The following is a 144,179-nucleotide window of genomic DNA, read 5'->3' as shown; positions in this document are numbered from 1 at the left end:
CCAGAGGTATCGAAGATTTTCAGGGAATTAACTTTTCAAGGAATACTAGAAACGGGTCTGCATCCAGTCAAAGCCTTCGTGACGTCACTTGGGTCGGGCTACCATCCTGCCAACGATATGAATTGTGCGACTCATGTCATTTCAGTCACATCGGTTACTTACCGTAGTTTGCATAGGGCAGTGATGGCTAACCTTTTTGCTGCCATGTGCCAAAAGCAGGATGAGCGCGGGGAGGGCACGTTTGTCCACACCCATAATTCAATGCACCCCACCCACCACGCATGGTCACACGACCCCCACTTTTGGCACATGATGGCCCGGTGGGCCTGGTAGGCCCGTTTTTCACCCTCCCCAGGCTCCAGAGGGTTTCTAGGAGCCTGGGGAGGGTGAAAACGGCCTTCCCCATCCCCCCAGAGGCCCTCCCGAGACCAGAAACAGCCCGTTTCCTGACTTCCTGTGGGCCCGGAATGCTCAAAAATCAGCTGGCTGGCGCGGCATGCATGCTGGAGCTGAGCTAGGGCAACGCTTGCATGCCCACAGATACGGCTCCATGTGCCACCTGTGGCATGAGTGCCATAGGTTCGCCATCATGGGTATAGGATATAGGGTGACATCACCGCATCGGTTATAAATTGGGTGTTTTAATCTGTGTTTTGGCCAAAATATTTAATAATTTTAAGGGATTTTTAATATTTGTATTATCTGTATTTTATCTTGGCTGTTCACCGCCCTGAGTCCTTCGGGAGTAGGGAGGTATAGAAATTTGATTATAAATAAATATAAATAAATAAATCGGTTGCTTCGTTTGCATGAAGATAGCAGTGTTCCAACATCTCAGGGGTTGCCACAAAGAAGAGGGGGTCAAGCTATTCTCCAAAGCACCTGAAGGCAAGACAAGAAGTAATGGATGGAAACTAATCAAGGAGAGAACTAAGGAGAAAATTCCTGATAATGAAAACAATGAATCAGTTGAATCAACTTGCCTCCAGAAGTCGTGAATGCTCCAAGTTTTTAAGAAGGAATTGGACAACCACATGTCTATGTCTGAAATGTTAATAGGGTTTCTGCCTGAGTAAGGGGTTGGAGTAGAAGACCCTCCCAATTCTGTTATTCTAGTCTAGTCTATGATGTCATCACATTGGTTGCATTGCTTGCATGACATCATCATAGTGGTTGCTTTGTTTGCAGGATGACGTCATCCCATCCGCTACTTCATTTGCATGATGACATCATCACATCGACTGCATTGTTTGCACGTTTGCATGACAACATCATCATATTGGCTGCTTCGTTTGCAGGATGATGTCATCACATCAGTCACTTCATTTGCATGATGACATCATCATGCGTGGTTTGCATGACATCATCATCATACTGGTTGCTTCGTTTGCAGGATGACATCATGCACACTTGCCTTCCTCCCCCACATCATATACTCTTTCCTCTCTGGTACCTGCAAAACCTGACTACAAATCAGTGGTGAAATTCAAATTGTTTTACTACCGGTTCTGTGGGCATGGCTTGATGGACGTGGTGGGCGTGGTGTGGCTTGGTGGGCGTGGCAGGGGAAGAATACTGCAAAATCTCCATCCCTACCCCACTCTAGGGGAAGGATACTGCAAAATCTCCATTCCCACCTCACTCTGGGGCCAGCCAGAGATGGTATTTGCTGGTTCTCCGAACTGCTCAAAATTTCCACTACCAGTTCTCCAGAACCTGTCAGAACCTGCTGAATTTCACCCCTGCCACAAATCCTATTGACTGGCCTTACACAGTTAAAAAATGAGTCACCTTCTTTTGAATCAGGATGCTGGGGGAGGAAGACAGCCAACAAACAAGCATCAGCTCAAAAACGGCTAAAGAAAATAGATTTCTTTTATACACATAAGCCAATTTTTATGGCAAATTCTGGAGAGAGAGAGAGAGAGAGAGGAAGGGGAGGGAGGGAGAGATTTAAAGAGTACAGAAATGCACTTCCATAGAGACAGTGTTTATCAATAAAGCTTGTGGCTTAGAAATAAGAGGACCATTCTAACCAGGGATTAGAATAAAATCAAAATATAATTGGAGATGTGCAACAATGGGTGAACCAACAGATTTGGAATTACTGACCAGGATTGTTATGACTTGCATTTCAACTCAAAAGACAGAAAGAGCTTTACTACATGAGGTCCACCCTCAAACTTTCCTCTGAAATGGTGTGCATTCAATTGCTACCAACCTGCCTTCCATTGAGGACCTGTATGCTGCACGAGTCAAAAAGAGGGCTGTGAAAATATTTACAGACCCCTCGCATCCTGGACATAAACTGTTTCAACTCCTACCCTCAAAACGACGCTAGAGAGCACTGCACATCAGAACAACCAGACACAAGGACAGTTTTTTCCCGAACACCATCACTCTGCTAAACAAATAATTCCCTCAACACTGTCAAACTATTCACTAAGTCTGCATTACTATTAGTCTTCTCACCGTTCCTATCACCTATCTCCTTCCATTTATGACTGTAACTTTGTTGCTTGTATCCTTACAATTTATATTGATATTGACTGTTTCCTGATTGTTTATTTGTATCCTATGACTATCATTAAGTGTTGTACCTTATGATTCTTGTTGAGCGTATCTTTTCTTTTATGTAAATTGAGAGCGTATGCACCAAGACAATTTCCTTGTGTGTCCAATCACACTTGGCCAATAAAAAATTCTATTCTATTCTGCCTCATAATTGTCATTCCACCCAACTGCAATTGAGGAAAGACTGTCACATCCCATTAGTCCTATATTCTACTTTTCCTGGTTGCAGTGTAGAACATGCATGCCTTAAATAAATTTTTATCAGGTTCGCCTGATCCACCAGTTGCGTCCCTTTCTGGATCGGGATGCCTTACACACGATCACTCATGCCCTCGTCACGTCCCGCTTGGACTACTGTAATGCTCTCTACATGGGGCTCCTCTTGAGGAACACCCAGAGGCTCCAACTGGTCCAGAATGCGGCCGCGCGGGTGGTGATGGGGGTGACTCGATGCTCCCATGTAACACCTCTCCTGCGCGAGCTGCACTGGCTCCCAGTGGTCTTCCGAGTGCGCTTCAAGGTATTGGTTACCACCTTTAGAGCACTCCATGGCTTAGGGCCTGGGTTTTTACGAGACCGCCTTCTGCCGCCAGTAGCCTCCCACCGACCAGTACGCTCCCACAGAGATGGGCTCCTCAGGGTTCCGTCGGCCAAACAATGTCGGCTGGCGGCCCCCAGGGGGAGAGCCTTCTCTGTGGGGGCACCTACCCTCTGGAATGAGTTGCCCCCAGAGATACGGCCCCGGTCCTTCTCTTCACTAGACTAACCATGCCCAGTTCCTGCAACCGTTCATCGTATATTTTAGCCTCCAATCCCCTAAGATATGGTATGGTATGGTATGGTATGGTATGGGTAAGCAAAATAGGCAGATATTTATCTTCATGGCAATTTTAATGCACCTTTAATAGCCAAATAAACAGAGGATTGTTTTTTAAAGTGAAAGTTAAAAGGTAAAGGTAAAGGTTCCTCTCGCACATATGTGCTAGTCGTTCCTGACTCTAGAGGGTGGTGCTCATCTCCCTTTCAAAGCCAAAGAGCCAGCGCTGTCCGAAGACGTCTCCATTGTCATGTGGCCAGCATGACTCAACGCCAAAGGCGCAGAGAACGCTATTACCTTCCTACCAGAGGTGGTCCCTATTTTTCTACTTGCATTTTTTACGGGCTTTCGAACTGCTAGGCTGACAGAAGCTGGGACAAGTAACGGGAGCTCACCCCATTATGCGGCACTAGGGATTCGAACTGCTAAACTGCTGACCTTTTGAAAGTTGGTCCATCTCAAATAGGATTAAGGCTGCACAGGGCCCTCATGCAGAGAAAGCTGCTGATCCAGGCTTCTGTTACTGATATTGGAAAGCATGCCATTTGCCTAATAGGGCCGTGACTCCTTTTTGCAGAATGTTGAACAAAAGTGAGCAAAAAGAAAACTTCTGTAAGAGAGAGAGAGGGAGGAAGGCAGGGAAGGAGAGAGAGAGAGAGAGAGACTCAGCAGAGACAAAAATAAAACTGCAGCACTCACCTGAGATGAAAACTAGTTTTGTTATCCCTGACAAACCACTAAGGTGCTATTATAAATAACTACATAAATGTAGTTCAATTGTCTAATGCAACAAAAGGGCCTCCATGCTGTCACAGCAGCTCTTGTTTGTGAGAGGCCGCAATTCTTGTTTTATTTCTTTGTCTCTTTCTGCAGCTGACAGCTGGCCTTGGACCAGTCTGACATTGAACAAGTCTTCTAGAGCTCAGGGAGCAAACTGGAACTTCCAGTGAAGATATGGTAAGCTAGATGTCCCTGAAGAAGTGGGGACAACATTATGAAATTATAAAAATTGGTGACCAGAGGATGGATCCTGATTGGCAAAATCTCTCCAAGGAAAGGAGAGATAGTGGGGTTACCCACATATACTCAAGATAGCTACTCCCCTGGAGACTGCAGGAACCAAGGTTAAAATTAGCTGGGATTTCCACCAAGATAGCTTTTTCCCTACTATGTGGGATATATGTAGAATTTGCTATGACTAATTTAAGTGAGTGTTTACATTGGGAAATTTCCAAACTACTGTGGTTCCCCGAAAATAAGACTGGGTCTTATATTAATTTTTGCTCCAAAAGATACATTAGGGCTTATTTTCTGGTTAGGTCTTATTTTCTGGTTAGGTCTTATTTTGGGGGAAATGCAGTACTAAATGCATCCATCTGGCTGACAATTTTAACTGGGGCTTATTTTGAGGATAGGGCTTATATTATGAGCAGCCTGAAAAATCATGCTAGGGCTTATTTTCCGGTTGGGTCTTATTTTCGGGGAAACAGGGTAGATCAGTTGATAGTGTCTAGATCTAGCAACTCAGGAGCCTGAGTGGCGCAGCAGACTAATGCTACTGTTAAAGGTAGTATTTAGCTTCCAGCTGCCTGCAATTACTGCGAGTTCAATTCTCACCAGGCTCAAGGTTGACTAAGCCTTCCATCCTTTCTAAGGTAGGTAAAATGAGGACCCGGTTTGTGGGGGCAATAAGCTGACTTTGTATAAAATATACAAAAGTATGAAGGCTATTGCTTAACACATTGTAAGCTGCTCTGAGTCTCCGGAGAAGGGCGGCATATAAATAACTAAATAAAAATCTTAACTTTTTACTCCTCAGCATTTCTTTCTATTACTATTTGCAGAGCCCTTATTTTCCAAAACATCAGAAGGCAAGATTAAAAAAAAAAAAAAAAAAAATGGATGGAAACTAAACAAAGAAAGAAGCAACCTAGAACTAGGGAGAAATTGTTCTAACAGTGAGAACAATTAATTAGTGGAACAGCTTGCCTTCAGAAGTTGAGGGTACTCCAACACTGGAGATTTTTAAGAAGAGATTGGACAATGACTTGTCTGAAATGGTGTAGGATTTCCTATTTGAGCAGGGGGTTGTACCAAAAGATCTCCAAGGTCCCTTCCAACTCTGTTATTTTGTTATTCTGATATTAAAACTTGGGGTTTTTGCTTGCTTTCAAAAAGGTTGTAAAGGTTTCTCTGAGCTTTTAAAATCACCGCAGGTTTAAAACATCTGGACATTCTTCCTTTAGCTGGAAATGGTCAGCTATAACTCCTGCTCACCCAAGTGTAGTTACCAAGAGAATGAAGACAGGTCTGCCCTAGTGAACTCGGAGATAAATGGGGTCCTAAAATGGGAAGTGTTGAGTTGTCAAGATTTATGTGACTTTACAAGACCTTTTCTATTTCAGTAAAGTTGGTAAGGAAGCCTAAGGTGAGTGGGTAAGAAATCTTCTGAGGTGGGTAATCAACTGTCAAAGGTTTGAGAAAAGTTAAATGTTCCTTAAATCTGTGAAAAATCATTCCACATTATGTCTAAATGGAAGAAAGGGGTCGATCATCTCAAAATATTGGCGTTATAATATGAGCCATGGTGGCACAGTGGTTAGAGTGCAGTACTGCAGGCTACTTCTGCTGACTGCCGGCTGACTGCAATTTAGCAGTTCAAATCTCACCAGGCTCAAGGTTGACTCAGCCTTCCATCCTTCCAAGGTGGGTCAAATGAGGACACAGATTGTTGGGGGCAACAGGCTGATTCTGTAAATCGCTTAAAGAGGGTTGTAAAGCACTGTGAAGCGGTATATAAGTCTAAGGGCTATTGTTATAACTAGGTGATCAAAACCCTTTGCTTTGTAATACAGTGGCACCTTGGCTCTCAATTGCTTTGAAACTCATCAAATTTGGTACTCAACACATTTTGATGTGCACATTTTGTCCCAGTATTCATTGTTTGTTTGGTACTTGATGCACAAGCTAGAGCTTGTTGGTGTCACTTGCCTTGTGACTCACTATATTATTCCTTCTCGGAAACATTTGTTGAATACTCATCCTTTTTGGTACTTCCGGAACCCATTAACATTGAGTACCGAGGGACCACTGTATACATTGCACACATCATGTACAAGTGAAAAGAAATTGGAGCTTCAACAACCCAAGGGTGCCTGCCATTTTGACTTTGTTTACAAGATGTATGTGGCCACCTATTTTGCCATATGGTTCTGGACAGCTAAAGCATAAATAAATAAATGATGAAACCGAGTATGAATGCCTCTATCGCTAAGCCTTGACCTTAGCAACGGGTGACACTTACCTTTCAACATAGTCACACAGAGGTCTGCTTGCTGGAATGGCCTTCCCTACAGGAAGATGTCTGAAGGCATGGCCAACACTGGAGATCCGCTCATCAGCCATCACTTTGATGAACAGAGGGGGTTACATTTTAAATAAACCCATTTCACCTCAGGCATACTGGAAGCTGTTTGGGGGCGGCCCTCTGCGTGAAAAAGATCTGACAAGGAGTGTCATAAAATGGAATGCATAAAACAAGCTATAGTTGACTCCAAGTTCTAAATTGAATTAACAATTGAACGACAGTATATACTAGGAGTTTCCAAACTTGGAACTTTAAGAGTTATGGACTTTGACTTCCAGAATTCTGGCTGGTGAATTCTGGGAGTGGAAGTTCACAAGTCTTCAAATTGTCAAGTTTGGAGACCCCTGGTATATACTGTAGTATCCAAAATGAGTAGCACATACCGTTCCAACGTGGCATTCTGTCCCACCTATGGAATGCACTCTACCACATTTCATCCAGGATAGTGATTGTGCAAACATGACTTGACCATGGTCCATTTTCATTTCCTTCTTTCCACCTCATTTAAAATAAAAATTGACACTTTCTTGTTTGCTTGGGAGGAGAGTAAGGCCACATACGTGCCTGCACTTCTTCCAATATACATGACAGTGGTGGGTTGCTACCGGTTTGCCCCGGTTCGAGCAAACCTGTAGCAGCGGTGGCAGGAGGTTCCGCCCACCCTCCCGGACGTCATCAAATACGCTCTGTGCATGCGAACCAGTAGCAAAGGTAAGTGAAACCCACCACTGATACATGACCACTCGCCCACCCAGACTTCAACAGCCCCTTTAAACCTCTTGCAGCTCACTAGTTTTCCACGGACATTAATTATGGAAAACAGTGAATTTCTGTCCACTGATCCAATGGGGAAAAAATGATTGATTTCCCAGCACGAATGGCAGCAGGAAACCTATCCATTGTTCGCGGGCCAAGTTTCCATTCTAACCACAATGTACCAGAAAACATACTGGCCCATGGAATGGCCAAGAGTTGGACACAATAGAATGGATAACACCATCAGAAAACAAAGCAATCCATGAATATGGCAATGCGGTGAAAGCAGCTTTCAATTGTAATTCTCTATTTCTGTCCATGGCACTGTCCAATCAATTCATAATGATTACAAATATCACATTAATAAAGCTATGGTAACTTCACCTTCTTTTCTTTCATAGGTTTTTTTTTTTCCCCAAGCACAGCGCATGTGTTATGTTGGATACACCACACCTCTCCCACGCTGAGTGATGGATATGTGTTGCTGGGTTTCACCAGCTGACACCAGCTGGCCTTGTGTTGCAGCCAACTCATTCATTACAGCTGCCTCGGTGCTCCGAATGAGATTCATATACCGGGATCTTTGGCAAAACCATACAAAGCCCCTTTATGAAACAGACTCACAACTGTTTCTTTGTTAAATTTATTTGCTGCCCGTCTCACCGTGGGGCTATTCCAGGCGGCTTACAACAATAAAAAGGAAGAAAAGATGAAAAGATGCATCAATAAGAGCAAAATAATAGAACAATAAAGGAAAAACACAACAAAGGTTTAATATAAATACATAGTAAAAGGATGGATGGATGGATGGATGGATGGATGGATGGATGGATGGATGATGGAGAGCAGAGAGCAATGGGTTGGGGGAGGTGGAATCTGCCATCAATCTGGCAACCATCGCCAGTGTGGCTTTGGTAAATTGTAGAGTGTTTGGTAGGTTGCGCATAATTTTTTCAGTGAGGGATGAGACCACACATCTTGCAGGAAAGAAGTTCCCCGAGGATGGGCTCAGGAAGCAGTAACAGTAACAGAGTTGGAAGGGACTTTGGAGGTCATTTAGTCCAAATCTCTGCTCGTGCAGGAGGCCTGTACTAAGGATTCGAACCGCCGAACTGCCGACCTTTCTGATCGACAAGCTCAGTGTCTTAGCCACTGAGCCACCTAGTCAGGCTAGTCACCTAGTCAAGCGCAGAAGACTAAACCTCTGGTCCCATTGACCAACCCAATTTGGATCCTGCAACATTATCCTGGAACGCATATATTCATCTTCGTTCATGAGACCAAATAGGCTACAGGTAGTCAGTTCCTTTAGTGACCATTGGAAGGAACATTGTTTTCAACGATATTGAAAAAAATGACTTATGACCATTTTTTTTTGCAATTACGACCTTTGCAGCACCCCAGTGGTCACGTCACGTGATCCAAATTCAGTTGCTTGGCAACTGGCTCATACTTATGACCGTTGCTATCTCCAAAGATCATGTGATCACCTTTTTTGGGCGACCTTCTGACAAACAAAGCCGATGGGGAAGCCAGATTCACTTAACAACCGGGTTACTAACTTAGCAACTGCAGTGATACACTGAACAACCATAGCAAGGAAGGTCGTAAAAATAGGGCAAAACTCACTTAATCAATGTCTCACTTAATGGCAGAAATGTTGGGTTCAGTGGTGGTTGTAAGTCAAGGAATGCAGAACTGCAGGCTACTTCTGCTGACTGCCCGCTGCCTGCAATTTGGCAATTCGAATCTCACCAGGCTCAAGGTTGACTCAGCCTTCCATCCTTCCAAGGTGGGTAAAATGAGGACCCAGATTGTTGGGGCAAGAGGCTGACTCTGTGAACCGCTTAGAGAGAACTGCAAAGCACTGTGAAACGGTATATAAGTCTAAGTGCTATTGCTATTGCAGGCTGACTCTGCCCATTGCCTGGAGTTCGATCCTGACCCGCTCAAGGTTGACTCAGCCTTCCATCCTTCCATGGTTGGTAAAATGAGGACCCAGATTGTTGGGGCAAGAGGCTGACTCTGTGAACCACTTAGAGAGAACTGCAAAGCACTGTGAAACGGTATATAAGTCTAAGTGCTATTGCTATTGCAGGCTGACTCTGCCCATTGCCTGGAGTTCGATCCTGACCCGCTCAAGGTTGACTCAGCCTTCCATCCTTCCAAGGTGGGTAAAATGAGGACCCAGATTGTTGGGGGCAATAGTCCAATTCTGTAAACCACTTAGAGAGAGCTTTAAAGCACTGTGCAGCGGTATATAAGTCTAAATGCTATTGTTATTGCCTGTAGATACTTTTCTTTCTTTTTGCTTTCGTCATTGATCAGCTCAAGTAGAGGGAGCAGGATGGCTTAGTCTTCTGGTTGGGCTAAAAGCAGGACTTTGTCAAGGCTGACTTATTTGGGCAATATCCATCCATCCCATCTTTGCAGCTGCTAAATCACAGCAGAGAGCAGCATGGTGAGCGTTAAGAAAAAGGAGGCCAAAGAGTAGAGCGCGAACGAACGTGTGTAGCTCGTGATTAAATGGATGCAGCTTTCACGTTCCCCCCCCCCCCGATATTGATGGGTTCTGATGCCTGCAAACAGATTCTTCTTCTCTCGTGCTTTCTGCTCCCTTTATTTCCATTCTGTTAGAAGGTTTGATGGACGACAGAAGTTCCTCCTGTCCATGGAAGCCCCCTCCCCAACAATATTTTATAGGCATGTTTGGGAAGAGTTGGGTTAAACGTCAACAATTGGATCAAGAAGCCTCGAGTCACATTGCCTTGATTTGGGAGAAGTGGGGAACGGAGCTTCTCGCGAGGCGCCTCTAAGAGGAGAGGTAATTAACTGGAAGTGTTTAAATTGCCAAAGTTCATCAAAGACCATGCCCAATGTGCTTGTTTACTGATCAAAGAGGAGCTTCAACTCTTTAGGCTGGCTAAAACAGTCTTTTGCAGAGGTTGAGAGAAGGTTCTTTGGCAGCAATAATGCAGAAAACAGGAAGTGGGGGAAAGATGATCTCTCGCTCGAAAATCGCAGCATTCAAAAGAGAGAGAGAGGTTATTGTTTTGTTTTGTTTTTTGCCTTCAGAAGAAATGAATGGCAGCCGAGAAGAGAGGCTGCAGAAATTTGCTGAATTTGCATTTTCTGAATGAAACCAAGATTCGGGCTCCCCGTTCTTTGATAGCTTGTTTTTTTTCAGTGCTCTCCAATAAAGTAGACGCATATTAATTCGCAAGTTTAATTTTATTGACGAATGGATAGATGCTGACTCCGGATACCTGCCTGTCTCTCTCTGTCTGTCTGTCCGGATATTATGGGTTGTGTGGAATGCAGATCCTTGTCCTACATTGGTGTATTCCTCTGCAGCAATGGTGGGTTTCTACCGGTTCGCCCCGGTTCGGGCGAATCGGTTGTGGTGGCGACAGGAGGTTCTGCTCACCCGCCTGGATGTCATCACGCCCGCCCACCCGCCCCTGCACTATGTCATCCTATTTAGCCACGTTTTCTAAGCTAAAGTCCAACTATCAGAAGATTAACAAGAACCCACAATAATCACCTTTAAACTACCTAGGAAGTTGTGATTTTACATTAATGAGAAATTTAATTCAGAATCTTCTCGGAGTTTGTCGATCAGCAGTTCGGCAGTTCAAATCCCTAGTATAGGTCTCCTGAGCAAGCAGGAGGTTGGACTAGATGACCTCCAAGGCAGGGGTGAAATGCTACCAATTCGGCTGAACTGGTAGCGATGGCGGTAGGTGGTTCGAAGAACTGGTAGCGACAGCAGTGCGAGGCTCCGCCCACTCATCCGGTCGTTGTTACTTCCTGGTTTTAACCAGAAAGTAACCTGTTTTTTACCCTCTGCACATGCACAGAAGGGTTTGCCCATGCGCAGAGGTCCACGCACACATGTGACGTCCGCGTGTGCAGTTCCGAACAGGTAGGGAAGGTAAATAGATTTCACCTCTGTTCAAAGGTCCCTTCCCACTCTGTTACTTCTCCGGATACCTTCCCCCTCCCTTAAAAATATATATTTCTTTCATATCTAACCCTGGTAAAAATCTGCTTTGTCCTTTCTTCAAGCTTTTGCAAAATATGTTTTTTTGCTAGCTTCTCCTCAGCACTTCTTAAAATATCTTTTGGAAGTGTTGTCAACCTGACTGGATAGTGGGAGATGCTAGAAGGTGGCAGGATGACTCTTAATTTTTTTTTTTTTTTTTGATGTCCTCCTGGCCATCCTTCCAAATCCTCCTTGGCTGCTTTGATCAGGTGGTGGCGATGTCCAGTGAGAAGACTGCCCTCCTGAGGTCTTCTACTGGAAGTGAATCAAACAACGGGAAGATTGCAGAACGTTAGACAAATGCCTGCATAATGAAAAGGAAGACTGGTTATTATTCCTTGGTGCTGCCTTGTAGCTAAATAAAGGCAGGAGTGGCTCTCACAACACCATTCAAACTTATAACGGCCAAAATGGGACTTATGGCCGTTCTTTACAGTTGCAATCTTTGCAGCATCCCCATGATCATGTGATCAAAATTCAGATGCTTGGCAATCACAGTTTGGCCATGACTCATAGTTATGACAGTTGCAATGTCCCGGGATCACGTGGTCCTTTTTTGTGACCTTCTGACGAGCAAAGTCCACGGGGAAGCTAGATTCACTTAGCCACCGAGTTACTAACTTACCAACTGCAGTGATTCACTTAACCACGGAGACAAGAAAGGTCATAAAATGGGGCAAAATTCACTTAACCAGTGTCACACTAACCAACATAAATTCTGGGATCAATTTAGGATGCAGGATTTAACTAAGTGTCAAATAGAACTTAAACCGAAATCATTTCTCCTGATTTTGCAATATCCTTCCCCCAGGAGTGGGGAGGGAATGGGGATTTTGCAGTATCCTTCCCCTGCCACGCCCACCAAGCCACACCCACCGAACCGGTAGTAAAAAAAAATTGGATTTCACCACTGGGGGCAATCATGTTATAAGGCAGTTTCATTGGAGAGTAAAAATGTATTTTAATAAGACAGAAAACATGTAACTGGATTAACATGACGTGAGCTCTCGGAGTAGCGACAGTGTAATTAAGTGTGTGTCTTACAGCTTGAGACAATAAAAGCAGATTTTATAGACCACATGTTTAGTTAGCCGTGTTTCCTCTCTTCTTTAACCAGATTCCTGTCAGAGAGACACAGAAAAATAGAGAGAGAAGGAAGGAAGCGATGTTTACTCTAGCTGAGTGGAGCTGGAGGGAAACGATCAAATATTGATTTGAGGAAGAAAGGTTTGCATTCAATAACCTTTTCTCAGTTTGTAAAAAAAAAAAAAAAAAAAGAGACATACAAACAGATATGTACTTATGTACATACGCCTCCTGCAAAGTAGTAGAAGCCAATTCTGGAATGAGAAAGCTGAGGTGAATGTGGAATTTACATTTTTCAAGGCAATGTTTTAAGCTATGATTGTAAGGCTTCCAACAAACTATTTCATTCTTTTAAAATGTCTTCCTTAACTTCCTTCCTCCCCTCCTTCCTTTCTTCCCTCTTCCCTTTCTTTTCCTTCCTCCCTTCCTCCCTCCCTTCTCCTTCTCTCCCACTCCCTCCCTTCTTCCCTCTTTCTTCTCTTTCGTTCCTTCCTCCCTTCCTTCTCCTTCTGTCCCCTCTCCCACCCTTCCTTTCTTCCCTCTTCCCTCTCTTTTCCTTCCTTCCTTCCTCCCTCCCTCCCTTCTCCTTCTCTCCCACTCCCTCCCTTCTTCCCTCTTTCTTCTCTATCCTTTCCTCCTCTCTTCCTTCTCTTTCTGTCCCTTCTCCCTCCCTTCCTTTCTCTTTTTTCCTTCCTTCCTCTCTCTTTTCTTTCCTTCTTTCCTTCCTGTATGTACGATTTCCACAGCTAACTTGCAAAAATGGACAGAAAAATCTACTGAAGGCCAATTTAAAAATGCTGACAGGATGGCAGGGGCTGAAGAAAACAGTTTTCTATGGATGGCTTTCCATACAGTTTACAACACGGAGCTCCATCCATCCATCCATTTAGCAACACACTATATTAATCCTTCCTTGCCATTTTTTTTTTCTTTTTCAATCACTTCATTGCCTGTATGGCTCATTGGGAATTCCTCCATGTGAGTCCTTGCCTCTCCAGCCAGTGGCATCCTTCCTTGCTCCACCGTCATAGAAGACATTGCTTCCTCATGCAAAAGATTTGTCCGAAGGAAATCGTGGATTGCTGAAGTTAGGACCTTGCGAATAGGGGTGGGCTTCAAAAATTTTAGCAAGGGGTTCTCAGCCCGGTTGTTGGGTGGGCGTGGCCATGGTGGGCGTGGCCTAGTCATCCACCTGCACCATGGGGGGCGTTTTTGCCCTCCCCAGGCTCCAGAGGCCCTCTGGAGGCCGGAAATGGGCCCATTTCTAGCCTTCCTGAACTTCCAGTAGGCCCATTTTTCACCCTCCCCAAGCCTCCGCCCTGCACTTACCTGCATCCAAAACGGGCCATGTGGGGACTCCTGGGAGGGGCGGGGTGGGGTGGGCAGGGCCAGCCAGGAGTGGGATTTGGGGGGGGGTTCTCTGAACTGCACAGAATCTTAGCTAGAGGTTCTGCCGAACCCTTGCGAACCCCCAGCAGCCCATCCCTGTTTGTGAATCTCCGTAGAGCTAAGAGTTGAAATAAAGAAATAATTTTATCCTCCTTCAATGTTGTCATTTCTAAGCAAACCCAGAGTTGGCACTGTTTCTATCTTTGCATTGTGCTTGGACAAAGGACAGGTTTATAGTATCCAGGTTTTATTTTTGTGGTTTTTTTTTTCTTTTAACCCCATTTAGGATTCAAAATAGTCTAATTTCCTTTTTTAGAAAGGAGAGAGAGAGAGAAAGAGAAGTGTGCCCGTTGTCAATATTAAGCTGCAGCCATAAATGGGGAGGGGGGCTTAACTCTCCCCCCTTCTCTTCTCTCTTTTAACAAGTATATCACAGCTGCTAAATCAAGCATTACTAATTGGTGATTTAGCTAAAGACTCCTAAAGCATATTCTGACCCTGAATTGCTGCTACTATTATCGCTTCTTGAAAAGGTGTCATTTTCGTTTTTATCGTGTCTTTGGTTCTCAGAGTGTCGTGAAACAGAAAAGTGGAGATACACCAAGTGTATAAATAAAGCTGGCCAGGTGGAAGATTCCCACCCTACTCCTTTTTTGCAGGGTGATCATCTGGAAGACTTTTCAATTGGGGTTGGGGGCATCTGGGCGCGCAGCACTTCTCTGCATGCGCAGAAGCTTCTGTGTATGCGCAGAGTATTTTTGATGATGTCTCGGCAGGTGGGCGGAGCCTCCCACCACCACCACTACCGGGGCGAACCAGGAGGAATCCACCACACACACAGAGATAGATAGATAGATAGATAGATAGATAGATAGATAGATAGATAGATAGATAGATAGATAACAAACTATTCTAAAAATACGAGTTCCAGGTATATTTGTAAAGAAAGAAGCAGACATTCTGCGAGCTCCGGAGCTCACAGAATGTCTGCTTCTTTGTTTACACACACACACACACACACACACACACACACACACACGTGTGTGTGTGTGTGTGTGTGTGTGTGTGTGTGTGTGTGTGTAGTTGTGCTTACGTAACATGTTTCCCCATGGCTCCCTAACAGAGGTGGTATTCAAGTGGTATTCAGCCGGTTCATGCCGGTTCATACCGGTTCAGCTGAATTGGTAGCGGAGATCGTGGATGGGCTCTATGACGTCCTATTTAGGGATGTTTTCGAGGCTGGGCTCATGCGCAGAAGGCGCATGATTGAGCAAAGTGCATGTACGGAAGACGCCCAAGTAACGTTGGACTGAAGTAAGGTTAAAATGCTTCTTCCAAATCTTTTCTAAAGCGTGCACAGCGACAGGAAAGATTCACTTCCCTTTCGTGAGGCATTTAATTGTTAAAAGATTTTAGTATTAGGCAGAATTTTGTTTTTAATCTTTTCTATTGCACGTGAGTTTTATTTTATGAGCTGCAGTAAATGTGTAATGAGAAATATGCTGGGAGTATAGATTGACTGACTGTCTGACTGACTGACTGACTGAATGAATGAATGAATGAATGAATGAATGAATGAATGAATGAATGAATCTGGGATGTTGGTTATTATTTGAATGAGAAAACGGCTCACCAAATAACTCATAGAGTTTAACGTCAAAGCCTGCAAGATATGACTTTGCTGATAGTGGAATAGTTGCTCTGAGCTTTATGCATCTCTTTCCTTTTAATTTAATTTAATTTTAAAACGACCCCTTTGCAATCAGGGTTTGTAGGTGCATTGATAATTTAAATGCTTCTCGGCTGATCTAAGCAATCCTTCCTGTCTCATATAAAGGCCACACATGAGACTTTAAATCTGACGTATGTCATGTCTGGGATGATAAATCTGAACTATCGTAAATGATCAGCTACACAGACTGGGATGGGTTTATTTAGCATGACAGCCAGACTGGGATTTTGGCTAGGCAGCCCCAGAGAAACCTTGATTCATGAACCAAAACCAATCTTGACATTCCGGCTCGGACACAAAATGTTCAGTCATAATCCTGAATTGGATAGCAGACTCAACTATAAATTCCAGTTTTGCGTAGCCTGCACCAGGAGTAAAACAGCTGCTTGGTTCATCCTAAATTAGGATTCAATTCTCCCAAAGGTGCTTTCTTTCAAAAAAGCAACTGGACTTTCTTGTTTTGCTAGAAGACATTTTGCTTCTCATCCAAGAAGCTTCTTCAGTTCTGATTGAAAGGTGGAGAACGGAAGGATTTATCTTCCTTGCAGTCATGTGGTCGTTGTCACTCTTTCTGAGAGCCGTTGAGGCCACTTGGAGGTTTAGCTGTACCAGTGGTGGGATTCAAATTATTTTACTAGCAGTTCTGTGGATATGGCTTGGTGGGTGTGGCGAGTTTGGTGGGTGTGGCTTGGTGGGCGTGGCAGGGGAAGGATACTGTAAAATTTCCATTCCCACCCCACTCCAGGGGAAGGTTACTGCAAAATCCCCATTTCCTCCTGATTAGTTGGGACTCAGGAGGCAGAGAATAGATGGGGGCAGGGTCAGTCAGAGGTGGTATTTACTGGTTCTCCGAACTACTCAAAATTTCTGCTACCGGATCTCGAGAACTGATCAGGACCTGCTGAAACCCACCTCTGATCTGTACCCTCATGTTGTGGTCCGCCAGCAGCCTGTGGAGCTGGCGGCAGAGTTGGACAGCAATGAGGCTGTGGAAGAACATGGGCCACTCCTGGAGGTTGGGAAAGGCCCGGATGAGGGCTCTGCGTCAGAGGTAGAGATGGGGCCAGGGCCGTTGGGGAGTGAGGTGTGGACTCCAGAGCCTCCAGAGACCGATAGGAGTGAGGCAGAGGAACAGGAGGAGCCTGTTCCTAATGCACGCATGAGAAGAGCTGCCAGAAGGCAAGAGCAGCTCAAGCAAAGAGGACAACTCGGGAGTAGGGCCAAGAGATAATTGGCCCCTCCCATAAGACTTAAAACAGACCAGCAACGGCATTTGGGCTTTGCCGGAAAACAACGTTGGTAGCTTCGTCTTCTTCTTCGTCTACGTCTTGTATTTATTTTTGTATCTTTGACTTCTGAATGTTTGCCAAGAAAGACCTTTGGCAGTCTGCCTAATTGGATAAGGTTTGCGATAGGACTGAGGAATTTGTGTTGGGAGGAATTTGCTTTAATTTAGTTGAACGACACTGGGAATGAAGTAATTTTCAGCTGTTCGAATAAAGTTTGTTTTTTCACTGACTGATTTTCCTACTACTTATTTGGGCCTAGGTTACAAAACCTCAGGGTCGCCTGAATTCTGTAGCCTGCATTCCCCCCTCCCCTGGAGACAATGCAATCCTTCCATTCTCCAACATTCAATCAGAACTGAAGAAGTTTCTTGGATGAGAAGCGAAACGTCTTCAAGAGAAAAGAAAAACAAAGGAAGTCCCTTTGGGACAACCATGACCTAAATCTCCATAGACACTTAAGATTCAATTGTTGAGATTTAGGACAAAAACCTACTTGTTATGTACTTCCATCCAGAAGCTGAACACAAATAACAACGGAGGAAGTAAAATGCTTACCTATTATAAACAAGGTGTGGCAAATACTTATTCTCCCCCTCTTCCTCCATCCTTACAGAGGTAATTCTCCCACAGATATTTCGCTAGCTCTGCTGATGTAGCACAATTAAAATTCAGGACCTGAAAATTCTAACGCAACCGCCAAAATTTTTCAGCATCCTATTTCCAAAGCGGACGTTGCTTTGCATGCCAAATGCATCGGGTTAAAAATATCAGAGCAAAGAGGAGGAGCAGGTATGTGAAAGGCAGAGCAAATGAAGTTTTCACTTGCTTTTCCTGACAGAGTAAGACGTCTTCCATTGGAAGGAACTGACAGAAGACGGCAAGGCTTAATCACTTGGCAATACATTGCCTGTTATTCAGCACAATCTCAACTTAGTCAAGTTTTCTTTCTTCGCACTTGTTTGCAGGATGTCTTCTGCACTTCCGGGCAAAGGTACCAGGTGAAACATCAGAGACTTTGATTCAGCATCTCACAGGAATCTGGTGATTGTTCTAATATCTTGTGTAAACCAGTTCATTAGATTACAGCAGAGATGGGATTCAGCCGGTTCTGTCCAGTTCATGACTGCAGGAGGCTCCGCCCACCGGCCCAGATGTAATGCCATCCTATTTAGCCACATTTTCAAGGCTGGGCGCATGTGTGGAAAGCATGCGCATGAGCAAAGAGCATGCACGGAAGGCTGTGCGCATGCACGGAGGAGGCGCATGTGAGTGAAGTGTGTGCACGCACTCACATTTGCGAACCGGTAGGGAAGGTAAGTGATTCCCACCTCTGGATTACACCATCATATCGTGGATTGCTTGGTCATCATATTTGTATCAGAAGCACCAAGGTGCTTCCAGGTTGAAATGACACCGCTGTTGTCCAAGTCACGCCCAACTGGCAGTTCCTTTCATGTCCCTGTTAATGAGCCCACCAAAGTGGTACCTATTTATCTATTCACATTCACAAACTTTTGGACTGTTAGGTTGGCAGAAGCTGGAGGGAATGACGGGAGCTCACCCCGCCACACAGCAGCAATTGGGTCTTGAACATGAGATTGCAGATTGTCTACCCAATGTTCGAACTACGTAAGCCACCGCAAACGTGGATTGATTGGTTTAAGGAAGACACATAGCAAGATATAGGAACATAACCGTTGCGTTTTGGTGATAGATTTTAACCTATAGGTAAAAATATTATACAAAACCCTTTTTAATCAATAAAATTCAGTTTAAGAATGGAAGCCAGAGTATGTTTAACCTACTGTTTAGCATATGCAGGGCCTTTAGTTTGGAGAAGCCCATTTGGAATTCTAGGCTCACTTTAGCTCCCGCAACAAAATTGCATTTTAAAATATGCAGATTTGTTTCAGCCATCAAAGCTACGGCTTCTTTTGTAAACAGACAGAGAAGGGATGTGTTTGTGTATATATTTGTGCTCTTTTCCAGAAACCTGACATTAAAAAAATACAAGATTAAAAAAAAAAACTATAAGTGGAAGAAAAATACTTCCTTCAAATGCAATTCTGTAGGTCAATTGTTTGGCTAATCTTTCATCTTTACTGCTGCTTTAGGAAATACTGGGTATGAGGCAATAAAGATGGATATTTATTTATTTAGTGTATGGCATGTCATACATAGACTAGCAATATATATATACATATATATACAGTATATATATTAACATTTCATCTAGATTAGCAAAACACATTAAAATATAAATGTTACAAAGATCTATGTTCAAATTCCAATGTCTCGGCCATCTAACCATTGAAACACACCATCATTTATATTTTAAAAAAACCACATACTGGACCAGTATATGCTCTCAGCTTACAACTGGTCGTGTTGTGATCTTCAGTTTGACATGGGACCCCACAGACACACCGAGGGGAGGATCTTGTGCCCCATTTATACATTGAATCCTGGCAGACACTGTAATGAGGTGAGAATCCTATTCAGGATTGTGTGTTGCCGACATGTTCGTTCAAAGTTGGACACCTTTTTTGTGGGGTCATTTATATGTCTTCCTATGACTGGGCATTCAGCGACCCATTTGGCTTTCCCTTGGTAAACTGTTGTTAAAAGTTTCTTGCGTTGGTATATTTTCTTTTTCTTTTCCATCCTTTTTGTAGCCCTGTGTAAATTGGGCGAAATTCAATTCAACTTATTGATTAACTCACCAAAATTGATCTCATTTGATTGAGACATTTCAGAGACCGTTATTGAAACAGAACGATTCCACTCGAATTTTCAAATTAATTAAGCAAAAGCCTCTTTGAGCATGCATAAAAACATCTCAATTGTCTAAATTAATTTGGAGGCATCCAACTGGATTGACAGTTGGATTTGACTTTGATTTAGAAAGTTAATTTGATTCAGGGATGCCGTCTGGAGATTGGTTCACATTGCTTTTCATATTGAATTTACCAATAAAAAATTTGCATTTCGTTAATATTTTGTCCATCGCTGTCCATGGCCCAAGTAAAAGGAATTGGTTGGGGAAATCCAAATTACTAAATAACTCTTAGCAATTACATTTTCACTGATCAGCTTGATTGACTTGAATGAAAACTATTAATACACCAAACCATTTCAAGGAATATTTTAAACTGGACTTAGGTTTGCAAGCAGTCCAGAGCCTTCATTACCATCCCTACAAAAAGCCCTGTATAATTTCTGAAATATAAACATGCTTTAATGCTAATGAAATTGAAATAAGGTTAAGCTTTCTTTAAAATATGGCTTAAGAAGAGACTGTGATGTGTAAAGAGACAGATTATTCTAGAGTTGACAAGTTAGACTTTCTTCTAAGAATCGTTTGGAGAAGTAGCTTTCCCCCCCAAAGAGTTGACTTTATCTGAGAAGGCTTCTGGCTCTGCTGTGTCATTATATCCAGTCCTGTTGACTTCTGTTGGTTCATCTGGGGTTCTGCTAGGGAAGGACTGTAAATCAGGAAGGTTCAAATATTAGATATTTGAGTTTTGAGCTGAGGAAATAGATCAAGGGTGGGCAATTAATTTTCCCAAGTGGCCACATGAGAAATTAAGACTCTTGTGGTGGGCTGCACCAATAGCTCCCAGCTGCACTCCATCTGCTCACTCACAAGGCCGCCCTTCAACTGAGGAAGCGGTGAGTGGCCAAGCCATGGTCCCCTCACGTGTTGACCGTTGCCATCATCTCCTCAGGCTGCTCCAGGAGAGGGGTGAGCCTGGGACAATTGGCCACAGGGACAATTGATTGCAGCCACCTTATGGGACACAATGGGACAATTGGCCACAGTCACCTTACTCTGGTCACTTCACCTCAGCGAACCCACCACAGCATCCCCTCCTTGGTATCACCCCCCCCAATCCAGTCACTTCACCCTGGCCCCCCCACCCCAACTGACCCACCGTGGCCATGCACAGAGACTGTGCAGAACTGCACCCATCTCAGCTTCTTCTCCTGCCCCCTGTGGTGCAGGTTTGATTACTGATTTCCATTTCTGACCTCACGAACGCCGGGCAGGGAGAGCCAAATGTTCAGATGATTGTCTGGAGAATGTAAAATGCCCCGGTCTGAAATAGGTCCCTCAATTTCTCCTGACAAACCAGTTTGGTTTAGGAGTTAAGGCACCAGGATAGAAACTGGAAGACTACGATTTCCTGTCCCACTTTAGCCATGAAAGCCAGCTGAGTGACATTGGGCCACTAAGGTCATACTCTCTCAGTTCTAAGATTCAGACCATACCAGACGGTTTCCAAAATCTTGCCAAGAAAACTGCAGGGACTTGTCCAGGCAATCACCAGGAGTCAGCACTGACTCAAAGATTGTTGTTGTTAGTTGCGAAGTCATGTCCGACCCATCACGACCCCATGAATGAAGTTTCTCCAGGCCTTCCTGTCCTCTACCATCCTCTGGAGTCCATTTAAGTTCACACCGACTGCTTCAGCGTCTCCATCCAGCCACCTCATTCTCTGCTGTCCCCTTCTTCTTTTGTCCTCAATCATTCCCAGCATTAGGCTCTTCTCCAGGGAGTCCTTCCTTCTCATTAGGTGGCCAAAGTCTTTGAGTTTCATCTTCAGGATCTGGCCTTCTAAAGATCAGTCAGGGTTGATCTCCTCTAGGACTGACCAGTTTGATCGCCTTGCAGTCCAAGGGACTCGCAGGAGTCTTCTCCAGCACCAGAGTTCAAAGGCCTCAATTCTTTGGCGCTCAGCCTTCCTTATGGTCCAACTTTCACAGCCATACATTGCAACTGGGAAAACCATAGCCTTGACTATACGCACTTTTGTTGGTAGGGTGATGTCTCTGCTTTTTAGTATGCTGATTCAAAGATGCAAGCACACAAAAGCACCCTCCACTTTTGTGATCTGAATATCCCTGACAGTATCAACCCTTCATTTCTGCACTGATCAAGATAATGGCATGGTTCTCTTTGTGTTTAAAATCTGGGGCAGGAGGGGGGGAATACAGTGAATGAAGATGTTTTCTTTTTTTTTTTTTTCTTCCTGTAGGGCTCCAGTCTATAAAAGGTTGAGTGCTTATTGCAGTGATGTTGAGAAATGTAATTCCAGTGGAAACAGGAAGGAGAGGTGTATCTAGGAAACGTTAAGAATTCAAGGGCAGAGAGTCCAAGGCAGTCCTTTGTCATGGTTAATGTAATGCCAAGGAACATTTTTTTTTCATAAACAAGCCAACTTCTCAGCAATCCTGTGCCTTGCTTAGTGCCTCCCTTCTCTAGCCATGATCTCGCTCCTCATGCAAAGCCTTTGTTTCAGTAACCAGAATGCTGAGTTAAGGTCAACGTTCAACTGCTTCTACATGGAAAGTTTTCTTTGCTGCTAAGATGATGTATGGTCATACATGTGAATCACAGAGCCGTTTTTATCACACATATTTTTTCCAGAGGACTCATGCAGAAATTACAGGGGGAGGAGCCAAAGAAAAAAAGCAGAAAGCTGACACCTGAGCTGATTTAAAGAAGCCTGGCCTTAAATCATGTTTCCAGGTTGTGAATGAAAACCCATCACTTGGGATGAGAGAAAGGGCTCTTCCTCCTCTCAATTTTTTTTCACGTTCCATCATCCACCAGCCTTATTCTAATGGGATCCTTTCAAGGATGACTATGGAGCTCCCTCTACAAGCAGACAATGCAACAAACTCCATCATTCAAAAGACCTTCTCAGGGCAAGCGGTTGATGCTCAAGAAAGACATGTGACCTACACATGATGAAGCCACTGATCCAAACAAGAATATCAGTGAGTGGAAGGTCAGACCTATCTGTATCCATCTTGGTCTATCATTCCAAGCAGCCATTTCATTCCATTGTCCCAATGGTGCTTTTTTCAAAAGGCAACTGGACTTTCTTTGGTTTTACCCTGAAAATGTTTCACTTCTCATCCAAGAAGCTTCTTCAGTTCAGTTCAGAACTTCTTGGATGAGAAGCAAAAGGTTGTCAAGAAAAAAACAAAAGAAGTCCAAGTTGCCTTTTGGAAAAACACCTTTGGGACAACCATGACCTACATGACTTGAGAAATTCCATAGATGTTTCATCTCATTAAATGGTAAAATCAGACCGATGTGAGAACTAAAGCTTCATAAACAGGTTTCATTGATACTTTATGTTTAAGAGGGACATACAGAATGCTATTCAGATGGACTATATTCACACAATATACTTAGCCATATCACATGCAAGTCTAGCAATTCCAAGCACACTAGAGTTAATCTTGATTGGTATTCTTGTGGCTTAGAAATTGTGCAAATCTAACACATATTAGGGCAAACCTAATACAGTTCAGGACTGAAAGGCAAATTAAGGCAAATGTTCTCCTGATGTTGGACAGACTAGGAAGACCCAAGCTCACGTCCATCCTCACTGTAACCCTTAAGATCATCTAGAATTTTGGCCAGATACAATAGCCTTCTCATACCTTCAAGGCAGGGATGGTATTCACTTACCTTCACTACCGGTTGGCAAATGTGAGTGCACGCATGAGTGTGTGTGCGTAAGCAGGACTTTCGTGCATGCACAGAGCGTCAAAAACGGGACATCATTACGTCTGGATGGGTGGGTGGAGCCTCCTGCCCCTGCTACCGGTTTCCCCGAACTGGATAGAACTGGTGTCAGCGTTCCAATTTATGATCTCCTCCAGCGCTGACATGAATGAGAGAGGGAGAAGCTTTGCTTTAATGCTGAGATGAATTTTTACCTAGTTTCCTGCTCTTTAGTAGATAGCGTTACCTGGGAGATAGAGGGAGGGGGGAAATTCCTGTGAATAGAAAATGATTGGGATGGAGAGATGGATCTGCATGATGGCCAATGAGACATTGGGGTTGAAGAATGGAAAGGGAGGGGTTTGGAAGGAGGTGCCAGTTTTGGCTGCACAAGAGTTCAGGGATGACGTTATTTCTATTCTTAAATAAAGAAAAGATTCATTAGAGACTTTGCGTTTGAGAATGAAGTTTATTTAGGATAGCAACGAAACCTGACAACTGGCTGAATTCCACCACTACTTCTAGGAGGAGAAACAAAGCAGAAGGAAGACCTGGTCCTTGTTCATCAAAGGAAGTGACAAAGGAAAAAGTGAAATTGATGTTTATATAACATGTGGCTCTTGTTCAAATAAAGTAGGATGGCTGCCTTTGAAAGAATCAGGTAGTGGAGAAGAAAAATGGAACCCTTCTTTGTTGGCTGGATAGATGCAAATGAACTTGTTTACTTGTCAAAATGCTATCAAGATCCCAGAAGGAAGGAGCGATCTAATTCCTTTTCTTTTTCTTCCTTTAAGCAAGACAGATCGCTTCGATGCAAAATGTTTTTTTTTTAAAAAAAAAAAAAACAATCGGCAAGCACAGAAGGATACGTTTTCATTAAACAGCAGGACTTTGGTACTCTTAGTGGTTTCGTTCTATGAATTAATCATAGAAATTTCTAGACCCGTGATAGCGAACCTATGGCACGCGTGCCAGAGGTGGCACGTGGGCACACGCACTGTCACCAGCTGCTCTCTGGTTTCTGGTACATGCATGCATGCCGGCCAGCTGGTCTTTGGGTTTCCGGTGCTCCAGCATGTGCGAAGACCAGCTGGCTGGCATGCATGTGCATGCTGGAAACCCAAAGAGAAGCTGGCCGGCATGCGCATTCACTCCAGCCAGTTGGACTTCGGGTTTCTGTTGCTCCGGCACGGGCATATGTGTGCATGCATGCGTGCATTCCGGTTTGGGCACTCGGTGCTGAAAAGATTCACCAATACTGTTCTAGTCAGTGAGAACAATAAAACAGTGGAACCACTTGACTCCAGAAGTTGTAGGTGTTCCAGCTCTCAGAGTTTTGATAGCCACTTTTTTTTTTTTAATTTGATTTATATGCCGCCCTTCTCCAGAGACTCAGGGCGGCTTACAATGTGCTCAGCAATAGCCTTCATACTTTTGTATATACTTGCTTAGTAGGGCTTTTGGCCCCCCCTAAGTGGTGTTCTTTTTCATACAAAGTCAGCTTATTGCCCCCACAATCCGGGTCCTCATTTTACCTACCTCGGAAGGATGGAAGGCTGAGTCAACCTTGAGCCTGGTGAGATTCGAACTTGCAGTAATTGCAGGCAGCTGGCAGCCAAGTGCTATTTAACAGCGCTTTAGTCCGCTGCTCCACCAGGCTCCTTATTTCCGAAATAAATGAATAAAAATGAGAATACGAGCAAAAAAATGACAAAAACAATTACACGATTTGAGTCGAGGAAGACAGATGCATTTTTTTTAAAAAAAAGCTTTATTTTCTGCACTGACTTCATGCATTTTTTTTTTAATTTGATTTATATGCCGCCCTTCTCTGGAGACTCAGGGCGGCTTACAATGTGCTCAGCAATAGCCTTCATCCTTTTGTATATTTATACAAAGTCAGCTTATTGCCCCCACAATCTGGGTCCTCATTTCACCTACCTTAGAAAGGATGGAAGGCTGAGTCAACCTTGAGCCTTGGCGAGATTCGAACCCTGCAGTAATTGCAGGCAGCTGGTCTTAATAACCAGCTTAATAACAGAGTGCCTTAAACCACTGTACTTGTCTGAAAAGGTATAGGGAGAGAAGAGGATTGGACTAGAAGACCTCCAAGGTGCCTTCCAACTAAGTTGCACACTTGTTCTGGAATAAAGAGTGGCAATTTTAGGACTTCTTCCTAGCCATTGATGATGTTTATATTAGCAACAGAGATGAAATCGATTGGGCCAGAATTTTTCTATAGGTGGATTCCATTTGGGAAGCAAAATTGCTCTCAGCAGAAAACGTTACGTGGGGGAACCCCTCAGAGCAAGTCATGGGTCGGGGGGGGGACTTGACTTCAGCAGCTGACATAGCACACGGTCCATGAAGATCTACAAAGTTAGTCGCTGCCAAGTTCTCCTTCAGGGTCTAAGGGCCAATCCATGGCCCGAAGCAAAGATTCACCCTGGCTAATGGAAGGCTTTGTCTGGTTCCTTTTCTAGAATTTTCTCTGCTACAGAATCATTTTCACACCTTTCTGAATGAAAGCCCGAAACAAGAAGAAAGAAAGAAAAAAAATGCACAGCTGACAAAAACCTTAATCTGGTCGTGAGAGAAAAGTGCAATGATGAATCTGAGCTGTTCTAAAGATGGCACCCATAACAGGTCCTCAAGATTTGTTAATGAAACAGCATTATGCACGGCAAATAGTATTGCTGCACAGCTTTTATGTTACTTGCCATAATTAGCCCAACCGAAAGAGACAGACTGATAAGACTAGTGAATGTGTTAAAAGAAAAAGTTAAATGTCTACATTGCTACCTCTCGCTCAATGTTTCCAAACAATCAATTAATACCAACCGATGTTCAGCCCAGAAAAAAGGCATGCGTGGAATGAAAGAGCATTGTGCTCAGGAAGCATCTTAATTAAAGTATAAATGTGGCTAATCAAGGCGTAATTAAAAGCGAGTGGCATGGTATTTTTCTGGCCCCTGGAAACTGGGTTACGGTGAACCATCCTTTGGCCTCCGATGAACCCTTAACTTCCAAGAATGCATCTTTTCCAAAAAGAATCCAGCTTGGTGATCATTATACAAAAAAAGCACCAAGGATTTCCATTCAGCTACCTTCTTCGGCCTCTTGAAACAGTTCCACTTCTCTTTTTATTCCAGGCCTTTCCTAATTAGTTTAGAAAAAAAGCTAATTAACTCCTGGTAGCCGTAATCTAAAATTTACCAAGCTACAAATTTTTCTTCTCCTCTCTGCGGTGATAAAAGAAAGAAACTTCTGGAAGAAGGAAGCATATGCTGAGCTTTAAGAAGCAAAGGATACTGATGGAGGAGAAATGTCATACATTGTCCAGGAATTTTACTTAAAGGTCCAAAGAGAGGCTTTGAAGAATCACTACAAGATGGAATTAACCAACCTTGATTAAATTAAGTGACCAGATAAGACTAATCCAAAGGAGGCAGTATGGTCACCACATTATAAAAAAGATATTGGCTCTAGAGAGAGTGCAGAGAAGAGCAACAAAGATGATTAAGGGACTGGAGGCTAAAACATATAAAGAACGTAATCAGAGCTGAAGAAGCTTCTTGGATGAGAAGCGAAACGTCTTCAAAGAAAAACCAGAAAGTCCAGTTGCCTCTTGGAAAAAGCACCTTTGGGACATACAATGAACGGTTGCAAGAACTGGGCATAGCTCGTCTGGTGAAGAGAAGGACCAGGGTAGACATGATAGTGGTATTCCAATATTTGTAGTGACCTACAAATTGTATTATTTCTTATGGTTTCTGCTCCACTAGAAAACCTTAATTGAGGGGTCCTTGATGCTAGATAACATTATGAGTGCTAGAAGGGAGGGGATATACAGGGAGGAGGAGGAGATTGAGGAGGAGGAGAAGAAGATGGAGGAGGAGGAGATGATGATGGAGGAGGAGATGGAGGAGGAGGAGGAGGAGATGGAGGAGGAGATGGAGATGGAGGAGGAGATAGAGGAGGAGGAAGAGAAGAAGAAGAAGAAGATGGAGGAGGAGATGGAGGAGGAGGAGGAGAAGAAGAAGAAGATGGGAAGAGGAGGAGGAGGAGGAGGAGGAGGAGAAGAAGAAGAAGAAGAAGAAGAAGAAGAAGAAGAAGAAGGAGGAGGAGGAGGAGGAGGAGGAGGAGGAGGAGGAGGAGGAGGAGGAGGAGGAGAAGAAGAAGAAGAAGAAGAAGAAGAAGAAGAAGAAGAAGAAGAAGAAGAAGAAGAAGAAGAAGAAGAAGAAGATGGAGGAGGAGATGGAGGAGGAGGAGGAGAAGAAGAAGAAGATGGAAGAGGAGGAGGAGGAGGAGGAGGAGAAGAAGAAGAAGAAGAAGAAGAAGAAGAAGAAGGAGGAGGAGGAGGAGGAGGAGGAGGCGGAGGAGGTAGGAGCGAGGAGGAGCGGCGGAGGCTGCTGGAGGAGGGAGGCGGACGGAGGAGTCGTCGAAGAAGCGAAGAAGAAGAAGAACGAAGAAGAAGCAGAAGAAGAAGAAGCATGATCCGAGAAGAAGCTGCTGATGGAGGAGGAGGAGATCGATGATGGAAGAGGAGGAAGAGAAGATGGAGATGGAGGAGGAGATGGAGGAGGAGGAAGAGGACAACGACGACAATTGCGGCATTCTTGGTACTCTCTGAGCTTGGTTTTTTCTTGCAGATGTTTCACTACCTAAACTAGGTACCATCATCAGTGCTAGAATGGAGTGTCTGATAGATTACCCAATTAGGATCGGCTTGCCAGCTTTGATGATGTTACCTAGTTAGGTAATGAAATGCCTGCAAGAAAGCAACCAAGCTCAGAAAGCACCAAGGACCCCTCATTTCAGCCCTGAGCTACAAATACTCTCCTTTATCAAAACGCCTACTTATTACATATGAACCATATCATATCACTGCACACCTCCTGCCTGCCCTGAAATACAATAAGAGCATTAATGTGTCTCCTAAAGTTCATGAAGATATTTGTGTGACGGATGGACTGTCCTTGAAAGGGAAAGTGTCTGTATAAATACATGAAGCATCAGAAAAGAGGCTGCACTATATCAATCACTTTCATACGTCTATATTGCTGGAGAAAGCAGTAGCTGTTGTTTTTATTTTCTACTGTCAAAACGGTGAGGAGTTAGTTACACCACTGGTATGATTGAGAAGTGACATTAGGCATGCCGTAGTGCCACTCTGATTGGACAAAGCCTCATTTTTAAGAAGCTTTTTTTTAAAAAAAAAAAAAAAAGGAAAGAAGATCTAATCATATTTTATCCTTAAGAAGTCTGTAAGGCAGCTGCAGCTTTGTCATTTTCTTTAGACTGTCACATCTTGAAAGCTTACCTTTGGGGGAGGGTTTCTAAGGCTCTGTTTAAAGGAGGAATGCACAGATTATTGCATTTATTTATCTTTTATTTAATCAATAAATGGGCCACGCATCTCATATAAATGATGCTTTTGATAAGTTTCAGGGGATGAACGGACTGACAATGGTCCTAGGGGCAGAACAAAAGCTACCACACGTTAACTAAATTAAATTTAAACACATTCAAAATAGTGAATATGCTCCAACTCCATAAATTTAGTATTTCCCCCCAGTCAGAGGAAAATTATTATTTACTGACAACTTTCTGAGAGTGACACCAATGTCTTGGAGGTTTCAGGAGTCTGTGGGATCTTAAACAATGCACTCTTAAAATAAAAGGAACCACATTAATTTATTTGAAAATAATAATAGAGTAGAGTAGAGTAGAGTAGAGTAGGGTAGTGTAGCGTAGCATAGCGTAGCGTAGGGTAGGGTAGGGTAGGGTAGGGTAGGGTAGAATAGAATAGAGTAGAATAGAATGGAATAGAATAGAATAATAGAATAGGGTAGGGTAGCATAGGGTAGGGTAGGGTAGAATAGAATAGAATATTATTTTATTTATTTATTTATTGGTTCGATTTATATGCCACCCTTTTCCAGAGACTCAGGGTGGCTTACAATGTGTTAAGCAATAGCCTTCATACTTTTGTATATACCTGCTTTGTAGGGCTTTCGGGGGCCCCCAAGCGGTGTTCTTTCTTTTTTTTCTTTCTTTTTTTTTATACAAAGTCAGCTTATTGCCCCCACAAACCGGGTCCTCATTTTACCTACCTCGAAAGGATGGAAGGCTGAGTCAACCTTGAGCCTGGTGAGATTTGAACTTGCAGTAATTGCAGGCAGCTGGTGTTACTTAACAGTGCTTTAGTCTGCTGTGCCACCAAGGCTCAGAATAGAATAGAATAGAATAGAATAGAATAGAATAGAATAGAATAGAATAGAATAGAATAGAATAGAATAGAAAATGAAATTACTGAAGTTCAGAGAGAGGGGATTTAAAATCCATGTTGCTGATTGTGGCCTTCCTCTAATCATGATGGAAGGCAGAATCAGCACCATGGACAGCTCAAAGAAGACCAAACTTCAGTCCTCTGTTTTATATTACTCCTTCATTGGGGAAAAAAAAAATCACTGCCTCGGAGCAAGCGTTATTTCATCTTTCTTTCTAGGTCTTAAAGCTGTTTTCTTTCTTTTTTTTTTAAATAGAAACTGTCTTGTGAAATCTCAGTTCTAAAAATCATTACTGAAATGATTATAAATAAATAAAATGTAAAACATCACAGAAGGTGATGGAGGAGTCCTGCATCACCTAATAAATCTGTTGCCTGGGCATAGAATGCTATAGCCAATACTAAACCCAAGAGGTTCATCATTCTAAGCGCAGCAGGTCGCAACTTTGCTGTAACAAAAATTAGATAGTGTCCAGGAAGATTATTTTTTTAGCACATGAAATCAGTATCCACAATCTCCCTCCTCATCCTTAGCTGGAAAACAACTGCTACTACTACCAGAACCACAACCAACAACATATGGTTTGCAGGCATCTAAAACAGCCAGCTTTCCAATCGTAAGACAAGCCTTAAGTTTGAATTCTGTTTATGCTTGTTCAACTCCTATCGCCAATAAAAATAGTATGTAACAGTGTCTACTGCTATAGGAATATCAGATAGAATAAGCTGGGCTTTGTAGCTAAAACTCACAGTACAAAACTTTTTGTAGCAAAAAAAAAAAATAAACAAACAAAACCCAAAATTCAAAGAACTATGCAATGCTCTCCTCACATTCATCTGCCCAACAAGTTCAAGTTATCTTGAGAAAGGTTAATCACTGTGAGTTAATAATTCATTTTCAGTCACCTTCTTTGTGGTGTATATCAAGTTGATATTAACCTCCGCATAAGCTTCAAATGCCAGCCTTTAAAAATAATAATAAAATAATAACATGCCCATACAAAGGAGGAGGCAGAAGCTGTTTTTATTTTAGCTGTGAGTTTTTGAATAATTGATCAGCAAAGCATCCCTATTTTAGATTGGATATCTGACTAAACACAAGATTGGGGGTATTTTTGATCCCTACCCAAACTGACCAATCACCCCTATAAATAAAATGATGATAGACTCTAGAAATGCTAGGTGGATAGGAAGCAAAAATGCAAAGGCACGGAAAGCGGAATTATTCATCCACTTATTTCCACAACCTTTCAATTCTCAGTCTTCCTTCTGCAAATAATTGCCGTGCAGCTAAAAATATACAATAGCTTGTTATTGTAGTAATTCAGATTAATGGAAGGGGAAAATGTGTGTGTGTGTGTGTTTTTTTTTAAAAAAAACACAATAGAAAGAAAAAGACATATTTTTTGTCTTTCTTGTTTATTCTGGAACATTTCCAGACCATTTATTATTAAAAAGAAATCTGAAGCGGGGTACCGAATAAACATGGCAAAATATAAAAGAATAATCAAACAAGTACAAACTGACAAACGGGGATTTAATAGAGTCAAATAGATAAGCATGAATCAGGCCTGGGTAGCACTGTCTGGCCTTGCCTGTTCGCCTTCTAAAGGAATGCCTTAAGCCTAATGCTCAGTTGTATCTCTGTGATCGGTTGTCAGCTGTGTAACTGTGTTGGCAGGAAAGTTAAGTGAAGCATGAAATCTGTAAGGCAAAGATGGTGACCTTCACTAGAATATCTCTCAAGAGTTAATCTCATCGTAATAAGAAGCTTGTGAAGCTGACAGATAATGACTTGCGGACATCACTCAGTAGCCTCCACACCTCAGTGAGAAGTTAAATCTGGATATTCCTAGTCTTTTAATATTTTAATCACTCTACCTTATGAGTTCTAGAAGGGAAGCTTAGAATAACAGAGTTGGAAAGAACCTTGGAGGTCTTCTAGTCCAACCCCCTGCTTAGGCAGGATAACAGTGGTGGGTTGCCCCCGGTTCGGATCAGTTCACAAGAACTGGTAGTAAAACCGGCGGGAGGCCCCACCGATCGCCCCAGATGACGTCATGCGCAGAAGCTTTGTGATCCCGTTGCAAACCGGTAGTAAAGGTAAGTAGAACCCACCCCTGCAGGATACCCTACACCACTTCAGAGAAATGGTTATCCAACATCTTCTTTAAAACTTCCAGCGTTGGAGCATTCACAACTTCTGGAGGCAAGTTGTTCCACCGATTCATTGTTCTCACTGTCAGGAAATTTCTCCTTAGTTCTAAGTTGCTTCTCTCCTTGATTAGTTTCCACTCATTGCTTCTTGTCCTGCCCTCAGGTGCTTTGGAGAATAGCTTGACTCCCTCTTCTTTGTGGCAGCCCCTGAGATATTGGAACATTGCTATCATGTCTCCCCTAGTCCTTCTCTTCATCAGACTAGATATACCCAGTTCCAACAACAGCCTCCTCGCTGTCGGAATCAGCTACTAGCTGCACAGGCCGCTGACGGGCCACAACAATTGCCTGGTCCCAATTGCTTAGGACCAATGGTCCATTGCTTAGGACCATTGCTAATTTTCATCACGTGACCTCATGGTCACGTGATCAAAATTCAGATGCTTGGCAACTGGCATGTATTTGCAATGTCCCGGGCTCATGTGATCCCCTTTTGCAACCTTCCCAGCTGGCCTTCAACATGCAAAGTCAATGGGGGAAACCAGATTCATTTAACAACTGCATGATTCAGTTAACAACAGCAGTGATTTACTTATGACAAATCTGGCAGAAAGATCGTAAAATGGGGCACCTCACTTTGCAACTGTCTTGCTTAGTACCGAACATTTGGCCACAACTGTGGTCATAAATCAAGGACTACTGTAACCGTATTCTGGCTTAACGTGAAGGGCAGATGTTGACCCTGGGAAAGAAATACGTTTTGATGGAAGAAGGAGCCTCGGTGGTGCAGTGGACTAAAGTGCTGTTAAGTGCTAGCACTTAGCTGCCAGCTGCCTGCAATTAGTGCAAGTTCGAAGCTCACCAGGCTCAAGGTTGACTCAGCCTTCCATCCTTTCGAGGTAGGTAAAATGAGGACCCGGATTGTGGGGGCAATAAGCCAATTTTGTATAGAACAACACCGCTTAGGGGAAGCCGAAAGCCCTAATAAGCAGGTATATACAATAAAGTATGCAGGCTATTGCTATAATGCATTGTAAGCCGCCCTGAGTCTACGGAGAAGGAAGGCATATAAATTGGACTAATAAATAAATAAATAAAGGAACGAGATGGTGCTCTTCTACTAAGCAAAAAAATGGGCATTTACTGCTCCAAGAAGCAGAACAGTACAGTTAAATTCTCAACCTCTTAAATTGCAGCTTTGCATGTTCTGCAGAGCCGCCAAGCAGTAGCTAGGCCAAGCTCGCGGCCCTGACCAGATTCAAGAGTTTAACCCAGGGCAAACATTTTCTCAATTTAATCCTTTCGTTAGCCAAAGGAAGCAAACGTCTTTTGCAAAAGACGTTTTTTTTTTTTGCAAACATCTTTTGCAAAATCTCGCTCTTTCTTCCCACTTTTGATCAAGTGGGTTTTATTACTGACATCAATGGCAGAGGCTAACATAAACATTGTCTTCAATACGCCATACTTATTACATCTTTCTGTGTTGTGCGTTTATTCCTCCTCCACTCACCCCCGCAAGGGGAAGAAGAAGAAAAAAAAAATCTCCTTTAATGTGTTTGGATGGATAATTGCTTCCCTTCCCACAACCTGCTTCAGAAAATGTGCATGCCAAATTTACTCTTCAGAAGGTTGAGCGAGTCTCTGAGGTCACCGAGAAGAAAGACCCACCTAGAAAGAAGCAGCAGGGGAAGGAGGAGGAGAAATGTCTTCACAGGAGTGATCTTTTAGATAATATCCACCATACAGTGCAGCCTGGGGAAAGCAAAGGGGTGAAAAAAAAGAAAGATAGAAGAGAAGGATTGATGTGCAGAAATTCAATAGCCTAGCGGGGAAGGAAGTTGCTATCCCAATCGCAAAGAAGAAAAGACACAAGGATCACCGAGAAACAACCCAAGCTGAACTTGGCAGGCAGGAGAATCATACACACTTTTATTGTTGCACTTCTTACTAATATTCACAAACCTATGCACTAATCCTAACAAATGCGCTTGGCATCTCATGACTATGTCTCCAAACTGCAAGCTTACTGGACAGGAGGTAGAGTAAAATAACCAGTGGAATGACTTGCCTCCAGACCAGGGGTGAAATGCTACCGGTTCAGACCGGTTTAGGTGAACTGGTAGTAAAAAATGCTACCGATTCGGGCAAACTGGTATTTCCGAACATCAGCTGGGCAACGATCAGCTGTGACGTGTGATTTATATTAGCTTGAATTGTCGGATTTCCTGCTTTCTAGCTAATCTAAATCGCATGGCACAGCGGATTCCCCCCCCCTCGCTGTTCTACTTACCTTTGCAGACTCAGAAGGTTTCAGAATGTTCCTTTTTTAGTGCTGTGTGGGCACGCCTCAGTCAAAGTGCGTGCTCGGTAGCAGACTCACAGAACCAGTAGTAGACTTCAGAGGATTTCACCCCTGCTCCAGATGTTATGGGTGCTCTAATGATGGAGGTTTTTAAGAAGAGATTGGACAGGCATATGTTTAAAATCACAGTTAGCAATAGCACTTAGACTTATATACTGCTTTATCATGCTTTACAGCCCTCTCTAAGCAGTTTACAGAGTCAGCATATTGCCCCCCAATCATCTGGGTCCTCATTTTACCCACCTCGGAAGGATGGAAGGCTGAGTCAACGTTGAGCCGGTAAGAATCAAACTGCTGGCAGTGGGCAGAGTCAGCCTGCAATACTGCATTCTAACCATTGCGTCATTTCAATTAAAACATTTCATCAAACTGACTAACAAGAAATGATCACTCCACGTGTGCCCAGCAAGTTCCTCCTTTTTGTCAAATTCAGAAGCAACTTTGGGAGAGTCTAAAAGACAGAACACAAAGCATGAGGGCTTCAGAGTTTACGATGTAAGACAATAGCAATAGCACTTATATATCACTTATATACCACAGTTCTTTACAGCCCTCTCTAAGCTGTTTACAAAGTCTGCCTCTTGCCACCAACAATCTGGGTCCTCATTTTACTTACCTCAGGACGATGGAAGGCTGAGTCAACCTTGAGCCGGTGAGATTCAAATTGACAAACTGCAGCCTGCAGTCGACAGAAGCAGCTTGCAGTACTGTATTCTAATCACTGCACTACCATGGCTCATGTGCAATGTGCAAGCCTAGCCATTATAGTGTGCAAACTATGATTTACGGTTTAGTGCATTGTGTGAACCCAATCACAGGTTATTCAATAAATTAAAGTTTTTTTTAAAAAAAATACTAGTTTAGCATAACGGGGATATCTTGTAACTATCTGGATGCAATGAGGGCCAAGTTTGGAAATTGTCCTCTATCTTCCTATTTAAAATGCAACTTACAGCAGAATGAGTGCATTGAAATCTGTTCTCAGTCACACAAAACCCATGTACACTGAATGTCAGGATATCAAGAATATATTCCAGCTTATTTCTCTTCCGCGTCTGATTTTTCTGCTGGTGGAAGACATTTCTGTGCTTGGCAAAGACAATGAATTCAACCCAGCCTTTTCACACACACCGTTCCATCAGTTCATCTCAACTGTAAGGAAAAAGGCAACATGTTCCTATTTCAATCTGTTTTTTATTTACACACACACACACTATTTAATTTTTGGTAGAAAAATATGCGCCCATACTTTACTGTCTTCTTGCTTTTTTGGGAATACATCGCATTTATTCTGCACGTAGGGACCCCTTTGTACAACGATCACATGATGGAAGTGCTTCATTTATCTGGAGATGAATTTATGGATAGCAACAGTTACAAGAGTCATGGAACGATGCATTATATTTTATGGTGTAAAGTCAAAGGTTAAACTTATTATTGTTCGTGGCAGGCCAACCTTAACCTCAGAATTAATGCCATAAACAAAAAAAAAATGAAATTTAGTTTGTAACTACAACACTCAACAGGCTAAGGGAAAACAGTCTCTAAAGAGTTACGGTAGTGAGATGATGCCCCCTACTGGCTCTTATACAATATTAATCAGGATGGGTCTTTCCAAAACAAAAGGACCCAGTTTGTGGGGGCAATAAGCTGACTTTGTATAAATATACAAAAGTATGAAGGCTATTGCTTAACGCATTGTAAGCCACCCTGAGTCTCCGGAGAAGGACAGCATATAAATCAAATTAAAAAAAAAAAGGAATCCCTCCTGATAAATCCACTTTAGACCCAGATTCGATTGGAAAAGACAAAATAGTGAACCAAAAACGTTAGAAAAGAGATTTGTTCTAAATCAGTGTAGATCTGAATGTGTCTACTCAAAAGTCCGTCTCATTATGCATAGGGCTGTGGTTCAGATGCACATTCTCTGTTTGCACGCTAATGTAGGGTGAAAAGAGCTAACCACGTTTTCTTGTTTGGAATTAGAGATGCTAAGAATAAAAAAGACACATTGCTGAGAAGAGAGGAATAGATAGGTTTTTTTTAGAGGGCCCTAGGTCCATCTCAGGAGTGAGGGATAACCCTACCAGATCAAATATTTATATTCCTGACAGTGAGACCAATTAATCAGTGGAACAACCTGCCTCCAGAAGTTGTGAATGCTCCAACACTGGAAGTTTTTAAGAAGATGTTGGATAACCATTTGTCTGAAGTGGTGTAGGGTTTCCTACCTAAGCAGGGGGTTGGACTAGAAGATCTCCAAGGTCCCTTCCAACTTTGTTATTCTATTCTATTCTATTCTATTCTATTCTATTCTATTCTATTCTATTCTATTCTATTCTATTCTATTCCATTCCATTCCATTCCATTCCATTTTCTATTCCATTCCATATTCTATTCTATTCTATTCTATTCTATTCTATTCTATTCTATTCTACTCTACTCTACTCTACTCTACTCTACTCTACTCTACTCTACTCTACTCTACTCTATTCTTTTATTCTGTTCTATCCAGTAGTGGGATTCAAATCCCGTCGCTACCAGTTTGCTCGTGGGTGCTCACGCACTCACGCGCAACACTTTTGAGCATGCGCAGAAGCTTCTGCACATGCGCAGAGACGTCCTGGCAGGTGGTGCTTTTATGTACAGTTCATATTTTTCAAACCATTTAAAACAATGCATTGAATTGAACCCTCTTCAGAATAAGATTCAAAGATAATTAGGGAACTGGAGGCTAAAACATAAAGAATGGTTGGTGGAATTGACTGTGTCTAGTCGAAACAAAAGAAAGACTAGGGGTGACGTGATAGCAGGGTTCCAATATCTCAGGGGCTGCCACAAAGAAGAGGAGGTCAAGCTATTCTCCAAAGCACCTGAGGGCAGGACAAGAAGCAATGGGAGGAAAATAATCAAGGAGAGAAGCCACCTAGAACTAAGGAGAAATTTCCTGACAGTTAGAACAATTAATCCGTGGAACAACCTGCCTTCAGAAGTTGTGGTCGCTCCAACCCTGGAAGTTTTCAAGAAGAGATTGGGCAACCATTTGTCTCAAATGGTATAGGGTTTCCTGCCTGAGCAGGGGGCTGGACTAGAAGACCTCTAAGGTCCCTTCCAACTCTGTTGTTCTGTTATTTCAGCAATGCTGGGAAGTGTACCACAATTGCACAAAACTATCTGTGTCCTGAAGATGCCATTCATATCGGTTTGTGAACCAGAGGTTCCCAATGAAAACCTGGTTTCCTGGTCTACCTGGCCTTTTTCTCTTGGCCGACCAGTTGTGCCTGAAAATGCAAAGCTAAAACGAGGCAGAACCTTAGCGCGACACACCATATGCCGAAATGCAGAGGCTTCCTACACCTCCCCATACAAACCTCCCTGTGTGAACTCTGAGCAGCCAAGTCAGCGGATGCCAGAACACCTGCAGGTTTTAATACCTAATTAAGGCGCTTCGAAAAGTGCTCCAAGCACCATTCTCTAAAACCAGATGTGCCGTCCATTAATTAAAATTGCTAACACCCAGCCTCTGAGGCCACCGAGACTATAACCGGGGGGTGGGGGGGAAACTATTTGGCTGCTCTCTCCTTTTAAATATTCATAATTTCCACCACCACCCCAAGCTCTTAGCAACCGGGTTAGAATATCCCAAGGCAAAATCAGGGAACTGTTTTGACAGCAATTCTCAAGCTGCATCCAAACTGGCAGAACTGGGAAGATTGAGCACATCCTGGCAACCCAATCCGGCAGAAAGCTTTCTCAGTTGTGCTTAAGTAAACACCGTTGCCACCAATGCCTTGTAATGTTTAGAGCAGGGGTGTGAAATTCAAGGCCTGAGGGCCAGATCCAGCCTGCAGGGTGCTTAGATCTGGCCTGCGGGGCCGACCTGGAAACAGCGAAGGACTGACTCATGGCGCCTCTGCCAGCGAAAACGGAGCTCAGGAGGGATGCCCTGGGCTCTGTTTTTGCTTGCAGAGGGTTGTAGGAGGCCGTCGCAACCGAAAACGGAGCTCGAGAGCCCATTTTCGCTGGCAGAATACTCAGGCCCCCAACATAAGTGATGTCGAGCTGGCCACATCCACCGAGGTCAAACACAACTCTGATGCGGCCCTCAATGAAATCGAGTTTGACACCCCTGGCTTAGAGAGTCTAGGTCAGGGTCAAACTCAAGGCCCATGGGCCGCATACAGCCCGCAATGTGATCGGATCCAGCCCACGGGGCTGTCCTGATCTACCCAATGCAAAGAGGAAAGATCAGGACAAGGTAGCTTCAGCCCGGTCTACCCAATGCGAAGAGGAAACATGCCAGCAGTTGGGGGAGTGGTATCAAGCTGGCCACGCCCACACCAGTGGTGGGTTGCTACCGGTTCGCCCAGGATCGGGCGAACCGGTAGCGGCGGCGGCGGGAGGCTTACAGGTTACAATCATATAGTCATAAGTGGAAGGAGAAGGGTGATGGGAATGATGAGATTAATAGTAGTGCAGACTTAGTAACTAATTTGAGTGTTGAGGGAATTATTTGTTAAGCAGAGTGATGGCGTTCGGGGAAAAACTGTCGTTGTGTCTAGTTGTTCTGTTGTGTAGTGCTCTATAGCGTCGTTTTAAGGGTAGGAATTGAACCAGTTTATGTCCAGAATGTGAGGGGTCTGTAAATATTTTCACAGCCCACTTTTTGACTCGTGCAGTATACAGGTCTATTCTAGCTGTACCATTCTCATCTCATCTTCTTCACTGCTCCTTCATCCATTTCTTTGGGATGCCCCCCATACTGGGCTGATTGATATCATTTCTGAACACACATCTCCCAGGGGAGCCTATTAAGTCATGATCCTTCCATCGAGGTTTGTATTTTACGTTAGTCCTCTCTCTATGTGTGTTAAAGTTCTAATAGTAATCGGTGTCCTACCAGGCATAAAATACCTTCTCTTACCACCTCTATGCTTTCTTTGTGAGCTTTCACAATTTTGTTTGACCCATGCAGGAATGGTTAACGTATTTATCCAAAGCACCAGAAGGTAAGATAAGAAACAATGGATGGAAACTAACCAAGGAGAAAAGCAACCTGGAATTAAGGGAGAAATTTCCTAACAGTGAGAACAATTAACCGGTGGAACAGCTTGCCTCCAAAAGATGTGGGAGCTCCATCACTGGAGGTTTTTAAGAAGAGAGTTTACTTGTATAGGAGATCCTATAAAATGGTATAGGATCTCCTGCTAGAAGACCTTGAAGGCCCCTTCCTGCTCTATTCTGATTGATTGATTGATTGAACTTGTAGCTTCCGCTTTTCACAATGCTAAAAGTACGTCAGATTGGCATTCATTTTATGGCTGGAGGCTGCACTGGCTCCATATTAACAGTTGATGGCAGCAACAGACTCGAGATTAGCCTGTCAAGGAAGTCAGCAGCGGCAGTGAAAGTACAGAGAAAATGAATTACGAAGAGAAGCTGGTATCCACATCCTGTATTATCTTTTCATCTGTACATCAGTTTCATTCTGTTGACAAGAACACGCCAAGGACATGTCAACGTAGTTGACTCAAATTCTTTGCTTTTAATCTGATGGAACTGTTAAGAAGTCAAGGAATTCAGCATCTACAGAAATGGAGTAGGAAACAGAAAGAGCTACACAATTTTTTCAGGGAGAAGCCATTTGGAACTTCACCACGTAGATGAGATGGCCAAGTTCAAAATACGTTGTTTTTCTGGATGAAAAGTATCAGCCCTTTATTTAGACCAACCTCCTTCTTGAAATTCCTTCAAGAAATTCCTTCCTTAATACACAGAATTTTCCATAGTACATTGGAAGATGCTGCGACGCCTTGCTATTGTGTTTTTTCTGCTCTCTTTTGTTTTAAAGTAAATTGCAGTGGACATTTTAATTGTAGAGAATCCTTGCTTGACTTAAAACTGGATAGAAATTACAAATAAATAAATAAAAAAAATAAATAACAAGCCTCAATGGAATTTGATTAAGAACAATAGCAGGTCCTAGTAGTGTTTCTTTAAGGGACCATAACTGGGACTGGCCACCCTAAGTGATATCACGATGATGATGTTATAATTATGATCTTCCTGCAGCTTTTCCTTTGCATTGCAGACCTGTGATGGTTGCAAATGTGACCCAATGGCCACATTGTTAAGTGAATCTGGCTTTGCTTGCCAGAAGTCACAAAAGGGGGATCACTATCCCCACCGCAACCGTCATAAATATGAGTCAGTTGCCAAGCATCTGAATTTTGATCGTGTGACGGTGGGGGGGGGTTGCTGCGACGGTTTTAAGCAGTTTTGAAAAATGGTCCTAGGTCACCTTTTTCAACGCCGAACGGTCACTAAATGAACCGAACTGTTGTTGTAAGTCGGGGACTACCTGTACAGACACAGAGAGGCAGCACTGCTCCTTGGGTTGTGATAGTTTCAAAGTAAAATGAAGAATAGGAATAGGAATAGAATAGAATAGAATGTATTCTTCTATGAATGAAGAATAGAATAGATTGGGATGGAATGGAATGGAATGGAATGGAATGGAATGGAATAGAATAGAATAGAATAGAATAGAATAGAATAGAATAGAATAGAATAGAATAGAATAGATTGGGATGGAGAATAGAATAGAATAGAATAGAATAGAATAGAATAGAATAGAATAGAATAGAATAGAATAGAATAGAATAGAATAATAGATTGGGATGGAATATAGAATAGAATAGAATAGAATAGAATAGAATAGAATAGAATAGATTGGGATGGAGAATAGAATAGAATAGAATAGAATAGAATAGAATAGAATAGAATAGAATAGAATAGAATAGAATAGAATAGAATAGAATAGAATAATAGATTGGGATGGAATATAAAGTAGAGTAGAGTAGAGTAGAGTAGAGTAGAGAATGTATTGGAATGAAGAATGGAATGGAATGAAATAGGATAGGATAGGATAGGATCTGGAAGGGACCTTGGAGGTCTTCTAGTCCAGCCCCCTACTCAAGCAGAATATATATACATCCTTTCATTTAAACCTCCATTTCCACACCCCCTCCAAGAATATAACTCCAACCCTATCACGACAAAGCAAACAGCGAAAGGGGGGTGGCAAAAGAAACCAACAACGCACCCAACAGAGGGACAAAACGGTGTGGTAAAGCCCCGCCCACCGCCTTTGCCCTCACTCAACATGCCCGGCCTGTAGTTCTTTGCCGGGCGGGCAGAGACCGACGCAAGGATGAAGAGGGCGTGGCTTGCGTGGGGCGGTGACGACGCCAGCCGGCCCCGCCCTCCCTGTGTGTCGCGTCGGCGCTTCATGGTGACGTCACGGTTGCATAGCGATGAGGCCTAGGCGCTTCCGGGGTGAGGGAGACGACGGCGACGGCGCAGGGGACTTTCCCGGGCTGTGGCGGCGCTTGGCGGGCCCGAAGCGATGGGAAGGGGCAGCGGCGGCCGCCCCCGTCGGTTCTCCTCCTCCTCTTCCTCCTCTTCGCCTTCTTTCCCCCGCCGCTTGAGTCGCTCTGGCTGCGCGGGCCGCGGGGCGCCTCGCTAATGGCCGCCTTCCGCCCCTCCTCAGCCGCGCCGTCGGAGGAGCGAAATCGCCTCGGCGGCGGCAACAACCACAACAACAACAGCGACGACAACCAGACGGTGCTGGATGAGTTCACGGCGCCGGCGGAGAAGAGCGGCTTCCTGGAGCGGAGCCGCGGCTGCCTCGAGCGGCTCTTCGGGGTCCGCCTGGCCTTCGTGGAGGCGGCGAGCAGCGGCGGCGGCGGCTGGGTTCCCTCGGCCACCGGCGGGCGCAGGATCTGGCTCAGCCTGCTGGGCGAACGGGAGCAAGTGCGCAGCGCCAAGGTAAAGCTGGGAAGTGGGGAGCGCATCCTCGGGGTGTTTGTTCCCTGAGGGTGGGGAGGAGGAGGAGGAGATGCCTGTGAAGGGGCTCTAAAAAGCATCCAGGTCAGGGTTGTCCCGCCTAGTTACAGCTAGTCCTCGACTTGCAACGGCTCGTTTAGTGACCGCACAGAGTTACAAGCGGCGCTGGAAAAAAAAAATAGCAGGATAGCATTTACACTTATATGCCGCTTCACAGCCCTCTCTAAGCGGTTTACAGAGTCAGCCTCTTGCCCCCAACAATCTGGGTCCTCATTTTACCCACCTCGGAAGGATGGAAGGCTGAGTCAACCTTGAGCCGGTCAGGATCGAACCCCTGGCAGTGAGCAGAGTTAGCCTGCAATAGCACTTAGACTTATGTACTGCTTTACTGCCCTCTCTAAGCGGTTTACAGAGTCAGCCTCTTGCCCCCAGCAATCTGGGTCCTCATTTTACCCAACTCGGAAGGATGGAAGGCTGAGTCAACCTTGAGCCGGTCAGGATCGAACCCCTGGCAGTGAGCAGAGTTAGCCTGCAATAGCACTTAGACTTATGTACTGCTTTACTGCCCTCTCTAAGCGGTTTACAGAGTCAGCCTCTTGCCCCCAGCAATCTGGGTCCTCATTTTACCCAACTCGGAAGGATGGAAGGCTGAGTCAACCTTGAGCCGGTCAGGATCGAACCCCTGGCAGTGAGCAGAGTTAGCCTGCAATAGCACTTAGACTTATGTACTGCTTTACTGCCCTCTCTAAGGGGTTTACAGAGTCAGCACATTGCCCCCAATCATCTGGGTCCTCATTTTATCCACCTTGGAAGGATGGAAGGCTGAGTCAACCTTGAACCGATAAGAATCGAACTGCTGGCAGTGGGCAGAGCCTGCCATACTGCATTCTAACCATTGTATCATGAAGGAAGGGAGGGAGGAGGGGAAAGAAGGAAGGAAGGAAGATAGCAATAGCACTTAGACTTATATACTGCTTCACAGTGCTCTCTCTAAGAGAGTCAGCCTATTGCCCCCCAACAATCTTGGTCCTCATTTTACCCACCTCGGCAGGACGGAAGGCTGAGTCAACCTGGCTGACCGTTTGTCACACTTGTGACTGTTGCAGCATCCCCATGGTCACATAATCAAATAGAGTTTATTACAGTCAAAAGACCAGAGACCAGAACATATAAATACTCTCAATGAATATCCAGTTAAAAATTTCTAGATGAAATAATAAATAACAGATTAAAAATCCATATTAAAATCAGAATATCCAGCCTTGTAAGTGACAGGTGGCCTAACTATACTATAATATTGATCCATAGGGGCCCATGGTCATTAAATACTAAAATGCAAAAATAGTAATGCAAAAGAGTTTTGCTACGTTAGTTGTGTAAAATCACTATGGTGGATTAATTGCATATTTCCAACCGATCTAGCCACCTGCACATACGGTAATCAAAATTCGGATCCTTGGCAAATTGGTTCATATTTATGACGGGTTGCAGTGTCCCGAACATTTTCTTAGACAAGCAAAGCCAATTGGGAAATCAGGTTCACTTAACAACCGTGTTCCTAACTTAACACTTGCCATGCTTCGCTTAACAACTGTGGCAAGAAAGGTCTCACAATGGGGCAAAACCCGTTTAGCAAATGTTTTGCTTAGCAACAGAAATTTGGGGCTCAATTGTGGTCATACAATTGAGTACCTGTGGTTCTCTAGGTTCTGAGTCAAAGACTTTATGGAGATTCTCAGTCATCCAGGTCATTGGTTGTCCCAAAGTGCTTTTTTTCATCTTTCTTTGAAGAACCATCTGTTGACTGTGTATTTTACACCTCTCGCATGAGATAGAGATTGTGGGGCAGCTGGAAGTTGAAGGGAAGAGAGGAGGCATAAACAATCGAGAGATAATGGGAGCCAGTTGGGAGTTAATCTCATCAGTGAATGCCAGCTTTGTCCAGATGAAAAGAATCTCACTTCTCATCCAAGAAACTTCTTCGGGTCTGACTGAATAGTGGGGAACAGAAGGATTATTTGTACTTTGAAATATTTTCAAGGGGAAAAAACCCTTGAAAGGGTCAAAAGTCCAGTTGCCTTTTGAAAAGCACCTTTGGGATAATTTGAGGCACAACAAAGGAGCTTTGTTTGATAGGACTCTGGAAGAGAGCCTTTTCCGCCCTGGCACCTCTTGGAACATCATTTCTCCCCCTATCCTGTCATTGCCCCGACTTACTGACTTTCCAGAGGGCCTCAACAAACATAGGTTTAGTTAATAGAGGATTTTTGTGGCTCAGGGTTGAATTGAGGGGTCCTTGGTGCTCTCTGATTGGAAGATCAATTAAGCAGAAAACAATTTTCCAATCAAGGAACTACAAAGTCAGGCAAACAGTAAACAGCCTAATCAAGGAACCCCTAGGAAGAAAACAACACTTTACCACTATTGACAGGGCAATCTACTTGTAGATAAACAGAGAGCAAACTGGACTCTCTTTTAGGACTGATGATGTTATCTAGTTGGGTCATGAAATATTTGCAAGAAAACAACCAAGCTCAGAGAGGATCAAAGATCTCATAGTTCAGCCCTGAGCTACAATTATCCCCTTCTATTGGCACTTGTATATAAACAGAGAGCAAATCCCAGTCCTTTCTAGCCCTGATGATGTTACCAGCTGGGTAGTGAAACATCTGGGGGGGGGGGGAACCAAGCTCAGAGACTGACCCAGCTGAGTTCTAGTCTTGAAGGCTGTAATTTACCTCCAAGATTACGTGCAGGAAGGGATTTGTGTACATCAGCCGATTTCACACGTATGCCTCTAAGCATGTGTATCTGTGACAGAGACGTCTGCATCAACATGAAATGAGAGGAAATAAATTAATTACAATCTCTTATCTGAAAGGCTTGTGGCAGATCAATAACCAAATGAGTGCGAGACGGAGGTCCTGTTACTGAGATGGAACAGTCCGTTCAGCTCCCTTGGATTCCAAGGGAGTCAGCGCCATTTGGCTTTCATCATTGGCTGAAAGAAGAGGGGTCTCTGAGGAGCTGTGTTCTTCCTGCCTTCCAGAAAAATCTCCCTCTAACCCTTCACCAGCCTGAACTCTTCATTGGACACAGAACCAAATCTGGGGCAGAACTTTCATAGCAGAAAAACTTTGAACAAAGAAGCAGGAACACATTGTTGTGATGCTGTTAGCAACTGTGTTTATTGAGGGCTGGGCCTCAATACCTCCCATGAGGTATTATAGGGCTAAGCACAGATGTCCCTTGTCTTGTCTGCTTTTTTTGCCATTGGAAAGATAGTTCTGAGCAGGCAAGAAGAATAAGTCTATTTAGCATAGTGGTGTTTATACAAACCGGTAGTAGTTCCCCAGGTTCTGATTCAAAGACTTATCATATTTTTCAGACTATAAGATGCACCGGAATATAAGGCAAAGATTTCGAAGAGGTAAACAAGAAAAAAAAGTTTTTGCCCTCCCCAGCCCCCAGGAGCACTCTGCAGGCCTCCCAAACCCTCTGTGCGTCCCATTTTTGTGAAAAACGGGCCTGTTTTGGCGAAAACGGGACATGCGGGGCGGGGTTTCAGGAGGCCAAAAATGGCTGTATTCGGTGTATAAGACACACCAACATTTCCACCTTCTTTTAGAGGGGAAAAGTGTGTCTTATACTCCGAAAAGTACGGTAAATTTTATGGATCCTTCATATTTAAGATGCCAGGCGTTGAACTTTGGACAATTTCATTTTTTTTCTCCTGCACTGTACAGTGTCTGTAGAATTTGGATATTAGCCAGCTGTTTATTTTACATCTCTTGCAAGAGGTAGAGATTGTGGGGCAGCTGGGAAACAGATGGAAGAGAGGGGAGGCATAAACAATCGAGAGATAACGGGTGAGCTAGTTGACAGCTTATCTCATCCATGCTAGCTTCGTCCAGATGAAAAAAAATCCAGGAAGATGTTTTTCAAATCAACAAGACTTCTATTCATTTACTGTAAATGCTCACTTTAATTTACTTGCCATAAATGGCGCTGGGGAAATTTTCTTATTTATCCCAGATTAGCATTAAGGATATTTTACTAGAAATTTCTATACAGTAGTTCCTCCTTGATCTATCTTAGCTGTTTGACGTTTAACAGAGAGAGTGTTCAAGACTACCTCTAGTGTGTGACCACCTCTTCTTTCTTGTGCTCTGGCTAAGCCTTAAATAATAATATTTTTAATTTAAGATTCCACTGTGGTTTGAAATAAAGGTTTAACTGTTTTAGTGGAAAGAATATAAGCCTTCTCTAATGGAGCCTTATAAAGTCACCACAAAACAGAGTTCTCTTAATCAACAATGTTTTGACAGTGAAATTAACCTCAGTGTAGACCATAATTTCCTGGGTATTTATGTTAATATAACAAAGAGCATGTCAGGTCTTTTATTTAGGACTTGTGATAGGTGCTTCTGTTTTTTGAACGCCTGTATTAATACAACTATTTGAATTATTCCAGATTGTGGAGTAAGTAGGAGATTACTTTAAAAAAAAGTAAAAAGACTTGAGCTGGTAACAGGTGAATAAAGATTTGAGATGCCTTGCTGGAAAGTTTGCATCTCTAAGTATAAGAGATGAAAAGGGAAGAAAGTTATAGACATGAAAATATTGTTTTGTTGTGCCTCTTTCTAAGGCTAAGTGGTAAATTGTAATGGCTTAATTTCCAAGGGTAGGACCAGAATCCTACCAGTTACAGTATATACAGAAGTAGTTTATGCATTTTGAAATCCTCAGCCTGGAGGAAGGAAGAATTCTTAGCATGTGCTTTATAAGCATGATTTGACGATTAGTGAGTACCTCATTTGCCTATGGACTTAAGCATTTGAGAACCAAAGTGCCACAGAAGTCTCATTCATTCATTCAGAAACTGGAACTTGCACTCAGATGGCTCAGACTTTGCTCTGTCACGCACTGTCCCTCTTAAAAGAGAGTGGGGACAAAGGTTAGCACATCCATTTTATGCAGGTCTTTTGGTCCCATTGCTAATATTATCGCCCGAGAGGTTGAATTTATAATTATAAAGCACCCACAGGTTCGTTCGATTTGAGGAAATTCCTCTCACACTGGCAAAAAGGGGAAAAAAAATATGGAAAGAGCTTGGCACCACAACGTGTTCCTGCTTCTGTCTAAACTGCTCTAATATTGTCACTGTAATGTGTGAAACAGGAAAGGAGATGATGAGCAGAATTAGTAATAATATGTCTAGGCACATGTGCTCTTCTGAATAACGATCTCATGTCTTTGATTTACAGCAGAAATCCTCTCTCTGAAAGGGCCTGTGCTTTTTAGGATGCTTGCTGGGTTTGAGTTCAAAACCAAACTGATTTCATTCACATCTTCCAAAACAAAAGCACTTTGGAGCTTGAACTGTGTCTTTCACACATTAGGTGGGAAAAAAATCATATGCCCAACTTGGGCTGTTTTGCATGTTCCGTGTAGGGGAAGAGAGCTTTCATAACTAGGATTTCTGCCCCATTCTTTTAACCTTCCAGGAATCCAGAAATCTCTCTCTATATAAGCGAAAACCACTCACGCTGTAATCACGAAATCTTCAAGCCTACAAACTTGAAATTTGTCACGTATGTTCCTCTTGGCTTCTAGGTGCTCACTAAGAAAGGATTTTTCAAAATGGCCATCAGAGCATTAGTATTTCCTATATTATTATAACATGCTCTGATGCTAATTAGTTAGCTATTCTATTCCCCCTCCCAACTTGAAAATAACTGGAGAGAATGGGATAGCATAGGACAGGCTTCTGTGGAGCAAGGCTGAGGGAGAGAAAGGGAGAGGAGAGGCCGATTATAACTACTCATTAACTTTCAAGCTGTAAGTGTCCATTTATCAAGCCCGATCACATAGTTTCGTTGTGAAGCTCGGGGGATCCAGCTAGTATGTTAGATAAAGAGGTGATTTGTTGGACAGCTCCTGTTTTGCTTTTCCCAATTCATGAATCAACCTCGAGCAAGAGATTTGTTCAAGTCAAAGTAGTACAATATCACCTTTTATAAATAGAATTTTAAAGGAAGGGGCTTTCTCCTAGCTGTCATTAATCTAACATTTGAAGGTAGAATTCTTCTAGATTCTCCTTTAGGTCTCCCGGCCATTTGTGGCTTTTTCCCTGAAAGTCGGTATTGACTTGCAACTAGAAATAAACTTGGAACCTGTACACAACGTTTTAACATCACTGTGTTGTAATCATGTAGCCCGGTCATCCCATATTTCGAATTAGTTAAAATTTCTGGAGATGTCATCTTGGAGGATAGTGTCACGAATGGTTTATGGTTGACAATAAGAATCATGAGACTCTCCTTGGACAAACTGGATGTTCACCAATGTTCACCTTTCCTGCTGAATAGCCCTTTGAAAATAGGAATAAGCGTACAAATTAGAAACCCCAGACTTTTGATATCAGTCAGTTGCCCAACACTGAAAGCAGTTGAGCTTACACAATTTTCACTAGGAACTCTTTTATATTTCCAGGGTAAAACCGGAATGTTGCAATACTTATTGCTTCAATGGTAAACATAAAAGATAATCTCTTTGAAAACTGTAGGCATGATAGAGATGTGAGAACTGTCGCTACTTCCGAAGCCAGTAGAATAGCCCATTTTTCAGAATCTGAAGGCCACTATAGCTGCTTCTGCTGTTTGTACACGGCAAACATTTTCCTTTCCATTTCCTCTTATTTCCATGTTCTTTTACTAGTAAAATCTGGGATATGATCAGCTGTGTTAAAATGTTATAGGATGGGTGTGTGGGTCATAGGCAGGAACTACTATTAGTGGAAGCAGATTGTTCTCATGTGAAAACTCAAGTCCTTCTTTGCTGTTTCATAAGAAATGGTTTGGACTGTACAAGAGTAAAAATCAGATAGTCATAGAGTATTTTTGGAATTTTGGCTTGGGTTAGGATTGGGCAATGCTTCCTAAGCAAGAGGGAAGCAAACCCAAAGAGGCACTTTATTTAGAGTTGCAGCAGTGAGTTCTTTGGACTGTGAAGAGATTTTCCCATGGTTGCAATTGTGCTTAAAGGTGAAAAAGAAACCTGGAATAATAAACAACAATAAGTGAGCATCCTCTTTTTCAAATGGATGTTTCAGAGATAATTAGGGGATTGAAAGCTAAAACATACAAAGAAGGGTTGCAGGAATTGGATATGTCTAGTTCAATGAAAAGATGGACTAGGGATGACTTGATAGTGTTCCAATATTTGAGAGGCTGCCACAAAGAAGAGGAGGTCAACCTATTCTCCAAAGCACCTGAGGGCAGGACAAGAAGCAATGGATGGAAACTAATCAAGGAGGGAACCAGCTTAGAAATAAGGAGGAATTTCCTGACAGTGAGAACAATTAATCAGTGGAACAACTTGCCTCCAGAAGATGTGGGTGCTCCATCACTGGAGGTTTTCAAGAAGAGGAATAATGCAAGTTATAGTAAGGAAGGGTATTGTAGATAATTCTGTTGGTGACAAAGATGTGCTAGCAATTGCATCCAAGTGATATTTCTGAATGGAAATGCCTTGGTGAAGTCATTCATTTCTCATGAAATTCATCATTCCAGGGGTTCTAAAAATAGAAAGGTAAGCTTGAAATGAAACTAATGAGCTGGTGAGCCAGGATCATTGGTAACTAAAATCTTGAATTATTCTCTCCCATATCCTGAATGCAGACTTGTTAAGAGAGGTTCCATAAATGAAAATGGGATTAACATAGATTTCTAAACTAATACGGATCTCCGAAGACAGTTTGTTTGAGGTCATCTACTTTTCTGCGCAATATTCCTTTACAGACATCTTTGGGTTAGCAAAATGCAACCTTGTGAAAAGAGTCAATTGACAGCAGGGAAGCTACAGATAATCTGTGTATGTTCTCATGATACGTGTAGGCCTCCTCCGGTAGCCCTTCTGGAAAATGAAGGCATGGCTAATTATTTTCTCTGGCATTCTCCTGAATGAGTTGTTTGCCTTCATGTACTTGCAGCTACTATAAAAAGATCTCTTTGGGGTACAATTCAATTATCATGATACTACGTTTCTTCCTATTTTTCTCAGCACTCAAGTATAAATGTTAGGCAATTAGATCTGGAAAGCTTTTTTATGTTCGTAAGAATTGAAGCACAAGGTTAGCACAGAGCAACACAAACAATACAAAGGGGCAAATTATACCTCAAGGTGCAATAAGACACTTTCATACGAGATCTGATTGACTCATTGGGCAGAAGTGTTTCTCCTTAGTTTTCTCCTAGAGGTTCACAGTTGACAACAGCCCAGGGTGGATAAAAATTGATGATTTTTAAAAAAAAATAATTAAAAAAAATTAGATCTTTTTTTTTATTTTTATCAAATTTATTTTAATAAAATGCTTTTGGAGTAAAAAAATCTATCTAAAGATAGTTTTCTATTTAAGATACATTCATAATTTAGTTTATTCAGCATGAAATGGAGCTTAGTGATGTAGCATGAGGTTGTATATTCTGCAATATTGGGACTCGGTGAGTTAACAGTGGGTCAGAGGCAGAGCCGCTGCGGGACAGAGATGACAGTTGCTCTTTAAAAATTATGATTTAAATCAAGTCGATTTAAATCAAGCCTTTTTACTAGTGATTTAAATCGTGATTTAAATCGACTCGATTTAAATCAAATCCACCCTGCAACAGCCTAATTTAAGGATTCTTCTCTTCTCTCCCCCATCCATTTTGTAAAAAAAAAACAAAGGATGATAGTCTTAATAAGATTGTTTTCACTGGTACTGTTTGCTTGCAATCTGCTCTCAGTTCCTCCAGGAGGAAGAGCAATAAAAACAGCAAGTCATCCTGTTGACAGAATTTAGTGTCGTAGCTTTAATAAGGCACAAATTTCAGAAGCTGAACTATCACCAATTGCCTTAATTTATGCTTTCTCTCCCCCCACCTTTACCCCTCCCCCCCCTTTTTGCAGGAATATATTAAAGGAATCTGTGAACCCGAATTGGAAGAGAGGGAATATTATCCCAAAGACATGCACTGTATTTTTGTAGGAGCACAAAACCTCTTCCTGAATTGCCTTATTCAAGGCACCTCTGCTGATATTAGCGTAGTGGAGATTGGGACACTCGGTATTAAAGGCCGGACAGAGCCCGTGGTCATGGCCAGGAGTCACATCCAGCAGTTTGTGAACCTCTTTAAAAGCAACCTCAACGAGTTGACGGTCAAGGAGTCGGAAGTGAAGAAACAGTTCAAACACCTTGTCGAAGCTCATGCAGATAAATACACGATGGACTTGTTGATCCTACCAAGCTCGCTGAAGAAAGAGCTGCTGAGTCTCACACAGCACGAAGGCGGCAAAACGGAAGGCAGAACTGCAGATCCTGGCCCTTCTGATGAGACACTAAAACACCCAATTCCGATGCCGAAACTACCTGTAGTAAGCAACGATGGCAGAACAGGTCAGGAGGAAGCAAGGAACAATGCAGGTACACCGGTCTCTGAATTAGCCAAGCAAATGGACACCGTTTTTCCTGATACCTCTGAAGGGCATTTTCTACCCATAAATGGTCTAACTTCTCTGGAGGCATCTGCCTCAAAAGAAAGGCAATCGTGTAAACGAAGATCCTCGGATGGCGATGAGAGGCTTCCAAAGAAACAGTTTTCTTTCGAAAACAACCAAGAATGTAAGCAGATGTCCTGCAAAAGACGTGACGACATAGTGGTGATAGATTTGGTCTCGGATACAAATGAGTTACTTGATACTAAAAATGGCGATGAAATAAGCGAGGAGATGGAATACAAGATCCTGGTCAATTTTTTCAAAAGCATGGGCTACTCTGAGGAAATTGTAGAAATGGTGATTTTTGAACATGGACAGTTGGCTGAGCCCCTACTCCTCCTAGAAGAAATTGAGAAAAAGAGCAAGATGGCTACGGAAGAGGAAGAGAAGTCCAGAACTATCTCCCAGAATACTGAAATGCAAGCGAAGAAGAATAAAGGCAGTTCCGGCATCAGGGTCCACCCCGATCTAGGCTGTCAATCAGAGCCACCCCGAAATGCAAACCTCGCCCCTGTTTCTCAAGCACCCTGCAAAGACAAAATCCACGGATCGGATCCTGAAAACCGGACCGTTCTTTTGGGTAACAAAAACTCATCAAGTCAAGAGCTCAGCAAAATACGATCAGGCTGTTCAGAACAGGGCAGCAAGGCGAGCGAGGTGGAAAGCGATGGTTTCGTGAACGCTTCTAGTAATGCGTCCATGGCAACCAAAAATAAGAAAGCCAAAGATCCGATCTTGGTAGCCAGGGGTGCCTGGGAGAGCGCACACCCACCCGTTCAGAATGAAACCCTGGTCCTTCGAGGATGTTCCACCCAATCGCCTGCAACAGGCGACCAACAGGAAAACTGCAATCCTGTACAACTCGGAGCCCAGCAGTTCCCTTCCCAAAAGCCAAAGCACTTTGCAGACCCCACCCCTCCTCTGCAATTAAGAGGTTCTTATCCAGAAAAGAAAACGGGGGGACTTTACTGTCATCCTGCAGATCCTTCGGTCACCGGGGTTCAGCGGTTTCTAGAGGCGTTGAAAACACCGTACAAGCTGGAACTGAAAAACGAGCCGGGGAGACCCCACTTAAAATACGTAGTCATCGATGGCAGCAATGTTGCAATTTCGTGAGTATGGACGATCCTTAGATTTCTAGAAGCACGTAGAGTGAAGAAGGATGGGGAAGGAAGGGGCAGGAAAGAAGTCGAGAATGATAAAAGAGTTTTTCTTGGGGGGGTGGGGGAATAACTGAGATGAGTTTCTATTTTTATCTTGGGTTTGAAAGTGCAGCCTTTCTGGATTTCCTTCAGCAAGTTGAGCAATTTTATTATATAAAAGAGAAAAAAACTGTTTGTTTCCTAAACTTGATTGTGATTTTTTAGCTCTAAAACCCAAAGCAACTTCCCATAGTTCAGCCGTGGTTCCGAGGAACACCATAAATGAATTAAAAATATAATGGAAAGGCCCTTTTATGCACTCATGTGCTATAGGTGGAATTTCCCATTAAGTTTATAGGTCTGTTGGCCTCTGCATCATCTTAAGAACGCATAATAGTCCCTTAGGCTGCAACTGGCCCCTGCTTTCTTGCTTGTATTTACATCCTCTGCTACTTCCTTCCCCTACTTGCCTCTTGGATAATCCCCATGATACATGTTTAAATTAGCATGGGAGAGTACCTTGCCCTGTGGTAACTGTTGTTTGGATTCCATCCACTGACAGTTGAAATAAACTGAAGTTACACAGAAACATATTTGCGCTGTTAGGTAACGTTATTTGTTTTAGCTGTATTTGCAGAAGGTAACATTATTTGAGGATTTGTTTTATTTTTCCTTTAGCAATAACCCTTAGACTTATCTACTGCTTCACGGTGCTCTACAGCCCTCTCTAAGCGGTTTACAAATGTCAGCCTCTTGCCCTAAACAATCTGGGTCCTCATTTTACCGACCTTGGAAGGATGGAAGGCTGAGTCAAGTCAGAATCGAATTCCCAGCGTGAGCAGTGAGTTAGCCTGCAGTGTTTACAGGGATTACCGCCACAGCTTTAGATGCAATTGCAATTCTAAAAATAAAACTTGAAAATTGTGAGACCCTGAGATAGGGCAGACTAGAAAACCCGTGGCCTCTCAGGTGATCCTTCCAGAAAGATTTCCTTACCAGATTCCTGAGTGCCTAAAACAGTGACAGAGCTTATAATGTACTGCCTTCATTGGAACAGCCAAGATATAATTCGGAGATGTCTCTGGTTCGAAATTAGCCCCTGTTGAACTGTACGGCACGGTCAAACATCAGCACAGGAAATGTTTTAGGACACTTCATATTTTGTCCTAAACTGTTCTGTTGATAATGTTTTCTGTCCTAAAAATGCTTTATAAAATTTGCCAAACTTTTCTTTCCACAAAATTCACATGTCCCCTGTTTTCTGGGTGAATTCTGTAAATTAAGAAATGCCTTGGTTCAAAAAGTTTTGCCCCGTGAAGGATGAACAGGAAAAAGTGTTTCAGCATTACATAGATAAGGTGCTAGACATCAACTGCACCTCAAACGAAGATGCCTTGAAAACCCTAGAGCAGGGGTCTCCAACCCTGGCCACTTTAAGACTTGTGGATTTCAACTCCCAAAGTTCCTCAGCCAGCAAAGCTGGTTATGGCCAAGGTTGGAGATCTCTGCCCTAGAGGCTGACTTCACCTCACCTCACCTCTAAAAACAATAGCGTGGGAGGTGGGACTTTGTGGTACACGAGGTATGTGCAAAACAAGACTTGGATAGCTGGGAAAGAAGTTAGAACACAAAGACTGTGTATGTGTGTGTGCGCACTAATGTGCATGTGTACAGTGACTCCTATCCACACTTCCTGTTCGAAAATGTTGCTGTTGCCATTAAGCTGCCTTTATATGTTTGGAATCCCGACGAAGGAGGGAAAATCAGACAACGGAAACCAAATTTAGCACGCGTTCCCTTCTCTGTTCATAAACCTTTTTCTAAAGTTGTTTTTCCTCCATCACTGAATCTGGAGGTATCTTCTACAGGTTCTTCTTCTTTTTTAAAGAACAGAACAACGGCCCCACTTATTGCTAAATGAATTTCCCAAAGGTTTCCACGCTTTGAGAAATGTGTATGTCACAATCAAGGTTGTGGGTCCTTTGTTGCATGTGACTCTTGTGATATCAGGAAATGTTGCTCTTGGATTCGGTGTGTCTTTGATCCTTACTCAGGGAGGAGGTTTGTGTGAGAAAGCACATCCCTTAACTGGCAGATGGAAATGTTGTTTTAAAGTTTCCTCTGGAGATTGTTGAAAGTTTCAAGGTCGCTTAGAAAACTAAACATTGGCAGCCAGATTCTTTTTTTAAAAAAATACCTTGTTAAGTTGCAATCTTAGCCTCAATTGCTTATGGCGTAAAATAATGGGATGAAATATTGGAAAAAGAGAGAAAATGTATTGGTGAGTGGGCTCATATAATTCTGTACCCCCGTTACTAAGAAAACTAAAACTTCAAGGAATGGCCCCCGTCTCTTGTGGTCCTTGGCCTAGAGTTTTTCCTATCTTGCAAAATTCAACCCAGCATCTAGAGTTAATTGCAATCAGTTCAGTGTAGCTTGAAGCTGCGTATGTGTCATTCTCAACACTAAGGCTCCATCCAGAAATTGAAAGCTTAAGATCGTGATGGTGAACCTATGGCATGTGTGCCCAGTGCCACGCGGAGCCATGTCGCCAGGCACGCACGGCGTTGCCTATTCCTCTTTCGGGCTCCTGGCATGCATGCGCACGCAACAATCAGCTGGCCTTTGTGCATGCAGCTGTACCGGAAATCGGAAGAGCTGATCTTCTGTTTTCCGGCATGAGCATGTGTGCTGAGCAGCTGATTGGCACGTGCGCATGTGCGACAATAACCGGAAGACTTGCTGGCCAGCACGCATTGCACATGCCGGAAACCGGAAGTATCTTATCTGGCGCTCGCATGGCCCCTGGGCAGCTCCTTTTCTTGGTCGTGGCCCTGACGAGCGTGCGTGCATAGCGCTCCCTTTTCGGCATTTGGTGCCACGTGCGCTTGCATTCCCTTTTCAGCATTTGGTACCGAAACGCTTTGCCATCACTGGCTTAAGATACGTGCTTAGAGGGAGATTGGAGCTGAGTTAATAAAACTGAAATGCAAACAGGACTTCTATCGCTGTTGTTCTTTAATTCGGTGAGATAAGATTGATGGCCATGCCAAACTCAGGTTTGTTTTTTTTTTTTTAACATCCCAGATTACTTGCCAGGTTTTAAAAAAAGAGGGGGGGGGCAGAGAGAATATTTTGCAGAACTGCCTTGCCTGCTTAAAATATAGCACGCCCAACCGAACTGTCATTCCCCTTTCTCTTCCTTGACCCAAAGCTCGTAAAATACTTAACAGTAGCATTTATGGTTCATGTTAAATTCGAGGTGGATTCTCCCGGGCTGAGACTTGAGGAGAAGGAACCAATCCAATATCAAAGCTGGGTCACGCCATGCCTCCCATTTAATTGTGATCTCTTTAGAGGAAGTATGCTCTTTAAAGGGTTTTTTTGGTCTTTTGCAACAGCATCAAGAAAAGTTTAGTTCTCATTGTTTGATACATAAATCAATGGAAATACATTGTGGCTTTTTTTTTTCCCCCCCTGGGACTTTACTTTGCAATTTTCAATTCCTTGTTTTATATATATTTACGTGTTACACATAAGTGTGTTTACACATGCACACAAATGCATACACTGAGGTACCTATTGAAATTCCAAATTTACCCTATTTTTCCGAGTATAAAACACACTCCCCCCCCCACCCCAAAGGGTGAAAATTTGGGTGAGTCTTATACACCGAATATAGCCCCCCCCCCCACCCTTTGCCCTCTGGCTCCCAGCAATTTACCTCCTTACAGCAATCAGCCCGTTTCAGCTTCAGCACAGCCTGATTAGCACAAGCAGTTGATTGCCGGTTGGATCGGCCTCCCGACTCCCAGCTTACTTACAACCGGTTGAAGCATCCCACAATCATGGGATTGCACTTTGCAAATTCCTTTGATTAAGCTAGATTTGGATTTATGGCCACACGAACACCCCCCCCCCCCCCCCCGAGCATTCTAGTGTAATACCATGGACCAATTTTCCACTTGCAGCCTAAACTCCCTCACTGGACTATGGCATAAATCACTCATTCTCAACCGTAGCAATTTTAAGATATGTGGACTTCAACTCATAGCTTGCTGAGGAAATATGGGAGTTGAAGTCCACACATTTTAAAGTTGCTGAGGTTGAGAATTACTATTATAAATTTTAAAAGGGGGGGTACTGTGATGTTTACTTTGGTCACTGACCAGCAAAACAAATCATGTGGTCCTAAGTCTAAATCTAGTTTCTCCATCTGTAGTTGAATGCACGGGACTCAAGACATTTTTATTATTTTTTTATTGAATTTTTATACCACTCATCTTCCCTGTCTTGTCCTGGTTCTCACCACAATCCCTACACCACAGTGGCTTGACATCAATCCCAAATTTGAACCTAGAACCCATTTTAGATCACTTACATGTTGGTTGTTTCTTGGCTTGGCCTTGGGCAAGCTTCTTCTTGTTCAGTTTTTTTTTATTCTGGAGAATATCAGAATAAAAAAGGTAGAGAGAAGGTGTGGATACATAATGACGTAACAAAAATTTTGAAGGAAGTCTTCCATACAAGGAAGGAAATCTAAAGCATAGTCATGATTCTGGTTTTTATCTCAGTATTTCCAGTTTCTAAGCTTGCACACCCTCTTCTGTTGCAAGACACAGGGAAATATATTTATATAAAACTTTAGTGATAACCTCCAAAGTTCAAATTATATTATTAATTGTGTAGATTTTGCCTCGCACCTGGGCATTCGGTGGGGACAAGGGAGTGAAGATGTACATTTTCAATCAATCAAAACAGAGCTGGAAGGAATCTTGGAGTTCTAGTCCAAATCCCTGTTCAAGCAGGATATCCTATACAATTTGAGACAAGTGGCTGTCCAATTTCTTCTTAAAAACCTCCATTGATGAACCATTATGAGAACGGTGATGGGGGAAGAAAGTGCATTTATTTATTAAATTGATATGACACACCTCTCACTGTTACAAGCGACTGAGCAATACATTCTGACAGCATCGCACTAAATGCCATACCTGACATATTTGTGTGAGATATTCTGGCACAGGTATGTCTAATTGCAGTATCTGAATGATGCCGTCATATGAGCGGAATGCTTTTGGCATAATCACAGCTTCTATGTGGATGCCACTGTCAGGGAAACCACTTTTCTTCTTTCACTAAAGTCAATTTTCCAAGTATAATCTCTGATCAAAGAGGAATCATCTCTGCCTTTTAAAAAGTTTATTTATTTCATAGTAAGAGTGGTGTGGTGGCCTAGAGGAGAGCTCTCCTCACAGTCAGGAGGCTGTGAGTTCAACCCTAGGTTTGAGCAGATATTTCTCTCTCTGGCTGCAGTGAGTAATTGCTGCGAACTCCACATAGGCGTCAGGAAGGGCATCCGGCCAGTAAATGCTCAGCTTCAATCAAGTCGCCCCGACCCCAGCCCAAAGCAAGGGATTGCAGGGTTGAAAGGGAAAAAAATACTCATTAGTGAATGTCATGTCTTCATACTAGCCAGTGTTTCAAGTGAATTAGGGAATGGATAGGGTTTGGTCTGGTTTCGGTTTAGCAAGGCATAATAATAAGAGAGTGTAACTTTTACCCCTCATTGAAGAATTTGATAGTCAATTATGATAAATAGAAGATTATGAAGATCGAGAGATAATACCGTTTTTTCTCTCTCTTCCGATAGCCACGGTCTGCAAAAATTCTTTTCCTGTCGAGGAATCGCAATTGCTGTCGATTACTTTTGGAAACGTGGTCACAGGAAGATTACAGTTTTTGTCCCACAGTGGCGAACACGGAAAGATTCTAATATCACAGGTAAGGAATAAAAACAACTATATCTCGGACCTGTGGATTTAAGACAGACGCCTCCAACGTCATACCTTCCGCTTATCCAAATTTCAACTGTCATTTTCCCAATAAGTCCCAAGCTTAGCTAATAAATTAAAAGGAAGAGAAGCTTTGTGACTACAGAACACATCTAAAAACCGTCTGTCAACCCTTAAATCTCCATATCTGTTACTGGCTTTTTGTTAACGACTGCAGTGCCGGAAGTGCTTTGATGGCTCGTTGAACTTAAAGTAATCATTGTGCATTGTGGCTTATTTGGTACCTTCCTACCAAAATAAAATAAAGGGTAGTCCTCGACTTGCAACCTACAATTGAGCCCAAAATTTCCGTTGCTAACTGAGACATTTGTTACGAGAGTTTTGCTCCGTTTTACGACCTTTCTTGCCACATTTCTTAAGTGAATCACTGCAGTTGTTAAGTCAGTAATGCGGTGGTTAAGTGAATCCGGGTTCCCCATTGACTTTGCTTGTCAGGACGGTCCCAAAAGGAGATCAGGTGACCCTTGGAAACCCTGCCACCGTCATAAATATGAATCAGTTGCCAAGCGTCTGAATTTTGATCACACGTTCCCAGGAGATGCTTCAACAGTCGTAGGTTTGAAAAAGGGTCATAAGTCACTTTTTTTTCAGTGCCGTCGTAACTTTGAACGGTCGCTAAACGAACTGTCGTACGTCGAGGATTGCCTGTGTATCCATTTCATTCTCTTTTTTTTCTTTCCCTTCTTTTTTTCCTTTTCTTTTCATAGAGCAGCATTTCTTATCCCAGCTCCAAGATGTTGGCATTTTGGCACTTACTCCAGCAAGAGTTGTATGTGGGGCTAGAATTGCCTCTCACGATGACAGGTAAAGAGGGTTTGTTCCCGATTTCCACTTCTGTGTCTCTGGGTGTTTTGAAAGAGAAGCTACTCAGCTGACTTGTCTTCTAGGAAGGTGTCCCTAAGGCTGTGATGGCGAACTTATGGCACACCTGCCACAGGTGGCAGGCGGAGCCCTCTCTGCGGGCATGCAAGTCATTGCTCCAGCTCAGCTCCGCCATGCACGTGCATGCGCCTCCCACCTGGTTTTTGGGTCTCTGACGTGCATGTGCGGGGGGTGAGGTGCATGTGGGAGACGCACGTTCATGCGCGGGAGGTCACGCATGCACGGGGGGCAGGGGACACGTGGGGGGTCGAGTGCACATGCAGGGGGGATGGAAGGCATGTGGGGGGCTGGGTACCTGCAGGGCAGCAGGGGTCACGCATGCATTGTGTTATGGGTGTGTGCATGCACACATGCATGCTTTCGGCACTCAGTGCCGAAAAGGTTAGCCATCACTGCCCTAGGGAAAGTCAGATATTTTAACGTGTTTCTTGTCAGATGATGAACATGCAATAAATGAATTTACTATTTAAAAAAAAATAGTTTTTTTTTTCCCATTAATGTTTTCATAAACCTCTCTTCAGCTATACCCGTGTTTCTCCAAAAATAAGACCTGGTCTTATATTAATGTTTGTTCCAAAAGACGCATTAGGGCTTATTTTCCGGTTGGGGTCTTATTTTCGGGGAAACACAGTATTGGTTCTGAGGATGTTTTCAAACTAAACCTCCCTCACCCCACCCCTTCTCTTTAAAAAAAAAAAAATTAAGAACTTTAAAATTATCCCAGAAACTGCTAAAATTGGATGGTGTGATCTGTGAAGATACCAGTAAGGTAGAAGCTGCATTTAAAACCCTAATTGCTTAAAAAAAATAATTCGTAATTATTTGTATAAACTCAATATCCTATTACGGCATCATCAAAACTGATGATTTTCTTAAAAGATGTAGGGGCTTGTTTTCTCCAACTGTTTTTCCTGCTGATGGTGGTCTGCTAAGAAACCATCCCATTTTTCTCTAAAAGGAAGGGAGTCATCTTGAACATCACTGCTGACCATATTCAGAGTCTTGTGTCTTTGTCACTCTCATCCGCCATACCTAAACTCAGGGCTCTTAACCATGTTAACTCCTCAGTAAACCAAAGAGAATGCTGGAATCAGTATACCGAGACAGACCACTGGGAGGCAATGTCATCCAATATTTCCACAAGCATTCCCAAAATCTCTATATTCCAAAGCTCGGTTAGAGTTCTGGCTGAGCTGTGTTAAAGAAAGTGCCAGTTGTAAACCAAGTAGATCCCATCTGAATGCCTAGGGTAGAGCATCCTAATCATTCCTTTGACCTTTGCAGGTCAATAGTGGCAATAAATCACTAGTTTGATGCTAAGATACAGCCAACTTTTGTCCAGAAGCTGCACGTTAATCAGGCCTTCATCAGAGTTGATTGAGTGCAGCATTATGTTATTGTATGAAATAGCTAGGAATCTGTGAATCTCTAAACAGGAATTAATATTGGTATCACCACTATTTGTCATTGTTCCAAAAATTAGAAGTATGTAATCACACAAAGGAAAAAGGAAAGATTAAAAAATAGAAAAAAATAATGAACAGAGTTGTTATACAAATTTAATAAATGGATTAAATGTTACAATAATTTTAAATTCTTTGTTATAAACAGAGTAAAAAAAAAAGATTTTACAATTATAAAATCTGAATTTTCATTCTTGACTACTATATCCCTACCTTTTTTTTTTTTATGTAGCTCTTTATTCTGCTCCTTTAAATGTTTCAATAAATTATTTCTTTAAAAAAAGAATTTATTCAGCGCCTGGGTACAGATTCTCCCAAATGTGTTGTAGATTTCTGCTGCACCTTGCTGAAAAAACTGGAGGTGTTATTGTTACCAATGATAACTTCAGAGAATTTGTAGACGAATCCCCACCCTGGAGGGAGATTATTCAAAGGAGGTACCTATGCCTTTTTGATCACCTTGCTTGTGTGTGTGTGTGTGTGTGTGTGTGTGTGTGTGTGAGAGAGAGAGAGAGAGAGAGAGAGAGAGAGAGAGAGAGAGAGAGAGCGAGCATGTACATACACAAACACATTATAAATATCTCTCTATAATATTGTAGTAGCTGCTTTATTATCCACCATATGTAATATGGCTCAGTGGTCAGAGATGCTGAGCTTGTCAGCTGGCAGCCCAAGTTCGAGACCCTAGTGTGCGAGATGGGATGAGCTCTTGTTACTTGCCTCAGCTAGCAGTTCAAAAGCATCCAAATGCAAATAGATAAATAGGTACCACTCCGATAGGAAGGTAACAGCATTTTGTGTGCCTCGGCATATAATCATACCAGACACATGACCATCAAAGTGTCTTTGGTCAACACTGACACTCCCAGCTAAGAAACAGAGATGAGTACTCCCCCTAGAGTCGGACACAACTGGACAGAGGAAACCTTTTCTTTTCTTTTTCTTATTGCAACCCTTCCTCTCTTTTGCTGCTGCATTAGGCTTCTGCAATACACTTTCGCTGGAGACATTTTCATGGTGCCTGATGACCCCCTGGGACGAAATGGACCTGGATTAGACCGTTTTCTTCAGGAGTCAGCTAGTTTCAGGTAGATGGTTTCTGGTGGGGGGGTTCACAGCTCTTTTTTTTTCCTTCTTCTTCTCTTGTCAAAAGAGGAAATGGAAATTAAAAAAAAAAGTTCTGCAGAGAACTGAAACGATCACGAGATAAAGAAAAAGACGTGACAGGCTTAGCACAAGCAGGAGTGGCTCTTCTGTCAGATTTGTTTTATCTTTTGTTGCCATAACTGAACGTACAAGGTGTGGGTATATTTGCATCACACACAGAGACAGTTAAGATAAGCCAAGTTTAATCTTGGTAACAAGTCCTCTTGCGTTTAGAAACATGGTAGATTCCTTGTAAATATGACATAACCCCCAATGTCATAGAACATGCAACAGATGGATCTGGGAGGCAATTATGTCAAAGGTTGACATTTAAGTTGTAAAACAAATTGTACCAAGTCACGAAGATCTAACAATTCTTTTTTAAAAGTTCTCATGGCTGCTTATATCAAATGATAGGGTCTCTTGCTAGGTTGGACTAGAAGACCTCCAAGGTCCCTTCCAACTCTTATTTTCCTGTTACTCTGACAAAGTACAAATGAATGTAATTTTAACTGGTAGATGTCAGGTTTGTTAAGGCTACGGTAAGAGCAATATTAAGAGCTAATTAAGTGCAGTCCTTAAGCTATCAGCCTAGAAACCTGGAGAGTGTGAGGTCTAGTCCTTTCTGAGTCTCAAAGCCAGCTGGGTAACCTTGGGGCAGTCACTCTCTGTCAGCCCTGAGAAGGTGGCAGTTGGAAACCACTTCTGATATCTTGCCAAGAAAACCGCAAGGACCTATCCAGGCAGTTGCCAGGAGTCAACATTGATTCCAAGACACCAAACCAGTAAGATTATGAGCCGCGGTGGAGCAGTGGTTAAGAATGCAGTGCTGCAGGCTACTTCTGCCTGCCTGCCGGCTGCCTGCAATTTGGCAGTTTGAATCTCACCAGGCTCAAGGTTGACTCAGCCTCCCATCCTTCCGAGGTGGGTAAAATGAGTACCCAGATTGTTGGGGGCAAGAGGCTGACTCTGTAAACCGCTTAGAGAGGGCTGTAAAAGCACTGTAAAGCGGCATATAAGTCTAAGTGCTATTGCTATTATTGAATATTGGCTGTCTTTGTGATGACCGATGGTAGGCCATCTTAGATGGACAAGGTTGCTTGCTTGTTTACCAATCAAAGCCTCTCATACTGAATGCTGTTCTTTTCTTCTCCAGAGCTACGCCAACCCCATACAGCGGAAGCCATCTTCCTTTGGGAATATCCCCTTTCCTGATGCAGTCAGAAGGGAGCGGACAGTTGCTCCCAAACCCCGTTTCTGGTCTCGTCCCTAACTTGCCTCGGTTTCCTACGACGTCCCTGGTAAACTCCGGCCTTCCCCCGTCTCCAAGATCGGCCACTGAAACGACCCATTTAAAAGAAGCCTTGAAAAAAATATTCCCAACTTCAGAGCAGAGGGAGAAGATTGAGGAAATCCTGGCGCAGCACCCCCACATGAGAGACATGAATGCTCTGTCTGCACTGGTCCTTGATTTAAGCTGATGAACTAAAGCTCCCCCTCAAAACTTTTCAGTTTTGCAGTTTGGATTGTTAATGTAAAGAGATGCCTCTTGAGTTGAAGTCAGGCCATCTGTGAATAGTCAAAACTTAACCCTTTTGTATAAAAAAAAATGTGAATATTCAGAGGATTTGAGATGCCCTCTTTGTTCACTTAAGTTAACATTTTGTTCCTTTTCTTCCCCCCCGTTTGTTTTACAAATTTGTATGGCATATTTTTGAATGAAAAACAAAAAGTATTTATTAACGAGTTGGCTTTAAATCATTTGCAAGTTTGTTTTGAGAAGTGATCGGAAAGCAGCTCTAAATTCTACTGAAAGTAAATTCACACCTCTGGAGTAAATTGGCAGGATAAATGGATTTAATTTCTTATACTTTGGATTCCAGTTGCTGAGTAACTCCTTATTAAACTGCCAAATGAATGCGAGCAACTTTGAGTTGTGCTCAGTAAGGATGGAATGGGACATCATGCCACGGGACAATTCAACAGTTTTATATAATGATTGAAAATATATTTTTTTAAAAAAATACATTTTAATTTTTGTCATCCACCATTTCATTTTGTCCCTCCTCCTGCTTTCTTTAATGATTCTGTCCCATCGTTTCTTTGGTATTATGTAACTTTTGTCCTGCGGTGAATGGCAAATTGTTCCGTGGCGAGTTGGCCGTGGCGAAATGGCCTAAACCCATGTAGTCGAACCTCTGAAGAACTGGTTCAGGAGATCTGGTGCATCTTGTCTCCTAACAGATTACCATTTGAGATGACTTTGTTAGCAAACTGCTAGGTTCAAATAGCAGGTGTACCAAGGGAAACTTTGATCTGATTCCGTACACTAGCTCTTATTATGTTCTGTGCTTTTCCTTGATTTTAGAAACAAAACAACAGCAGCAGCAGACATTTCATTCCCAGGGTTTTTTTAATAGGGTAATAAAAACGTGGTGTTCTGTGACTCACCTGAAACAAACATAGGGTTTGCAGAAAAATTGTCCCTTTTGGAAGCCCTGTAAAATAATCCTTGTCTGTGCGTGTGTGGCCATAATGATCTCACTTGATTGTAATGTGCCACTTATCATTCATTATATGATATCGAGAGTTCTGAAATCAAAGCTTATTTTTTATGCAACCTGAAAATGGATATTGGTGGACTTCAACAAGAAAGTAAAAAAATATAAGGTGCAGAGTTGCACATAATACAACATTTTACAATGCGCTCTTCTTGAAGGATACCTATGATTTTTACAGGAGTTTCCTTGTAAATGAAACCATCTTTTGGTAAGCTGGGAACTTACGTCTTCATAGCATGTCAGAGATGGTAATTCGTATGCAAAAAAATTCAAATTCGTATAGGATGCCTGCAGTTAAACCTGGGAGCATCGATGTCCAAAAATCTGGAGAACTAAGAAATTAGGACTGCACAATTTTTTTCTTTTCTTGCCTGTTTCTGCCGTTTTAGTGCAAGACTCAACAGGTCTTCCAGTTTCCCAAGAAATCCTCTCTGCTTAAAAAAAAATGATAAGAGGTATTCACCAGTCTGTTTATACTGCAGATGTGTCTACCAGCTGTTTTGTTTACTCATCCTTCACTAAACAAAATATATTTTTTGCAAAGAAGCTCATTTCACAATGTGCTCACGTAAAGAAAATGTCTATATACAGTATGAGATTTTTGGACTATGCAACAGCTATTGACTTTGTTAATTAAGAACGCCAGCTAACGGTGGGAATACAGGAGCCAATCTTTAATGATCCATGAAATAAAAGTCATTAAGGGGTGAATTGCCAGCAGAGTCTATTCACAGCAGGGTTGGGCTGACTTTGTTATTTATGAAAACTTGATCACGGTCCATTGGTGCTTTAAATTTACAAAGTGGTAATTTGTGTTTATATTTGTGTAATTTGTATAGGGACGCGGTGGCTCAGTGGCTAAGATGCTGAGCTTGTCGATCAAAAGGTTGGCAGTTCGGTTCGAATCCCTACTGCCACGTAACAGGGTGAGCTCCCGTGACTTGTCCCGGCTTCTGCCAACCTAGCAGTTTGAAAGCATGTAAAAAATGCAAGTAGAAAAATAGGGACCACCTTTGGTGGGAAGGTTACACTGTTCCGTGCGCCTTTGGCATTGAGTCATGCCGGCCACATGACCACGGAGATGTCTTCAGACAGCGCTGGCTCTTCGGCTTTTAGATGGAGATGAGCACCGCCCCCTAGAGTCGGGAACAACTAGCACATATGTGTGAGGGGAATCTTTACCTTTAATTTGTGTTAAGTCATCCTGAGTGTGTGCTTTTGCACAAGTAATGGGAGCTCACCCTGTTACGCGGCACTAAGGATTCGAACCACTGGACTGCCGACCTTTTGATCGACAAGCTCAGCGTCTTAGCCACTGAGCCACTGCGTCCCTCTGGGAATCACATACAGGATGTGAATAAGGGCCTGATTTTTATTATTATTATTATTTTTATTCTGTCTCCCCACTGAAAGGAGCACAAGACAAAACAAAAAGGCTAACATATTTGCTAGTTTTCTTTACTTTGAAAAGGCTATATAGGCCAGGGATGTCCAATCCTGCTAGGTTTTTTTTTTTTTTTTTAATTTGATTTATATGCCGCCCTTCTCCGGAGACTCAGGGCGGTTTACAATGTGCTCAGCAATAGCTTTCATCCTTTTGTATATTTATACAAAGTCAGCTTATTGCCCCCACAAACTAGGTCCTCATTTTACCTACCTTAGAAAGGATGGAAGGCTGAGTCAACCTTGAGCCTTGGCGAGATTCGAACCTGCAGCAATTGCAGGCAGCTGGTCTTAATAACCAGCTTAATTACAGGGTGCCTTAGACCACTGTACTACCAAGACTCTTAAGACCTGGGGACTTCAAAGTTAGCAACGTTGAACCGTCCTGCTATATAGGCAAGATAATTTTGGTTGCCACAATGCTAGAAAGCAATTTCAGCAATTGCCAAGTACGTTTTCCAAATCTCCTGTGAAAGATAAACAAATGTGCAACATTTTTTTTCTCTACGTGGGAACAAGATAACATTAGGGTTTTGTTTTGTTTTTCAGAACAGAGATGGCCGGAGCTGGCAATCTTTGTTTCCTAGATTAAGCTGTGAAGTTCAGAACAAAAAGTTTTCTGTTTGATCTGCACACATATACACACCTTGAAATTGGGGGGGGGGGGGGGTGGCGGGGAAGAGGCAGGGGTGTCTGACTTCCCTTGCTCATAGTCAAAGCAAAGTTGAACCAATCAACATGGAAGGGTCTTATGAAACTGGAACATGGAAGGGTCTCATTTCAGCTGAGTGACGAACAAAAGGAAGCTCGCAATTTGTCTACATGACCATTTGGCCAACTGAACTTGGTCCAGTCATATTAATACGAGCAAAGTTCTGTTGTGAACCTCTCCCTTTAATGATACAGAGACTTGGTATTTATTTATTTATTTATTTATTTATTTATTTATTTATTTATTTATTTATTTATTTATTTATTTATTTATTTATTTTATTAGTTAGGTTTTTATGCCGCCCTTCTCCAGAGACTCAGGGCGGCTTACAATGCATTAAGCAATAGCCTTCATACTTTTGTATATACCTGCTTAGTAGGGCTTTTTTTTTTTTTTTAATTTGATTTATATATATTTATATATTGGGCCCTCCCAAGCGGTGTTCTTTTTTTATACAAAGTCAGCTTATTGCCCCACAATCCGGGTCCTCATTTTAGCTACCTCGAAAGGATGGAAGGCTGAGTCAACCTTGAGCCTGGTGAGATTTGAACTTGCAATAATTGCAGGCAGCTGGCAACTTAAGTGCTACATTAACAGCACTTAGTCCACTGCGCCCCCCAGGTATGAGGGGTCCTTGGTGCTCTCTGACCATGCTTTTCTTGCAGATGTTTCATTATCCTAATTAGGTAACCTTGAGCTGCGGTTATTTCAGGGTTCGAAAAAATATAAGACAGGGTCTTATTTTTGGGGAAACACGGTAGATTTAAGATAAGTAATTGCTGTGTGAAGATCTTGGATCTTCTGTTACACCAGAGGTGTCTAACATTGGCAACTTTTAAGACCTGTGGACTTCAACTTCCAGAATTCCCCAGCCAGCAAGGTTGGCTGAGGAATTCTGGGAGTTGAAGTCCACAGGTGTTAGATTTGCCTAGGTTGGAAACCTTTGAGTTAAATAAAGCTAAAGTTAAATAAATAGATCAGCAGGTTGCGTGAGCCTCCCGACAACAAAACTTTCTTTTGGAAACTCCTGCGGCTGAGCTTAGCGAGGCAAAAAGCATAGATAAACTATTGCCACCAGATGGAGGTAAAACCTTGAAAATATCGTATGTGTTGAAGAAGCTGGCCTGGACTCGGGAGTAACAACTAGCAAACGGCCTCATATAGCTCAAAATTACTGCAAATTTGGCAGGAATGTAACTGATTATTTGAGGCTTAAAAAAATACGAAACCTCAAGATCTCCTGCAAACAAACACACATTCCACGAAGAGAATTCAGGCATGTTGGCATCAAAAAAATCAGTGGTGGGATTTAGAGCAGGGATCTCCTTACATGGCAACCTTAAGACTGTGGACTTCAACTCCCAGATGGTTGGCTAGGGAATTCTGGGAGTTCAAGTCCACAATCTTAAAGTTGCCAAGTTTGGAGACCCCTGATTTAGAGGTTGGGGGTGGCAATGTTATGGGTGAGAAACATAGAAATTTGCCTCCCATGTATTTCCCACTCCAGATCCCAGACTTAACCATTTCCAAAAATTCCTGATGCAAGAGTCAGGGACACGGGGCCCAAAAATGTTCTTTTATCTATCATCTATCTATCTTCTACCTCTATCTTCCATTTATCATCTATCAATCTGATTATCTCTATCCTTCTCTCTTTCTTTCTTTCTTTCTTTCTTTCTTTCTTTCTTTCTTTCTTTCTTTCTTTCTTTCTTTCTTTCTTCTTTCCTTCCTTCCTTCCTTTCCTTCTCTTTCCTTCCTTCCTTCCTTCCTTCCTTCCTTCCTTCCTTCCTTCCTTCCTTCCTTCCTTCCTTCTATATCTATATCTACCCTATATCCAGTGGTGAAATCCAAATTTTTTTACTACTGGTTCTGTGTTCGTGGCTTGTTGGGCATGGTGTGGCTTGGTGGGCATGGCAGGGGAAGGATACATTTTATTTTATTTTATTTTATTTTATTTATTTTATTATTTTATTATTTTATTATTTTATTTTATTTTATTTTATTTTATTTTATTTTATTTTATTATTTTATTTCAAATTTATACACCGCACCTTCTCCCAAGGGACTCAGGGCGGTGTACAGCCAGATAAAAACATACAATACAAACATTAAGAACAATTAAAAGAATATATATTAATTTGGCCCCAGTTTAAAATGACAAACCAATTAAAAATTAAAAATTTAAAAATATGTTAAGCATATTTTATGTTAATACATCAAACTCCCCATTCTCTCCCCACTCCTGGGGGAAGGATACTGCAAAATCTCCATTCCCTCCCCACTCTGGGGCCAGCCAGAGGTGGTATTTGCTGGTTCTCAAAACTACTCAAAATAATTCCAGCTACTGGTTCTCTAGAACCTGTCAGAACCTGCTGGATTTCACCCCTGCCTATATCTCTATCTTCTAGCTATCATCTGTCTCTTTCCTTATCCTGTCTACTTTCTGCATCCCAAATAATTTTGGTGCCATTCCAACATTCCGTGATTTTGTTTCTTGTACGCATAACCCAAACCGGGGCAGAACGTGGCTCTCGCGGAGGTGAGGCAGCCACGCTTTGCTCGAATCATAGCACGAAAATGATTGAACAGCAAGACTATGAACTCCGGGATCCTCCTCTCTCTAATGCCCCCTCCCCTCCTTTATTAGAACAGCGGTCCCATCCAAACCCCCAACGAAGACAAAAAGAGCACCCCGTGTTTTGAAGTTTTGCTGCTGGAGGAATAGCAGATGGAGCCAGCATTTGGGACATTTGGTGACAGGCTTCCTGGCCTTGTCGAGATGTGTGATTAATCTTTCAGACCAGCCTGTACAATTGGAAGGATTTGATATTACTCAACCACAAGCATTTGGCGTGTGTAAAATAATAGAAGGCCGCTCGAAAGCTTTGTTTACTCTAAAAGGACCAAAGAGAACTGCCAACAGACTTTTGTCAGAGAGCCAACCAACATTTTGTGGCTGCACTTGGGGGTGGGGGGGTGTTGGGGAGGGATGGAGAGTGTCCTTGGCTCCTACTTGCCTTGTTACACCATCATCTGCGGGATGCAACCCAGGCCTCCCCGGGAGAGATTCTTACATAATGTGGCATCCATTGCTGGCTTGCAAGAAGCCACCCAAATGAATATTTCATACCAAGAAGACAGCAACAATAATAACTGCTGCTAGGTGGTATATTGCATGGAAATAAAACACACAGTATGCATATATCTTCACACCAGCTGTGGTTCTGGGCTTGTTTCAACAAACTAGAGTTCACACACTACACAGAACGCTAAGCTGGCCAGCATTTGGGAAGCCAGCTGGATGGGCGGGGCCAAAAGACAGGAAGGAGGCAAGTTGGGGACATATGTCTCTTCTCAGTGACGGCACTGACCCATAACCCATGCACCCACCGCCCAACCAGCACTTCGCCTCCCAATGATCCTCAGCTGACGTGACCTCCCCATCAACAGATCCATCACAAGACCCTTGCCTGATAGGACCCACACCTGATCCATTACAAGACCCTCACCTGACAGGACTCTCACCTGATGTGACCTTCCCCATCACAAGATCAAGCATAACACCCTCACCTGATAGGACCCACACCCAGGCATGGGCTCCTGGGGGTTCGGCAGGGTTTGGGCAATTCTCTAGCGAAGGATTGCCAGGGTTCGGTGAACCCTGAAATGCCACCCCTGGCTGGCCACACCCACCCGCCCCTCCCAGGAGTCTCCACACGGCCCACTGTTCATCATTCCAGGTAAGTGCAGGGGCCGCACAGAGGGTCTGAGAGGGCAAAAAACGGACCTACCAGAGGTTCCGGAAGTCCAGAAACGGGCCTGTTTCCGCTCTCCGGAAGGCCTCCAGACCCCGCGAGAAGCTGTTTTCATCCTCCTGGAGGCTCAAGCAAACCCTCCAGAGCCTGGGGAGGGCAAAAAACACTCCCCACCCCACCGTGGTGCAGGCGGCCAACTAGGCCATGCCCACCATGGCCACGCCCACCCAGCAATGGGGCAGCGAACCTGTTGCTAAAGGATCTGAAGCCCACCCCTGATCCATTACAAGACCCTCACCTGATGGGACTCTCACCTGATGAGACCTTCCCCATCACAAGATCCTCACCTGATGGGACCCTCCCCTGATCCATTACAAGACCTTCACCTGGCGGGAACTTCACCTGTCATGCCCTCCCCATCACAAGACCTACTGACCACAGAAAGCCCTTATAAGCAGAACATCGACACTGACATTCCCCTAAACTCCGCTGAAGATATTACCTAGCCTGGTAACAAAACGCTTGGGAACCAACCCACAAGCTCGAAGAACAAACCTCCACCCTCATCCTACAGCCGAGCTACAGATATTCGCCACTCTCGCTAAACATTTTTCTTTGTTTAGCAGTACTATGACCATTTTAGATTCAGAGTTCGGACTAAAAGTAAAGTCTCTTTCCAGCTTTGTATAACTTTTGCTAACTTGAAGGACTTATTCAGGTGGTTTTTGGGGGAGAACAATAGAGAGATTGTGGGCTGTTGTCTTCTTCTAGGAAGTTTCTTCAACTTCTCAGTCCACCGTACAGCTCTGAGATTTTTCTGGTAATCCCCACCCAAGAACTAAGCAACCTATTCTTGGTTAGCTTCTAAACCCAGACAGGATTAAGCAGGTACTCTCACCTGCTAGTTTTTGTGGAGCAAAGCAGAAATGATGGGAAGTGTTGTCCATTTCCAGCTGTTGAGTTGAAAGTGGCTCAAAGAACTGCAAAGGACAACATGTGGGTCAAAGGGTGCCCTTCCTGGCACTGGTATCGGCACGGGGAGAGCGAGATAGTGGTTCATGCCCTACCTTTTTTTCTGCACCCACAAAAGCGATAGGGCTTCACTCATGAACCCCCAACCAATATCTTACTTTTGGGGAGGGACTTCTACCCCATTCCATCTGTGCTTGTTTCATGCAGTAGGCTAAAAAGGGGTTGCTTGGTTAGTGAGTCATTTACCTGTTAGAGCAGGGATCAGCAACCCACAGCTCTGGAGCCGCATGTGGCTCTTTCATCCCTCTGTTGCAGCTCCCTGTCACCAGTCGGCAACACAATTTTGAGAGACCTTCCAGTTGAGGGGAGAGGGGGAAGCACAGCGGACCAAGAGGAGACTCTATAGCAAGGGGCGGATTTTCCGGTCGGCTCCACAATTGGTAGGGCTTTCAGTTAGGACAGGTAGAGGAAAAAAGATGCCGCGCTAGGAGGAGACTCTATGGTGGGGAAACCAGACTTCTGGTCAGCTCCAGAATTGAACGGGGGTGCTTCCGGTTAGGACCTTTGTGGCTCCCGGTGTTTTTTTTTCTGTGGGAAATGGGTCCAAATGGCTCTTTCAGTGTCTAAAAGTTGCCAACATAGTTGTACATATGGAACTATAATTAAGCAGGATTCTCTCCTTCAGAACATCCAACATATTCTCATTTGAGAAGCTTGGTGTGCTCCCTAAAGACTGTGTGGATCTCGGAGAATGAGAAGGATAGCATCCTTGACCTCAACAGGGAAACTGAGTAGCTCAGGCTGGAGTGCTTTGCATGCAGAAACTCCCCAGGGAATTCCTGGCATCTTCTGCTGGAATGACCACACAGCAGGGGATTGGCCAGAAACTCTGCTCTAAAGAGCCGTTTGTGCCTGTCAGACATGCACCTGATTAACCAATAGCATAAACCTGGACAAAGACAAGTTACTGTATTTATAGAGTGATGTCACATCTATCGCAATACAATTCTAGAACCACGGGCCAAGCTCTGAAGGCCCCTAGAAGATGTTTTGTGACCATTATGCTCCAGAAGTGTGAAAGCTATCGTTTTTTGGAATCACAAGGAGATGCATTCTGGAAGAGTAGAGTGGAGTAGAGTAGAGTAGAGTAGAGTAGAGTAGAGTAGAGTAGAGTAGAGTAGAGTAGAGTAGAGTACCAAGAGCCTTAGTAGTACAGTGGTCTAAGGCACCCTGTTATTAAGCTGGTTATTAAGACCAGCTGCCTGCAATTACTGCAGGTTCGAATCTCGCCAAGGCTCAAGGTTGACTCAGCCTTCCATCCTTTCTAAGGTAGGTAAATTGAGGACCCAGTTGTGGGGGCAATAAGCTGACTTTGTATAAATATACAAAAGGATGAAGGCTATTGCTGAGCACATTGTAAGCCACCCTGAGTCTCCGGAGAAGAGCGGCATATAAATCAATTTTTTTTTTTTAAAAAAAAGAGTAGAGTAGAGTCATAGCATAGCATAGCATAGCATAGCATAGCATAGCATAGCATAGCATAGCATAGCATAGCATAGCATGGACTGGACTGGGCTGGACTGGACTGGACTGGGCTGGGCTGGGCTAGGCTAAACTAGACTAGATCTTGTAGGTCTTCTAGTCCAACCCCCTCCTTAGGCAGGAAACCCTACACCACTTCAGACAAATGGTTATCCAACCTCTTCTTAAAAATTTCCACTGTTGGAGCATTCACTACTTCTGGAGCCAAGTTGTTCCACTTATTAATTGTTCTAACTGTCAGGAAATTTCTCCTTAGTTCTAAGTTGCTTCTCTCCTTGATTAGTTTCCACCCATCACTTCTTATTCTGCCCTCAGGTGCTTTGGACAATAGCTTGACTCCCTCTTCTTTGGGGCAGCCCCTGAGATATTGGAACACTGATATCATGTCTTTCCTAGTCCTTCTTTTCATCAGAGACTAAGATGGTAGAAGCCTACATTAGACCTAGAGGCTGAACTGTTCCAAGCATGATCTGAAAGAATCCAAGTCTCCAAATAGGTATTAAAATAAATTGGGTCTAGTTAATTTGGCAGTGATGTTGATGTTGATGTTGGGTGTTGGCCTTGGTGTTGGACTTGATTTTAGTTTGGCCACATCTATACCTTTCATCCAGCCTCAGCTGTCCACTTCTAGATGCTTTAGTCTACAAAACGTATTTTCATGATTCCAGAGCTCAACAGGGACAAGGAGATTTAAAAGCCGCCAGACTGAGGAAGACTGATGATCTCGACAGACAGCACTTTGTACCTTGCCTTCAGAATGACAGCCTGTGTCTCTGATCCGATCTGTTCATGGCATTTGCTAGCACGGATTAAGATTTGATCTCATGGCTTCACGGGCCAATCGGTGAGGCACGTTGTATAAGATTCGAAGCTGGTATTCTGCGCAGGTGTTCGGTTTTTTACGGGTGGCAGAAAATGGCGCGGTTTTATATTTTAAAGAGATTGCTGGAAAGCCATTGAAAGAAGCTGTAACGAAAACTACCTAGCTGGCAGATTGTCACATTACTTGGAAAACTTAACATTAGACGCTAATGCATTATTGAGCTGATGCCAAGCTCCTTCTGCGCAGCCCAGAGGGAAAAAAAAAAACAGTTTATTCTGGGATCCGCTTCGTAGCATGTGTGCCATCCTGGGAAATGCCAAGATAACAAAGAGTACATAGATAACCCAGTCAATTAGGAGTAATTGCTCAGTAGTTAGGATACAAGCACTCCCTTCATTTGGGGTGGGGGGGTGTCTTTACAAGCAGCGCTGAGATTGGCAGAAGAATAAAAATAAATTTTGCAGCCGCACTCTAGAATGCCATATAGAGAATGCCACTTTTCATAGCCATCCAAATATCCTGCCATTCTCTCTTTTTTTTTAATTTAAACAAAAAGATATTTCAGTTAATATCGAACAAAAGGGCTCTTGATGGGAGCTGGACTGATAGGAACAACTTAAGGGGGAGTGGGAGGGACGGCAGTAAAATATTAGCAGGTTGTTAAAAATTTCAACACTGTCCCAGTTATTTTTTTTTAAAAAAATCAGTTTTTCTCCCCCCAATCTATCATGTTCAGGCAGCTGTTTACCCAATGCCACTCAAAAGATGGAGAGAAACAGCAGTCAATCAAAACGTCATGCTACTAACAGTTTGCAGCTTTTGAAGGGCTGGTTCTCAGTCTTACGAATTTTTTATATATATATAAAGAAAAGGAAACCCATACATAGAAAATGATGCCGGGTAATTAATTCTGAAAAGCGTCCCATGTTAAAATTGGTCTGGGGAAAATTATCGAAATTAACTGGAATTTTCTAGAGCCGTCTATCAGCAGAAAAGAACATTTATTGATTGAAGATGTTGGTAACGATGGGGTTTGATCAAAGATGACGGTCATGACTGTACAATTAAGCCCTTTCCATTTTAGTGAGTTTCATATGGGTATAGGTCAGGGGTCGGCAATCTTAAACACTCAAAAGAGCCATTTGGACCCATTTCCCACAGAAAAGAAAACACCGGGAGCCACAAAACCCTTTTGACATCTAAAACGAAGATAACACTGCACATATATAGTTTTTTACCTTTATGCTATGTATAAAAAAACTATAGTGTGTTGCATTTATGACATCAATGAACTGCTACAGAGAAAACAAATCTTTATTTCTGCATGCAACAAAAACATTTTGAACTCTAAAAAAAAGATGGGTCGAAAAGCTCAATAAATCACGTGCCGGCAGTTGTGACACATATTTTGAGCAACAGGGAGTTGCAGCAGAGGGATGAAAGAGCCACATGCGGCTCCAGAGCCGGCCCCTGGTATAGGTATTCCTTGACTTTCGACCACAATGGGGCCCCAAATTTATGTTGCTAAGTGAGACGTTTGTGAAAGGAGTTTTGCCCCCATTTTACGGCCTTTCCTGCCACAGTTGTTAAGTAAACCTCTGCAGTTGTTAAGTTAGTAACACAGTTGTTGAGTGAATCTGACTCCCCCCTCCCCCATGGACTCTGCTTGTCAGAAATTCGCAAAAGGGGATCACACCAGTGGTGGTAGGTTTCAAAATTTTTTACTACCGGTTCTGTGGGTATGGCTTGGTGGGCGTGGCAAGGAAAGGATACTGTAAAATCTCCATTCCCACCCCACTCCAGGGGAAGGATACTGTAAAATCCCCATTCCTTCCCCACTCCAGGAGAAGGATACTGTAAAATCCCCATTCCCACCCAACTCCAGGGGAAGGATACTGTAAATCTCCATTCCCACCCCAATCCAGGGGAAGGTTACTGCAAAATCTCCATTTCCTCCCTTATCAGCTGGGACTCGGGAGGCAGAGAATAGATGGAGGCGGGGCCAGTCAGAATTTTTACTACCGGTTCTCCAAACTACTCAAAATTTCCGCTACCGCTTCTCCAGAACTGGTCAGAACCTGCTGAAACCCACCTCTGGATCACACATGTCTCCAGGAAAATGCAACTGTTATAAAATATGCCAAGGATCCGAATTTTAATCGTTTGAACCATGGGAATATTGCAACAGTTTTAAAGTGTGAAAAACAGCACTTTTTTTTCAGTTCTGTTGTGACTTCGAACAGTCATTGAACGAACGGTTGTTAGCCGAGAATTACCTGTAGGCTAAATTTGTTTTTGTGCAATTTTTAGTGGAAAACTTTTATCCAGGCCTATCCTTCTAATAATATAATTAAGGAATTTGTGTGTGTGTGTGTGTGTGTGTGTGTGTGTGTGTGTGTGTGAGCGGTATTACACTGCAAACCCCAAGGTAAATAAACACCTTGCAAACACCTCTTTAGAAAAAAACGACTGTACTAAATTAAATAACAGTCATGGGCCCTGCTTTTATTAAAACAAACAAAGAAATGGTAGGTATTTGCCCCTCCCCCCAAAAGGTGTTAAGGATTTCTCTCTCTCTCTCTCTCTCTCATTGCTCCATTGATTAATTTCTTAGCTCAATAACAATTGGCTGCCTTGGGAAATGTTTGTGAATATTTTATGCCATGTAAAACATCTGGATCCAATTGAGCCAAGCAACATTTGTGAGTTAAGCTGGCGTTTTGCCAAACCACTCCAGGCAATTCAGATGCTCCGTTTGCATTTTACTTTTTTTTTTTTCCTTGGGAGATAAATTTACCATCGATTTAAGTTTTGCCGCAAGTTATTTAGGATGCACGCTTGCCTCCAAGCAGTTAGTACCTATCTTAGGGGCAACAAGGGGGATCAAACTGCCACTTCAAAGTAGGGTTCCTCTAAGGTGGAATGAGGGAATTATTAGGGGAAAAGCTGTCTAGATATCGGAGTTGAAACAATTTATGTCCAGGATGTGAGATGATAGATAGATAGATAGATAGATAGATAGATAGATAGATAGATAGATAGATAGACAGACAGACAGACAGACAGACAGACAGACAGACAGACAGACAGACAGACAGAGATATTATACATTAAACAGCAAGGCAAATTCAGACTTTTAGAGTATTGTTTTCAAGGGGGGAATAAGCAACATAATGACTGTAATCAGAAATATTTTTAATAAGCATGTTGGTATAATGGGAAGGCACAATGGGAGGGAATTTAAAACTATGTAGTTTTCCAATATTGCTTTTTTCCCTCTTTCTCTTTCACTTTTATTCCTATTTTTTACAAGCATAGAGACTTCTAGTTTTAAATGGCATAATGAACTTCAAATTCCATGGGGAAAAAAATTACTATATTTATTTATTTATTTATTTATTTTATTATACTTATATGCCGCCCCTCTCCCAAAGGACTCGGGGCGGCTCACAGAAGATTAAAACAATAAAAACAATACAGCAACTACTAAAAATAAAAAATCAAATTAAAATCTCCCAATTAAAATCACCCATCAGATCAGCAAATTTGTTGGAAAAGCCATGTCTTCAGGTCACAGCGGAAAGAGCGGAAGTCGGGGGCCATCCGGAGCCCCGTGGGTAACCCATTCCAGAGGGTCGGTGCGCCCACAGAGAAGGCCCTCATCCTGGGCGTGACCAGCCGACATATCCTGGACAAATATCCAGGCTATTGGTGCTGGTTCATATGATAAAAATTAGGGGCTAGATTGAGACCATGTTCTAATGATAACAAACCCTCTTCTGTCAATGGAACTACTCTTAAGGTTAGATCTAAGCCTATATACTGTATAGAGAGAGAGTTTGCTAAACTCTCCAAGGAACGAAATCCTAAAATGGGCATTCCTGCTCTTTGGCAGATATCAGTTGATTCAATTGCTAAAATAATAGATCAAAGACCAGTTCCGTTTGGCCAAGGCTCCATTTATCACCAGCGAATTGTTCTGGCTTTTTAATATCTAATCCTTTAAAGAGGACGGTAGTAATTACATGTAAGGCTTAGCCACTCGGCCAAAATTACCCTTTTGGGGCACTGCAGGGCCTCATTCCAATTTTGCAAATTCTGCCGGTGCTGAGTTAGCAACTATACCTACTGGCTGGTTTTGCTACACTTGTGTTGCATTATGGACCAGCGTAAAGGATATCAGTGAATGCTCCGACACTGGAAGTCTTTAAGAAGATATTGGATAACCTTTTGTCTGAAGTGGTGTAGGGTTTCCTGCCTGGGCAGGGGGTTGGACTAGAAGACCTCCAAGGTCCCTTCCAACCATGTTATTCTATTCTGTTCTATTAGCCCACCTCAAGCCCCTAGCATCTGTGGTCCTTCAGAATAAGGAACAGGCAGCAGAAATACTGTGAGTCTCATTAATTCAGTGCCAGGTAAAAAGATATTCAGCACTATTGACAGAGGGGATTACAAGCAATAAAGTTTATCCTGAACCCTTACCTGCTAAAACATATTCGGAGAAGGAACTGGATCAGTTTGAAGTGGAGAAGATTAAGAGGAAGGCAACGATATTCTTCACTCAAAAGGCTACCCTGCAAAAGAGGAATGCGGTATTTATCTTTGCTTTAAGTAATCTTGTAGCCTTAGATATTTTAAACTACAACCTCATTGAAACTTCAAACTGCTGTGTTCAATCCAAAGACAATAGAAGCTGCTCTTTTATAACTTTGGTTATTTTTTTTTTTGTAGGTGGCAGATTTCAAATTAAAATACAACAACAAAAACCTAGAGAAATTAAGAATTGTTCCAACAACGTAAGAGTTTGCTTCTGGAAATGCCAAGTTCTCCTTTGCTGGAGTTCCTAATATGGAAATTGATGGGTGTTGGACTATAGTCCTTGACTTATGACCACAATTATAGCCCAATGTTTATGTTGCTAAGTGAGAAATTTGTTAAATGAGTCTTGCCCCATTTTACGACTTTTCTTGCCACAGTTGTTAAGTGCACTTGTTAAGTTAGACACACGGTTGTTCAGTGAATCTGGCTTCCCCATTGACTTTGCTTGTCAGAAGGACACAAAACGGGGTCACGTCAGGGGTGAAATGTAAAATGTGTTACTACTAGTTCTGTGGGCGTGGCTTGGTAGGGGGGTAATGTGACTGGGTGGGTGTGGCCAACTTTAAAAAAAAAAAACTTTCCAAAGCATTTTTTTCTGCAACCTCTTTGGCCGAAGAGGTTGCAGGAAAAAAAACCTTTGAAAAGCCTCTGACAATCCCAGCTGAGCTGCGCAATCATCAGAAGCTTTTTTTTTTTTACTTTTAAAAGCATTTTTTCGGCGGAAGAGGTTGTAGAAAAAATGCTTTTAAAAGTAAACAAAAAAAAAGCCTCTGATGATCGTGCAGGTGGGGGGGGGGGCGCAGGGATTTTTGCTACCGGTTCTCTGAACCACCTGCCACCGTCGCTACCGGATCAGGCGATCCGGTCCGAACCGGGAGCATTTCACCCCGTGACCCCGGGACACTGCAACCTGTCATAAATGTGAATCAGTTCTCAAGCGGCCGGATATAAAATAAATACATGAATACATGCCAGTTGCCAAGCATCTAAGTTTTCATCACATGACTACTGGGATGCTGCAACGGTCGTAAGTGTGAAAAATGGTCATAAATCCCCTTTTCCAGTGCTGTTGTAACTTTGAAATGAACTGTTGTAAATTGAGGACTGCCTGTAGACGACCTTCAAAGCTCTCTTCCAACCCTGTTGTTCTATGTTCTAAAATTAGGATCTCTAAACTAGGATTATTATGAGGTTAAAACTAGTCTGAGTAGGGGGCTCAGTGGCTAAGACACTGAGCTTGTTGATCAGAAAGGTTGGCAGTTCGACGGTTCGAATCCCTAGTACAGTCTCCTGCGTGAGCAAGGGGTTGGATTAAATGACCTCCAAGGTCCCTTCCAACTCTGTTACTGTGATGATGATGATGATGATGAAGGCGAGAAAGGAATGGGGACTAGAAAAACCAGGGCCAAGGATTATAGATTAGTGGCTTGTTTATTTGTACTTCCCATTGACCGTTTACTTGTATATCCCAAATGTCATATTTACTAAGTATTTACTTAGTAAATATTTGCTAAGACTGTATTACTATTCTTCTTCTCATCCTTCCTATTACCTATCTCCTTCTACTTATGACTATAATCTTGTTGCTTGTATCTTTACGGTTTATATTATTTTATTTGTTTCCTACTATGATGATTTGAATTGCTTATTTAGTATCCTATGACAATCACTGTGTTGTATCTTATGATTCTTTTTTTTAATATATATATATATATATATATATATATATATATATATATATATATATATAATTTTTAAACAAACAGTTCATAATTAATCAATCAGTGTAACATCTGGGTACAAATTTTTTTGCATCATCATATTCAATACTTTTTAGTACATATTTATCTTTCTTCTTACATTTAAATTTAACGTATTACAACATATTTTCCCCGTGTTTCTTATTTTTACATTGTCTATATTCAATCTCTATCCACTGATATAATTGCCCCCATATGTTGTAATACTCCGATTCTTCCTTCCCTCTAATTGCAAAAAAGCAAGTATGAATGTATTTTTTAATGTACACTGAGAGTTTATGCACCGAAGACAAACTCCTTGTGTGTCCAATCACACTTGGCCAATAAAGAATTCTTATTATCAATCTGCTTTCCCAGGCCCCCTCAAAAAAAATTGAAGTGGCTGCCAAACGGCAGTAAATATAATTTTTAATGCTATTTAATATTGAAAATGCTAAGACTGCTCAGAAAATTTAGCAATTAATATGCACATGAAGGTTTACAATACTATAAACAGAAATAAGACTTTATTTTGTATAGGACGGATGCTTCCTGCAAACATTATACGAGATGAGTGGCTGTGTGTGTGTGTGTGTGTGTGTGTGTGTGTGTGTGTGTGTATATGTATGCATGTATGTATGTATGTATGTATATATATATATATATATATATATATATATATATATATATATGTTTTTCTTCTAGCCAGGTTTATATATATATATGTGTATAGTTAATATTTCGGTTTTTTTTTTTTTTTTATATATATATTTGCACAAATAAATAAATTATATATATACCTACCTTTTATTTTTCCACCCACCCCAGCCCCCCTTGATCTGGGCATCCTCCTGCTAGCTTGGCAGACTAAGCCACCATTGCCGGACCAATAAACCAAAGTTTACTTCGCAAGGGCAAACTCCGACCTAGCCAAGTCACCTCCCTCCTTCCAGCTCAGCCGGGCCCGAGTGCGCCTGCGCGCCAGGTGAAAGGAGGTGGAAGGCGGGGGGGGAGCGTGTGAGAGAAAGCGGCGGGGACAGCAGCCTCGGGAAGAGCAAGTGCCCGCGAGGCGGGTGCGCGCGCAGCCGCCGGAGAGCTTTCCCTCGCGCGCCCCCTCCCGCCTCGGCAGCGCTCCGGGGAGAGAGAGAGAGAGAGAGAGAGAGAGGGAAAAAAAAAAGAGATCGCCTCGTTCGGTCGGTCGCCTTTTTGTTTGTCTGTTTGTTTTTTCGTCTTTTCCTTTTTCACCATCTTCCTCGGCCGGTTCGTTCGTTGGTTCGCCGCGCCCGCGCGCACGAGTCTCGTTCGCCCTCGCTTGAGGAGCCACGCAGCGCCCGCCGGCCGGCCGGCCCGCCTCCCCTTCTCGCTCCCTCCCTCCCTTTTTTTTGTTTGTGTGTTTGCTGCCTCCCTCCCGCGCCTCCTTTTCTCCTCCTCCTGCTCGTCGCCCTCAACGACGCCCGCTCGATCCTCGCGGACTCTCCGGGTGGGAGCCAGGCCGCGGCTCAGCCCAAGCCCAGCCCCAGCGCCCACAGGTGAGGAAGGAAGGAAGCCAGGCCGCCGCGCCGGCTTCTTCTAGACCCGACCGGGCCGGGCCTAGCCTGGCCTGGCTTGGCCTAGCTTCGATTGCGGCGTTCCCCTCACGCCGTGGCCTAGCGGCGCGCGCGGGCCTCTTCTGAGGGGAAAAACAACGCCAGCCGGGCCTTTCTTTCTTTCTTTCTCTCCCTCTCTCTCGGCGGAGGGGCCTTTACCTCAGGGGAGCCCGGACCGGGCGTGAGGAGGAGGAGGAGGGAGGACCAGGCCGCCGAACAAAAGGAGCCGGTCCGGTGGCGGGGGTGGGGCGGGGAAGAAGGCGGCTGAGGCGAGGCTGGCGAGGCCGAGACACGGGCTCGCTCTCTCTCTCTCGCGCGCGGCCTGCGGAGGGGTGGGGGAGGGCCCCGGGAGTCAGTCAATCCATCCATCGGAATAGAGCTGCAAGGGACCTTAGAGGTCTTCTAGTCCAGCCTTTGCTCCCCTCCCCCTCCACACACATACACACACCCCACCCGTTTTATAGGTTAACTTGGTTTTTGAATGGCTTTGCAATAAGGCCGGTCTTTCTTGTGAGGCGGAGGAGGGGAAGGAAGCCCAAGTGTGACTTGTGTGGGCATATGGGCACCCTTCTGTCTATCTGATCTCCAGAAGAGAAAGGGGTGGACTAGAAGACCTCCAGAGACCCTCCAAACTCTTGTTACTATCTCCATCTATCCATCCATCCATCCATCATCTAACTTCTATTTGTCTCTGCCTGCCTGCCTGCCTATCTATTCATCTAATTTCTGTCTCTGTCTGTCTACCTACCTAAGTATCATCAAACTTCTATGTCTCTGTCTGCCTACCTACCTACCTATCTATCTATCCTAACTTCTATATGTCTCTGTCTGCCTGCCTGCCTGCTTACCTACCTACCTATCATCTAACTTCTATCTGTACCTATCTATGATTCCTGATGAACATATATTTTCTTTTATTTACACTGAGAGCATATGCACTAAAACAAATTCCTTGTGTGTCCAATCACACTTGGACAATAAAGAATTCTATTCTATTCTATTCTATTCTATTCTATTCTATTCTATTCTATTCTATTCTATTCTATTCTATTCTATTCTATTCTATTCTATTCTATTCTATTCTATTCTATTCTATTCCATTCCATTCCATTCCATTCCATTCCATTCCATTCCATTCCATTCCATTCCTACCCTCTATTCTATTCTATTCTATTCTATTCTATTCTATTCTATTCTATTCTATTCTATTCTATTCTATTCTGTTATCAAACTTCTATCTTCTATATCTCTATCTACCTACCTATCCATCCGTTATCTTTCTCATTTCTCTTCTCTCCCTTTCTCTTAGTATTTTAGCCGAGAAGGACTTTCTTTTCTTTTTCTTTTCTTGGAGAGGCTTTCATCCTTATCCTAAGGAAATGAAATCAGGAATGGGGAGGGTGGGGATTGATAAACTTTCCTCCTCTCATTCCTGACTTTAGAAAAGTATTCCTGCATTCCTGCATCTTCAGTTCAGGGGTTTCCTCTCTGGACGATGTATGAAGAGAGAGAAAGAGAGAGAGAGAGAAGAAAAGGGCCATGGGAAGCTTCATTGCTTCTCTTTTTCTGGGGCCATAAAAAAAAACAGCTGCCATTTGCTGGATGGCAGTTCTGCATTTTGGCTTCAAGGTAAATCCCACTGGGTACTTTTGCTTTGGTGGAGTGAGGTTCAGAAACTCGGTTTGACTGGGTAGACTGATTATTTGGAAGTAAATCTCATTGGGTTGAATAGAGTTTTCTCCCAGGTAAGGGTACCTGGGACTAGCTCTGGTTATAAGCTTTGGGTGGATCTTTGCAAGCTGTCCTCATCCCTAATTGTCTTACCAGAGATCTGCTTTCTCTCTTTCCACCTTAGTTCACTTCTCCATTCTTGCACAATGCCATGCGTATCTATGATACATGTTGCTGTATGTTTCTTGATGTAAATGCACAAGTGTACCTTATTTATCTTTGTAGAGAAGGCACAATTCAGGGCTAACATTGCATTGGAAAAGATTTGGCAAGTGCCACAGGTACTGAAACTGAAGGTGGTGAAATCTAGAAAACTTTCCATTTCTTCCCCTCCAAAAACAGATTTTTAAATGTCAAAGAGAGGGACAGGGGGCTTGTGTGTGTAAAATAGAAGTCCAGCTATCCCTTGGGCTGTGCAAGATACTTGAATAATTTGGATCTTGGCCATCTCTTTTAAAGTTAGCAGCATCCTTCACTATTGTGGAATCAATGGAATGTATGGGCACATTTTCTATTTTAACTACTGATGAGCAAAGTAACTCTTGTTCAATTCAAAACTTGTGCTTATGCTTTGAAAGATTCAATACATCTTTTTGTTTTATGTTTGTAACTTGTAGTAATATTTGAATCATATGAAAATGTTCCTTTTGGAGCGGATTTATGGAGTGGTGTTAAATGGTAATGGTAATCACCTGTCTGAGTTTATTGTGTTCTTATTTTCTCATTTTTATCTGTTTTGTCAGTCTATATTAAAACATTTATATCGATGCTTGTAAAAGTGAGAGTAGTGATGCTGTAATGGAGCCAAACTATTTTGACAGATGAAGGATACTGCAGGAATACTGCAATTTTTCAGGATCAGACTTTTAAAAAAAGCTACTGGATACATATTGCACTGAGGTTAATTTTTCATGTTTGAATTTAAAAATCCTGATCAAGTGCACCACAGATTGATCTCACAAAGGTAGCTCATTTCTTTTTTAGATACAAGTAATAACTTACTGAAAGAAAAAAAGCCAAGCTCTAAGTATGGAATTTGAAGACAAACCCATTCCTCATTGAGACCTGTATTGAATTTGCTTTGACATTAATGCACATAGGATCTTCAGAAATACGCGTATCTAAACTGCAAACCAAATACAAATCACTTTCAGGCTCCTGATTATAATCTGTAAGAAGATAATGAACATCATGGAAAGTTCATTTCAAACTCACAGAGCTTTCCAAGATTCCAGGGAGATTATGCTACACTGAAGCAAAATTGAGTGTACATGACTCTTTTTGTAGTTAATTACTATTCTATGAAATACAAACTGCTCCACCACCATCACCACCCAAAAAAACCCGATAGAGGCGGGCACTTAGGTATTAAGTTTGACACCCTGCTATTGGACATAAAGCATCAGGTTGAGGAAAAGTGCCCTAAAATTGGGGTGGATGCTGACCACAAGCAATTTGGACTTAAGAATTTGTTACTAGTTCTTCAACCTGAGTCCATACAGTACCTATTATGCGATAAGTTTTATTGTGATCTAGCTCTTACATTCTGTAGCCTGCTAGATTAGTTCTGTTATTATAGTTTGTATGTATTTCACGTCAATTCTATCCCGAAGTATCTTTTTAAAGAAGGATTTCAATAGTGTTGTAATGCATTTATTTATAGCCTACTTGGATAACAAATGTGGTTGAAACATCATCAGTCTTGTTAGTACTGGATGGCAGACCACCAGGAAATATCATTAGAAGTGTATGAAAATATATTTCTTATGAACCTGGAAGTCCCTCACAGCTTTTCTATGAGAAGTTGAAAGAAAATGTTATTTGGCTTGTGTTACAGATGTATGTGTATGGTGCAATCTCTATCTTCATTGAATGGCCAATTGTTAATTCTAAGTTTGTTGTTCAATTTATACAAGTGTATGTATAAATTTGCATACCGGTACTAAAGTGCATGCAATATTTGTAGAGCGATGGGATTCAAGAAAACTCTGAAACATAACTTTTCAGACTTCATCTTTGTAAGTGACGTCTCCTTTTCAGTTGAACTAGATTTCTGGTGACTTAAACTGATTTTCTTGATAATAAGAAAGTGACTTGTCTTGTTTTTTCTTCAATGCTTTTTCAGGTTTTTTATTTAATTTACAGCACTGATATTTTCTAAAAGTGTCCCATTCACACACTAAAGGACAAGTAGTTGTCACATTTTCGTATGTGAAACCTCCATGAAATATTCCAACAGAGTATTATTATAGGGCACGTTACATAAGAGTATTTCTTCAAGGAAAACCTCAAAAGCCCTGAAAATGTTCTCTCCATGACCCATCATCACACAAGACTTCCTCAAAACGGGGTAGAGACAGGAAATGAGAATGCAGTTTTGGAGCTGGCCTGACACAGAAAAGAATGTAGCTTTGAAAGAGGTGACATTTTTAAGACCCCATTGCCATACAATGACCTTCCTGTTAGGTGGTTTTCTGGAGCCTCCAGTGCACATAGTAGTAATTGTTACACAACCTGAAATGGCCTTCCAAAGAGAAATGTACTTTCAGTCTATCATCCCATCCCCTAGTCTCACAGAGCTATTTTTAAAGGCTTAGTTTATATCACTTAACCACTTAAAATTGTTTAATTACCCAAATCCATACACAATACAGATGCTTATACCTTTAGATTTAAAGCTATAGGAACCCTAGGAATTTGCAGCTGTTTGCTCCATGCGTCATCAGATAAGTCGTGTTGTATCTGGTGCTATTCCTGGCATTCAGTGCATCAGAGGAACAAACTTTTTTTTTTTTTGAAGGCTGCATACTAAAAGTTATTGACAGGGCCCAAAGAGAAACCTGATTTGTTTTGATCTCACATAGACCGAAGTAAAATTAAATATGGTTACTAATAATTCGGTAATATATTTAATAATTTCTTTATGTTAGATTAGCATTTAAAAACTTTTGGGGACATCCTTGGAGAGCTAATCAGGGCTTTCAAATCTCCTTTTGCATCACCTTTTGCCTGCCTCTCCTTTTGTCTGCCTGCATTGAACTGCAGAATGCACTCCTTTATATTGAGGAATCCTGGAATTTAAGTTGATTTACTGAGATTTGGCTTGTTTGTCTTCATCCGCATGGCTCCAGTAGAAATTATTGCTCACCTCTTTTAGGCTTGCATGTGTGTTTTAAATACACCTTAGTATAAACAGCCATTTCACGGGAAATCTCCTTTTCCTGTGTAAAATACTTTGTGTTGCATTCTTGGCATTGCCAGGTATGGCAGGCACTCTTCAGTATCTGTTAGCCTGTGGGCAACATGGAAAGAACTAGTAGTCTTACTAATCATAAAAAGGATTGTTTATTCCAAAATAATGTCCATATTATAATTTAGTGAGGGACACGGTGCCTCACTGGCTAAGATGCTGAGCTTGTCAATTGAAAGGTTGGCAGTTCAGCGGTTTGAATTCCTAGTGCCGCGTAACGGGGTGAGCTCCCGTTACTTGTCCCAGCTTCTGCCAATCTAGCAGTTCAAAAGCACCTAAAAATGTAAGTAGAAAAATAGGGACCACCTTTGGTGGGAAGGTAACAGCGTTCTGTGCGCCTTTGGCATTTAGTCATGCCGGTCACATGACCACGGAGACGTCTTTGGACAGCGCTGGCTCTTCGGCTTTGAAATGGAGATGAGCACTGCCCCCTAGAGTTGGGAACAACTAGCACATATGTGCGAGGGGAACTTTTACCTTTACCTATAATTTAGGGAGTTGAGCTTATCTGGAGAGAGCCATACAGTTTCCTCGCTATACAAGAGATTTACCTCTGTCTCTTTGAGAATATTGTTTTGTTGACTTTTCACTCCCCTGGGATTTCCTGGTGGTCTCCCTTCCAAGTATTAATCAGGTCTGATCATGCTTAGCTTCCAAACCCAGATAAAGTCTGTCCCCTGCTGGACCTTTCTAGGAAGCACGGGGCTGGGTATAGGGAAGGAGAAGATAACAACCTGGCTGCTGGTTACAGAGCCTCATTGGTTTCGCGGAAGTCTGCTGGCTTTGCTGCTCTTTCTGTTCCACATTAAACCATCTTTGCAGGAGGGTCACTAATTAAACTCACCAGCTGCTTGTTGGAGACAGTCTGGTTCTTGGAGGGGAGGGAGGAGTACAGGCCTGTAGTTTGCATTTTGCCTTGAGCTCCTTAGCCTGGCTGCGGTTGGGGAATGGCCCAGGGCTCCTTTTTCCCAGCCTTTCTTTCCCTGCATCAAGCAGGCTCTGCTTTGATGGATGCCTGCATTAGTTGACTGCATGCAGAGTCCAGCTGGTCATGTGAGGCTGAAACGCCCGTTGGCTGGCCGGCCAGCCTGCCTCTTGCTTCCCTAGGCCGAGGTGAGGCACCGCCTCTATTCCGTGGCTCCCTCCCTGATGTGTATGAGGAGCTGAAGAATAGCAGACTCAGGGTTCCTTCAGCAGCCAGTGGCTTTGCTGCAGAAGGCACTGGGCTGAATTCTGGAGGAGCTGCTGCGGCGTTTGGATTTGTGCCGTCGCTAGCTCTGACTCTGGAGATCTCCCAAGATTACAAAAAGGCTGGGTTGGTGGAAGTGACAATGCAGGAACCATCCTAAGAAGCTTTTCTGATCAAAGTGGATCTAACTGGAGACTGGTCGGATTTGCAACTCCGTGACTCTCACCTTTGCTTTCCCCCCACCTCCGCACTCTTCTTTTTCCCAATTGGTTTACGCTCAGGATTACTTCGGAAACTTTACTGAAAAAGAAATGTTGGGTTTCCACGCCCTGGCCATGTTCGGGAAACTGCCTGCCTTTCATGGATTTGTGCCCCCTTCTGGGTATTGTGTTTGCGCTGACTGTCTGCAAGCCTAGGAATTTCCAGGAGGGGCCTCTGTTGTGGATTGTTTTTGTTTCTATGGAGAAACGCAATGAGCTGTTTTACTCCTGATGACGGGGAAATCCGCCTTCAGTTTTTTGTATGCTTGGAAAGGAATCCTTGATACATGTCTGCCAGGGAATAAAAGCAACAAAAGAAAAGGTAGCACATTTTTAAGCTGGCATTGTTTGGAGTCTCATAGTCAAGAGTTGTAGAAGTCCGTTGTGTGGCCCTGGCATATCACGGGCATTTGTCTCGTATGTTTTAAAGAAATGTGAGAAACACCTGTAAGTTTTCAGCAGATGGTAATTTAGTTGAACCAGTCCTTGTTGTAAGTAACAGAACCACATACTGTATCACAAAATCATGTGCTTTAAATGGGAATGGAATAATTGCTAATATTTTGTTTTAGCTCAAAATTCACTATATGTCTAAAATGTGACAGAGAGAGGAATCACTATGTAATATGTTTGCAGTACATTATTAAGTAATTGCATCAGTTTGGAATTTGGCATGCCCTGATACAGTAATCCGAAGACATATAATTTGGCAATTTGTATTTGAATTCTTGAGGGCTTTCCAAGTATTGTGCCAATTAAAAATCATCATCTTTTATGTGGTTAAAAAATATTGGGGAAGAGTTGGCTCATAGTTTTCTAATTGTACTTAATTTTAATTGTAATTGTACTTGATTTTTTTTCTAATACCAAAATAGAGCAGGATCCCCTTTCTGCTAGAGCAGAAGCCCTAAAAATACTGTGCAAGATAAAATTTTGGAATCTCAACAAGTAGATTGTATTCTCACATAATTGCTGACTGTTGAAAAATAGTGATTTTTAGTATAGGTAGCAAGTAAAGTATTGATGTGGTCAAAAAATAGATCTACATACATTGTGTAACATTGGAGATCTGTTTTACAGTTGGGCATGATCTGACATGCTCCATGATAATGAGGCAGGATTCCACATTCATCCACACCCTGTCATTTGTATTTTGAGAAAGTATACAAAACACTTAAAAGTGGTGAGTCACTGGCTGGATAAAGATTAGTTTCAGTTCTCTACTCCCAGCAGGCTTTTTTGCATATATTTCCATCCGATATTGATGGTTTGTTTTTGAAGATTTAAAGATGGGGTGGGGGGAATGGGGAATACTTCCAGCTGTTAATAACTGGTATTTTGTGTGTGCTAATACTTCAATTGATATATTAAATCTGGCCTATAGATAAAGGGAGTAAGGAACAGTAATTGGAATCTCAGATTCTTTTTCATGCATTACTTCATATAACTATTTGATAGTAATTTATACCTGGAATTTTTGGATATGGAAGTGCTTTAAAAACATTTTATTGTAAAGCATGAGACCTACGATAGCGTATAAACCAGTACTTAGAAACTAACAGTTATACTTAAAGGAATTGGAAAATTAGTTTTTAAATAGGTCAAATAAGAATTTAGTACTTTAATAACATGCCCAGATTTTGCAGTTCTAGAAGTGAAATATCATTTCAAACAAGCCAGATATTTAAGTTTGCAAAACATGTTTTTAGTAAAGCCAGTTTAGTTTAAATTGAAAGAAAGAGCCAACATACTGGTTAGGGTGTTGGACTATGACTCAGGATTAGATTCAGGTCCACACTCAGCCATGAAAACTCACAACCTGTCCTTCATAAGATATTACAAGGATGAAAGTGGAGAAAGTTCTAGATGTGGTGGAAAGAAGTTAAATGAATACATAGAAACTTGTCCTGTCCATCCAGATGACTACAATGGCGATCGGTTTCATCCAAATGGATTAAGGATTTTGTCACATGAGGGCTTTCCCTCCTGGCAAATGATTGGCAATATGGAAAGCTACTGAGTTATTTTAAGCAGGCTCAGTAAAACAGTGTGTAAAACATTTATACTAATATGTTTAATATAAAATACAGTTTTATATATATTGTTCCATGAGGCCATCCAAATGATCTAATTATAAATTGGCAAAGATTCTAGTTAGAAAACTTTTCTAGAGCATGTTCTTGTCAATATAGATACAGAAAATTTATGAGAATGGGGTCCCTTCCTCACTTTTCAAGAATCAGTAGATTCTTGATGGGTTCTATGACTATAGAATAATACTCCTATAAGCATAGTGTGGGAATTGTTTCACAGCAAGTGTAAAACCCAAATGATTAATTTCTTAGCATACGAAATAACTAGGGCTGAGCTTTGATAAACTTGATAAAAGTAGTTGGAAGCACTTGCCGTCTGATTAAAGGGTGTGGAAATGCGATTTCTAAATCACTTTACCAGATTGTGTATTATGAAATATGTGGCCTGGTAGAGTGTGGCTATACGTGTGTTAATGCCCAGCTTTTTGGGTGTGGGTGCTTTACACAACAGGGTAGCCAAATACATGTTTGACCATTCCCTCATTATAATAAATTTGATTTAAGGAATGTCTTCTTTGGTCATAAACAGTTCTGGAGGAAATTTATTTAATGTTCATAGGCAGAAGAGGCATTTCCTCTCTTTTAACAAAAAGGAGAAATTCCCAAGATGTTACATGCTGCCCTTGCCTTTTTAATTACAGCAGCTGAAATATGGCAGTACTTTGCTTTAACCCTGTTTTTTTTTTTCCCAGAGGAACTTGCTGCCAAATAAATGGGGACATTGTTTTAATTTGAGTACTTTAACTGCTGAATCCTACCCCATTAATTGGTTTCACCATACTGTACTTTTCTGGGGTTTGCAGATGCTTTTTGGCATGCACAGTAAGACTGTTACCAGCCCACTGAGGTTAGCTATATTTAGATATAGGTATTTAATAGCATTTCACCAACGCAAAACATGTAGCCAGATGGCCAGGGAAAATATTTAATGAAAACGTTCCGATCAGTATGAAAAACAAAACATAAACTGTGGTTGTTGGAATGTGGCACCTTCAGAATATTGATATTTTGGTCCCACGTGTTTAGGAAGGAGCTGCTTTTCCATCTTTTGTTTAAATCCCCACAAAGTATAATGTGCTGAAATAATATTGGCTGAGGGTGCTGCTATTCCTCCTGGGCATAACGCCATTGCTTACCTCCTAGGTGTTTGTCACTAAGATGATGGCAGTTTTTGCATTGCAAGAGGCCTGGCAGAATAGCTAATTATCACCCAGGGTGTCTTGAGGAAAAGCTCTCAGTGTATCCGGAAGTAGGTTTCTTCAACAGCACATAGCTTCTCAGGAAACCTTTTTATTTTTAACTTAGCAGCTAATTTGGAGATGTTGGGAAATCCTGACTGAGCTTGATTGTCAGCAATGGGCAGTTCCTGTCCGTAGAGTATTTCTCTGTTTGGGATTTAAAAAAAGATGCCAGAAAAGAAGCAAAATTTGATTACAAAGGCTGCTAGGTTTTGTTTACGGCTTTGGCAAAAGAGTTTTGGCTATATTGTTGCAGTTCTATCTAGGGTGTGATTTCAGTCACAAGTTTGGAACCTCTGGAAATTTTCTTGATATTTCCAGTTCCGGGAATACTTACAGATCCTGTTTAATCAAGCAAATCATAACCAACATTTTGCCATACAAAATAATTTTTGAGTTACTCACTTTAGCTTTAATTCACCAGTTTGTAAACTTCATAGATACTTGGGCTGAAATGCAGTCTTGCTTTAAAAAAAGAGAGTGAAAGCTAGAACACTTTCAATCTCTCTTTTTTTAAAGCAAGACTGCAGTTTACTAGAGTTGGTATTTAAATGAGCACTCTTTTTAAATATTGTTTTATTTAATAGCAATCCTGGAGAGAAAAAATGAGGAAAGTGTTCCCATAGTGATTCCATTTCAGGTAAAACCTGTTGCTGTTATCAAAACCTCTTACTGTCTTTTAGAGCACCTTCAGAGCAGATTTGAGACCTCACTATGGAAGCTAGTTAGCAGCTAGTTACCATGAAACATTTTAGAGGCCGTGCACATCTAAATATCAGTTGTTCAGAGAGGTATATAACCTTTATTGTTCTCTTTATCACCATCTGAAAGCCACTGTGACAAATGGTTGCACTGAAGGCTCTATAGATTGGCCCATTGTTGAATTTGATCTTTTTCCCATAAAAAAGTTTGAGATGATTGTTGCTAGTTAAAAGGAACTCACTTTGGTTTTTGTTTTGTTTGTTTCTTGCAGAAATGAGTCGTCAGACTGCCACAGCACTTCCGACAGGTACCTCGAAGTGTACACCGTCCCAAAGGGTACCTGCCTTGACGGGCACCACCGCTTCCAACAATGACTTGGCCAGCCTCTTTGAGTGCCCTGTCTGTTTTGACTATGTACTGCCACCTATCCTCCAGTGCCAAAGCGGGCACCTCGTTTGTAGCAATTGTCGCCCCAAGCTCACCTGTTGTCCAACCTGCCGAGGACCGTTGGGTTCCATTCGGAATTTGGCTATGGAAAAAGTTGCCAACTCCGTACTTTTTCCTTGTAAATATGCCTCCTCCGGCTGCGAGATAACTTTGCCGCATACCGAGAAAGCTGACCACGAAGAGCTTTGCGAATTCAGGCCTTACTCTTGTCCGTGCCCTGGGGCTTCTTGTAAGTGGCAAGGCTCTCTGGATGCTGTCATGCCACACCTCATGCACCAACATAAATCAATAACAACACTACAGGGAGAAGATATTGTTTTCCTTGCTACAGACATTAATCTTCCCGGAGCTGTCGACTGGGTTATGATGCAGTCTTGCTTTGGCTTTCACTTCATGTTAGTACTGGAGAAACAGGAGAAATACGACGGTCACCAGCAGTTCTTTGCAATCGTACAGTTGATAGGCACGCGGAAACAAGCTGAAAATTTTGCTTACCGCCTCGAGCTAAACGGTCACAGGCGGCGATTGACTTGGGAAGCTACCCCGCGATCGATCCATGAGGGGATCGCAACCGCCATCATGAATAGTGACTGCTTAGTCTTCGACACCAGCATTGCACAGCTGTTTGCAGAGAACGGCAACTTAGGTATTAATGTGACAATTTCAATGTGCTGAAACCCCAATCTGACATTTTCAGGGCCAGTGTCTAAAATAATAATAATAATAATAATAATAATCACCTCAATCCAAATCCGCTGCATTCAGTTTCGCAGAAACCGTGGTAAACATCTGACTGCTAGGTGTGAACAATTGTGAGGGAGAGGCCAGCATCAATGAAGGTAAATTAATGAGAAGACTGTTCAGGTGCAGATAACAGTTGCATGTAATAACACTAATATATTTAAATGAGTCAGCAGTAAACCACTGAAAATTATATATATATATATATATATATATATATTAAAATGAGTGTGTGTGTATATATATATATATATATATATATAAATTATATTATATATATACCCAAAATGGGCATCCTTTTGTATTAAGAATTGATTCTATGAAAAGTGCTGTAAAATAATTCTAAATTTCTTTGTAGATTAATTGTACTTTTGAAAAAGGATACTGTTTGTGTTTTCATTTGTGTTTCTTTTGACTGACAAGCCATGCACAGCGGTTTGGGGTTTGACCGCTGTTTCTCCTGTTCCTTCCTTTTCTCCCTTGCTTTTTTTTTTCTTCCCAAGTCACTACATAGTATTGCTGCTGTTCTTGTATAAATTTTCTGTGTATTTGCTAATTTTTATTAACTTCTAGTTTTTCATTAAATAAATGATTTTTCTTTCCTGTGATTCGGGGTTTTTTTTTCTGTTTCCTTTTTGCTTTTTGGAAGGGGACCTTTTGAAATAACTTACGGGTATCATCTTCCGATAGACAGCAAAATTGCTTATGGCTAAAGGTAGACTTCCCTATATATTGGTAATGTTTTTGGGGTGCTGCTTTGCCGCAAAGAATGGTGCATACAACTTGAAGAATAGAGACACCATTAGACAAATTCCAAAATAGTCGTCTTTTAGATTGTAGATACCATTGCATTTTTATTTCAAACTTGATTTTGAATGTTTCATTATGTTCTAATTTATTTTAAGTTAGTGGGAAATTCGGGCCCATTTTCAAAAGAATTTGAGAGATCTTGAAACATTTTGAGGTCATTCTTGTATTAATTTGTTGTGCAATACAAGAAAGCATAGTTTACAGTATTTGTAACTATAAATATAGGCCATTTGTTTAAAGGAGAGAGTTGAAATAAGCTGTTTTGGTCTTTTTAAAAATTCTGTCATTAAAAGAATTTCTGGCAAACTGAAATATCTTAAAATGATGTTGGCTGGTCTGTTTTGTTAAATTTTGTTTTGGCAATAATGGAATGAAAGCAAACTAAAAATGGAAGTCTCCCTTGCAGTTTCACCTTTAATGCTAGGTTCCTGCAGCAGGATGATCCTTTTGTGCCAAGGATCTTCTTCCAGCAGGCTACTCTGTGAATGCTTATCTGCCTAACTTCCTTCAGGCTATTTATAGATGGGAACATCCAGGAGAAATGTGAGGCGTGGTCTCACACATTTTGTATTTGTTCCTAGAAGCCAGGCATGTTAGCACATATTGCACCAATACCTTGTTTTTAAAGTTATTTTAAGATGAAAAAAATTCAGATGACTAAAGGAACCATCATCAATGATTCTTTTAACAGCAAACGAGATTTCAGGCAACAAAGAGGGAGTGAATGGGAAAAGTGCTGTTCATAGTATCCTTGACTTAAATCCACAACTGAGTCTGGAATTTTGGTCGCCATGGGACTGGTCTCGATTTCACAACCATTTTTATAATGGTTCCTAAATGAGCAACCGTGCCAATCGCTAGTCCAATGGACATGTTTTTGCCAGAAAATAGAAAAATGCAATCACATGATCCTGAGATGTTGCAACTGGTTGTCAATGTGAGCCAGTTGCCAAGCACCCAAAATACAATCACACAGCCATGGGGGAAAGGGTGCAGCAATTGTAACTTAGAAGACGGATCATTAAGTAACTTTTTCCAAGTCCATCTTAACTTTGAATGATTGTTACGTGACCAGTTATAAGTCAAGAACTACCATTATGTGATTTAGGCTACTGGATATAGGGATTAGCAAGGCATGTAAAGCCTCTACTTTATTAGGAATGTCTGGATACACCTGGACATAATAGTTATGGAAAGTTTTTGTTTGCAGTGCATGTCATGTCTTGGCATGTGCTCATGGCGCGTGCTCCAGGTACATAATAAGTTGCATAGATAGATACCAGCTTCATGACTTTTTGACAGTAGTACTAACCAATTTTGACTTCAAAGGAGACAGCTGCATTTAAGTTACGTAGGCTTGCAATTAAGCCTTTTGCTTAATGAGATGGCAAGGTGTGCACGAGTGAGGCGTTCTTGAGTGATCTTTATATCATTTGATTTTGAGTATTTCCCCCATTTTTTAATTCACGAAAGTGCACAAAGTAGAACAAAGCTGTCATACGCAATTTTAGATGCCCACTGAATGCTCTCCAAGGGGGCATCTCGCTAGAGGAAAATTGTCAATCGTTTCTACTGCAGGGCCGGGATGATTTCACAAGCTTATTTAAGTCGTTCTTTGAGTCAGCAATTCTCTCAGGGCAGCAGTGAAAGGGCAGCTGGATGTGTGCCGAAAAATTTAGCTCGGGTGTTTGCATATGATACTTAGGAACCCACCTTGAGTCATACAGTACAGTCAACTGTGCCGGCTATAGCAACTGTACTTAACAAAACTATTGACTATTCTGCTAATCTTGACAAAGTGTATAGATTATTATTCTGCCCTTTCGCATGATATATATATATATATTTCCCAATGTACTCTCTGAATTCTCAGAGATTGCTATAAAAAACTTGCTTATCTTCGTTGCATCATCTACCTTCAAACGTGTAACCCTTGGTAAAAAGAAGTTGCTATAGGTTCAGCTAGTATGCTAGTACAACCAACCATTAGAGAGATCTGAAACAAAGCCTTTCCAAACTTTCTGAATAAAGGCCCTCTTTCCACACAATTATTTTTCACAGGAAATCACCAGAAATCTAGTGAACAGAAAATCTCTAGAGATCTACATGGATATTTACCCATGTAGTAGGCCTGTATTACTACTATCCTTCTCATCTTTCCTGTTACCTTCTCTTATTGGTATTTTTGATGTTTGTATGTACACTTGAGAGCTTATGCACCAGAGACAAATTCCTTGTGTGTCCAATCACACTTGGCCAATAAAGAATATTCTATTCTAGTATATCTATAGAGGTAAAGGCAAAGGTTCCCCTGTCTGGTCATATGTGATTCTAGAGACGATTGCTCATCTCTTCTTTTTAGCCAAGAAAACCAGTGAGACATTCCTGTGGTCGTGGCTCACGTATCTATATGCTGAAGTGCACGGAAAGCTGTACTTTCTCACCAAAGTGGTACCTATTTATCTACTCACATTTGCATGCTTTCAAACGGCAAGAGCTGGAGCAAGGAACGGGAGCTCATCCCATTGCGTAGCGCTTGGGTCTTGAACCTAGGTTGTCAGCTTTGTAGTCACAAGCTCATCGTCTTCATGCCTCAAGTACATCAATAGTCCACAACTTTTTCTCCACAAGGATATCAATACTCCATGTCTTTTTCTCTCCCATTCTATCCTATAATTGGTTGTCTTGGGGCAATTATTTCAGTCAGCGTGAAATCACGTAGCCATTGCAGCATCCTCATGGCCATGTGATCAAAATTTGGATGCTTGGCAACAGACTCATATTTATGACAATGGGGAAGCCAGATTCACTTAACAACCGTTAACAACTAACTTTAACAATTGCAGGGATTCACTTAACAACTGTGGCAAGGAAGGTTGTAAAACCAAACTCATTTAACAAACAGCAGCAGAAATTTTGGGCTCAATTGTGGTTGTAAATTGAAGATGACCTATATTGCCAAGGAAACATTGTGCAGTTGGGAGCCCCTAACTTCCCAGCATCCCCCTTCAACATGTTTCCCAAGTCACTTCCTTTCACAAGTAAAATGTTATGGAAAGATAAGTGGCTGAGCTTCCTGTTCCAGCACAGCCCAAGATTTATTTTCAGATTTTCTCAGATGTCATCAGACTGGCTAGCAGGACAAAAGGTTGCATTCCTTAGTTGTGACAGTGGGAGAATATAAATTCCCACAAGATTTGCACTGCAGGATTAAAGGGAGGTGGAAATCTGTTGTAGATCAGGCCACTGTTGGAGCAGGAAGATCTACTCTAAACAGACACCGGTAAAGAAGTAGGATTTAAGAATGATATCAGAGAAGGCAGGGGAGAGTGAGTATCGGGAGTGATATGTCTGAGAGATAAGCTCCTGTTGTATTTAAGATGTCTCTTCTCTTAACGTTGGATAAAAAGGAAATTTAAGACTACGGCAATCAGTAAGGAAGCTGTCCACCTCTAAAATAAGGGCTCCTTTAAAACAGCCTGAAATAATGCAGCTGGCACAGCAAAACCTGATTTCTGGAATTCTTTTCCAAGGAAAACTCCGGCAAAATGGACTGAATGCTCCAGCCCGCTGGGGAATTAAAGTCTACAACATCTTAAAAACGGCTGAAGTTGGGAAACGCTGGATGTCAGAGCAGTCTCAAAGCTACAATGTTTTGTTAAGAGGTCATGCTTTCCACAAAAAGGAGAGACCTGTTTTGATTGGAGTAGAAAATGGTCAAGAAGAGTTTAGTGTCGTGAGCTAATAGTCGTATAGATTATGCAGCAATATGGAGATGATATCGTGGTTAGCCTAGACGTTTCATTTAGGCCTATGTCCTAAATCCTAATCTTGCTCAAATCCAGGGTGTCTCAAAAGTTGCTTTTTCAACAGGCAACTGGATTTGTTTTTCCTGGAAGACGTTTCCCTTCTCATCCAAGAAGCTTCTTGTGATTGAACTGAAGAACTGAAGAAGCTTCTTGGATGAGAAGCAAAACGTCTTCAAGGAAAAGCAAAGCAAGTCCAGTTGCCTCTTGAAAAAAAGCACCTTTGGGGCAACCATGACCTGGATGACTGAGAATCTCCCTAGACCGGGGTCCTCAAACTTGGCAGCTTTAAGACTTGTGGACTTCAACTCCCAGAATTCTCCAGCCAGCTGGGAGGTGAAGTCCACAAGTCTTAAAGCTGCCATGTTTGAAGACCTCTGTCCTAGACACTCAAATCCAGAATCTTTTACTTCCATGTAAGTGCTGTGGACTTTGGCTGGTTCTCAATGAATCCTCAAATTCATTTTAAATAAAAACAACTGCATTCAAAGCCTTTAAAAACACTGGGCAGCTGCTTATTTTGGTGCAAAGGTTTTGGACCATTTTGATTTTGGAGAGTGGGTGAAAATGAATAGCAGCTGGCCTCTTTAAATACGTCTTGTTTTGCAAGCCAGAGCATTTTTCTGTAGGTGTTGATATATTGACAAAATAAAGGGTGTGCCAAATGGTTCTCACACACACACACACACTGACCCAACTGGTACCGCTTGAATCTAGCATTGATCAAGTAACCCAAATGATACGAAGGGGTAATGATACTTGGAAGGCTGTCTGTGACCAGAATAGACTTGCAGGACAAGCATGGAGTCCGAACAGCTGAAAGAGCAATAAATAAAATGCAGTGGAAAATGATCCAGCAGTTAAAAGCAGATTGATTGTAGGGCATGTTAGAGGAATACATACAATTCCGATGCTCATTCTGGTTATACACACAGTTAATGATATAATTAACTGTACTGCTATTTCTGTTTCTGCTTTGCTTTATTTGAACAGCGACCTACAGCCTTGCAAGATTGCCCTGTAAAGTTGCTTAAATTTGCAGCCGGGAAGTAATTTAGAGTGTTGGGACAAGATCTGGTTTAAGCTAATTACAAAGAACCCTTTGCACAGTGTCTGTTGCCGAGTTGTATTCATCTGATTAGTGCTTTGCAGAGGAGGTCCAGTGAGTTGGTCCCCCCTGGAGATGGTACTTAACAGCATGTAATAGCATATTATAATTTATTAACCTGTTTTACACTACTGGGTTTTGGCTAGGTTTGCCACACATATAAATTAAAGCATCCTAAAAATGTATCTAAATCTTGCAAAAGTGACCTTTATGCTGATCAATGTGTCCTCAGAAAGTGTGCCCAAAAAAAAAAAAAAAAAAAAAAGGCCAAGATGCCACCAGGCCAATGTCAACTTTCAGCAGCTATATAGATTTCCTCGTTGGGAAAAAAAAAAGATGATTAAATAAAATTAGGTCAAAATCTGACGTTCACACTGGAAGAGCGTATTTGCTCGTAAGATTCAACAAATGCATTTGCTTGCGCGTTACAAAGAAGAGTTTTTACTCTGTGTCGCATTTTTGCATTAACAGAACAAGCTGCCAGTTCAGGGAAAAAGAATTGTCTTCATGGATGCCTGTTTATCAACCAGCCAATGTTTCATGATAGTGGAAAGTTATCTGCGCCAAGAACGTTAAAAACACTCAGCGTCTCGGGAGCTAAACATTCTGTGGCTCTCTGTGCACTGTTGTGGGACATGTGGCTGAATCCACAAAGGAATCTCTTCGACTTCCACGGAGGAAGTTGTCTCTTGCAACTTCCTCATGCACCTGAACTTAAAATGGTACAACTTCGATAAATGAACCCCATAGTATATATCAGTGATGGCTAACCTTCTTGCTGTCGCGTGCCAAAAACAGGAGGAGCAGGGGGGATCGCACGCATGCGTGCCCACACCCATAATTCAATGCCCCACCCACCTTCCGCATGCGCGTGCAACCCCCTCCCGCTCCGCTTTTGGCACACGACGGCAAAAAGGTTACTGGTGGGCCCGGTAGGCCTGTTTTTCGCCCTCCCCAGGCTCCAGAGCCTTTCTTGGAGCCTGGGGAGGGTGAAAGCAGCCTTCTCTGCCGGAGCCCTACAAAGGCCGGAAATGGCTCGTTTTCAGACTTCCGGTGGGACTGGAAGGCCTATTTTTCGCTCTCCCCAGGCTCAAGGCTTTCTTGGAGCCTGGAGAGGGCGAAAACAGCCTCCCTCCCCCCCCCCCCCACCCGGAGGCCCTCTGGAGGCTGGAAACACCCTGTTTCCTGACTTCTGGTGGGCCCGGAAGGCCCAAAAATTAGCTGGCCAGCGTGCTGGAGCTGAGCTAGGGCAATGCTCACGTGCCCAAAGATATGGCTCTGCGTGCCGCCACGGGTATATATGTTGACAAAATTATATTTTCAATGAAGCACTAAACCAGCACAGTTTACCTGAAAGAAACCAATGGCTTCTTTGCTCACCGCAATTAATAATTTTCAAGAGTTTAAAAGCAGCAGCCGGGGCAGGAGCTAAGAATTCCGTTCAGGTATCATTGCAAAGAATTTAATACTTCCTGGTGGCCTCACGAGCCACTTGTCTAATCAGGGATGTCTGGCATTGACTGGGTCTGGTTTTTTTGCACATTCAGACTTAAAGAGTATATTTTTCTCTGCACTGGCAGCACAGCTGGAAGGAGGGACACCTCTGAAGATTATGCTCGCAATGCTTCTTCCTTTACAGGAAAGGAGAAAACTCTGCCTGGCAACAACAGTCATTTGACTAGAACTCTGACATTCCAGCAAAAATAATAATAATAATAATAATAATAATAATAAAAAATCTCTATGTTCATTCAACTCAATTTAACAGGGGGGAAAAAAAAGCTTTCCTGAAGGCTCATGTGCTTAGTGAGTGCTATGCTGTCTGTCCATGTGTAAATGTATCTCTTAATAGCATTGGCAAATAATCATCACTAAGAGGTTAAGCATTCAGATTTATCTCTGCAGAGCTACTATCCCCATAATTGCAGAGTAGGGCCAATCAGAAGCAGCAGCAAGAATCATCATTGTTCCCTTAAAAATATTCCTTTTCTTCTTAAAAAATAAAAATAAACAACTAATGTCAGGTTGCCTGTTTTTGCCCCCTTTAACCCACACTTGCGTTTACAGGCTACCAGGTAAATCTTGGCTTTACTGTTCGTTCTTTCTGTCAACTTCATCCACTCGTTTTTAGAGTTTGCTGTTCAAGTGTTCGAGTCTGGCCTTTGTGGAAAATCCCCCGTCGAAAGCTGAATTGAGGACGTCATCCAGGGTGCTGGCCATCACAAAATTGAGATCCTGCCGTACGTTGGCAGGGATTTCTTCAAGGTCCTTTTCGTTCCTTTGAGGGATGATGACGCTCTTCAGGCCAGCTCTGTGCACAGCCAAAACTTTATCTTTTATTCCGCCGACCTATGAAGGAGACGGAAAATCAGAATGAGAGAGGTGGGAGGGAGGGAGAGATAGAGAGAGAGAGAGAGAATGAGAGAATGAGAAAGAGAATGAGAGAATGAGAGAAAGAATGAGAAAGAGAATGAGAGAGAATGAGAGAAAGAGAGAATGAGAGTGAGAGGAAGAGGATGAGAAAGAATGAGAGAGAGAGAGAAAGAGAGTGAGAGAGAATGAGAGAGAGAGCAGAGGCCTTTCAAGCAAGAAAAGAGCCATTTGGGGACTCGTGTCAAGAGGAGGCACATTGCATTCCCAATCTGGGTAATTCTCTCGTGTTAACTGAATTATAAACTAGCTTCAGGACAGCAGCTGCAAACTTATTCTGACTCCAAAGAAAAAGACAGCAGCTTCCTACTGTGTCTTCAACCGAGAGGCAGGAGGGGAAGCCAACAAAGGGTGTATGTGGGGGGGGGGGGGTGTCACAGGAATCCAAGAACTTTTGATAAACGGAAAAAGTTAGGAGGCATAACAAAGGAACTCCAGCAACTCTTTTTGTGTGTGTTTCAATAGGAAACTGCGGATATAAATACAAGAGACAAATCCTTTTGGTGCCCTTTTGTCTTGCACATCCTATCTCATGGGTGGGAGACCCAGTTTCCACTCTTCGATCCATTAGCAAACTACTTCGCTCAGACTGTGTAAAAACTAACTTTCGCAAGAAGATGTTACCTTCCTTGGAAAATAAAAATATCTGTAAAAAGAACATGCTGGCTGGGGAATTCTGGGAGTTGAAGCCCACGCATCTGAGTTGTCAAGGTAGAGAAACACCGCTCTATGGTATCGTTAGGAAATACTTCACTTCAAAGGCCACATTTGTTCATTGGTTTAGCAACCTATATCGCACACAGTGACGGAAAAACCAAAGCATTTCAAGGAACACACATTAATCTACGAAATAACCGAAACAGCACATTTCAAATCGTAAACGGGGCTTAGCTGACAGGATGGAGATAACTAGTGGGGGACACAATGCTGAAGAATATAATTCTGGAGAGTCAGGGAAATCTTCCATCCTAAGGAGCAGTTTCTTTGAGAAATGTCAGGATTTTAAACTCCTTACTCATTTTCAAAAGCTTTCAATCCTGAGATGAACATGAATTTACAAGAAATGACCTCTTTGGTGTGGAACTGGGAAGGTGCTACAGACCAAATCCAGATCTTTCTACAGCAAACAAGTTACTATTCTAGTTAAATCCTCCAGTATTGCCTGCACAGATATCTTCATCCTTTTTAAACAGCGAGGCCGGGAATTGAGTGTGACGTTTTTGAAATGTGAAGCACAGCTCCTAACCCTGAACTGTTAAGAGTCCCTTTGCATGGGACAATTTCAAGGTACTGGATTAGAGGGAAGGTTAAACGGAGGCTGCTTTGCTTGTCCTTCGATAATAAAAGCTCTGATAAGCAGTATTAATTTCAGAGAGGCAGAAACCGTCAGCGAGCAAGTTAAGCCAGTAGAAGCCACCACCTCTAGCTTTGCAAACACATTCACAGTATTCAGTTACTGTGCTAAGCCATGTTTGAATGAATCACAATGGACTTCAGTCAATGAGGCACGGTAAGCCAAAACTAACAAGCTTATGCCTTAATATGCTAAATAAAGCCGGTTATTAAATGGCCCATTACTGGGTGGGAGTTGGTTGGCTCTCTTCAGCTTTATCAGTCACAGGTTGTATGGAGGGGGGGGGGATGGTTTACGGCTGGCTAAATTTGGTTAATAGATAATAGGTAGGTAGAGATAGATGACAGATAGGCAGGAAGGCAGGCAGATGATAGATATATAATATACAGACAGATGAGATGATAGATAGATAGATAGATAGATAGATAGATAGATAGATAGATAGATAGATAGATAGGAGAGAAAGACGAGATAGATGAAATAGATGATGGATAGATGTAGATAGATAAATGAGAGAGAGATGATAGATGAGATGGATGGATGGATGGATAGACAGCTAAACAGACAGACAGATAGACAGATGAGAGAGATGGATGGATGGATGGATGGATGGATGGATGGACAGATGATAGATAGATGAGATAGATAGACAGATGATAGATGGATGGACAGACAGATGAGAGAAAGAGATGAGATGGATGGATGGGTGGGTGAATGGGTGGATAGATAGATAGATAGATAGATAGATAGATAGATAGATAGATAGATAGATAGATAGATAGATAGATCTAAGAGGGAAACAGGAAAGGAGCAATTATCTGCCTGTCTCTAAGCAGGTGTTCTCTTCTGCAAGTTACTGGCTGCCTTGCTGTAATCCATACCCATGCCAAGAGTTCTCTCTAGATAAAGATACAAACCATGTGCCCCACATCTCTTTAAAAAAAAAACCTTGACTTTTTTCCATTGCCCGTTCCAGGTTTGCGCTAAACACCACACCTTCTTATTCTGAAAGGAGGCCCATTTTAATTAAGGCAATCTAGATGCTTATCCAATTTTCAACCCCAACGCCTCTCAAGAATGAGAACATTTCTGGGGCCGTCTAGATGCGAACGGAGACAGGGATCCCTTCCTTCACAGGCCCCTGAGCTTAAGAGTAGTGACGACACCAGAGCTTCCAGCTAAGCATCATCTGACGGCGTGAAACCCTGCAGTTGCAAGAAATCGCCGTGATCTGATCTTCCCTGAATCTCGCCATTGCCATCGGGGATGCTGGCTTACTCCAATGCAAAGGAGCTGCACCAAATCTAGTCTGCAGGACGTGGCACAGCCCTGCAATACAGAGATCTAATAAGGGAAGGTTTCAGAAAAGCTCTCTAGGAAGTGAAGGTTGCCAGGATAGGTATTCTTAGAATAAAGAAGGGAAGAATCGGAGCTGATCCGGGGGCGGGTAAAAGCTTTAACCATCATGATCTCTAAACAATACTTACTGGAAGAACCAGTCCTCTTAGCGTAATTTCCCCAGTCATGGCTACATCTGAACGCACCAACCGCCCACTGAAGAGGGAGGCAAGGCAGGTTACTATGGTAACGCCTGCAGATGGTCCATCTTTTGTGACAGCTCCAGCTGGGAAGTGCAGATGGATGTCTGTGTTGTCAAGGAGATCAAAACTTCCAGAAGCTTTTAAGAAAGAGAAAGGGATTTGCAGATTGGTGCTAGGCCGGTCTTTGTTCTAAAAATAAATAAAAGAAACCCACCCCAGGCGCTGGAAGGCTTGAATTCCTAACATGTTTCCATTTTGGAAGAAAACCCGTATTTGAAAGCAGAAGTGCCAGCGAAGAGAGGGAGGGGGCGATGTGTGAAAAACACCTGCATCAATATACAAACTTCTAGCCTTTAGAAGAAAAAAAAAAAGTAACCTGCCCTAGATTGATGGCAGAAGGAAGTTAGTGCCTTTCTGGTGTGATGATGCATGCTAACGAATCCTGCCTAAAAACCAACAAACATCTTATTTACCCTTCAAAATCACTACAATTTAATTATTGTTTCTTGATTAAACTTATTTGCCCTCCATTTAGCTGTCACGTGATTCTAGGCAGCTTACAATCGGATAAAACTATAGTATAAAAGTGAAAACAGTAAGTAACGAAGCAATAAATACATTAAAATGGCCAAAATAGTATTACAATTGTTGTTGTTATCAATCATCACACAGAGAGCCAGATGTTCAGACTGGGTTTGGCATTTCTGTCTACCTATCGAGTCATTATTATTACTACTACTACTACTATTATTATTATTATTTACTTTATTCTTTAAACATGAAACTCAGTCAACTAAACATTTAAAAATGCATCACAAATACCATTGACTGGTGCTAATGGTTGATATGGATTGCTGCCAGCGTCCTAGGGATCAACCACATACCTTCTTAAGATGTACGATGTTCCAAGTAGCGCAGTTTCTTGCAGGTCTGCTGGTGTTATTGCAGGAAGCTGCAATTTGCTGATGTATGTTATAAAATTCTTGGACATGGTACCAAGTGCCCCAATGACAATGGGTACCACCATTACATGTTTCATCATTTTTATTTTTTATTTTTATTTTTATTTTATTATTATTATTATTATTATTACTATTATTATTATTATTATTATTATTATTATTATTATTATTATTATTTAAACATGAAACTCAGTCAACTGAACATTTAAAAATGTATCACAAATAGCATTGACTGGTATCTGATATCATATCATCATCACCATCAGTATTATTATTATTGGTAAAAACGTAACAGTTCAAGTCCTAACCAAGGACCTAAGATCTGTTAAGGTAGCGTCTGAATGTAGGCAGTTCTGAGCAATAATAATAATAATAATAATAATAATAATAATAATAATAATAATAATAATAATAATAATTGTTGTTGTTATTAAACTTATCTTGCCAACATAAGCCACAACCTTATGTACCATTGGTGATGCTTCATTCCAAACAAAAAAAAGTCTGATTGTTGAATGGTTTACAGATCTATAGCAAGACGCCGCTAAAAGGACACATCGGGTTGGCACCAGCCTCCTCTACCGTTGGTCAGTTGGTATCTCTTGGCGTTGCTCCGCAGCCAGCTGATGGCGAGGTGGGCCGATTCCTTCATGACGTCCCCCAACTGCCCAGTTAGGGTCAACTGGCCTTCCCCATCCATCCGACTGGCTTCCACAAACATGATCTCTCCGCCTAAGGGCGTCCAGGCTAAGCCTATCGCCACGCCTGGCTGATTCAGCCGCACGGACACCTGGAAGAAAGGAGAAGCCAGATGCTCACAAGTCATCCTTTATCTCATCTGCATCTAGAGTGCAGCCTGCATGAAATGCCCAAAAAGCTGCAGCTGCCAAAAAAGCCAACACAGTCCTAAACTGCATAAACAGAGAGATAGAATCAAGATCACGTGAAATGTTAATACCACTTTATAAGGCCTTGGTAAGGCCACACTTGGAATTCTGAATCCAGGTTTGGTCGCCACGATGTAAGAAAGATGTGGAGACACTAGAAAGAGTGCAGAGAAGAGCAACAAAGATGATTAGGGGACTGGAGGCTAAAACATATGAAGAACGGTTGCAGGAAATGGGTATGTCTAGTTCGATGAAAAGAATGACTAGGAGTGACATGATAGCAATGTTCCAGTATCTCAGGGGCTGCCACAAAGAAGAGGGAGTCAAGCTATTCTGCAAAGCACCTGAGGGCAGGACAAGAAACAATGGGTGGAAACTAATCAAGGAGAGAAGCAACTTAGAACTAAGGAGAAATTCCCTGACAGTTAGAACAATCACTGGAACAACTTGCCTCCAGAAGCTGTTAATGCTCCAACACTGAAAGTTTTTAAGAAGAGACTGGATAACCATTTGTCTGAAGTGGTGTAGGGTTTCCTGCCTAAGCAGGGGGTTGGACTAGAAGACCTCCAAGATCCCTTCTAACTCTGTTATTCTATTCTAAATTCTTGGGTACAGAAGTGGCCAAAACTTTAAATGCTAAGCTATGAGGACCCAGAAGGTTGGGGGCAAGAGGCTGACTCTGTAAACCGCTTAGAGAGGGCTGTAAAGCACTACATAAATTTAAGTGCAGTTGCTATTTGCTTTGGCACACGAGTAACCCAATACAGCTTTTTCACAATTGGGTGGGCCAGGTAGGCAGAACACAACTCACTTGTTCTTAATGGTATTACAGACAATCAAATATGCAGTACAGGTAGTCCCTGACTTACAACAGTTCATTTAGTGACAGTTTGAAGTTACAACAGCACTGAAAAAGGGACTTATGACTGTTTTTCAAACTTACGACCATCCTTATGGCCACGTGATCAAAATTCATTTTGCCATCTCCTGACACGCGAAGTCAATGGGGAAGCCAGATTCACTTAACAACCGTGTTACTGGCTTAACAACTGCCGTGAGTCGCTTAACAGCTGTGGCAAGAAGGGTCGTAAAATGGGACAAAGCTCACTTAACAAATGTCTCACTTAGTATCAGACATTTTAGGCTCAATTCTGGCTGTAAATCAAGAACTACCTGTAGTTCCGAGCCTAAATCATTCTGGTTTGAAACTTTAAAGCCCTGTGCAATTTGGGATGTAGACTATAAATCTAAGCACACACAGACACCCTCCATGGAGTCCAACTGCAGCCGTATTTGAAGGTCCTTCTCCAGATGCTGCCACCTCATTTAGCCATGAAGATAGCAATTAAAAAGGACCTTTTCAATTGCAACTCTTTAATTATGCTTAGGGTCAGATCTAATTACCGTGTGGATGCAAGGTCGCCAGGGAATCTCAAGGTTGCAGGAATGGAAGTTAAGAGAGAAGACAACAACGCCATCCCTCGCCCACCTCTCTACGTGGATGTATCCATATAATTCCCAGAAATTAAGCTCACCTTAACTCTTTTATATGGGACGCGGTGGCTCAGTGGCTGAGCTTATCAATCGAAAGGTCGGCAATTCAGTGGTTCGAATCCCGAGTGCCGCGTAACGGGGTGAGCTCCCGTTACTTGTCCCAACTTCTGCCAACCTAGTAGTTCGAAAGCATGTGAAAAATGCAAGTAGAAAAATAGGGACCACCTTTGGTGGGAAGGTAACAGCGTTCCGTGCGCCTTTGGTGTTTAGTCATGCCGGCCACATGACCATGGAGACATCGTCGGACAGCGCTGGCTCTTCTGCTTTGAAACAGAGACGAGCACCGCCCCCTAGAGTCGGGAACCACTAGCACACATGTGCAAGGGGAATCTTTACCTCTATATCTATCTATCTATCTATCTATCTATCTATCTATCTATCTATCTATCTATCTATCTATCACTGGTCCAATATCTGCAATACCTTTGCAAAACAGTTGTTTCAAATCCAGTCTCCTGTCCCCCACGTCCCCCACCCCCCAAGCTTTTATTTCAGAATTCGACTCAACGTATCCAGACTGCACGGCTCCCTTCCTTTCCCTAAATGAGTAAAATGTTGATTCCTAAGTGTCCGGTTCCTTTTGTGCAGGAACTGCGTAGAGCACCAGTGCTTGCAAGCTCATGGGCCTAAAGTATTCGTTTTAAAAATATTTCATGGGGGGGGGGGCGCGGGAGGCCTTCTTCCCCTTCCAGAAGGCTAATTGATTCAATTAATTTTGGTTTTGGGTTTCTCTTCCTCCGGCCAAGCGCTGACAGGCAAACAGTCTTGGCGAGGTCTAGATTTCCAGCTAGTTATTGATGGCAGAGGAGAGGTCAGAGGTGAAAACTCTCCGAGCCAAGGAGGAGAAAAAAAAAAAAGAAGAAAGAAAGAACGAACGAGAGGCCCACGGCAAGCTGGAGGAAAGACAAACAAATGGAACCAAGGAGGAATGTTTTCCACTGAGACCCCAAAAGAGAAAAAGACATGGCAGTTAAGTAAGGCCAAGGAAGCTGTTTCAGCACTTATTGTTTGAGGTTGCTACCTAGTGATGTTGGCCAATGGCCACACTCAGATGGTGGCCCTCTGGAGCTGCTTTTAACTCTCCGCTGGTCCAGAATGTGTATATATTTCTTGAAGATTTAATCTGTGGTTCCAAAGCCACTGGATCCCTTCTAACCCCAAGACCTATATTTTAACGGAGCTATCACAGGTAGGAAAGGGACACGGTGGCTCAGTGGCTAAGATGCCGAGCTTGTCGATCGAAAGTCGGCAGTTCAGTGGTTTGAATCCCTAGTGCCGTGTAACGGGGTGAGCTCCCGTTACTTGTCCCAGCTTCTGCCAATCTAGCACTTTGAAAGCACGTAAAAAATGCAAGTAGAAAAAATAGGGACCACTTTTGGTGGGAAGGTAACAGCGTTCCGTGCGCCTTTGATATTTAGTCATGCCAGCCACATGACCCTGGAGACGTCTTCGGACAGTGCTGGCTCTTCGGTTTTGAAACGGAGATGAGCACTGCCCCCTAGAGTCAGGAACGACTAGCACATATGCGCGAGGGGAACCTTTACCTTTAATGAACGATGTTGTAAATCTTGATAGTTATTGCACAGAGTTATTTGTACTCAGACGACACACTGTTTAAGGGAAGATGGAATGTTTATATTTTTTAAAAACACAAAACTTAAAAAAAAAAAAGCTTCAGAGTCTACCATAGCAGTGAGGAGGGGAGGATCCACCTTTGCAAAGCGTCTCCTACCAATTTAGCAACAACTGATTTGCACAAGCCGCAAGGCCAACCAAGGAAAGAAACAGAACAGAAGAAGCAACGGAAGAAAAATGAAGAAGAAGTCGTACCTCCAGTTCATACATCGGTGGCCCCAGGATGTCCTTCAAGGCATGGAAGTCAATTAAAATGGGCATTTCAGGGGGCAGAGATAGGTCCGAGGCGTCATGGAGGGTTTCCGATTTCGGCTCTTCGGCGATGTGTTCTTTCCAATCTGGAAGATAATTAAAAGGGGGAAAAAAAATATATTGATCACTTTCCTATCTGAAAATGGGGGGAGGAAAAACATTCTGATGGCAGCTCCCAAAGAGAATGATCATACTCCATTGAAGAAGAATATAGAGTTAGTTCTTGACTTAACAATAGATTGTTTAATGACGGTTCAAAGTAACAACGGTTCATTCAGTGACCGTTCAAACTTCTAACTAGCACTGCAAAAAGTGACTTATGACCGCTTTTTCACACTTACGACCGTTGAAGCATCCCCTCGGTCACGTTGATCAAAATTCAGACACTTGGCCACTGACTCATATTTATGACGGTTGCGGTGCCCTGGGAGAGGGGGGGGTCACATGATCCCCTTTTGCAACCTTCTGATGAGCAAAGTCCATGGGGAAGCCGGGTTCACTCAACAACGGTGTCGCTAATTTAACAACCGCAGGGATTCACTTAACAACAACGGTAGCAAGTAAGGTCGTAAAATGGGGCAAAATTCACTTAACAGATGTCTCACTAAACAACAGAAAATTTGGGCTCAATTGTGGTCGTAAGTCGAGGACTACTTATAATAAGCCAAAATATGATTAATACTTTGGGTCATGCATGCAATCTGGACAAACATTGTTTAAAACCCGGCAGAATCTTATCTTGATATAAAAAGTTGTGCTGCATGAAAATGAATTCACTTAAACCAACTTTTGTTCCAGTACGGGATACAAGTTGAAGACAGACTGGGCTTTGATAGCACACGAAGCCATGGTTTGTTGAATAAGCCAGGGTTCTGTCTTTCAATCAAAGCAAACTAACCATAGTTTCCTTACCCAATTTCTGATTTGTTCTCCCTCTCCGCAGAGACCTGCTTTCACTTGGCAATTTTCTAGACTGGAACAAGCCATGAAGACATTAAAACTAACCACAAATAAGCCATGCAGCCCGTCTTCACACCCTGGCCTAAACTACAGCATCGGTTGGTAAACCCACAATTAACTCCGGTATCAACCTGATTTCTTGCCTGCACATGCACTACTATTACTTCCCTCAGCCTTGTTTGCACATTATGTTATCCACAAAAGCACAGTGGGCCGAGCTTCAAACAGTACCTTGGCCATAATACAATTTCCTTTTATTATTTTTGGCATTAACGTGAGGGCCAAATGGAGAGAAAATTCACTTTCCAGTTCTGCTCTTGTTTTGTTCGGACTCTTGAATTAATCCCTCATGGAAGACATTTTTTTGATGGATTGTGCCAGGTTTGAGGTTCTTTTATGGCAGGGTTCTCCAAACTTGGCAACTTTTTCAAGACGCATGGACTTCAACTCCCAGAATCCCCAGCTCGCCTTTATTAGTTTATAAGTAATTCAAGGTGACGAACATACCTAATACTCTTTCCTTCTCCTGTTTTTCCCACAACGACAATCCTGAGAGGCGAATTGGGCTGAAGTTGACTGCCCAAAGTCACCCAGCCTGCTTTGGTGCATATGGCAAAACTAGAACTCACCATCTCAAGGTGATTGCCCCCAAATCCCCCAGCCAGCTTTCATGTCTAAAATGGAAGTAGAACTCCCAGTCTCCTGGTGATTGGCCCAAAGTCAACCAGCCAGCTTTCATGCCTAAGGCAGGACTAGAACTTACCATCTCCTGGAGATTGGTCTAAGTCAACTATCCTGCTTTCATGTGTATAGAGGGACTACAACTCCCCATCACCTAGTGATTGGCCCAAAGTCACCCAGTTGGCTTTCATGCCTAAGGTGAGAGTAGAACTCACCATCTCCTGGTGACTGACCCAAAGTCACCCAGCCAGTTTTCACATCGAAGGCAGTGCTAGAACTCACAGTCTCCTGGTGATTGACTCAAGTTACCCAGTTAGCTTTCATACCTAAGACAGGAGTAGAACTCACCATCTCTTGATTTCTATCCTTGTGCCTTTTTAACGAGGACCTATTGAGGGTACAGCAAACCTCTCTTATTTTTGCTGCCTACCCAACTGGAATTGGAATTGAAGCAAACTTTGACCAACCACAATCCGTGGCCGGTGAACAATACATGTCTCCATGACATATTTCATGTTTAGGGCAAATCTGATTCACTCCGGCATTGGGCCGTGAATAATAATAATAATAATAATAATAATAATCTTCTTCTTCTTCTTCTTCTTCTTCTTCTTCTTCTTCTTCTTCTTCTTCTTCTTCTTCTTCTTCTTCTTCTTCTTCTTCTTCTTCTCCTTCTCCTTCTCCTTCTCCTCCTTCTCCTTCTCCTCCTTCTCCTTCTCCTCCTCCTCCTCCTCCTCCTCCTCCCTCTTCCTCCTCCTCCTCCTCCTCCTCCTCCTCCTCCTCCTCCTCCTCCTCCTCCTCCTCCTCCTCCTCTTCTTCTTCTTCTTCTTCTTCTTCTTCTTCTTCTTCTTCTTCTTCTTCTTCTTCTTCTTCTTCTCCTTCTCCTCCTTCTCCTTCTCCTCCTCCTCCTCCTCCTCCCTCTTCCTCCTCCTCCTCCTCCTCCTCCTCCTCCTCCTCCTCCTCCTCTTCTTCTTCTTCTTCTTCTTCTTCTCCTTCTTCTTCTTCCTCCTCCTCCTCCTCTTCCTCCTCCTCTTCCTCCTCTCCTTCCTACTACTACTAATACCACATCTTTCTTCTTTCCTCGTCCTCCTCCCCCCTAATTTTTCAAACAAAGGGAAAAACCCCTTCGCTTGTTTGGGAGACAGAGATGCGATTCAAATGCCAGCACCAGGCAAAGGGCAAACCTTCTCCCTGCCCATTTTGGCAGCTTCCCTTTCATCGCACTGCTTTGCCGGCTGCCATTTCAGACCACACAAAGGCAGCTGGGTCGGCAACAGTTGTGCGGTAGGGTTTCCTCCAAACAGTCAAAAACAAAGACCAAAACGGGGTGGTAAAAACAAAAAAAAACAACACCCCCCCCCCCAACCCTTGAATTTTACACCATTCAGAAAACATTCCGTTTGCTGTTCTTTTCCTTGCTGGCAGCAATTTCCAGCTCCAGTTTCTACCCTGTAAATTAACTTCTTTTGCTGAATTTGGGGGGAGGGGGGGGAGGGCGGGGAAGAGACGCAGAAGACAAAGCTGCCTTTTTGTTCTGCGTTTAGTAGTAAACATGTCCCTCTAATGTTGCAAGGGAGAAGCTTTCGGCCTCTTCCACTGGTAACCCCAGAAACCTTTAAAAAAAAAAACATCTGGAGCCGGTGAAGCTTTGCAAAGGGATGAGAGTTGACTTCAGAATCAGACTAGAGCTGGAAGGGACCTTGGAGGTCTTCTAGTCCAACCCCCTGTACCATTTCAGACAAGTGACTGTCCAGTCTCTACTTAATAACCTCCAGTGATGAAACACCCACAACTTCTGAAGACAAGCTCTTCCACTGGTTGATAGTCCTCGCTGTTAGGAAGTTTCTTCTTAATTCCAGGTTGCTTCCCTCCTTGATGAGTTTCCATCCGTTGCTTCTTGTCCTGCTTTCAGATGCTTTGGAGACTAGCTTAATCGGAATAGAGCTGGGAGGGACCTTGGAGGTCTTCTACTCCAACCCCCTGCTCAAGCAGAAGATCCTATACCATTTCAGACAAGTGGCTGTACAATCTTTTCTTAAGAGCATCCAGTGATGAAGTGCCCACGAATTCTGGTGGCAAGCTATTCCGCTGGTGGAATTGTGAAGTTTCTCCTCAATTCCAGGTTGCTTCTCTCCTTGATTAGTTTCCATCCATTGTTTCTTGCATTGCCTTCTGGCGCTTTGGATAAATAAGGGGACTATCAACACTTGGGCTTGAATAAGGGGCCTATCACCATTACAGGTCTTCCTTGAGTTACGACCATAATTGAGCCCAAGATTGATGTTGTTAAGTGAAACATCTGTTTTTTTTTTATTATTATTATTATTTTTTTAATTTGATTTATATGCCGCCCTTCTCCGGAGACTCAGGGCGGCTTACAATGCGTTAAGCAATAGCCTTCATTCTTTTGTATATTTTTATACAAAGTCAGCTTATTGCCCCCACAAACTGGGTCCTCATTTCATCTACCTTAGAAAGGATGGAAGGCTGAGTCAACCTTGAGCCTTGGAGAGATTCGAACCAGCAGAAATTGCAGGCAGCTGTGTTAATAACAGGGTGCACTAAACCCCTGTACTATCAAGGCTCTTCTGTTAAGCTCACTCTGTTAAGTGAGTTTTGCCCCATTTTACGACTTTTGTTGTTGTTGTTGTTTTGCCAGGGTTAGGGTTAGGGAATGGTTGATGTAGCAGAAACAAGAGCTTCATTGCACAAGGCAACCAGGTTTTGTATGCAAACCTAGATCAGGGGTGAGGAACGATGCTCCTTTTTATGACCTGTGGATCTTGACTGCCAGCCATGAAATTCTGGGAGTTGAAGTCCACAGATCGTAAAGGGGGCCATCGTTCCACACCTCTGACCTAGATTGGAAAAAAAGCCCCCACAACTTGAAACATATACCGTGTTTCCCCGAAAATAAGACTGAGTCTTATATTATGTTTTGCTCCAAAAGATGCATTAGGGCTTATTTTCTGGTTAGGTCTTATTTTTGGGGAAATGCAATACCAATTGCGTCCGTCTGGCTGATGATCTTAACTGGGGCTTATTTTGGGGGGTAGGGCTTATATTATGAGCATCCTGAAAAATCATGCTAGGGCTTATTTTCCAGTTGGGTCTTATTTTCGGGGGAGTTTCTGTCCAGTCCCATATGATGGAAAGTCCTCCACAAAAGGCGACTTCTTTGAGTTGCCAATCTTGCTTTCAGGAGGGGATTTTAAGCTTTCCTTTTTTTTAGCTGGGCCTTTTGACTTCGGCTAAGAATAAATTCAAACTCCTTTTAATTGCTCGATTCTTTCTCCTTTGGAAGAAAAAGAGGGCTGGGAACAGAAATATGACATAAATAATTAAAACTGTGCTTTAAAAGTTGCTTTCGAAATATATGGCCGCAATTATTAGATGCTAACGTAGGCATAGCCAGTTAAGAAAACACGAGGAATATGCCAATAAAAATAATTGTGAAAGACGGGGGCTGACATCTGTTTCTCTCTAGAGTGCGAGTGTGTGAGTCACACGAACTTGAGGGTAGCAAACTTTGCGTCAACATCTCTCTGTTGCCACTCAAAAGAGTCCCATCTTTTAAAAAAAAAAGATTTGAGGTACAAGTTCAAGAGGTTAAAATGTTCTCACATTGCACAAAACTCTGTAAAAATACACCTCCGAGTTTCCATATGGTGACAGGATACGTTCTCTTCAATGTCTAACGTACTTTCAGCCAGACATTAAAAAAAAAAATCACTGCTCTAGAATAATGCTAAGTCTGCAGCCAGGATAAATACGCCTGAATAATCAGTGAGTCTTAAATCTCAGGTTATATGAATATGTGGGAAACACACGTGGGCTCAAAGTTTTCATCATAATGAAGACAGGCACATTTTTCAAGAGAGCTTGTAAAGAATTCCGGAACGTACATATTGTAAGTGTTGGAGTCCATAGATAAAATAGCAATAGTCCTTAGACTTATATACCGCTTCATAGTGCTTTTACAGCCCTCTCTAAGCGGCTTACAGATTATTGGCCCCAACAATCTGGGTCCTCATTTTACCCACTTCGGAAGAGGGAAGGCTGAGTCAACCTTGAGCCTGGTGAGATTCGAACTGCCAAATTGCAGGCAGCCGGCAGTCAGCAGAAGTAGCCTGTAGTACTGCACTCTAACCACTCAGCCACTGTGGCAAATACCTGCTACCTGCTATGACAGATAATTTTCTGTTTGTATAGCAACCCCACTGGAACAAATACAAATCTTCAGCAATGCTATTGGGATCAAACTCCAAAACAAATCAGAACTGGATTTGGAAGGTGTTTGTTTTAGCCCCAAACAAGTTTTTATCTCGTGAGGGTGGACAGTAGATGGAAGGCAGAGTGAACAGAAGAAGCCTCTCCACAGTAACAGAGAAAGTTAAACCGTCTTTAATCGTCTTTGTAGGAGTCACTCAAATATTGGAACACTGCTATCATGTCTCCCCTAATCCTTCTTTTCTTAGGCTGTTGTTGTTAGTTGCGAAGTCGTGTCCGACCCATCGTGACCCCATGGACAACGTTTCTCCAGGCCTTCCTGTCCTCTACCATCCTCTGGAGTCCATTTAAGCTCACGCCACCTGCTTCAGTGATGCCATCCAGCCACCTCGTTCTCTTCATCCCTTTCTTCTTTTGCCCTCAATCATTCCCAGCATTAGGCTCTTCTCCAGTGAATCCTTCCTTCTCATTAGGTGGCCAAAGTATTTGAGTTTCCTCTTCAGGATCTGGCCTTCTAAAGAGCAGTCAGGGTTGATCTCCTCTAGGACTGACCGGTTTGGTCACCTTGCAGTCCAAGGGACTCGCAGGAGTCTTCTCCAGCACCAAAGGCCTCAATTCTTTGGCGTTCAGCCTTCCTTATGGTTTTCTTAGACTAGACATACACAATTCCTGTAAGCGTTCTTCGTACGTTTTAGCCTCCAGCCCCTTGATCTTTTTTGTTGCTCTTCTCTGCTCTCTTTCCAGAGTCTCAATTAGTAATGAAGAGTTAATAATACTTAAGATTAGTATTTCGCTCGCCCTTGGATAGCAGCTTATGGGCTGGAAGCACAACCTTTGAAAAGTAACACAGGAAGGGGGAAGCGAAGGGAGAAACTCACAACACATGGAAGGTGAAACCCACCCCTGGCCTCAGAGATCAAATTGTGAGGCGAGAAACTGCTTCAGTCACGCATTCACCTCAGCTAAGATTTCCTTCTGCCAGCAGATGTGGGGCAGATAATTCTGTTGTTCGCTGAGAGATGAACGCCAAAACCTGGGAAACGGTGCAGTTTTATTTCAGCGAAGGAGAAAACACATGCAAATCTAAAACTCAAAACATGGCAAGGCCCCTTCTTGGAAACTACCCAAGCCAGAAAGCTGGCGAGAGAGCCCCAGATCGGCCAGAATTTTTAAGAAAGGAGAAAGACGAAAACAAAACAAAACAAAATAATAAAGCAGCTTACAAACCTCCTTCTGTCTCTTCTGAGCGATCCGGTCTCGTCTCCTTGTGCTGGCTTTCGGCCACTTTGACGGCCACTGCCCGGCAAATGGCTCCGAGTTTGCGATCCAGAGAGCGAACCCCAGCCTCACGGGTGTAGCTAGCCAAAAGCAACGGACAAGGATACCCTTTTCAATGTGTGAACAGAAGCAAACATCGCCCAGGGATCCTGGAGGGGGCTGCAGAGGTTACTAGCTATCCTGAGTTTGGTGAGGAGGGGTCTGCAAATTATCCAGAGTGCAAAACAATATAGGCCAATGGTTGCAATAAACCCTAAGTTTCCACACCTCAGTAGTTCTGCAGAGGACACCGATTGTGTTTCCTTGCAGTGGTGGTGGTCATGGTGGTGGGCACGAAACGGACAATGAAAACCTGGCAGAATTTGTTTATGGAGATTTTCGGTCATCCGAATCTTGGTTGCCCCAAAGGTGCATTTTGCAAAAGGCAACCAGACTTGTTTTTTGCTTGAAGACGTTTCGCTTCTCATCCGAGAAGCTTCTTCGGTTCTGACTGAATGGTGGAGGATGGAAGGATTTACATTCCTTGCAGCAATCGTCCACCATTCAGCCAGAACTGAGGAAGCTTCTTGGATGAGAAGCAAAACGTCTTCAAGGAAAAAACAAAAGTCCGGTTGCCTTTTGAAAAAAAAAAGCATCTTTGGGGAACATGGCAGAATTTGGCTCTCAAAGTAACATGAAGATAACCGTAGGTGATAGGAACACACAAACTGGAAACGGTAAGCCAAGATCACTGATCATCCCTAAACTCTACTGCTTCTTCTAAGACAAATTCCATCCCCCCACACAAACACATTTCTGTTGTCTTCCAGTATTGCTTCTCTCCTTTGCAAATCTCTTTTCCGTTTCTGAAACCCAAAATGAGGAGATCTGTTCAAAGACTCAGCGTGAAAAAGTCATTATCTTTGCTTGCAGATTTTTTTTAAAAAAAACAGTCTGTCTTTTCTGCTAATCATTCCACTAGTAATCATAGATAACTCATGTTCAGTATTATTGCTACTATTATTGTTATACCATCTGAACTCCCAATGACCCTGGGAGCTTTGCATAAATTTAAAATATAATTAAGAATGAAGACCTTGTATTAATGAACAGAGGCACTGGGGTTGCAAAACCCTGCTCTTCGAAAGCTCTTTGATAATAGAATATTCCAAATTTAGAACTACTCATTTCCCACAAGCAAAAAAAAAATAATAATAAAATAAAATGTGGTACAGAATTGAAAATGCAGAAAATCATTACCGGGTGATAATCACTAGCGTTGCTTCTTGGGGAATCTGAATCTGTTGCGGAGTCAGCCCGTGCTGTTCCAGCTGTTTCGGAATCAAATGCCGATGTGCAATTTCTATCTTCTCTTCTTGCGTGTACCCTTTGAAACGGTTCATGAGAAGGGACATTTAGAAATGCTGTTTTAAAAGAGGGTTAAGACAGCAACAACCTCGGTTTGAAAGTAGAGAGAGAACGCCTGGAGACGAGATGTTCCAGATGCCTTACGACAAGTCGGGTTTTCACCAGATGTGCCAATATGACATGCCTAATAAATCTGTACTTTGAGGGACACCTAGGCCTCAGAGGTTTGATTGCGTTGGGTCTGTTACTTGGGACCTTGACATACGTCCCCCCCCTCTCTCTGAGATGCGTACCTATGCAGACACACCTACACACGACTGTGATTCGTGCTTGGGTTTACCTGGAACCTGAATGATCTCCATTCTGTCCAACAAAGCAGCTGGGATAGTGGCAGTGGTATTAGCGGTGGCTATGAAGAGGACTTGAGACAGATCGAATGCTACGTTTAAGTAGTGGTCGGTGAAGTTATGGTTTTGCTCAGGATCCAAGACCTTTTAAAAGCAGAAACAAAAAAAAAAAAAAAGTTTTTTTTAAAAAAAATTTACCTTGCTTATTTAATTCATCTCATTCCGGTAACATTGTATTGCTAACTAGGGTATACAAAACCTTTGCCAGACCAATTCTTGAATACAGTTCGTCCTCCTGGAACCCAGACTGTATATCGGACATTAACATGATTGAGCGGGTCCAGAGGTATTTCTCGAGACGAGTACTCCACTCCTCTACTCACAATATGCCTCCAAGCTTGAAATTTTGGGCTTGGACAATTTTATTTATTTATAATTTAATTTATATACTGCCCTTCTCCTGAAGGACTCGGGGTGGTGTACAGCCAATTAAAAACACAAAATACAAACAACAGTTTTAAAATAGTTAAAAGTATTAAACAATTTCGGCCCGAATTTAAAACCCAAATTTAAAACACCCAATTTAAAATCATTTACATAGATAGCCCTGCCTGGCGGAACAGCAGGTCTTAAGGGCACAGCGAAACACACGGAGGTCGGACAATCTGGAACTGCGCCGCCTGCAATCCGATCTAAGCATAGTACACAAAATTGTCCGCTACAACGTCTTACCTGTCAACGACTTCTTCAGCTTCAACCACAATAATACACGGGCAAACAATCGATACAAAATCAAGGTTCAAACTCAATTGCAGAAAATACGACTTCAGCAACCGACTGGTCAACGCCTGGAATGCTCTACCCAACTCTGTGGTTACAGCCTCAAATCCCCACAGCTTCAACCTTAAACTGTCGTGGACCTCACCCCATTCCTAAGAGGTCCGTAAAGGGGGCGTGCATAAGCCACCAGCGTGCCTGCCATCCCTGTCTTACTGTCCCCATTTATCTGTATTTACTTGCTTTGTTCATGTTCATACCTACACTTGTTATCTTGTACATGTTTGACAAACAAATAAAATGAATAAATTTGGCTAATCTTTTTTATGGATTGACAGGCAACACAAAAACACAGATATAATATTAGGATGATTTCTAAACAGTAGCCAAAAAGATCTCTCTTTTTTTGAGCAGAACCTGAGCAGAAGGCTGCCCATGGTAATAGCCTCTCCGTATTTCTAGATATGTAGACAGTAATTCTATTTCTACTTTTTAGTTGTTTTTAGTTAGTTTTAGTTGTCTATTGGCCTCTTTGGAAGAAAATATGCTTCAGGGATGGAAAGAGAGTTGAGTTCAGGGAAGGCAATTGGGTCAGGGGGATTCTATTTAAGTGGATCCTTGTAAAAGGACTGAGATGGTAGAAATAGGAACCATACCGTTTCAGTCCAGAGATGGGACTGAAATGGTATGGTCCATATACCTTTCAGTTCTGTAACACTGAAAAGAAATGTGAGTTTTCCAACTCTCCTAGACGTGAAACAGTTCCTGGGCAGAAAATACAACCATGTAAAATTAGGATATGGATATATGGTAACTGTGGGTTTTTTGTTTTGGTTTGTTTTGATCCTCCCAAGATTTGTATGATCCCAGGGATGAGCTCTGTTACATTAAGACATGATGAACAAGATCCACTCCCAATGGGAGGACAAGACTTTGCAGCTGCAGCTTTGTTTTGGAGGAAGGCACTCAACCCACCAATCCAGAGAACTTGTCCTCAACAAAACTGCTGGAGGGCAAGAGAAGAAGACACCCAAAATGAATCACACCGGAGCACAAGGGATTTAATTTTCCATATGTGGAAAGAAGCCAGAAACTCTGATAGCTTTCAGAGTCTATGCTAAGATCTCTAGCAACTTTCCATAACTTCCAGATTGATTGGGACTATACCTTCAAAACAGAGGTGGTATTCAGCCGGTTCGGATCGGTTTGCCCGAACTGGTAGCGGAAATTGTAGGTGGGCCCACCCAACCCAGCTCTATGCCATCCTATTTAGGCACGTTTTTGACACTGGGCGCATGCGCGGAAGGCGTGCATGCCAGCAAAGTGCACACGCTCACATTTGCGAACCGGTAGGGAAGGTAAGTGACTACCACCCCTGCTTCGAAGCCAACAGACAGAAAGCTGCTTCTCAGAAAGGATTCCCAACTTTAAATTGATCGTGCTGGCTAGCAAAATAGTTATATGATTCTTACAACCCAAAAGCATACAAGTACAGGTTAATCCTCGACCTACGGCCACAACTGAGCCCAAATTTATTTTGCTCCCCCTTTTATGACCTTTCCTGCCACTGTTAAGTAAAATGCCGCAGATCATAAGTCACCTCTTTTTTAGTGCTGTTGTAACTTTGGAGGACCACCTGTATATGAGCATACAGATTATACACACAATCTACAAAATATGGATGATGGCCAGGAAGCAAGCCAAAATCTCACCTCAGTACGTTGATGTTTGAGAGGGCAGCTCCTCCCGTAAATTTTAGGTACCCATGGAAGACATGACACAAGGAGACCTCTATGAAAAAGTTATGCCAGTCTCCCCTTTTAACATATACATTTTTATATATCGACTCATTTAAATCTACTTGAATTTTATTGCTGCATCGTAATGATTTTGCATTCTGTCTGCGTACCACTTCAAGAAACATATACGGAAAACGATGTAAACCACATCAGAGAAACAAATATTGAAACATGGTTAGCCCTCTTAACTCTCATTGTTCGGTATTAATTCCCTTAACTCCAGCCTACAACCGGCAGTCTTGCGATTCATGTTTTTCCACTTCTGTATTTCCGACTCCCTCTAAAGCTCTCACTTGAGATGGGTTAAGCGAGCCATGTTACGTTACTGTGAACAATTCTCACGTGATACAGGATGGAACGTCCACAATGCCTGAGCGACGGGCAAGCATGCTGCTGTCAACATAATTTATCCTTTCCATTATGGAATGAACACACATCCTTTTTTGCTTATCGGCTTGAATTATGGCCTGGAAGAGTGCTGCTAATTAAAATTATATATCACACATGGACACGCGGGGGTTTGAACATTTGTCAAAGACAGAAAGCCATCTCAATTAGCTTTTCTTACTACAACTTTTTAAAATTGATAGAATACTCTGAAAGAGTTGAGGGAGAGTCAACAGAGATGGGTCAGAAGTTCTGCCAGACAGCTAATATTTCAGCCGAATCGCAGTCTGTAGCCAAAGCTTGTTCCACAGCCATTCAAAATAGCAGAAAAGGCACCAGACAATTCTTCCTACCCCAGTCTTTGGAATAGAAATCCGTTACTTGATCAAACTTTTACATTGCAAAGATCTGAAATTAACCTCTAGCTATCGAGAAAGCTTAAGACCCAAAGGTGTTTTTCTTTTTTTTTTTCCAAGAGGCAACTGGACTTTCTTGTTTTTCTTTGAAGACTTTTCGCTTCTCATCCAAGAAGCTTCTTCAGCTCTGACTGGATGGTGGGGAAATCGAAGGATTTATACTTAAAAGATTCCCCACCACCCAGTCGGAGCTGAAGAAGCTTCTTGGATAAGAAGTGAAACGTCTTCAAGGAAAAACAAAGAAAGCCCAGTTGCCTCTTGAGAAAAAAAACACCTTTGGGACAACCATGACCTGGATCAGGGGTGAAATGCTCCCGGTTCGGCCGAAGTGGTAGCGATGGTGGCCGGTGGTTTAGAGAACCGGTAGCGATGGCGGCGCGAGGCTCCACCCACCTGCTCTGTTGTTACTTCCAGGTTTTAAACAGGTAGTAACCTCTTTTTTACCCTCTGCGCATGTGCAGAAGGGTTTGCGCATGCGCAGAGGGTCCAAGCACGCAAGTGAGCAAAGCATGCGCAGAGCGCACTTCACAAACCGTTGGGAAGGTAAGTAGATTTCACCCCTGACCTGGATGACTGAGAATCTCCATAGAGAAAGCTTAAGAGTTATTTGCAATTTCCAGCAGCTTCCCTTCTCACAGAGCGAACCTTTCATTCACAGGAATCAAGACAGAATCACAAGCTTTGCACTGAGTTTGTCGGCATACGAGTGAAATCGCCCCAGGAAAAAAGTTGCTTTTTTTCTAAGAACCTTTAAATTAAGTTTTATTTAGCTTGAAGTTCGGTTTTCAGTCGCAGCGGAGCTTTTGCAAAAGTCATAAAGAGGGTGTGAAGGTAATAATCTGCCCCATTTATTTTACTATCAAGAGACTGTTTCCAAATACGAAAAGATTCAAGGGGCTACTGCGATCCGTGATCACCTGAGCATGAAAGAAAGATAAAATATCCGCCTTCAGGCTCTTTGTTGCAATATTGTTGTTGTTGTTGTTGTTGTTTGGGATTTGTTTGTTTTTTGCATGAAAATAAGACTAAAAAAGAAGCTTTTTGTGCATTTGAAATTCCTATTCCCATAAATAGGAACAGGAATCTGCAAAAACATTTAGAGGCTGGCCGGTACTTTCTGCACGATTTCTCTTGCCTACAAATGTTCTCCATTAAGAAACACTTGGATTCCTTTCTGTCCACTCTGACCTTCAAGAGAGGACATCTAAATATAGAATGAATGTTCCCTTGTTGACGAACAGAACTGGAAATAAGAAGACATTCCGCTCTGATCAAGCAACCAATGCACCTTGACCTTAAACAGAGACTATCAACACACTGAAAAATTCCAGCCCATTCCCCCAGCTACATATGGCAGAACGTATTTATTCAACATTCAGGCAAGTTGAACCCCATTTTCCTGAACTCTTCAGGTGTGTTAACAGCCTTCTGAAATATCATAGCTGATGGTGTTGTAGCCCGCCAGCGGAGCTGGTGGCAGATTTGGACAGTGAGGAGGTTGGGGAGGAATATGGGCCAGTCCTGGAGTCTGGGGAAGGCTCTGATGAGGACTCTGCATCGGAGGCAGAGAGGGGGCCAGGGCCGTCAGACAGTTGTCAGCTGCCTTCGGAGTCGGACATCAGTGGGGCAGAAGAACAGCTGGAGCCTGTTCCCGATGTGCGCATGCGCAGAGATGCCAGGAGAAGGGAACAGCTAAGGAACAAGGCACAGGTGGACGGTGAATGGCCCCTCCCATAGGGAATAAAGAGGAGCGAAGGGGAGTTTGCAGGAGACAATTAGTTCAATTCATGAGGGTGAAGATCTGTTCCTGACTTCTTGCCAAATAATTGCTGCTAGAGCCTGGCGTTTGGAAGATATCGGCCTGGCAGCTCTCCAAGCCTGATAAAGGTCTGTAGTTGTGAAATCTCACGAAAGACTGTTTGCTGGGACTTTGCTGGAGAGGAATTCCCTTTAACCTAAATAAAAGAAGTTTTATCGGGATGAGGAGTCGGCTTCACAATCTTGGGAGGCCTAGGTCATTGAACAGATGGGTGACCAAAAACTCAGCATTGGAATTTAGGAAGCAAACCTATTTCCTCACCTGTCTAAGTGCAGAATGTTGCCAAACACTTGTGGAAATGCTTTGACCATCTTAAGCAGCTTCAGAAATATGAAATAAATCAATCTAGGGATGCCTCCTATAAAACAGGGGTGAGCAGGCTACAGTTTATTTTTAATATAACTCCGTGACCCACAAATCAGAGCATAATGCGAAACATATGTTTACTCAGAATTACTCAGAAGAATTACCAGCTCGGGAATTTGCTTTGAAAGCCAAAATGAAATGCACAGCAACCACAATTCTTCCCCACACCAATAAAATCCTGATTATCCACACCCTCCACAAGTTTTTTTTTAATAAATAAATTTCAGCACTATATAAAGATGGGATAAAACATTTGTTGCAGACACTATTTAACAACTGGGAGTCAGAGATGTTAGCAATCTACTTCAATTCATATAAAAGATCCAGATGTAGAATCTCTCTGATTTAGCCACAAGTGACTAATAATCCCCTCTAAATTCCTTGTCCCAACAGAGGCAGCTTTGTGACATAACACACTGAGAAAGTAAACAGAATGACTTTTTACGCCTAATTATAACCATTCTTAACACCGTAGCAATGCCAAGTTGCACCAAGCCATCCATCTTGTTTTCAAGTGAAAACAATGGTTTCCTAATACGATGGGATTGTAGTACTTGAGAAGTATTTCATGGGGAAAAAAAACCTTCTCTAATGAAAACGACTTGTAATTTTGTCCAGCACAAAATACTTGCTATTTCACCAATGCTGCTGATCCGTTCTCCCTTTCTACTCCTGTTAAAAATAAAAATGCCCATTCTTAAGAATATTAATCCCACGTGCTTAAGGGCTTACTATCATGAGCTCCTGATCCGAAATAGCTATCATTCTTAACATGTTCTCTCTCCTATATTAACTTAGTTGAACTTTTTTTAAAAAAAGAAAATAATAAACTGTCTCCAATTTCGTTCCTCTACCACAGAAAGTCAATATGGATGCAAACAGGGATGTTCTGCTAGAATTTATTAATGGATTGAAACCAGCATGCTGCTCATTTCACTCCAAAAAGCTAATCACTCCCTTTTTTAATAGTTCCAAGATAAACTAGAGACTGTCCTGCTCTGAGAACTCAAAACAGACATCAGATATCCAAAATGTAATATTCTTTATAACATGTTTTCCTTAAGAGGTGAAATTTACCTCAGACTTCTGTCAGAAAATCTATTTCACGTCTTCCCTATCTAGTGTGTTGTGGTCGCCAACAATGATGGGTATGCAACTTCCGGAATTTTGGTGGGAGAACTTTGGAACGGAGGTCCCAACTCATCTGGAGAGCACGAGGTGAGAATCCAGATGTCCGGTCCTTGTTTGTCAGAACGCATCCCAATTCTTACCTCAAGTAATGCAGCTGCAGGATCACCTTGCAAGCTCTTTCCAAGCTTGTCCACCTCATCCAGGAGAAAGACAGGGTTGTTGACTCCAACGGTCTTCAGGCCATTGATGATACGGCCAGGCATGCTGCCAACATAAGTGCGCCTGGTAAAAAGGACAAAATGGGAAGGTTGAAACACAAGGCAATGAGAGAGTATTGAAAAACCGAAGATGCGAGCACAGCTCAAGTTATGCGCACACACCATCCCACAATGGACGGCTAAAGTTGATGGAGTTAAGCAGAGATGGCTAAAATGACTGCTTTGATTAAAGAAAAGAACACAATGAATTTTGTTTCCACTTGGAAACCGCTTCTGGACTTTGTGCTCGAGGTGGGAAGAAAAATGAAACTTTGATTTTGGGTTTTGCCGATTAGATAGGTTTGGTGTTACAGAAATGGCTGGGATATGCTATTATATAGAAGTAAAAAGTTGAGGTTTTATGTTATCATCTTATTCACCAAAAGGAAGTCTGGAAGTCAATGCTTTTTTTCCCCCTCTACCCTACCCTTTTTTCTCTTCCCTTTTCCCTTTCTTTTTTTTATACATTTTTGTATTTTATGCCTTGTTAAAAATTAGTAACATTTTGAACTAAGAGCTATGCAAGCACATCCATCGACAAGAGTGAGAAATTGCCCGAAAGGACAAAAAAATACATGGAATATGTTGTGATCCTGAAAACAACTTATACAAATGAAGTAACAGCTATGAAAACATATCTTAGAGAATCGGGATCAGTCATCCAGATTTATCCGCTTGATGGTAGCTTTTCAAGATCTCAACAAAAGGTCTCTCAGCAGCCCCCAAATTAAGCATCTTTGTGAAATGGCCCATCATTTCTAAGTGTGGGCATAATTGCATATTCAAACTTACTCATGTGTGTTTCTGAATGATGGTACTACAGATTTTCTTTACATTGTTAGTTTGATTAAACAATAAGAGGACCAGCTCAAATGTGAATCAAGAAAAAAAAATTGACAGCTGGAGAGCAGGCCTGGATATAAGAAGGGTTATAGTCAAGCCTGATGATAAACCATTCTTTATTGTAGTAGAAATAAATTCAGTCTCTTCTTAGACTTTGGGACAAGAATGTTTTTTATTTATAATAAAAAAATGCTTGTTTATATGTGTTTATGTGCATAGATAGAGTGGCTTATACTTACCTGCAATTTATGATATATTATCACTAAAAATACCCAATAACTTCATGTAGTGAAACCTTAGCAGAGTTCATGAATTTCCCACAACTAAATCTCACGCACACAAAACATAAATCAAGTAAGGTGGTGGATGATTATACACCGTGTAACTTTCATTTAGCTAAAACGATGGAGAAAATGCTGTGTTATATAATGGGGTGGCTAATAAAATCCAGCTGGGGAAGGAATGTTTTGCCAGCCTCCTTCTCAGGACCCAAATGATGTCAGAGGGCAGGATATAAGCCAAGCTCCACCCAAGTACAGAGAGAGAAAAACAGAGAGAGAGAGAGAGAAACACACAGAGAGAGAGAGAAACAGAGAGAGAAAAAGAATCAAAGAGAAACAGAAACACAGAGAGAAACAGAGGCAGAGAGAGAGAGAGAGAAAGAGAGGGAGAAAGAGAGAGAAAAAAGAAAGAGAAAAAGAAAGAGAAACAGAAAGAGAGAGACAGAGAGAGGGGGAGAGAGGGAGAAAGAGAGAGAAAGAGAGAGAGGGGGAGAAACAGAAACAGGGAGAAAGAGAGAGAAACGGAGAGAGGCAGGAAGAGAGAGAAAGAGAGGGAGAAAGAGAGAGAGAAAGAGAGGGAGAAACAGAGAGAGAGAGAAACAGAGAAACAGAGAGAGGGAGGGAGGAAGAAACAGAGGGAGAAACAGAGAGAGAGAGAGAGAAAGAGAGGGAGAAAGAGAAACAGAGAAACAGAGAGAAAGAATCTCTTGTTGCTTCTGCATTTTTTACCGCTCAGTGAGACAGATTCAAAACTTTTCTCCCGCATGGAATAGGACAAATAATTCTTCAAAGCAGCTGACTTGTTGATGTTCTCCTGCAATTTGTTTTCCCCGACTGTAGTATCCGAGCAGCCTGCCCAAAAGGCTCAGTGGGTGTGTACACAAAGTCCATACAAACAAGTTCCTAGCCCTTTAGGTCTATTATTAGACCTAAAGAATGTAGACAATAAAAGAGTCATTTTCTTTTCCTTGGCTTGGTGCTGGCATGGCCGGTTACGACTACAAAACCTCTGGGTTTATCTGTCTCCCGGGATCAAAACACAAAGCAGAACCAACATCCAACTTCTCCCAGACAGGATCCAAGTCTTAGATTTCCACCATCTCTCTCTCTCTCTCTCCCGCACGGCTGGAGGAATTTAATAAGGATATGTTGTTTTCTTTTCTTTTTTCTTTTTTTTTTAAATTTTTATTGAAAATTATTAAAATTTACAGAAAAAAAAGCATAGCAATATGGATAGAATTGCAGAGAGTAATATAATACATATAGAGTTTTAAAGCATCAGTTTTTGCCTAGAGATAGTACAAAGCTCCATTAAACCCACTCATCAGAAGAAAGAAAAGTTTAAAGGATATGTTGTTTTCAAAGGGATAAATGATAAGAAACTTTCTAAGCTCGGGGCAAAACCATTTAATATCTGTTTTCACAGAAGGGAAGGAAGAGCCGTCCTGTCAATTGAACCAGGCTAGGTAATCTGTGAGATTTCGAATTTTTTTTTTTATTTGTCAGAAATAACAAATACAGGTGGTCCTCGACTTACGACCACAATGGAGCCCAAGCTTTCTGTTGCTAAGTGAAAAGTTAAGTGAGTTTTATTCCCTTTTATGACTTTTCTTGCCTTAACAACTGCAGTGATTCACTTAACAACTGAGGCAAGAAAGGTCGTAAAAGGGGGCAAAACTCACTTAACAACTGAGCAACTAGCGTCTCACTTAGCATCAAAAATTTGTAGTCGTAAACTGAGGATCACTTGTATAGTGAGTTAAAAATGATCGTGTTTTCATCAGGAGCCATTTTTAAGCCCTGGTTTTGTTGAACAAGCCAAAGAGCCCGAGATGACAAAATGAAGCTAAGACATAAAGCACAGATTCTCATTTGCCATGCTTGGGCCGTCACGTATGCTGAAACAGAATTAAACAAACAGAAATCTGAACCCAGCCAATCTGTCCCAACTAAAACAAAATTTCTCTGAAAAATCTGTAAAGCAGTTGAAAGCCACAAGAAATCAGACAATTCTCCTGCTTGAGCGAGGGGCTGGACTAGAAGACCTCCAAGGTCCCTTCCAGAGTCTCGTCTCGTCTTGTCTCCCATTCCATTCCATTCCATTCCATTCCATTCCTGCATTTTAATTTTAATTCTAATTCTAATAATTCTAATTCTAATTCTAATTCTAATTCTAATTCTAATTCTAATTCTAATCTGTTCTGTTCTGTTCTGTTCTGTTCTGTTCTGCTCTGCTCTGCTCTGCTCTGCTCTACTCTTCTAATTATCAGACCTGGGAAACTCAGGAAGGAGGAAATTATTATAAAATAAATGTACATGCCCTGAAACACTTCCTCTGCTTTTTTTTCTTACCCAAACCCACACCTATTAAGAAGACTTATTGTGGATAAAAAGGATTTTTAGGGACGGACACCGGAGAACAGTGGACGTCACAAAGCAGTTCAACAACATATATTCCCTTTAAATCTATTGCACTGAAACAAATCCACCAGAGGTTAAAGTGATTAATTTTAACTGTATTGCATTCCTCGGAAGGTAGCCTGGTGCATTTGGACTGAGGAAGAGCAACGATCAAAATCCTACTAAGCCATTAAGGTCGCTCTGCACCTCTCTCATTTTCTCACTTTTCAAATTAGCTCCGAGTTATTGAGGGGAGAGAAATTCCACTATGGAAGGGAGAAAGATTTCACCTCAATGCCTAACTTTTAGAGCCCCTTGGAAGGGGAAGGTAAATAAATTGTGAATAATGCCGCTGCAAATCGCACTCATGGACTTGAGAGACTTGAAACTGCAGCAAGGAAAAGCTCTCATTGCATCCGAAGCACATCCTGCTTCACATACATAAATAAAACGTATCAAAAAAGGCATCACAATTGACGGAATCGTATCTGTGTAACGGATGTTACGGGGATGTCCCTTTTCACAATTCAAACTTATAGAATAGAATAGGATTCTTTATTGGCCAAGTGTGATTGGACACACAAGAAATTTATCTTTGGTGCATATGCTCTCAGTGTACATAAAATAAAAAATACGTTTGTCAAGAATCATAAGGTACAACACTTAATGATAGTCATAAGGAAACAGTCAATATAAATCTTAAGGATACCAGCAACAAGGTTAGAGTCATACACTCATAAGTGGAAGGAGATGGGTGATAGGAACGATGAGAAGATTAATAGTAATGCAGACTTAGTAACTAGTTCGACAGTGTTGAGGGAATTATTTGTTTAGCAGAGCGATGGCGTTCAGAAAAAAAATGTTTTTGTGTATACTTGTTCTGGTTTGTTTTGAGGGTAGGAGTTGAAACAGTTTATGAAACAGTTTATGTTCACGTGATGAGCTGGTGGACAGACCCAAGAGCTTCATACAAAACTTTACAAAGTGAAAAAGGAAGACAAATTAAAAGGCAAAGAAAGGGGGGGGGGGAACCTGTGGTTAAAGAGCTATCATTTTATTAGATTTAAATTAGCTCTATTGGCCAAATACCCTGTCCTAGCCATACCCTCACAGACTTTTAGCCCTATGTAGATTTCTATTACTTTATAATGCCTTGGTAAGATCACACTTGAAATATTTTTGCTCACCATCATATAAAAAAGATGTGGAGACTCTAGAAAGAGTGCAGAGAAGAGCAACAAAGATGATTAGAGGGCCAGAGACTAAAACATATGAAGAATTGTTGCTGGAACTGGGTATGTCTAGTTTAATGAAACGAAGGACTGGGGTAACATGATCACAGTCTTCCAATATCTTAGGGGTTTCCACAAAGAAGAGGGAGTCTAGCTATTCTCCAAAGCCCCTGAAGGCAGGACAAGAAGCAACGGATGGAAACTAATCAAGGAGAGAAGCAACCTGGAACTAAGGAGAAACTTTCTGACAGTTGGAACAATTACACTCTTCAAAATACTCATTGTCTTTAGGTACTTCAATAAAAGGCATAGAACATCCTCTAGTGGTCCCCACTTGAACAGCAAGACATTTTCTGCTTTTCAGAAGTCTAATCAACAGATGAGAGACTTGTAAACCAAGTTACCACCTTCCCTCTCTGCCTGTCATCAACATAACTTAGGATGTGACAAAATTGGAACTGAGCTAATGGCAATTGCGCATGTAACTGTATTTATAATGTTATCTGACTTACTGGGAAATACATGAACATCAAGCCTTGGAAGCCCTTTGTCATACATTCCAGCAGGTTTCAAGTGGTAACAAAAGTTAACTATAGCACCAATCAGCCCCACTGTCCCAGTTTCCAACTTTCTTGCGCTGGGTTCAAGAATCTATTGAGGAATTCTAGATGACTTTGATAAAATGCATCCATTGGGAAACCAAGAAGCTCTCTGCCAGTGTTTCATAACCACTGCAACTTTAAGATAGATGGACCTCAACTCCCAGAATTCTCCAGCCAGCATGGCTGGCTGGGGAATTCTGGGAATTGAAGTCCAACTATGTAAAAGTGGTCAAAATTGAGAAACACTGCTCTATGCTATTTGCCTGAACAAGTATATAACATTCATTCACAGAACTGTTAATAGAAGTAGTGCAAGTGTTCCAACAAGCTAACCTGAAGCAGGCTGACATACAATCATTATTAAGACATGGTGGTTTCATAGATCATCACGAGAAGAAGTAGGTAGTGTAGAGGAAGCTAGAAACCAACTTTCAGCAGAGGTAGCGGATCAGTCATCAGTAACTGGGTTTAGACATGCTTGGGATAAACACATGTCCATCGTCCGACAAAAATTTAAAATAACATTTAAATAAAGTATAAAAATAATAATTAAAAATAAGAAAGAAAGGAAAAAAGAAAGTGAAAGAAGGAAAGAAAGAGAGGGAGGGGAAGGAAGGAAGGAAGGAAGGAAGGAAGGAAGGAAGGAAGGAAGGAAGGAAGGAAGAGAAAGGAAGAAAGAAGAAAGAAAGGAAAGAAAGGAAAGAAAGAAAGGGGGAGGGGGAGAAAGAAGAAAGAGAAAGGAGGAAAGAAAGAGGGAGGGGAAGAAAGAAAGGAAGGAAGGAAGAGAAAGAAAGGAAGGAAGGAAGGAGAAAGAGAAAGGAAAGAAAGAGGGCGGGAGGGGGAGAAAGAAAGAAGAAAGAGAAAGAAAGAAAGAAAGAAAGAAAGAAAGAAAGAAAGAAAGAAAGAAAGAAAGAAAGAAAGAAAGAAAGAAAGAAGGAGGAAGGGAGAGAAGAGAAAGGAAGGAAGGAAGGAAGGAAGGAAGGAAGGAAGAAGAAAGAAAAAGGAAAGAAAGAAAGGGGGAGGGGGAGAAAGAAGAAAGAGAAAGGAGGAAAGAAAGAGGAAGGGGAAGAAAGAAAGAAAGGAAGGAAGGAAGGAAGGAAGGAAGGAAGGAAAGAAAGAGGGAGGGGGAGAAAGAAAGAAGAAAGAGAAAGAAGGAAAGAAAGAGGGAGGAAGGGGGAGAAGAGAGGAAGGAAGGAAGGAAGGAAGGAAGGAAGGAAGGAAGAAAGAAAGAAAGAAAGAAGGAAAGAAAGAAAGAAAGAAAGAAAGAAAGAAAGAAAGAAAGAAAGAAAGAAAGAAAGAAAGAAAGAAAGAAAGAAAGAAAGAAAGTCACAGGGCAAACTTGAGGGACCATAAGGTCTTTTTCTGCCCTCAGTTTTCTATGTTTCTATGAGGTTTTCATAGAAAGGTTATGATCAGCAGTGCAAATCCGAGCTGCACCCAACGTGAACAGATTGCATGGAGAGGAGCGAAGGCCTTGTTTCGCTTGGCCAAGGTTGCCTTTCTCTCCTTGCACAAACAGCACGCTTCTTTTCCCAAGGGATCACACACGCACACACTCAATTCAAATCTTCACCTCCACCCTAATAACACCTTATATGTTGCCATACACTTTCGTTTGCCCTGTTCCAACTTGCAGCCGTGAACATAAATTTCAGTGCCCCAGATGATTTGGGCAACACTTTTAACTTTTCCCCCAGTCAGCACATCCTGTTCCCAGTTGAACACCGAATGGCAGCTGTCAAAACTAAAAACTAGCTCAGCCTATTTCATCCCCTTCAGAGTTTCTGTAACGAGTCTTTTCGATGGCGATGCTGAACGGTCTTTTTAATGCCCCGCACTTAAACAGCCCCCAGGCCCATCCCTACAACTACGATTGCTACAACTAGATCCTTGGCACTACATGTACTCCTTAAACTTTCTCTATAATCTTCCTTTAAATAATAGCTTTCTACTGTCACTACAGTTACCATGACTGCCCAGGGATCAGTTTTGCCCTACTTGGGATCTGCTGAACATAGATAGCCAGATGCTATTCTATGGGATTCAAATCCTCTACCATGAATTGAATTCACGGATATTTTATTAAGGGAAAGCCATTTATCAGTGGGGAAAAAGCTGGGATGGATGTGAGGAAATAGGATGAATGTTTTTTTCCACAGCCTCTAAATCACAACAACAACAACAACAACAACAACAAGACTTAAAATACCTGTGGCCTCGGATGTCAGACTGATCACACACTCCACCCAGCGCGATGCGGTGGAACTCTCGGCCCAAAGTCTTGGCCACCGATCGTCCCACGCTGGTTTTCCCAACTCCAGGGGGTCCCACGAAGCAAAGGATGGGCCCCTTTAAATTGTTCTTCAGTTGCCTGACCGCCAAGTATTCCAACACCCTCTTCTTCAGTTTCTCCATGGCATAGTGATCGTTATCCAGAAGAACTCTGGCTGCACGGATATCCAGGCAATCTGTTAATCCAAACAATAAAATCTTTTTACACCCTTGAGCTAAAATCCTTCCTCTGGTAACCGGAAGAATACAGTTGACTTAACAACAGTTCATTTAGGGTCTGTTCAAAGTTACGACGGCACTGGGAAAAAAAGTGACTTACAACGCTTTTTTCCCAGGACTCCTGTGGTCATGTGATCGAAATTCGGATGCTTGGCAACTGATGTGTATTTATGACAGTTGCGGTGTCCTGGGGGGGAGGGGGGTGTCACGTGATCCCCTTTTGCGACCCTTTGACAAGCAAAGTCAGCGGGGAAGGTCATAAAATGGAGCAAAATGCACTTAACAATCGTCATGCAAATTTGGGGCTGAATTGTGGTCATTAAGTCATGGACTACCTGTATTTAAATAGAAAAAGTTTCTATGATCTTTTTATTTTTTTAAAATGGGATTCTCATCTTAAGGAAATATCCGCTGACCTTTGGTACTCTTGCTCCAGGGTAATTCCACCATCAGTTCCAAATAATTCCGGGTTAAGGCATATTCTGGCATGGATTGAGGCATCTTCTTTAACCTAGAAAAGTAGACAAACCTGTTAACTGAAGGACCGAAATCAAAATTTACAGATAAAACTGCAAAGAAATGAAATGAAACGTTATTGGAATACTTGAGGACACTAATATGACACTATATTAGCTTGCACTAACACAGGCAGTCCTCGCCTTATGACCACAATGGAGCCCAACATTTCTGTTGTTGAGTGAGACATTTGTCAAGGGAGTTTTGCCCCATTTTTACGACCTTTCTTGCCATGGTTGTTAAAGGAATCACTGCAGTTGATAAGTTAGTTACCCAGTTGTTAAGTGAAACTGGTTTCTCCATTGCTTGCCAAGTCGCAAAAGGGGATCACATGACCTTGGGACATAGCAACGGTCATAAGTATGAACCAGTTGCCAAGGATCAGAATTTTGATCACATGATCATGGGGATGCTACTAAGGTGGTCAGTGTGAAAAATGATCATGTCACTTTTTCAGTGCCATTGTAACTTTGAATGATCACTAAGTGTTGTTAAGTAGAGGACTACCTCTACTTAAGGTTAACATTCAGTTTGTCTGTCTTAATGTTCAGAATGTTTGCGAAAGCTTACAATTGGCAGGCATTTAATGCTGCCAAATAGGCACAGGTCTTTGATATATCAGAAAAGGGATCTCTTCTGTATTTAAATTAGAAACATTTCTAATTCACAATATAGCAACAGCAATAGCACTTAGACTTATATACCGCTTCACAATGCTTTTATAGCCCTCTCTAAACGGTTTTTACAGAGTCAGCCTGTTGCCCCCAACAATCTGGGTCTTCATTTTACCAACCTTGGAAGGATGGAAGGCTGAGTCAACCTTGAGCCGGTCAGGATTGAACTGCTGGAGTGAGCAGTGCGTTAGCCTGCAGTACTGCACTGTGCCACCATGGCTCTTATCCAGTTCTTGGGCTTACAAAATCCTATTTAGTGTATGTGAAACAGTAACATAAAAACCACATCTCGAGAGCAGCATTATGCAACTAAGACTATAATCCCAAACCTGTTTATTTGGAAATAAGATTTACCAAATTTAATGGGAGTGGCTTCATTGCACAGCTGGCCTTTGATGCGTGTTTTATTTCTTATTTGTTAGAATTATACCCCACCCACCCTTTAGGTATTCGGGATTACACCGACATGCACAGAATAAAGAGAGGCGATCTCCCGAGTGAAGACCAAAACCAAAGGCAAAAAACACCCCTAAATTACTAAAAATGTATGCTTTGGCTATCAATCAATAACACATGCTCCATCACAGAAGAGAAGCTGCACAAAAGTAATGAAAAACTCACTGGACCTTTTAACTTCCTTGATACAAACTTTGAGAGCTTGTTCGGGCATGCGCGAGGCTCGGATTTTTTTTTCAAGAATAATGATGTCATTGTGATCTTCATCCTCCTCCTCATCTTCCACAGCACCCGGAATGTGGCCGATACGCCGCATAGGACGTATTGCTATGATCTAGGAAATTGAAAGGTGAGGAGAATACAATCAATCAATCAATCAATCAATCAATCAGAATAGAGCTGGAAGCAGTGGTGGGATTCAGCCAGTTCACACCACTTGGGGGGAACTGGTTGTTAACTTTCTGAGCAGTTTGGCAAATTTGTTGTTGGAAGAAATCATTAGGGCAGAGAACCGGTTGTTAAATTACTTGAATCCCACCACTGGCTGGAAGGGACCTGGAGGTCCTCTAGTCCAAGCAGGAGACCTGTATCATTTCAGACAACTGGCTGTCCAGTCTCTTCTTAAAAACTTCCAGTGATGGAGCATCCATAACTTCTGAAGGCAACTTCTGTTCCACTGGTTAACTGTTCTCCCTATTAGAAATTTCTCCTTAGTTCTAGCTTGGTTCTCTCCTTGATAGGTTTCAATCTATTACTTCTTGTCCTACCCTTAAGTGTTTTGGAGAATAGAATAACAGAATAACTGAATTGGAAGGGATCTTGGAGGTCTTCTTGTCCAACCCCCTCCTCAAGCATGAGATCCTATACCAAATGGTTTTCCAATCTCTTCTTTAAAACCTCCAGTGATGGAGCACCCCCAACTTCTGAAGGCAAACGGTTCCACTGTTTTAACTGTCCTCACTGTCAGGATATTTCTCCTTAATTCCAGGTTGTTTCTCTCCTTGATTAGTTTCCGTCCAATATTTCTTCTTGTGCTTTGGAAAATAAGTTGACCCCCTTTTCTTTGTGACAGCCCCTCAAATACTGGAATACTGCTATCATGTCAACCTTAATCCTTCTTCTCTCTAGACTACCCATATCCAATTCCTGCAACCTTTCTTCATGTGTTTTAGTCTCCAGGCCCTTCATCATCTTAGTTGCTCTTATTTAATTATTTTTATTTATTTATTTTGTCGCGTTTCTATGCCGCCCAACTCCCAAGGGACTCTGGGCGGCTTACAACAAAGAATAAAACAATGTGAACAATCCCATAAAAAATGTTAAAAAGAAAAACATTAAAACATTAAAACACATGCACTCCAATTTGTGGCCGGGTCTCGCAAGTTCATTATAATGAGATCAACGGCCCCAGGCCTGCTGGAAGAGCCAGGTCTTCACCGCTTTCCAGAAGGCCAATAGGGTGGGGGCGATCCGGACCTCAGGAGGTAATTGGTTCCAAAGAGCCAGGGCAGCCACAGAGAAGGCCCTCCCTCGCGGGCCTGCCAGCCGACATTGTTTAGCTGACGGAACCCGGAGGAGACCAACTCTGTGGGATCTTACCGATCGCTGGGAGCTATGCGGTAGAAGGCGGTCTCGAAGATAGCCTGGCCCTGAGCCACATAGGGCTTTAAAGGTAATGACCAACACCTTGAATTGCACCCGGAGACCAATAGAGAGCCAGTGCAGCTCTTCTCTGCACTTTTTCCCTTCTTTGACCAAAACTGGATGTAGTATTCCAGGTGTGGTCTATAACTAGGATCAAAGGTGCTCACAATCCTTTAAAAGGTTGCTGCAGAACATGAAATACGGGAATACTAAATCCCACATCCTATACTGAAAGTGGGAAACACATACCTGTATCAAGTCAGACCATTATCTATCTAGCCCAATCATGTCTCTGTTACCTGCTTGCCGTTCTCCTGTTTCAACCAGACTTGCCTGGCCTTGTCTGGAGATGAGAAGGCTGAACTGAATTCCCAAGGACAATATGTATTTTACCGCTGAGTTACAGCCCCAATTTAGTTCGCCTCCTTATTGCTTTTTGCCATTGCTAAATCAGGACTGATTGCTAATACTTATCCTCTGCCAAATAAATTACACCCACGCAGGACTATTCGTACACCTTGAAGTAAATCATTTTATTGCGAACAAAAATACCCTTTTGTCGTCGTCCTGCTTGTGTTTTCTGGTCTTCTGCAGTAGCTTCAAACCTTCAATCTGCCTAACGAGCAAGGGTATGGTCATTTTGAATCTTTCTTCTAAACCCACAGCATCCAGGATCTAATAAAGAAGTACAAAAAATTATTAAGTGTATGTATGTATGTATGTATGTATGTATGTATGTATGTATGTATGTATATATGTGTACAGTTAATATCTCGGGTTTCTTCCCATGTAATTGTAAATATATATATATATATATATTTGCAAGAGGGATCTAAAGGCCTTGGGAATGGACATTAATGACTGGGAAACCTTGACCTCTGATTGTTCAGCTTGGAGGCTAAAGACGCAGCATGGCCTTCTCCAATTTGAAGAGACAGTTGTTCGGCAGGTCGAGGCAAAGAGGCAGTCCCGGAACCAGTGAAATCTGGGGGCTGGGCAGGGGACAGAATGTATCTGTTTTAAATAGGCTGTACACCGCCCTGAGTCCTTCGGGAGAAGGGCGGTATAGAAATAAAATTATTATTATTATTATTATTATTATTATTATTATTGTTATTGTTATTGTTATTGTTATTGTTATTATTATTTAATCTTTAGTGAGATTCACAGCCTTTGAGGCTGGTTAATAGCTCAGCAGCTCGAGTCCTAACCAAGGGCCTAGGAACTGTTAAGGTATCGTCGGAGGATGTAAGCTGTTCCGAGTAAGGTGGTTTTTTGTAGAGTCAAAATGTTCAAGTCCGGCAAATTTAGAATTTCTAAATAGCGGGGTAGCCCTTTGGGTATTGCTCCAAGGGCTCCAATTACAATCGGGACAACATACGATTTCTTTTTCCACAGTCGCTCAACTTCTATTTGCAAATCCCGGTACTTTGTGATTTTTTCTTGTTGCTTATCTTCAATCCGTGCATCACCAGGTATTGCAATGTCAATGAACCATACCTTTTTCTTTTCAACTATTGTTACGTCAGGTGTGTTGTGGACCAAGTGCCTGTCAGTCTGAATCCTAAAGTCCCACAAGATCTTGAGTTTCTCATTCTCTAAAACTTTCTCAACCTGATGTTCCCAGTGGTTTTTGCTATTATTATTATTATTATTATTATTATTATTATTATTATTATTATTATTATTATTATTATTATTATTATTATTATCTGCCCTCAGTGTGGAAGGGATTGCCACTCTCGAATTGACCTTTTTAGTCACACCAGATGCTTTTTAGGACCTCTTTCCAGAGCACGATAACATAGTCTTTTGAGACTGAAGGATGCCAATGATTTGAAATGGATCAGAGAAAATTAAAGTATCGTAAGCTATCGGAATCCACCTTGAGTTCCTGTTCCACCGCTATTCAAGAGAGAGAAAAGAGCAAACTGGACGTATCCCGTCGTAGGGATTTGCTGAATGAAAAGATCTCTCCTGCCTGCTGGGTTTGCAATATTTCATAATGCGACTGAAATGTTTGCTATTTATATCAGCTAGGCGACCATGAGAAATAACAGATAAACAATAATACTATCCCCCCTTAGGAATGTTGAAAAACATTGAAAGCCTCTGATAGCAGAGGAATTATTTGTTTCCAAGTGTGGAACTGGGGGGGGGGGGTAAAAATGCAGGGTTTGGGAAAGGATACTAGTGGAATTCAGGCAGGCACAAGAAATCAAATTTGAGAAGCTGTCTGATATGGCCTGTCTTCCCCTTTTTCCTCAATCTGGTGCCACGGACATGTGCTGCAGAACAGCTTCCATCCTTGTGGAAGACCCCAGGTTCGAAAAGCCAGGAAAGCACTTTTTCCAGGTCCTTGGAATTCAACCCCCAGCCCCAATCCCACCACCCAAGACGCCTTACTGAAGTGTGGCCACGCGGCCCTTGGAATCCATTTGCTAGGCATTCTAGACCAGAATTTTTTCTCCATGTTGCAACTCAACTGTGGACTTCGACTTCCAGAATTCCCCAGCCAGCAGGAAGTTGCCATGGTTGAGAAACACTGATCTAGACAAATGCCAGTTGGGTTTTCTTTAGACAAGCAAAGGGTAACCACTGACATCAGGGACAGTGTGTTGTGGTTAACAGTCAGGATGTGAGTGCTAAAGTTACCATTATTAGAAGGGAAGCACTCTTATCAGTGTACAGAACTTAGCATGTGATGCCACTGGAAATTTCTAAAATGAAAATCGTGACCAGAGACATAGCTTGCAGCAAAAAAAACAATGTGATCCATCAACTGTTGGTATATTTAGTGTCATATATGTTTTTCATGGATGAAAGATCACTACACCAATGCTTGGGTAACACATTTGTTAAGTTATAAGGGAATTGACAAGAAGCCTTGTTTGTTTGTTTGTTTGTTTGTTTGTTTGTTTGTTTGAGCTTGGCATTGTTTTGGTAGGGCTAAACATTCAACATTAAAATGGCCTTCCTCTGTGAAGCTAGAACGGAAGCAGTGTCTAATACCTGAAGCTTCTCCTGGTTGCTGGTACGGATGATCGAGGTGACAATATCTGGTAGAGCTTCTCTGGGTAGGTTGTCCAACAAGCGCCTCAGTTTTGCCACCGCCGGGATGGACATATCCAACATCTCCACCAGCTTGGTCAAAGATGGGGGGGAAAATGTAGAGCAAAATTTTAATACTGATATTTATTCGTATCATTCAACACGATAAACCAATATTACTGGATAGGACAACAATAAAACAAGGACCCATCCATTTCTTGTATTTCAGCTGTGCCAAGGTCATTTGTTCTGGAGCGACTTGCCCAACCAACAGAAGAAGGGTCAAGTTGTCTGTGAACTCTGCTGTCTCAAAATCTGAAGGATGCTTTTTTTTCTAGGCCACCTGAGCACCTTTCAGACACAACTATCCGCAGGATTCACACTTTGCATCGGTGAAGCTTCTTCTTCCTGGGGGCAAGCAGCAGCTGTTTTGAGAATGAGGTCAGGAATCTCATCCTCAAACAATTTTATCGGAAAAATAAAGGAATAAAACTTTTTGCGCTCTTGGTCAGAGAAGCAAGCATTTGGATGCTCAGTTCTGACTGTCAGAACTCAATTCAATTCAATTCGTTATTACAGTCTTAAGACCAGAGACCAGAACAAATAAAAGCACTCAGTGTGTGTGTGTGTATGTATGTGTGTGTATATATGTGTGTGTGTGTGTGTGTGTGTGTGTGTGTGTGTGTGTGTGTGTGTAGTTAATAGACAAATATATATCTTACATAGACAAATATATATATATATATATGTATACACACTTAAAAATTCTAGTATAAAATAATATATAACAACTAAAATCTATAATAAAATCCAGTGTCAATTACACATGGTGTGACTATACGATAGTTGCAATTCCTAAACCAGGAGTCGGCAACCTTAAACCTTCAAAGAGTCACAAAGGTCCTAACCGAAAGCCCCCCGTTCAATTCTGGAGCCGACCGGAAGTCTGGTTCCCCCATCCCCACCACAGAGTCTCCTCCCTAGTGTGGTATCCTTTTTCCTTTACCTGTCCTAACCAAAAGCCCTATCAATTGTGGAGCCGACTGGAAAACCCGCCCCTTGCCATAGAGTTTCTTCCTGGCACACCATGCTTCCCCCCTCCCCCCAAAACCGGAAGCTCCTCTCAAAATTGTGGCGCCAACCAGCAAAAGTGAGCCACAGCAGAGGGTTGAAAGAGCCACATGCGGCTCCAGAGCCGTGGGTTGCTGACTCCTGCCCTAAACTGTGTGGCCTGTTGTAGATTCAACACTAAAAGACTAAGCAGTGCAAAGGGTTTGCCACAATTGTTATATAATATCGCTATGGTGGAGAAGACACCTGTTCAGTTCTGTTTCAGTCAGAACTGAAGAAGCTTCTTGGATGAGAAGCGAAATGTCTTCAAGGGATAAACAAGAAAGCCCAGCTGTCTTTTTGAAAAAGCACCTTTGGGACGTTTGTACTCGATCCAATCTCTTGCATGGCCTGACCGCTTTTTTGCAACTTGGATGAAAATGTGCTCTCCTTATCTACGCAAACTTGTCCTCCTGATCCCAAATGCATGAGAACATTTCAACAGGAAAAGTAAACACATTGCATCAGCAACAAAGCATGCACTTTGCCACAATTCCTTTACACCCAATGATTGTCGTAATTTCCTCAACAGATAATTGAGATATTTAGCACCATTTCAAGGCCCCTAACCTGGACTGCATATTTATAGAATTGCTCCGGCAGCTCTCCCAGCTCCTCCTCGGACTTGTTGGTAAATTGTTCCAGCCGGTCTAACTGTTCAACATCTGCAACGGGATAAGGTTTCTCCTTCACCAGCTGCAAAATCTGGAACCTGCAGAGGCCCGTCAACAGCAACGTATAATGGGGCTTCGGCCAGTTGCTGCCAACCACCTGAATGGCCAGAGCAGCTGTGCCAATCCTGAAACGGCCAAGAAAAAAAGCAAGTTATTTGCCAAGCTACACTAGGAATACACTTGAACAGGAGTTTGATATCTACCGAGCTGTTTTGGAAGATGTTGTCCCTAGCAAAGGGGCTAACATTACAGGTAATCCTCAATTTAGGACCACAATTGAGCCCAAAATGTCTGTTGCTAAGCAAGACAGCGAAGTGAATTTTGCCCCCATTTCAAGACCTTTTTTGCCACAGTTTTAAACAAACACTATAGTTTTAAAGTTAGCAATTTGGTTGTAAAGTGAATCTGGCTTCGCCATTGATTTGGCTTGTCAGAAGGTTTCAAAAGAGGATCACATGACCCCAGGACACCGCAACCGTCATATAAGTTAACGGCCAAGTGTCTGAATTTTGATCACATGACCATGGGGATGCAGCAACGGTCCTTAAGTGTGAAAAACGGTCATAAGTCACTTTTTTCAGTGCCATTGTAACTTCAGTCACTAAACGAATGATTGTTAAGTCAAGGACTACCTGTCTCCACAAAGCTGTTTTAGAAGGTATTGTCCATGCCCATGATAAAGGGGTTAACATTTACCATGTTAGCAATGTTAGTCCTAGCCACAGGAAATACTTAAAAGATATTTTGGAAAACATTCCTATTTTAGACAGGCATTTTGCTTAGAGATGTCTGTGATTGAATATGGAATATTTTCAGGGTACCCTTTCAACCTTTTTGACAAGATGAAGCACTTGACCATTTATAAATCTCAATTCAAGCATTAAAAAAGCAATACAAACTGTCGTTCATTGCATTTCTGCAGCCACTTTTTTGCGGAAAAAGAAAGCTGCTTTTTCACCTGACCACTCACTTGTCTTCTCACCAGTGGCAACTTCAGTTGTATGGAGTTTTTTCCCCTTAAAACTATGTCCCTCCTTGAGGGCCTGACCTACCTAAATGCCCATAATCTTCTCAAGCCACTTTCAAGGACAGAACACAAGATTCTGACTGATACCCGGTGTGTTTCCCCCCACCCATTTCATCTAAATCTAAATCTTTCGCAAAGCAAAGTTTCTAAAACTTGCAAACACTTTGTAAAAACCTATTTCTATAAACTTCGCTAGTTACCGCCATCGGAAACAGAAAGTAAACTTCTCATCCTAACCGTGCTCCACTCCTCAAGCAGCACGAAATTGGATTGTCAGGCAAATCCATAACCTATTGATTTATTAAATTTCCAGAGCTGCCCGGAGTCGCCTTAATACGGAAGGCGGGAAGGTATAAAAATTTAATAAATAGATAAATAAAATATCACATACACGACTGTTGCTGTTTATGCACAAAGACCCCCCAAAAAAAATAAAAAATGAAGGGATAATCCAAAATCCCTGCCAGGAGATGGGAGGAGATGGGCAGCTATGAAAATGGATTAAATCAGAAATAAAGCTCAACGTTTCAATTCTTGATAAGGTAATAAATAGCCCCAAATTATCCAAGGAGCAAAGAGCATCCTTAGCCAGAAAGGAACAAAAGGAAGGAGGGGGGCTGCAATCGCCATAGCAACGGTGAACCTAGGTGTGATAGGCAGCCGGAGGAAAAGAGGGAGGGTAGCTCCCTGGCAACAGGCCGGATGGTGACCATGGCAACGCAAGGGAAGGTCTCGGGGATTAAGACAGGTGGCGTTGAGGGGGAACGAGGGGGCGTGGCCTTGCTGACGTCACGACCGCCATGTTGGGAAGGGTAACCGAAGGGAAGCTGGAGGTGGTTGGGGGGGCGCTTGTTGCCATAGCGACCGCGGCGGGCAAGGCTGGATGCCGGACCTGTGGAGCGGCGGGAGGGCGTCGAGGTCGTTGAGCGGGTCCTTCGTGTCAGGAATAACGCCGAGGATGGTGCTCTTGAGCGACGTGCCCTTCAGCAGCCGGCTCCGCACCAGCTGCATGTTCCCCGGAGAGTCCACGCTGGCGCGCATGGTGGAGCCCGGCAGTAGCACGGCTTCGGGCGTCAGCAGCAGCGGCAGGCGGGTCGGGATTTGGATAGCGCTGCCAGAGGACGACGCCATGGTCGGAGAGCTCGCCTCTCTCTCTCTCTCTCTCTCTCTCGCGCAAGCAAGGCTCGTCGCCTCCGCGTACAGGCCGCGCTACGGCGAGCGGCGAGGGGCAAACGGCGCGAGCCGCGCGTGCTGCACGCCCGCGGCCGCCCCCTCTGGCCGCGGCTGGCATTGCGCCGACTCTTTTTTTTTTTAAGCGTGGCCAAGCGAACACAATTCCATTAAATTAAAACAACTCATTAAACAATTCATTAAATTAA

General features: G+C 42.4%; 3 protein-coding genes across 6 annotated transcripts; 2 read left to right on the top strand and 1 right to left on the bottom strand.

Annotated features, from left to right (window-relative positions):
• The first annotated feature begins 41,702 nt into the window (after nucleotides 1–41,702).
• Nucleotides 41,703–63,997, top strand: N4BP1 (NEDD4 binding protein 1). Of its 2 annotated transcripts, XM_070952946.1 has the most exons (7): nucleotides 41,703–42,219; nucleotides 51,187–52,886; nucleotides 58,570–58,700; nucleotides 59,479–59,575; nucleotides 61,446–61,553; nucleotides 62,097–62,204; nucleotides 63,419–63,997. In XM_070952946.1, the coding sequence occupies exons 1-7, from the start codon at nucleotides 41,917–41,919 to the stop codon at nucleotides 63,741–63,743; spliced, it is 2,772 nt and encodes a 923-aa protein (XP_070809047.1). In that variant the 5' UTR covers nucleotides 41,703–41,916; the 3' UTR covers nucleotides 63,744–63,997. The 2 variants fall into 2 exon arrangements, with proteins under 2 accessions (XP_070809047.1, XP_070809048.1); XM_070952947.1 differs by lacking the exon at nucleotides 61,446–61,553.
• A 17,826-nt stretch (nucleotides 63,998–81,823) lies between these two features.
• SIAH1 (siah E3 ubiquitin protein ligase 1) lies at nucleotides 81,824–94,253 on the top strand. Of its 2 annotated transcripts, none has more exons than XM_070953034.1 (2): nucleotides 81,824–81,937; nucleotides 92,729–94,253. In XM_070953034.1, the coding sequence occupies exon 2, from the start codon at nucleotides 92,731–92,733 to the stop codon at nucleotides 93,577–93,579; it is 849 nt and encodes a 282-aa protein (XP_070809135.1). In that variant the 5' UTR covers nucleotides 81,824–81,937; nucleotides 92,729–92,730; the 3' UTR covers nucleotides 93,580–94,253. The 2 variants fall into 2 exon arrangements, with proteins under 2 accessions (XP_070809135.1, XP_070809133.1); XM_070953032.1 differs by lacking the exon at nucleotides 81,824–81,937 and adding an exon at nucleotides 88,154–88,746.
• A 5,206-nt stretch (nucleotides 94,254–99,459) lies between these two features.
• Nucleotides 99,460–143,951, bottom strand: LONP2 (lon peptidase 2, peroxisomal). Of its 2 annotated transcripts, XM_070952679.1 has the most exons (15): nucleotides 143,693–143,951; nucleotides 141,670–141,898; nucleotides 139,951–140,082; nucleotides 137,491–137,613; nucleotides 135,465–135,628; nucleotides 134,065–134,159; nucleotides 133,347–133,605; nucleotides 125,663–125,804; nucleotides 118,821–118,971; nucleotides 118,373–118,499; nucleotides 117,083–117,213; nucleotides 109,928–110,070; nucleotides 106,239–106,446; nucleotides 104,641–104,831; nucleotides 99,460–101,718 (listed from the first exon to the last, which is right to left on the bottom strand). In XM_070952679.1, exons 1-15 carry the CDS (start codon nucleotides 143,929–143,931, stop codon nucleotides 101,497–101,499), a joined length of 2,556 nt encoding a protein of 851 aa, XP_070808780.1. In that variant the 5' UTR covers nucleotides 143,932–143,951; the 3' UTR covers nucleotides 99,460–101,496. The 2 variants fall into 2 exon arrangements, 1 of the variants encoding a protein (XP_070808780.1); XR_011600985.1 differs by lacking the exon at nucleotides 99,460–101,718 and having other exon boundaries at nucleotides 104,747–104,831; nucleotides 106,127–106,446.
• Between the last annotated feature and the right edge of the window lie 228 nt (nucleotides 143,952–144,179).

Source organism: Pituophis catenifer, unplaced genomic scaffold, assembly GCF_029215685.1.
Source record: "Pituophis catenifer annectens isolate HBS135680 unplaced genomic scaffold, rPitCat1.0.hap2 SCAF_13, whole genome shotgun sequence".
Taxonomy (NCBI): domain Eukaryota; kingdom Metazoa; phylum Chordata; class Lepidosauria; order Squamata; family Colubridae; genus Pituophis; species Pituophis catenifer.
Note: the sequence above shows the minus strand (reverse complement) of the source record. Positions and strands in the feature narration are given on the sequence as shown.

Coding starts and splice junctions, on each gene's coding strand:
- N4BP1 (XM_070952946.1), top strand. CDS start 41,917: ATGGCCGCCTTCCGCCCCTCCTCAGCCGCGCCGTCGGAGGAGCGAAAT. Junction 52,887..58,569: donor GGCAGCAATGTTGCAATTTC/GTGAGTATGGAC, acceptor CTCTTCCGATAG/CCACGGTCTGCAAAAATTCT. Junction 59,576..61,445: donor ATTGCCTCTCACGATGACAG/GTAAAGAGGGTT, acceptor AATGTGTTGTAG/ATTTCTGCTGCACCTTGCTG.
- SIAH1 (XM_070953032.1), top strand. CDS start 88,656: ATGACGGGGAAATCCGCCTTCAGTTTTTTGTATGCTTGGAAAGGAATC. Junction 88,747..92,728: donor TAAAAGCAACAAAAGAAAAG/GTAGCACATTTT, acceptor TGTTTCTTGCAG/AAATGAGTCGTCAGACTGCC.
- LONP2 (XM_070952679.1), bottom strand. CDS start 143,931: ATGGCGTCGTCCTCTGGCAGCGCTATCCAAATCCCGACCCGCCTGCCG. Junction 118,972..125,662: donor CTGCAGCTGCATTACTTGAG/GTAAGAATTGGG, acceptor TGCTTTTAAAAG/GTCTTGGATCCTGAGCAAAA. Junction 118,500..118,820: donor GGAGATCATTCAGGTTCCAG/GTAAACCCAAGC, acceptor ACCGTTTCAAAG/GGTACACGCAAGAAGAGAAG.